The 121,896-nt window shown below is 38.0% G+C and overlaps 3 protein-coding genes across 8 annotated transcripts in view; 1 reads left to right on the top strand and 2 right to left on the bottom strand.

Annotated features, from left to right (window-relative positions):
* The first annotated feature begins 463 nt into the window (after positions 1–463).
* On the top strand, positions 464–70,845 carry si:ch211-71n6.4 (para-nitrobenzyl esterase). 2 transcript variants are annotated; one of them, XM_039754920.1, is made up of 9 exons: positions 464–557; positions 32,717–33,573; positions 40,146–40,253; positions 40,341–40,537; positions 44,031–44,233; positions 60,429–60,487; positions 61,214–61,381; positions 66,789–67,010; positions 69,340–70,845. In XM_039754920.1, exons 2-9 carry the CDS (start codon positions 32,868–32,870, stop codon positions 69,480–69,482), a joined length of 1,806 nt encoding a protein of 601 aa, XP_039610854.1. In that variant the 5' UTR covers positions 464–557; positions 32,717–32,867; the 3' UTR covers positions 69,483–70,845. The 2 variants fall into 2 exon arrangements, with proteins under 2 accessions (XP_039610854.1, XP_039610851.1); XM_039754917.1 differs by having other exon boundaries at positions 464–677.
* On the bottom strand, positions 70,780–95,294 carry arfgap2 (ADP-ribosylation factor GTPase activating protein 2). Of its 2 annotated transcripts, XM_039754927.1 has the most exons (17): positions 95,167–95,294; positions 94,927–95,045; positions 91,292–91,364; positions 87,704–87,835; positions 86,175–86,255; positions 85,610–85,727; positions 85,283–85,342; positions 85,023–85,064; positions 82,817–82,866; positions 82,409–82,545; positions 81,363–81,494; positions 75,294–75,422; positions 73,408–73,557; positions 73,178–73,304; positions 72,590–72,683; positions 72,347–72,468; positions 70,780–72,270 (listed from the first exon to the last, which is right to left on the bottom strand). In XM_039754927.1, exons 1-17 carry the CDS (start codon positions 95,236–95,238, stop codon positions 72,250–72,252), a joined length of 1,659 nt encoding a protein of 552 aa, XP_039610861.1. In that variant the 5' UTR covers positions 95,239–95,294; the 3' UTR covers positions 70,780–72,249. The 2 variants fall into 2 exon arrangements, with proteins under 2 accessions (XP_039610861.1, XP_039610867.1); XM_039754933.1 differs by lacking the exon at positions 85,023–85,064 and having other exon boundaries at positions 95,167–95,293.
* Positions 95,295–114,193: 18,899 nt separating this feature from the next.
* Positions 114,194–121,896, bottom strand: part of pacsin3 (protein kinase C and casein kinase substrate in neurons 3) — an 18,189-nt gene continuing 10,486 nt past the window's right edge. For 3 of the 4 annotated variants that reach the window (XM_039754913.1, XM_039754914.1, XM_039754915.1), the window contains 4 exons: positions 119,971–120,089; positions 119,585–119,644; positions 119,080–119,261; positions 114,194–114,681 (listed from right to left, as the gene is read on the bottom strand). In XM_039754913.1, coding sequence (XP_039610847.1) covers positions 114,566–114,681; positions 119,080–119,261; positions 119,585–119,644; positions 119,971–120,089 — 477 coding nt within the window. In that variant the 3' untranslated portion in view covers positions 114,194–114,565. The remainder of the gene's footprint in view (positions 114,682–119,079; positions 119,262–119,584; positions 119,645–119,970; positions 120,090–121,896) is intronic. The other variant, XM_039754916.1, reaches the window with a different exon arrangement.

Here is a 121,896-nt window from a genome sequence, read left to right as displayed (position 1 = left end):
TCAGTGCCCATTTCCCATTCCTCATCATAAACGCCGTGTGTGTTTGACGAGGCAAGGCGGTCTTAAAGTAATAAGGAGATGAAAAAGTAAGGCGGCCACCAAATACTCAAGGCCAATGAAAAGTGATCCTTTTCCACGCATTAAATAAAAAGATAAAAAGCATTGGTTCCGTTTAATCCCGATTAAAATATATCTTATTTTACAAAATTCTTTGGTTATCTTCTTTCAATTTATTTTAAAATGCAAGTCACATAACCAGCACGATTCTAACATTCTTAGGAATGATTACCACATAAGCCCGATGCTAAAGAGCAAAAGAATGAGCAAGGTCAACGGTGGGGTCGAAACAACACAGAAATATAGGAGAAACTAGGAGCCGAGAGAGACTTTAGGCACGCTAGGGGGGCGGAGTCAGATGGGGGAGTGGTAAGGTGAAGCTAGGTTTTTTAGTTTGCTACGGCTCTTGGCAGAGAAGACAGACACGAAGAAGTGATTTCAATTCATGCGTGTGTTTTACTGGATAAAGTCACACGTGTTACACAGTACTCTACTGTTAAGTACGTGAGCGTAACGGTGCACTGTACGGTGTTCAACTGCAGTTTGAATTCTGTTTGTTTGATGTATGAGTCGTGGAAGTTCCGATGTTTAGCGCATTACTTGGCTATCGCAAGACGCACGTAAGTCTGACTTCTCTTGCACGCCTGTGCAGCGGTTTGGGGAGGGGGAGGGGGAATGGTCACTCAGATAGACGCACGCGCAAGTGAGATTTGATTTATGTGGCTCCGTGTGCAGCTAAATCCAGTCCTTTGATATTACGATACCTGTTTGTGAGATACAGTTGTGCTTGAAAGTTTGTGAACCCTTTAGAATTTTCTATATTTCTGCATAAATATGACCTAAAACATCATCAGATTTTCACTCAAGTCCTAAAAGTAGATAAAGAGAAACCAGTTAAACAAATGAGACAAAAATATTATACTTGGTCATTTATTTATTGAGGAAAATGATCGAATATTACATATTTGTGAGTGGCAAAAGTATGTGAACCTTTGCTTTCAGTATCTGGTGTGACCCCACTTTGCAGCAGTAACTGCAGCTAAACGTTTCCGGTAACTTTTGCTCATTCCTGCTTGGAGGAATTTTAGCCCATTCCTCCGTACAGAACAGCTTCAGTTCTGGGATGTTGGTGGGTTTCCTCAAATTAACTGCTCGCTTCAGGCCCTTCCACAACATTTCGATTGGATTAAGGTCAGGACTTTGACTTGGCCATTCCAAAACATTAACTTTATTCTTCTTTAACCATTCTTTGGTAGAACGACTTGTGTGCTTAGGGTCGTTGTCTTGCTGCATGACCCACCTTCTCTTGAGATTCAGTTCATGGACAGATGTCCTGACATTTTCCTTTAGAATTCTCTGATATAATTCAGAATTCATTGTTCCATCAATGAAGGCAAGCCGTCCTGGCCCAGATGCAGCAAAACAGGCCCAAACCATGATACTATCACCACCATGTTTCACAGATGGGATAAGGTTCTTATGCTGGAATGCAGTGTTTTCCTTTCTCCAAACATAACTCTTTTCATTTAAACCATAAAGTTCTATTTTGGTCTCATCCGTCCACAAAACATTCTTCCAATAGCCTTCTGGTTTGTCCACATGATCTTTAGCAAACTGCAGATGAGCAGCAATGTTTTTTTTGGAGAGCAGTGGCTTTCTCCTTGCAACCTTGCCATGCACACCATTGTTGTTCAGTGTTCTGCTGATGGTGGACTCATGAACATGAACATTACCCAATGTGAGAGAGGCCTTCAGTTGCTTAGAAGTTACACAGGGGTCATTTGGGACCTCGCTGACTATTACACTCCTTGCTTGGAGTGATCTTTGTTGGTCGACCACTCCTGGGGAGGGTAACAATGGTCTTGAATTTTCTCCATTTGTACACAGTTTGTCTGACTGTGGATTGGTGGAGTCCAAACTCTTTAGAGATGGTTTTGTAACCTTTTCCAGCCTGATGAGCATCAACAACTCTTTTTCTGAGGTCCTCAGCAATCTCCTTTGTTCGTGCAATGATACACTTCCACAAACGTGTGTTGAGAAGAGCAGACTTTGATAGATCCCTGTTCTTTAAATAACACAGGGTGCCCACTCACACCTGATTGTCATCCTATTGATTGAAAACACCTGACTCGAATTTCACCTTCAAACTAACTGCTAATCCTAAAGGTTCACATACTTTTGCCACTCACACATATGTAATATTCGATCATTTTCCTCAATAAATAAATGACCAAGTATAATATTTTTGTCTCATTTGTTTAACTGGTTTCTTTTTATCTACTTTTAGGACTTGAGTTAAAATCTGATGATGTTTTAGGTCATATTTATGCAGAAATATAGAAAATTCTAAAGGGTTCACAAATTTTCAAGTACAACTGTAAATAGCACTTTACTGCCTTTGTTTTTCTAATTACTACTTTCTTACGCACTCGGTTGTCTGGCAACTGAAAGGTGCAAAGCCTTTTGTGTGGATGGTGGCAAGACTTGTTAAACTAGGTTTCGGTTGCAGCTGAACAAGAGTGAACCATCCAAGTGTTCCTTTTTGTGAGAACTAATTTCCTACATACTACTCTACTCATTATGTAGCATTCTGGTTTTAAAGATCTCTTTAAGTACGAAAAAAAAACAAAACAAAACACGTGGTTGTATCTTCAACATCACACAGATGTTACTGATGGCGTGATGAGAACAGTCCTTACTTGTCGTATTGCAATATAGAAACTGTTTGTATAATTTATATTTAGAATTCGCCTAGAGAGAAACAGGAACGCTGTCTAAACTCATCTTGCACCATGTGCTGCCAGGATTGGCAAACCGTCAGGAACTGCAAAACCCAAAATAAGACTTGAGAGAGTTATTTAGGTATTAAAACAAATGTGAATCTGGCATGTTCCAAATACCATTCATGAGTAAGAGACTACATTAATGTAATAAAATCACATTCAAACTGTGATACTTGGTCTACAACAGCAATACTCTGTGGAGGCGCTACAGTAGCTGTTGCCCTTCATCCACACCAGTCCCATACACTGGCGTTACTTTTGTTCATGTCTGTACTTAATAACCAAATTTTATTAATTTCCAGTGTCTCACCCACCTAAAGTATAACTTTTCTTTCTCACCTATATGTGCACAAAATGAGCCAAACTGAAAAATATTTTTACTGAATCATTCATGAGTTATGCTGCCTGTAACATCATTCAGCATGACCGGTTTGGTGATGGGTCAGTGATGGTCTGGGGAGAGATATCCATGGAGGGACGCACACAACTCTACAGGCTAGACAATGGCACCTTGACTGCCATTAGGTATCGGGATGAAGTCCTTGGACCCATTGTCAGACCCTGTGCTGGTGCAGTGGGTCCTGAGTTCCTCCTGGTGCACGACAATGCCTGGCCTCATGTGGCGAGAGTATGCAGGCAATTCCTGGAGGATGAAGGAATCAATACCATTGACTGCCCCCCACGCTCATCTGACCTAAATCCATTAGAACATCACTGTCCATGAGCTCAGTGATGCCCTGGTCCAGATCTAGGAGGAGATCCCCCAGGACACAATCTGTTATCTCATTAGGAGCATGCAACCCCCAAACTTTGTCAGGCATGCATACAAACATGTGGGGGCCATACAAATTACTGAATACAATTTGGAGTTGCTGCAATGAAATTTCGGCAAAATGGACTAGCCTGCCACATCATATTTTCGCTTAGATTTTCGGGGTGTCTTTAAATTCAGCCCTCTGTAGGTTAATAATTTTCATTTCCATCAAACAATGCGGCATCCTTTCGTTTCTAACACATTACCCAGTTCATATCAGTATAGACATCCAGCAGGATTTTTTTCCCAATGAGAACTGATGTGTTTTCAAAGTGTCCCTTTAATTTATTTGAGCAGTTTAGTTTGCTTGTACTGGAATCCTGCGCCTAATGTTGCCATGCATTTAGCATATGAAGGATCTTTTTAGTGTGCTTAGTGTAGAAGCTGCATTTCTTTCTGAGATTACTACACACAAAGCTATTTTAATACATCAATGCTCTGAGTTTTAAGTTATAATTAAAAACTGTTTTAGTATTGTTTATCACACAAGTTATATCTCTTGAAAAACATATTTTGTTTGTTACACCAAGACAAGGGTTCTTTAAGCCTTCTCAAAACTCAACATATTGTACAAACGGATACAGTAGGATTGCACAATCCTTGTACAGTGAGATTTCCTCCTCCAATAAAAATATAGACGCAAAGTTCAAGATTCAAGAGTATTTATTGTAATTTCATCCATATACAGTAGTGCAGCATACAGTGAAACAAAACAACATTCCCCCAGGAACACGGTGCTACATAGAACACAGGACAATGAAGAATCCACGACACATAACATAAAGGCACATAATATATAACAAGGTGCATGTGAGACAAATGTGATACATTGCAGAGCAGAACACATATACTGTATCAGGTATCAGACCGGTCCATGAGTGTTCAGGAATCTGACTGCTTTTGGAAAAAAATTGTTACACATTCTGGTGGTAAGGGCCCGAATGTCTCAGTACCTTTTTCCCAATGGCAGAAGTGTAAACAGTAAGTGTGCAGGGTGTGTTGGGTCATTCACAGTGCTGGTGGCTTTGCAGATGCAGCGTTTGATGTAAATGTCCATGATGGAAGGAAAAGAGACACAGATGATCTTCTCAGCTGTCTTCACTATTTATTGTAGGGCTTTACGATCCTTGACCATGCAATTTCCGTACCAGACAGTTATGTAGTTGCTCAGGATGCTCTCTATGGTCCCTCTGTAGAATTTTGTTAGAATAGTTGGTGGAAGATGGGCTTTTCTCAGCCTACACAGGAAGTAGAGCCGCTGGTGGGCTTTCTTGGCTAAAGAGCTGGTGTTGTAGGACCAGGTGAGGTTCTCTGGCAGGTGGACACCCAGGAATTTGGTGCTATTGACGACCTCCACAGTTGAGCCGTCAATGTTCAGTGGCAGATGGTCACTCTTAGTCTTCCTAAAGTTAACAGTCATCTCTTGTTTTGTCTACATTCAGAGACAGGTTATTGGCTTTACACCAGTCCATTAACCGCTGCACCTCCTCTCTGTATACTGACTCATTGTTGCTGATGAGACCTACCGCAGTGATGTCATCAGCAAATTTTATGATGTGATTAGAGCTGTGCATTGCTGCACAGTCATGAGTCAGCAGTGTGAACAATAATGGACTGAGCACACAGCCTTGAGGGACTTCAGTGCTCAGTGTGGTGGATCTGGAGATATTTGTTCCAATCCTGACTGACTGAGGTCTCTCAGTCAGGAAGTCCAGAATCCAGTTACAGAGGGAGGTGTTCAGTCCCAGCAGCTGCTGAGGAATGATTGTGTTGAATGCTGAGCTGAAGTCGATAAACAGCATTCGAACGTATGTGTCATTGTCCAGATGAGCGAGAGCCAGATGGAGAGTGGTGGCTATTGCATCATCTGTTGAATGGTTCTGGCGATAAGCAAAATGCAGGGGGTCCAGTGAGGGGGGCAGCAGGGTTTTGATGTGCTTCATGACGAGCTTCTCGAAGCACTTCATGATAATGGGAGTGAGTGCAACAGGACGGTAGTCATTGAGGTTGGATACTTGTGACTTTTTTGGCACAGGAACTATGGTGGTGGTTTTGAAGCAGGTTGGGACAATGGCAGTGCTCAGGGAGATGTTGAAGATGTCAGTAAAAACGTCTGCCAGCTGGTCTGCACATTCCCTTAGTACTCTGCCAGGAATATTGTCTGGTCCTGCAGCCTTCCATGGGTTGACTCTTCATAGAGTGTTTCTCACATCGGCCACAGGCAGATTTAATGCTTGGTTGCTAGGAGGAGAGGTGGTTTTTCTCATCACCACTGTGTTCTGTACTTCCAACTGTGCATAGAAGTTATTCAGCACATCCGGAAGGGAGGCGTCACTGTCACAGGTGGGCGGTGGTGTCCTGTAATTAGTGATAGCCTGGATGCCTTTCCGCATGCTCCGTGCGTTTTTGTCACATAGAAAAAGTCCCTGGATTCTCTGGGCGTGCGTGCGCTTTGCCGCTCTGATGGCGCAGGATAGTTTGGCCCTCACTGTTCTCAGGGTGAATTTGTCACCTTCCTTGAAGGCAGAGTCCCGGGTTTTCAGTAGCACACGCACTTCCTTTGTAATCCATGGTTTCTGGTTGGGGCGTGCAGTGATGTACTTGGAGACAGTAACGTCATCAATGGACTTATAGATACAGCTGGTCACTGATGACGTGTACTCTTCCAAGTTGCCAGTAGCACTGCGGTTTATACAACTCCAGTGAAGTTGTGTGCAGGACTAACCAGTATTTTCGAGTCTTGAGGTATAGACCAGTAAATGTTAATGCTTCTTCGTTTTATCCAAGGCAGAGGAATGGAAAGATCTTATTATAATCATGTAAAACTATAGACTGAAATTGTAGGAGGGAGCCCCACATGTACTATTGTTAAATATATTTCAAAACTCCACCTCTAATTAAGTTTTAAGTGTTGTAGCCTCCTTAGCGTTACATTTTTTCTCAAACAAACATGCAAAAAGCATTGCATTATTTGGCTTGAACAATTATATATTTATTATATCTGATCTTTCTACTGTAAAATGTGTAAAACACTACAAGTACAAAGTAGAAGGTATAATAATGATACAAATAATGATAGTAAAAGTAATACTAATGCTATATACTGTATGCTGTCAAAATGTGTTTGCATGATATATCTTGAAGCACGGTGAAGTACACAATCCATCATCACAGTCGGGACAACAATTGCGTTATTCCTTGCAGATTTTCTTTCTAGACTGTTCATCTTTTGAACGGTGCACTGCACATTTGCGATTAACAAGAGCGTCAGTTCCAAATTAATCAGAATCACTTCTAATTTCACTGTTTCAGTTTCACTGAAGACAGATTCACTTCATCATAACTGTTCGTGTCATTGTCAAGAGTGTGCAACCCCTGGGGTGATGAAAAACGTTTCTTATGAGATACCATTATGAGGCTAGGAGTAGATGTGTATGCACTGTTGCCTGGGTAACACACAGGCTTGTTGCTTACGCAAGACACGCCTATATAGTTTCCTGAGCAGCACTCAGCACTCACGTTGTTGCCACTTTTACAGCCTGAGTAATCCTCAGGTCAAATGCTTACGTGTCTATACAGTTGCCCGAGGGATGCTCTGCTTTTACAGCCCCAGTTGCACTTGGGTCTAATGCTAAGGAGGTTAACAAATGAAAACAATCTTGCTTTGAACATGACCTGAACATATCTTTTAAGTTTTGTTACATGAGAGTTAGTAATGGAATGCATTATTCATATTGTTTAGTTGATTCACAAATGTATCATAGATGGCATTTACTTTTAGTGACTTTATCCACATTTATGCTTTTACTTACACATAATTTTTCTTATGCATTTTTAGCAGGAAAGCATCAGTTGATACCACAAAGACATGTCTCAGTATTGCACCTTCCCCTCAATTTTTTAGGCCCCTGCTGAACTTCTAAAGCAAGCAAGAAAGGAAGCAAAACACATACACATGTACTCTGTGTATGTATATGTATGTATGTATGTATGTATGTACAGTGCATCCGGAAAGTATTCACAGCCATCAGTTTTTCCACATTTTGTTATGTCACAGCCTTATTCCAAAATGGATTAAATTCATTTTTTTCCTCAGAATTCTACACACAACACCCCATAATGACAACGTGAAAAAGGTTTACTTGAGGTTTTTGCAAATTTATTAAAAATAAAAAAAACAGAGAAATCGCATGTACATAAGTATTCACAGCCTTTGCTCAATACTTTGTCGATACACCTTTGGCAGCAATTACAGTCTCAAGTCTTTTTGAGTATGATGTCACAAGCTTGGCACACCTATCCTTGGCCAGTTTCGCCCATTCCTCTTTGCAGCACCTCTCAAGCTCCATTAGGTTGGATGGGAAGCGTCGGTGCACAGCCATTTTAAGATCTCTCCAGAGACGTTCAATCGGATTCAAGTCTGGGCTCTGGCTGGGCCACTCAAGGACATTCACAGAGTTGTCCTGAAGCCACTCCTTTGATATCTTGGCTGTGTGCTTAGTCGTCCTGCTGAAAGATGAACCATCGCCCCAGTCTGAGGTCAAGAGCGCTCTGGAGCAGGTTTTCATCCAGGATGTTTCTGTACATTGCTGCAGTCATCTTTCCCTTTATCCTGACTAGTCTCCCAGTTCCTGCCGCTGAAAAACATCCCCACAGCATGATGCTGCCACCACCATGCTTCACTGTAGGGATGGTATTGGCCTGCTGATGAGCGATGCCTGGTTTCCTCCAAACATGACGCATGGCATTCACACCAAAGAGTTCAATCTTTGTCTCATCAGACCAGAGAATTTTGTTTCTCATGGTCTGAGAGTCCTTCAGGTGCCTTTTGGCAAACTCCAGGCGGCCTGCCATGTGCCTTTTACTAAGGAGTGGCTTCCGTCTGGTCACTCTACCATACAGGCCTGATTGGTGGATTGCTGCAGAGATGGTTGTCCTTCTGGAAGTTTCTCCTCTCTCCACAGAGGACCTCTGGAGCTCTGACAGAATGACCATCGGGTTCTTGGTCACCTTCCTTACTAAGGCCCTTCTCCCCTGATCACTCAGTTTAGATGGCCAGCCAGCTCTAGGAAGAGTCCTGGTGGTTTTGAACTTCTTCTACTTACAGATGATGGAGGCCACTGTGCTCATTTGGACCTTCAAAGCAGCAGAAATTTTTCTGTAACCTTCCCCAGATTTGTGCCTCGAGACAATCCTGTCTCGGAGGTCTACAGACAATTCCTTTGACTTCATGCTTGGTTTGTGACATGAACTGTCAACTGTGGGACCTTATATAGACAGTTGTGTGCCTTTCCAAATCATGTCCAATCAACTGAATTTACCACAGGTGGACTCCAATTAAGACGCAGAAACATCTCAAGGATGATCGGGGGAAACAGGATGCACCTGAGCTCAGTTTGGAGCTTCATGGCAAAGGCTGTGAATACTTATGTACATGTGCTTTCTCAGTTTTTTTATTTTTAATAAATTTGGAAAAACCTCAAGTAAACTTTTTTCACGTTGTCATTATGGGGTGTTGTGTGTAGAATTTTGAGGAAAAAAAATAATTTAATCCATTTTGGAATAAGGCTGTAACATAAGAAAATGTGGAAAAAATGATGCGCCGTGAATACTTTCCGGATGCAATGTATGTATGTGTAAGTGTGTGTATATGTCTACGCGTGGAAGTGTGTGTGTCTGTCTGTTTGGCCCAGAAGTGAGAGTTGGAGTCAGGGTAAGGGCTCCACCTCCGAGGTTACACAAGCAAGGCCAGCATGTTGACAAAATGAAACTTCCTAGGAGAGAAATGCTCAGAGTAGTTCCTTTCGATTACCTGACAAATCTGCATTTCGATTTTTTTTTTCCAGCGATTTCAATAGTTTCTAGGACCCCATGCATTTGATAGCACGGGTTTACACAGCTAGTGCGATATAATATATATGCAGTGATCCCTCGCTATATCATGCTTCGACTTTCGCGGCTTCACTCTATCGAGATTTTTTTTCTCATACATGCTTACGTCACTACGCATGCGCTTTCTGAGAACTTTTATCTAAGCCCTACGATGGCTTCTAAATGTGCTGCTTTTTCTAAGCCTTCTGACAATAAAACTAAGCGCCGGAGGAAGATGCTTACTATCCAGGAGAAGGTGAAACTCCTGGATATGATTAAAGATGGCAATACCCTACAAAAGCCTCCTCACGCATATGAAAAGACAGCGCCAGCAACTGCCTATCAAGATGTTCTTCAGCGCACCCAGACATCCACTGCCTACTCCTAGTACTTCTTCACTGAAGACAACAACGCACCTGCTGAAGATACTGCACCACCTCTGAAGACTCTCCTACTGATGTCGTGCCTTCATAGGTTAGTGGTTGTGTGCAATTAAATGTACAGTACAATAATCTACTATATAAAAGCGTTCGGGATTGTCCTTCCGTCCCGTGAGTGCAAAGAGTAGCGGTATTCCGCTTATTACAGACTTACTACTTGCGGCTTGAGGTACGAAGCGACGCGATGTGAGCAGAGTTCTGGTGCTCAAATCGCTCCCTTGCTTTTGCGCGTGATGCGCTGGAAAAATAGACAAAATTATGTCTCTGGAAATAATTAATGTTGATGGAGTACAAATGCCTCACCGCGTAGTAAATATCAGGGGAGATGGTGCTTGCTTATTCTCATCTGTAGCTCATTTAGTGCATGAAACTCCGTCTTTAGCGGTACAGACTGTACGACTTTGGACAGGCACTTGAGGGGATAAAAAAAAAACTTAGGTTTTCGGGAGATGTTATGAATGGGCACTTTGATGTTCTCATTCCCTACACTTGCATGCCTGATGTACACATGGAGCGCACAAAAATTAAGGATAAAAGTCGGTTGCCTTAAAAGGCGAGTGCGCCTAGTAATATGATATTTGTAACGTCTAATATGACTTATTTTCTCTTATTTTGTCTAATATATTGGGTAATACGAGTGTAATGGTGACTAAAGGGTGTTATTTCATGTCTAGAGGGCTCTAATAATGTTAAAAACGTATTTAGAAGGTCGTAAACAGGTTTTCTATACTCTGCGAAAATATTCGATTTATAAATAAAGAATCCTACTTCGCCAAAATTCATTTATCATGGTAGAGTCTGGAACGGATTAACTGTGATAAACGAGGGTTCACTGTAATAGAATATTTTATTTTATATAATATAATATAATAATATATATATATATACCTGTATAATGTATATACAGGGGTGGGCAAAAATAGGTTTACAGTTGCTTTAATAGAGAAAAAACATGCAGGTTATCATGCTGGATATCTATGCTGATATGGACTGGGTAATGTGTTAGGAACGAAAGGATGCCACATTGATGGAAATGAAAATTATCAACCTACAGAGGGCTGAATTCAAAGAGACCCCAAAAATCAAAGTGAAAAAATGATGCGACAGGCTATTCCATTTTGCCGAAATTTCATTGCAACAACTCAAAATCGTACTTGGTAGTTTGTTTGGCACCCACGTGCTTGTATGCATGTCTGACAATGTTGGGGTATGCTCCTAATGAGACGACAGATGGTTTCCTGGGGGATCTCCTCCCAGATTTGGACCAGGGCATCACTGAGCTCCTGGAAAGTGATGTTCTATTGAATTTAGGTCAGGTGAGCGTGGGGGCCAGTCAATGGTATTGATTCCTTCATCCTCCAGGAACTGCCTGCATACTCTCACCACATGAGGCCAGGCATTGTTGCGCACCAGGAGGAACTAGGGACCCACTGCACCAGCACAGGGTCTGAAAGTGGGTCCAAGCATTTCATTCCGATACCTAATGGCAGTCAAGGTGCCATTGTCCAGCCTGTAGAGGTCTGTGTGTGTCCCTCCATGGATATCCCTCCCCAGACCATCACTGACCCACCACGAAACCAGTCATGCTGAACAATGTTACAGGCAGCATAACGTTCTCCACAGCTTCTGTAGACCCTTACTTACATTCTACGGCCCTGTACAGCTCTCTTAGAGTAACTGCCTGTCTCTTGGAATCTCCTCCATGCCCTTGAGACTCTGCTGGGAGACACAGCAAACCTTCTGGCAATGGCACATATTGATGTGCCATCCTGGAGAAGTTGGACTACTTGTGCAACCTCTGTAGGGTCCAGGTATTGCCTCATGCTACCAGTAGTGACACTGACCGTAGCCAAATGCAAAACTAGTGAAAAAAAAGAAAAGATGAGGAGGGAAAAATGTCAGTGGCCCCCACCTCTTAAACCATTCCTATTTTGCGGTTGTCTCATTGTTGCCCCTCTAGTGCACCTGTTATTAATTTCATTAACACCAGCTGAAACTGATTAACAACCCCCTCTGCTACTTAACTGACCAGATCAGTATCCCAGAAGTTTAATTGACTTGATGCTATACTCTGAGTACAATGTTTTCCTTTAATTTTTTGAGCAGTATATATGATTCACACACTCAACTGTAAACCTACGTTTGCCCAACCCTGCATTATGTTAACATGCATAATGCAGTTCCATGTAGTTAATGTGTAACTGTTGAACTGAGCCAGTACAAATTAATTTCCTTCTGATAACTTGAAATATTTCTGAATATGTATTCACAAATTTAAATTTAGGCAGTGCCACAACCACTGCCTAAGAACTCTGAAGAATATTTTTTGTTACCCATGGCTTTATTATATTCTAAATTAATGTAATTACAGTTATGTTCAGACTTCTTAAGGATTTGTTAATATACGACCCGAGTTCCAAAAAAGTTGGAACACTGTGTAAAATGTAAACAAAAACTGAATGCAATGATTTGCAAATCCCACAAGCCCATATTCTATTCTCAGTAGAACATAGTAACATTTCTCACTTTCAACATTTGGTATATATATAGATTTTCTGTTTCATGAACCATATTAGCTCATTTTGAATTTGATGGCAGCAACACATCTCAAAGTTGGGACAGGTGCAAAAAAAGACTGGAAAAGTAAGTGGTACTAAAAAGAAAAGTTTTGCAACTAATTAGGTTAATTGTCAACAGGTCAGTAACATGATTGGGTGTAAAGAGAGCATCTTAGAGAGGCAGAGTTTCTCAGAAGTAAAGATGGGCAGAGGTTTACCAATCTACAAACAACTGTGTCTACAAATTGAAATTAAGAATAATTTCCTCAACATAAAACAGCGAAGACTTTCATTTTCTCATCATCTACAGTACAATAATATTGTTTTTCTGGGGAGGTAAAATGGGGGGAAGACAGCAAGCTATTCCTAATCTATCCTTTTAACCCTTACAGCTGTAAGTGTGAATACAACAATAGGCTTCATAGCAATAACCCATAGCAAAATTGGAAGTTAAGGTTAAAGTATCTTGTTTGATTATATACTACCTTAATTTAAGACTACAAAATGTCAACCAAAGTTCAGAAGCAGTGTCTATGACCAAACAGTGAACTTTGTGAGCTGGAATGTCAAAGGTCTCAATCACAAATTAAAGAGAAAGTGTTCTGTCACCTAACAGGTCTAAACGCCAAGATTGTATTTTTACAGGAGATCCACTTATTAAACAAGGATCAGTTTGCTGTTGTAAATTGGCCAAATATTCCACTCCAGCTATACAAAGAAAGCTAGCGGTGTGGGAATTTTAATACGTGGAACAATTTCATTTGTAGTATCAGATGTAGTATCTGATTCTGATTGGTGATATGTGATCATCATGGGTAATTGATGTAATTGTAAAGTGATTTTGAGAAATATCTATGCACCCAATGTGGACAACAGAGACTTTATCCAAAATGTATTTGCATCCATTCCTATTGTGAACACACATAAAATTATTATGGCTGGGGACTTTAATTGTGTTTTAAATCCAGACCTGGATAGGTCTTCTGCCACAGGGGTGATAACATCTAACAGTACAAAAACAATTACACAGTTTGTAATTGATTACAGCTTATCAGACCCTTGGAGATTTCTAAATCCAAACTCAAGAGCATATTCCTTCTTTACACCAGTACATCACTGTTACTCAAGAATTATTTTTTTATAGATAACAATTTTTTTTACACAGTCAAATCTTGCAAGTACGACGTTATTGTTATCTTCGACCATGCCTCTCTGATCATGGAGCTCAAATCATTATGCCCCACATACTCATCTCGCAGCTGGCATCTTAACGCACTTTTATTAGCTGATGAGAACTTTACAGAATTTATATCCAAGCATTTGTTTTTTAGACAAATACATCCTCAGGGGTCTCTGCAGGAATACTCTGGGAAACTCTGAAGGCATTTTTAAGAGGACAGATTATTTCATTTCTGTTCCGCAAAAGTAAATCGGAAATCAAGAAGACATCACACTTAATCAGTGACATTACCAGAATAGATCAAGAACACACCAGGGGCCTCATGTATAAACGGTGCATACGCACAGAAATGTTGCGTGAGAACGTTTCCATGTTCAAATCGCGATGTATAAAACCTAAACTTGGCGTAAAGCCACGCACATTTCCACAGTACCTCATACCCTGTCGTATGCAAGTTCTGTGCTCGGTTTTGCAGACTGGCGGCACCCAGCGTCAAAGCAGTGTTACTGTTCTTGTGTGGTTACCCTTTATTTCTTAGATCCACATTCTTGATGTGGCTTTATAAATACACTGAAACTAACCGCATATTGTTTATTAGTGTAATGCATCTGATTGTAATTAACCGGTAACAATATAATGGTCCAGGGAATAGCCATAGTATTCCAAATACCATAACTGCTTTAGTGTTGTTACTCTCACTGCACCATCTTCATCTTCGTCTTCTTCTTTTTCTTCTTTCAGCTGCTCCCTTTAAGGGTTGCGACAGCGGATCATCTTTTTCCATATTACTCTCGCTGCACCACACGGAGTATTTATATCAGTGTATCTGTGTGGGGAATCACAGCAGCAGCATGACCGGAAAGAGAATTATATGTATACAGCATCAAGCACACGCTGCCTCAGCCACAGCAAAAGGTTTCAAAGCTTTTCCTGTACGGACCTCGTGGTTCACAAACAGTTTCATCCCAAGAACTATAAACGCACTCAATCAATTGCTCCTTGTAGAACTGTTTGTACTTATACTGCAAGTATAATTACCCCACTGTAAACTTGCACTACAGTTATAATATTTCACAACCAGCGCCACTTTATAAAGCGTGTATTTACATATGATGATGATATCATTTTTAAGATGAAATGCAGCAAAATATGTTGATTATATTATAAAGATAAAACTTTAACTTCATTTAAATAATCTGTATTGTTAATAATTAAACATGTGAGGACACAGTGATGCAGCGCTAGCAAGTTCACGTATTGTTCCTGCCTTGGGCTGTTTATTTGCTGAGGCTGGCACGACACTGGAAGGATAGATGGATAGAATAATTAAACATGTACTATGAAGATATTTCAGTGTTCCTTAAAAGTTTTGAAGAATTGTCGTCATAAGCTTACAGATGGCTTAACGTCTATTACAGAGCTGATTGTGTGGTGATTGGGTATTTGGGGAAAGAAAAGTAAGCACAGGAATTGGAGGTTAGTACATTTGAAAGAGACAGTACTGCTACAATAAATTATTTCATCGAAGGTCGCGTATGGCGCAGCAGCATCTTGGTTGAGACATGAACAATCACTGTGCCATCATGTTCCCATGTTTAATAACATGCTTTCATTCCAGTCATCATGAAAATTATATCACGCATACATCTCAGTATTTTAATTATTCAGAGAGCTGTAATATCACAAATGTAATGGATTCCGTTTCCTGTCAGAGAAAGAACGGAAGCACGTAGTGATTCACACACATAGAAAATCAAAGACAAAATAAAGCATTTAACTTGCTACTTTAGTTACAATGGGATTTGAGAAACAAGTAAATTAAATGATTTTAAAATGAAGTTTATGATCTACTTTAATGACAAAATAAACTACGTGATTAAAGTTGAAATTTCGAGATTAAAGTTGACATTTCGTGCTTTTTTTCCACTATGTGCCTATTTTTTTTTTTTTTGTCTGTACCCTAATAAGCTTTCATACAACACTCAGACGGTGGGCTACAACTCGCCTTTTCACAGTGACTTTGATATGTGACTTCTTTTTTATTTCGGGCACTGTGCGACTTTGTGAACTTGAGCTTTCCGACCCGCTATGTCACTTCATCAACTTCTTTTTGTTGATTATACCACTGTTTAAATCAACAAATAGTATGTTTTTATTTTCCTTCACTTGGTATTCGCTGAAATTCTTATTTTCCCCCGTGCTTTTCCCATTGTCTTTTCACAGAACTCTGAGCTTAAGGGCTATTTATATTGATTTGCATATTCAAAGAGGCATAATTCTGGGAGGAATTGGGGCGGGACAGCAGCCGCGTGCATGTGCGTTACTTTTCACGCTACCTGGGATTTATGTAGTGGAAGAACGTGGAAATTGGAGTACGCACGGAGTACGCACAGATTCCTGCATCTGGATTTTTCTGTGCGTAAGCACATTTCGGCTTTTGTGCTTACGTCATGTCATAGTGCGAATTCTACTCACGCCGTTATGAATGAGGCCCCAGGTTCCCAAATGAGGCACTTTATAGGAAAGGACAGGCTGTGCATTCAGAACTCAACCTCGTGACAACAAAAGAAAAGGAAGAACTAATTTTTAAATCGCAACATCATTACTATGAACATGGAAAGAAGGATAATAAGATCATAGCTCAACAAATCCACAAGCTGGAAGTTCACAATGCAATACCAGTAATTACCAACACAGATGGAGCCAAAATAATTGACCATAAAAATATAATGCACACATTTAGAGACTACTATAAGTCCTTATATTCTGCTCAGTTTAAAAAAAGACAACACACAATCTAATGTGTTTTATGATGCATTACAGATACCACAGCTACATACTCTCAGTGTAGAGGAATTGGATAAACCTCTGACACTCTCAGAATTACTAGACGCAATAACTCACTACAGAGTGGGAAAGCACCACACCCTGCCAAATTTCATAAAAGAAATTCAATTAAGTTAGCTCCCCTTTTATTATCAACATTTATGGAAGCCAGAGACAATAACATTCTATCTCAAACTTTTCGCCAAGCATTAATTACCATCTTTACTAAGAAAAATAGGGATTTATTACAAACTGCATCATACAGACCAAACTCACTTCTGAATAATATTAAAATTTTCTCCAAAGTTCTAGCTAGAGGGATTGAAAAAGTGCTTGCTTCGGTAATATCATAAGACCAAACTGAATTTTTATTAAAGGTGGACACTTTCAATCTTTGACGCCTGTTTTATGTAATTTATTCACCCACAAAGTCTAACACCCCAGAGCTCTTATTATTGTTGGTGGCAGAAAAATGCATCTGATATGGTTGAATGAGAACACATATTCTCATTATATTACACAAATTCGGGTCTGACCCAAACATATGTGCATGGAATAAACTATTGTATACCAGTCCAGAAGCTTCTGTTTGTACTAACAACATTGTTTCAGACTTCTTCAAACTGGAACGTGGTACTAGACAATGATGCCCCCTACCACCACTCCTGTTTCCAGTCGCCATTGAGCCATTGGCATTTCACTTTCTGAGATAAAGGGGGTTATCAGAGAAGGACTTGAACAGAAAATATCACTATATGCAGATGATATATACAAGTGGAATCCCGTTATAATGAAACTCATGGGACCATAAAAATATTTTGTTAGCACAGAAATTTCATTATAACAAATATGTGCAAAACACATTTACTACTGTGACCGGGGTCTGCTGCCATTTGCCATCTGTAATAGCAGCGGTGCAAGGACAGCTCTGTAGCTTCTCTGCTGCTTCTAGTAAACAGTAAACTAAGGGCAAAGTAGTATGTTGTCTTCTGCAGAATCAGGCTTACTGCATAACATGCTTGTCACATGATGTTTAGAACATTTAACATTGGGTTTTGATCGGCTGGTCTTCGCAGTCACCTCATCTCTCTTCTCTAGACTGTGTCTGCCACAGCGGCGATTTCAAGCTACTAGTGTTCTAATCTGAAGATGGGAGCTAGAGCAGGACGATTGCCAGTGTCATGGCTCCTAAAAGCTCCTATTTTGAATGAAGTGTTGAGGCTTCTTGACAATACCTGTATAACAAAACAGCACTTCTTAAATGGCAAAAAATATTTTGTTTGAAAATGAGACTTTAGATGCAACTTTTGTTTAATAGAAATACAGGTATTTCTTCTGTATTTATATGCTTCCCCTTGGCCATTTTTAATTCCTCCTTTTCGAATTCCGCTCACATAAATCACATTAAGAAACTTTCTTACTTTCATCTCCATTACATATACTGTACTGTGTTTGCTCCTTCCTCTCCTTTTCTAATGCTGAGAAACTCATCCATGCTTTTATCACATCCCGCATCAATTATTGTAATTCCTTATTGGCAGGTGCCCCTTCTAATCATATATCACAGCTCCAGCTTATTCAAAACTCGGCTACAAGAGTCCTTACTCGAACCAGCAGCAGCGAGCACATAACACCCATCCTGCTCTGCCTTCACTGGCTCCCCATGTTTTACAGAATTGAATATAAAATTCTATTAATAACCTACAAAGCCTTATCGGCCTTGCGCCAAACTACATTAGTGACCTTCTCCATCAATATGTGTCTGTCCTCCCACTAAGGTCCTCTGATTCTGGCAAACCTGTTGTGCCCCACACTAATCTACACTCCATAGGTGACCGGGCCTTCAGCTGCATAGCGCCCAGATTCTGGAATGACCTACTGAAATTAATTAGATTAGCTGACTCCATTAATTATTTTAAAAAAACAACTCAGAACTCATCTGTTCAGGAAAGCTTTTAGCTCTACCTGACTTTATTACCCTTCTCTCAGTTTACCTCTCTGTCAAGATGCTCATGTAACCTGTATGTGTGTGCTAGACCATCAATTATGTTGTCTGTTAGACTTTTCTCTCAATTCACTATCTTACTCTTCTTTATTTATCTGGTTTAGTACAATGCTATATACTGTACCTGTATACCCTTTTTTTCTTAAAATCTGTAAAGCGCCTTGAGCATGGTAAAGGCGCTATATAAATAAAATGTATTATTATTATTAGATATGAACACAGAATGAAAATGAGACGGTAGATGTAACTTTTTTTAAATAGAAATACAGGTATGAAAATACAGATTGAAAATGTGATGTTAGATGTAACTTTGTTTAATAGAAATACAGGCATGAACACTGAATGAAAATTAGACATTAGATGTGCATTATTTTAAAATAGAAAGAGAGGTATGAAAATGTAGAATGAAAATGTGAAGTTGTATGTAACTTTTTTTTAAAAAGAAATAAAAATATGCTTCTAATTTTTTTTTTCATTCACACCTTTAACTTTGTCTTCTTTTTTTTCGATCCTTCAAAACTGTTGTTAGCATTGAATGCACAGTTCTGAAAGCTTTCACCATGTAATTTTAATTCATTCTGCAATCAAGTTTTTCTAGGATTGTTAATGTTTTAGCATAAACTGACGCTATTTCTTACTTTTTTTTTTTTTTTTTGTTCATCTCAAAAAAAAACTTTGAGAACCGTTATGAAACTCAAAGTACAGTATTCACACACTACACATCTACCCATGCAGACACTAGGTAAGCATTTGGCTATACCTATATAATTTCGTATCAGACTGTCTATTTCTTTAACGCAACCTGTTGCAGGGTACCCGAGACTCAGTGCAGAATTAAGTATTTTTTGTATTGCATTATTAGCTTCTATGGCAATTTTTAGCCCAAAAAACATTTGTTATACTGAAATATACATTTCGTTAAAATGAAATTCATTTAACATGATGTTGTACGAACATTTATCTGAATACACAGAAAGTATTTGTTCTACTGAAAATTTTGTTACTTCAGTATTTGCTATAATGGAATTTGAGCTGTATATCAACTGTGCCTTCAGTACTAACATGCACTAGCAGAATTTCAATAGATATTTAGACTCAAAATTAATTAGAATAAAAGTGTGCTGTTTCCAGTGAACTCTGTAGCACACAATATTAGATTGGAACTCCCTCCCTTTTATCATTGCAGATCAGTTTAAATACCTAGGAGTAAACATCACAAATAAAAACAAAGTGCTTTTTCAGCAAAATTTTGCTGTTTGCATAGAAAAACTTGAGCAGGATTTGCATAGATGGGCTACCCTCCATCTCACTTTAGCAGAGAGAATTAACTCTTGTCATGATGACCTGCCTAAGCTTCTTTTTCTATTTCAGAGCATCCCCATATACAGTGGTGTGAAAAACTATTTGCCCCTTCCTGATTTCTTATTCTTTTGCATGTTTGTCACACAAAATGTTTCTGATCATCAAACACATTTAACCATTAGTAAAATATAACACAAGTAAACACAAAATGCAGTTTTTAAATGATGGTTTTTATTATTTAGGGAGAAAAAAAATCCAAACCTACATGGCCCTGTGTGAAAAAGTAATTGCTCCCTGAACCTAATAACTAGTTGGGCCACCCTTAGCAGCAATAACTGCAATCAAGCTTTTGCGATAACTTGCAATGAGTCTTTTACAGCGCTCTGGAGGAATTTTGGTCCACTCATCTTTGCAGAATTGTTGTAATTCACCTTTATTTAAGGGTTTTCTAACATGAACCGCCTTTTTAAGGTCATGCCATAGCATCTCAATTGGATTCAGGTCAGGACTTTGACTAGGCCACTCCAAAGTCTTCATTTTGTTTTTCTTCAGCCATTCAGAGGTGGATTTGCTGTTGTGTTTTGGGTCATTGTCCTGTTGCAGCACCCAAGATTGCTTCAGCTTGAGTTGACGAACAGATGGCCGGACATTCTCCTTCAGGATTTTTTGGGAGACAGTAGAATTCATGGTTCCATCTGTCACAGCAAGCCTTCCAGGTCCTGAAGCCGCAAAACATCCCCAGACCATCACACTACCACCACCATATTTTACTGTTGGTATGATGTTCTTTTTCTGAAATGCTGTGTTCCTTTTACGCCATATGTAACGGGACATTTGCCTTCCAAAAAGTTCAACTTTTGTCTCATCATTCCACAAGGTATTTTCCCAAAAGTCTTGGCAATCATTGAGATGTTTCTTAACAAAATTGAGACGAGCCCTAATGTTCTTTTTGCTTAACAGTGGTTTGTGTCTTGGAAATCTGCCATGCAGGCTGTTTTGCCCAGTCTCTTTCTTATGGTGGAGTCATGAACACTGACCTTAATTGAAACAAGTGAGGCCTCCAGTTCTTTAGACGTTGTCCTGGGGTCTTTTGTGACCTCTCGAATGAGTCGTCTCTGCGCTCTTGGGGTAATTTTGGTCGGCCGGCCACTCCTGGGAAGGTTCACCACTGTTCCATGTTTTTTCCATTTGTGGATAATGGCTCTCACTGTGGTTCGCTGGAGTCCCAAAGCTTTAGAAATGGCTTTATAACCTTTACCAGACTGATAGATCTCAATTACTTCTGTTCTCATTTGTTCCTGAATTTCTTTGGATCTTGGCATGATGTCTAGCTTTTGAGGTGCTTTTGGTCTACTTCTCTGTGTCAGGCAGCTCCTATTTAAGTGATTTCTTGATTGAAACAGGTGTGGCAGTAATCAGGCCTGGGGGTGGCTACGGAAATTTGAACTCAGCTGTGATACACCACAGTTAGGTTATTTTTTAACAAGGGGGCAATTACTTTTTCACACAGGGCCATGTAGGTTTGTTTTTTTTTCTCCCTAAATAATATAAACCATCATTTAAAAACTGCATTTTGTGTTTACTTGTGTCATATTTGACTAATGGTTAAATGTGTTTGATGATCAGAAACATTTTGTGTGACAAACATGCAAAAGAATAAGAAATCAGGAAGGGGGCAAATAGTTTTTCACACCACTGTACATTAACAAATCATTTTTTAAGAAATTTGATTCAATCATAACCTCATTTACCTATATTTGGAATTGAAAACATCCACACATCCAAAGGCCGGCCTTGCAAATATCTAAGGCAGAAGGTGGCATGGCTCTACCTAACTTTCACTTTTATTACTGGGCAGCAAATATACAAGGTATAAAAACCTGGACATTGACACAAATAGATGAACATACACAGGCTTGGTCCGCAATAGAAATAAAATCATGTAGTACTTCTTTATATTCCTTGCTTTGTGACCTAGTAAGTACAAGTTATCATCATTTCTAACAACCCAATTGGTCTTCATTAACTTAGATTATGGAACCAATGTAAGAAGTACTTCAAGATAAAGAAGCTTTTATCTGTGGCACCTCTGCACGATATCCACTTTTTTCCTTTCAAACGTACACAGTTTTAAATGTTTGGAAAACATACAGTATTAAATCACTTAAAGATTTATACATAGATAATGTCTTTGCATCCTACAAACAACTGCACTCCAAATTTACCTTCCCATCAAGACAATTTTTCCACTAATTCCAAATTAGGAATTTCGCTAAACAAAATCTGTCCAATTTTCCTCCCCTCCAAACTACTTCTATTCTGGAAGAAATATTCATTAGTCTTGAGGTCTCAACATTTCTATAATACTGTATATAAAACCATTTTAAAGTTCCTTTCCTTAAATGATCCCAGAGCACCATGGGATAAGGATATCTTACTCAACATTTCAGAAAAGGAGTGGAAAGCAGCCATGTGCAGAATTCACTCTAGCTCCATATGCTCAAAGCATACTATTATTCAAATTAAAATCTTTTATCGAGCACATCAACTCGTTTAAAATTGGCCAAAATGTTTCCATTGCAAGATCCAACCTGTAAATGTTGCACTCGAGCTCTAGCCTCGTTGGGCCCTATGTTTTTGGTGTGCAACAAATTAACATTATTCTTGACCAAAATGTTTAAATGGCTATCAGACAGACTTGGTGTCACAATCACTCCTAATCCATTAACAGGTGTGTTTGGTGAACTCCCAGATGGTCTTAAAGTGGAGAAGCACAAACAAACTAACTGTAATTGACTTTACTTCACTATTGGCATGTAGACTTATGTTGCTCAACTGGAGGAATCCTAGCCCATCTCTTAAGTCAGTAGGTAACTGATGTTATATACTGTTTGAAATTAGGGAAAAAATCAAATTCTCACATAGAGGATTTGTTCAGAATTTTTTTTAAAAACCTGGCAGATTTCTTCCCTCTTGTCTACTCTTAATGTTTTACTCTGGCTGTTAGCCTTCCTTTGTTTCTCATGGGAGGGGGTTGAATTGAGTTTTGTTTTTGTGTGAAATGTTACTTTTTTTAATACATTCGATTAAAAAATGGTACATTTTCTTAGTTTTAAACATTTGATATTTTCTATTGTGAATAAAATATGGGTTTATGAAATTTGCAAATCATTGCATTCTGTTTTTATTTACATTTTACAGTGTCCCAACTGTTTTTGGAATTGAGGTTGCATATATTAGGATATCCTGAACAAAAATAGTAGTAAAGAAATATTTAGCAACCATTTTTTTTATGCTGCACTTAATTGCATATCTGCTGTAAGAGCCATTTTCCTAGTTCTATAAAATGTATGAATATTTATTAGATGATAATGCATAAAATATGGGAGGTTCCTATAACAATAGAATAGAATTAAGTTGGTATTTTCCTGTCATTTCTTAACAGTTATGAGTTAACAATGTTCTCAGTTAGTGTTTAGCCTTGCCTTGTGTAAGGTACAGAGGCATACGGTTTTTAACCGCCACCACCACCTACTCAAAGCATCATGAGGCACCAACATTGATGGACTGAAAGCCAGAAGTCTACGTGACCATCATCATCGGGTCCTTCCATGAAAACCCTAAATACAAAGAGGACTGTTTGACTTATGTTAGGTAGATTGCCCAGAGGGGACTGGCGGTCTCTTGGTCTGGAACCCCTACAGATTTTATTTTTTTCTCCAGCCTTTGGAGTTTTTTTGTTTTTCTGTCCACCCTGGCCATCGGACCTTACTTATTCTATGTTAATTAATGTTGACTTATGTTTATTTTTATTGTGTCTTCTATTTCTCTATTCATTTTGTAAAGCACTTTGAGCTACATTTTTTGTATGAATATGTGCTATATAAATAAATGTTGATTGATTGATTGATTGATTGATTGATGTCTATGTGCCAACGGCCTACAGGCCTTTTGAGTGTGAAGTAACTTAAAACAAAAGATTTGTGTTGAGCCGTATGTTTAAAGCATACAGAAGAAGAAATAAATAACCTTTAAGTATAGAAATAACTAAAGTTTCTTAAGAAAAGTTAAGTTTATAGAAGATACATTTTTTCCCTTTTTTTGCCTTTATTCTATGTGTGTAACTATTTTTCTTTTTATTCCTGTATGGATTATTTGCTTTTAACTTTCACTAAATATTTTTAAAATGAACTTTTGGACTGAGAGATTTCTTTGACACATGTCTTACCCGTGCCTGACTTCGCCTTATACATCAGCGGCTACATCTGCATTACTGACAGACTAAACTGAAGCTGTTAAAAGTTGAGTCTTTTCCCTTTTTGCTTATTAGGCACTGTCTGTCTCTTAAAGTGGAATCTTTTTTTTTTTTTTTTTAAAGAGTAGATCTTCTTTTTCATTATATGTATAACGTTGTGTGTGTATATGTATGTCAGTGAGTGCAAGCTTATCTGGTGTCAGATTCTCCTGTGGCCATGGATAACTTTTCTCTACTCTAAGACTGAGATAACATATGCACTTACAGAAAACAAATCCTCTTACTGCCTTAAAAGTAGTGGTGCAAGAAGAAACCCGCCAAAAGCAGGTGAAGTGATAATGTCTTTATCTCATTTTGCATTTTCATAATGCTCAAGAGCTCAATGTTTCTTAATAACATTATGAGTAAGGTCAAGGGTGAAAGGAGGAGTAACACATTAATTATTTATATGTAATGCCTGTGTATATACAGTGCTGCTGAGGCATGCTGTGGTGCCTTGTGATCCTAATTATCAGAAAAAGTGGGTTCAGAAGAAAGTCTACGGAAACACACAGAACGGTAATAATTTATAACTGAGGTTACTTCAGAAACTGCCTCACTCAGCACTAAATACCACACTGAATTACTGTTCTCTGAAGTGCAAATATTTTTTTTCTTTTTTCGACATGTAATTCATTTCACAAAGTATGGACGTGCACGCAATGTTTAGTAATGTTCAGCCAAGCTTTATATAAGTATGGGAGCAAAGCAAACGACAGAAATTAAAAATTCTAAAAAATATCTAATTAAGCCTACAGAAGCATAGAATTAACTAACTTCTGCCTGTCTTCGCTCTTTTGTGTATACCAAACAGGAAGAATTGAAGACAAAACCTCTGCCTTTTGAATCTTGTGTGTGTAGATCCCATATGTTAAGTTAGAAACAGCTGTTGCTCATCAGTTAAAGGTACATGGTAGTTAAAGCCAGACTATAACCTTAGGACTGACAATCTGCATTAAACCTTGATCACTAAAAACAACTTTCCCTTTTTGAGAACATAACATGTTTGTTGCTGTTTTTAAAAGTAATGCATAAGACTCAGTTTCCAAAGAAAGAAACTTAATTAATGGCAATTTTTTGTTGCTTTGACTTTGTGTATATCATGATGTACAGAGAACAGAGGAATGCATTGCATGACAGTGTTTTTTGTTCCTCTGTGATTTTTGTCATTTTGTTCATGTAGTCAATCGATATATCTCTACATTCTCAAAACACCTTGAAGGTTAGCACCATATATACCATAAACCTGGTATGTTTTCTCACATTAATAATTTGAAATGTTAGTAAAGGAAACTGCTTTTTTCATCGAAAATGTAACCATTCATTAATAGCTGTGCCTCAAAGAAACATCTCAAACAGCATATTGTAACCAATTTGTACTTTGTGTCTCCATTGTATTACTGCATTCAAACTGTTGCCTGCCTTGCTGACATCGGTGTCTGTCAATCAGCAAACATTGCTATTTCTCTCTCTCTCTCTCTCCATTTGACTGTGTTACATAAGGGAATACAAAGCTCTAAGTTGATTACCTTGCGTTAGATCATAATGCATGTACATGTGTATATGAAACATATTTGACCTGACTCTGGTCAGAAAGTGACAGAATAGAATACAGAAAACAACAGTACATCTAATCTTTTTATTGCCCATTATCTAAAAATAAAGAAATCTAGTTCTTCAGTTTGACATTTAATTTGTATGGGTGATTTAAAATAAATAATGAAAAAGAACAGTTAAACTGCATCAAACCATGAGTAACATAAGTACTGTACAATATCTTTACAGTGCTGTTTGACAGATCAAGTTAGAACAGTTTTGAAAAAGTTATCAGTCAGTTCTTGAAACAGAATTACAAAACCAATCTAACAATTAACAGCCGTAAAATCATTTGCATTGCATTATAAATGCAGCCTCATATTGTGTTTAAAGATCCGAATGGACGCTTGCTGGAAAGGTAAAATATATATATAAAGGTAAACATGATAAACATGTATACGGTAAATATTAGATTATCTTTTAGAACAGTTGTTTTTTTTTTTTTTAATTCTGTATATACTTTAGTTTGATCGTTGATGCATACAACTTGGAAAATGTTTTAAGTTGAACATTGCAAGGTGCTATTTCTTACAGCTGCAATACACAAAGTATGGTACATACACAAAGATAAAAAGAACACTACACGAGATGAGATAGCACAATGCCATGACTAATCATTCTTAATTCAGTTATTCAGATGCTCCATTCACCGGCTAAACAAAAATACAAACTTATTATGAAAATGGAATGTCCAGTAATGTACTTCACCCCATAACTGATAAGCAAACATTGAAGAAAGAAAATAAAAAAAAAAAACTTCCAAGGCTGCTGTTTTTACAATTGGCTTGCAATGTTTCAGTAGTGGAGAGTGAATGAAATGAACGAACGATGGCTTACAAAGTATGCAGGCATCTCACTTCTGGTGTAATGTGATTTCTTGCAAACTACTGGCTAGTGTGGTATTTTCTGGATGCAAGTTAAACAGGCAAAAATATGCTTTCCAGTATGGTATTCACTACTGCTCTTATACCCCAAACCCTTGCCACTGCCTCTGCTTATATGCTATGTAACAGAACAGCAACCTTTTTATGAAACTCTGCATAACAGGAATCCAGTGTGCCAGGGAGGCAGAATAGCACATTACATGCAATGCACATGCCAGATATCCAAATGACATTTATTGTAAAAGAAAATATATATACTGTATATATTGTCATTTATAGGTGTGGGCAAATTGTAAATGTGTATGGTGTTTTGCTTGACTGTCATTTTGCAAACCTGCATGTACAGACTGGAGGGTTACCTGCAATTTTTACGGCAACTAGATGATTTCTGAAAGATTGTATCTTGCTGATGTGGGGTCTTTTTCCAATTTACACAAACCTATTTGATCAAAATGTATCTGAAGTACTGCATTAATACTGTATTGTATTCCCAAATTGTGTTTTCTGGAACTGACACCACCTATTAGTTTCTCTGTCAAAAACACCACCAGTCTGACTTTAAGGGTTATACGGCATTGTAATATACCCTTTTATACACCTTTAGTTGATCATGAAAAGTGATCTGTGTATACAGATGCATTCAAAATTGTCACACTTGGACCATGATGTTTAGGCCTTAAAAAGCATCTTCATACTCTGCCGTGTTTAGGCTAATAGTAAGGAGCATTTTCACAACCTCCAGTATACTAGGTACCCAGAGTACATATCAGTTAGTGGTGAGATTTTCAGTTTTTTATAAGATTCCTCTCTGTGATGGCAAGATCTGTTTGTAATGGAGTAGACACTTCTGATTTCAAATGTCCATTTCCTAAGGTTAAAAACTGCAAAATTTGTGACAGAAGCATTCTTAGAATGTTAAAGCCATCACATGTGATGTGATCAACAAGCTGCTGAATATTTTAATCATTTATTCATCAGTTGCAAGCCCTGTCAGTTGAAAAGAGTTATCTGCTGTATCAGTGTACATTTTTGCTTCCAATTTGAAATGACTCATCACTGCATCAGTATTTTTTAGATGTTGCAGGCTGACAAGTAAACAGTCTGTTATTGTGCTTCCTTTTTTTCAGTCCTAAAATTAGCTTTGGCAGAAAAAAAAATTTTACATGTGGTTTCTGGATGCTTTCTGCATACAGCATGGCACATTCTCTGACTTCATCACAACCATGTCAGCAATCGATGCAACTTTGTGGAATAACCTCTGTAATTATTCTTCAAAAAAAGAGTTTTTTTTTTTTTTAATCTAGCAGTGCTACCCATCTAAGAAGGATAGAAATCTAAGCAATCAGTTTGGATTTCAGTGTTAATGTTTTCTGTGCACAATGCAATGCATATGTCATTTATTTGCCATTTTGTATTGAATGTGTAAAGCAGTGTTCATGCTTGTGATGAGCCATCTATTGGAATGGCAAATGCAATAAATTTTTTACTACTTGTACTTGTGTCATCTTTTGGAATGACAGAGATATACCACCCAGATGGACACACACTTATCCTTTTACTGTATTTATTGTGGGAATGACAAGAGCATATGATTGAGTTTTTCTCCCAAGTTGCTTTACCATTTCTCTTGTAATGGATCATATTCACAAAAGACATACCCACAAAAAAAACATAAGTTGAAAGTTAAATACGTTTTCTAACTTGTTCTAATTAGTAAAAGGTCAGAACAGTTTGTGTTGCATTACAAGTTAAATCATTGAAAGGGGTTGAGAATTATGTTAATGCGTATGCTTTAGAGGTGAGGGGTGATCATGTTATTGTTTAAATGAGATGTCAGATTTAAGTCTCAAAACCTCTCACAATATGTTTTAGATGGCATGTCACATTTAAAGACTGCAGTTGTTAAAGCCTAGCCACTTCTCAGTTGCTGGAAATGTCATCTTGGGACAGTGCGTGATTTAGTACAAAAATTTGTTTCTTGTTTTCACACTGATTCAAAGTCGCACATTGTGTTCTGCAAAAAGTGACAAACACCGTAGACAACTCAGGTGCAGAGTGCCTCCTTCAAAAATTCACATCAGCCATAGCGCCAGTTAAGAGACATATACACGTGCAAATACAGAGGAGAGTAGCTGAAAATGCACATGGGGCAAGAGAGAGCAAATATTTTTACAATTTTTTTATCTCTCTTCAACAGTTAGTGTGGCTAGTGTGTGTGCATATAATATACAGTACAGTGCAACCTCGGTTTACGAATGTTTTGCAAGACGAGCAAAATCTATACTAATAAAAGGCAAAGCCCTCACTGACTCACTCACTCACTCACTAATTCTCCAACTTCCCGTGTAGGTAGAAGGCTGAAATTTGGCAGGCTTATTCCTTACAGCTTACTTACAAAAGTTAAGCAGGTTGCATTTAGAAATTCTACACGTAATTCTACACGTAACGATCATAATGGTTGACAACGTTTGCCATGTTGAACTTTCTTATTTATGGCCCCATCTTCACGAAATTTGGTAGGTGGCTTCCCTGCGCTAACCAAAACCGATGTACGCACTTATTTCAGTGTTATGATGCCACTGTCGGCCGCCATATTGAAGTTTCCAATGTCACTAATTCTCCAACTTTCTGTGTAGGTAGAAGGCTGAAATTTGGCAGGCTCATTCCTTACAGCTTACTTACAAAAGTTAAGCAGTTTTCATTTCGAAATTCTACGTGTAACGGTCATAACGGTCAACAACGTCCACCATGTTGAATTTTCTTGTCCATGGCCCCATCTTCACGAAATTTGGTAGGCGGCTTCACTGCGCTAACCGAAACCAATGTACGTACTTATTTTGGTGGTATGACGCCACTGTCGGCCGCCATATTGAACTTTTCAACGGTCTTTGTTACTTATGGGCCCATCTTCAAGAAATTTGGTACATGGGTTCCCAACGCTAACTGAATCCTACTTACGTACATATATACGTCCATAACTTGCAGCTTGGTCACCGTGTGAGGCGGCGTTGGGTCCCCCATCCCATCGCCTCCCACGTTGTTGGGTATGTGCCTATATAAGGCCGTCCGTCGCTCCAGTCTCTACATTCCCTTCCTTGCTTCACCACGGGATTCACGTCTCCCTGCTGATAACTACAGCCTTTTTATTTAATCCACGGCTTCTCCGCTGTTTTATTGTTCATTTATTACGATTATAGTTATTGTTTAGGTATTTTATACTTACTTTACATTGTTCAGGTACCCATTTCCTTTATCATTCCAACCGTACCCCCATTAACATGTCTATCGAGGTGATCACCATCGATCAAAGAACTGTCACTTACCGAGTTGTTTCCATGCCCAGAGATGGCACCTGCCTTTTCCATTCTCTTTGTTACATATTGCACAGCCATATCAGGCTCACTCTTGATATCCGGAAGAACATTGTGTCTTATGTATTGAATGACTGGGACAGGTTCAAGGTGTGGACTGATGACGGTACAGGAGATAATTATACTACACAGGAGCACTGTAAGAGTGAAATGCTTAAGCCCTTCACCTATGGTTCTGCATGTGAGTTGATGGCTGCCGCTGAATTGTTCGGTTGTTGCTTTCAAGTGTACCGAAATGGCCAAATATTTTACACCTTTCGACAACCGCCAATGCCTCTTAAACATTGACAGATGCCGAATGTCTCTTCAACACACGTCCTACAAATACTGTCATAATTGAAACAAACCATGAAACTCAAACCGATTATGACAGCAGCAATCCAAGCTGTGAGATTTGAAACAAGATTACTGTTCACATGGCCAATTGTACGTTGCATGCTCAAGAGTAAGCTCAGCGCACAGCTTGGTCATATTACAACCGGAGGGCCAAACTCAAAATGTGGTATACAAAGAGATCCTTAACAAATAATTATTGGTATATTTTCCCTCGGTTTAAAAAGGTTTCATTTTCTTCTTAATAAAAATTTTAAGGCAGTACTTCGCCGCTGCGAAGCTTGGGTATTTTGCTAGTTTTTTAATAAATTTTGACTTGATAAACGAGCGAAGTCTTGCAATACAAGTAGTATGGATACACTTTGTCTGCTGAGCGTCATGTGATCACAACTGAGCTGATGGTTCTCTCTCTCGCGTGTCTCTCTCTCTCTCTCCTTATCTCTCTCGCTCATCTCTCTCACTCGCAGTGTGTCTCTCTCTCTCCTTATCTCTCTTGCTCGCCCGCGTCTCTCTCTCTCTCTCTCTCTCTCCTCTTGAGGGCAATCATCTCCTATTCTCCATCTGAGTCTGTGTGCCTCACTCATATAGTCAACATCCGTACGAGCGTATACTGTTTACTGCAGCATTGTGACTGTGTGTGTGTGTGTGCGCTGTGAAGTGCGAGTCCCTATCTTGCGCCCCAAAAAGTGCAAGCTGAGTCTCAGTACTTTAACACCACCAGCCTTATTCAGCTTGAAACAGCAACAGCGCTGTTATTTATTGTAGCGGGATCTTTATAATGTTCCTTGTATCACCCATTGACGGCAGGCGCTTATAGCATGTCTGCGATCTTTTTGGATGTGCTTATACAGCGAACTGCTACAGCGCTGGGAGACTGTGATTGCTTTGGGACACTCTTCCGCGTGTCGTCCCTTTGAGTTTAGAAACTCACTCACACAAGCCATAATTTTTTTTAAAGGTAAAGTGCAGGTTAATTTGTTTTATGTAGTTTTGCTTTATATTTTGTATTAATCATTTTTATATGAATAATTTTTGGTTGTGGAACGAATCATCTGAGTTTCCATTATTTCTTACAGGTAAATTTGCTTTGATATACGAGTGCTTTGGATTGCGAGCACGTTTCCGGAACGAATTATGCTCGCAAACCGAGGTTCCACTGTATATATTTATTATTCTGTAATTTGCCAAAATGCCTTATAAAGATCCCTCATAAAGTAGGTTACATATTTACATATTAATTCACATAAAGAATGGCCTCTTTAATCTAATACAGGTGGAATCCCATTGTAATGAAATTCATGGGACCTTAAAATATTTTATTATAATGAATATGGGGAAAATACATATACTATTGTTACCGGGGTCGCCGGCAATTCACAATCTCTAATGGCAGTGGCTTCTATTTTTTTTTTTTTGATCCTTCAAAATTGTTGACAGCATTGAAGGTGTGATTCTGAATTCTTTCACCATGTCTTTTTTCTTCATTCTGGAATCTAATTTTTCTTTCAGCGTAAACTGACACTGTTTCTCAGTTTTTTTGTTCATCACAAAGAAACTCAAACAGTACAGCATCCAAACATGACACACTACCCATGTGGACGCTCAGCGAAACACTGAGACAGAATTCGATTATGTGTATAATGTCTCAGCTGCAGTCTCACCAAGACTTCCCGGGACCGGAAATTTTGCAACAGACTGTCACTTTTGTCTAAACCAGGGTTCCCAAGACTCAGCAAAAATGCTGGTGCGGCATTAAGTATTTTTTGCATCACATTATTATCTTCAGTGGCCGTTTGACCATTTTTGGTCGAAAAAACATTTGTTATAGTGAAATGAACATTTCTTTGAAGTGAAATCCATTAGACATGTTGTTGGCCCGGACAAACGCTTATACAACAAAAAGTATTTGTGTTGGCTGGGAGTGGCTCCAGCCGACCCCCGTGACCCTGTAGTTAGGATATAGTGGGTTGGGATAATGGATGGATGGATGGCTTTATTTGCATTGCAAGTAGCCTGTCCTGGCAGTCTTTTTAACAAAGCACAAATCAACCATGGATGGGGTGCCAGTTCATTGGACCCAAATTTATCTTGTTTGTCTTTGAAATAAGGGATGTAAACCGGATTACCAAAAAAAAAGTATGTAGACAAAAGGAGAACTTGCAGACCACCCACAGACAATTACCAGGGCTGGGATTTAAAACCATTCTTTTAGAGCTTTGAGACGGCAGCACTAACCTCATTATGCCTCTATAACAAATTTCTCTTGAGTGTAATATTTTATTAGTGTTGTTATGGTAAATTGTAAAAAAAAGTTTGTGAAGGATTTAATTAATTTTCTTATTGAAGACCTTTTGCATTTTAATAAATAACCTCTATGCACTGTATATGTTTGTCATCCATAGGTGAGAGACCTGGTCAAGGTGTCATCCTTTGTTTCCATTTGAAGAATTGTGAGTGAAAAGCTTAAGTTTTAAACTGAATACTTCTTACTATCAGAGATCATTTTTTGTTTTTTTTTAACCTGATGTTGGAAACTGATTGAATGAGCTAATCATGAGCGATGAAGAGTATGAGTTCCCTGAGGATGGAAGTGAGTTCCAACATCTTGTCCATGGAAATGAAGATGGGGAAGAAGAAGATGCTTCATCTGACCAACCAAGGACTGCTTCACCTTGCATGGTTCCAACACGCAAGACTGTTTGTGCCCTTTGTTGTAGTCTTGCACTTCTTCTTTTTATGGCTGCCTGTCTAGCGTATCTCTCAGGACCCTCTGCTGATATTCTGGTTGATGTTACAATTGGCTGTGGTGTGGTACGGGGTTATCATAGCAACGCTGGCTTTACATTCAAAGGGATTCCCTATGCTGTGCCTCCACTAAAAAACTTGAGGTGGCGGCCTCCTGTTCCCCTCAATGGCACTGAATTTTGCTGGAAAGGCATCTATAGTGCCACTCAGTTCAGAAATTCTTGTGCTCAAGTACAGCCATTAAAGAAGGAAGGAACGTTTATGGGAGATGAAGATTGTCTTTACTTGAATGTGTGGACACCAGTTCTGAATGAAGAAGCAAAGTTACCTGTGATGGTCTGGATACATGGGGGTTACTTGCACATGCTTAATGGCTCTGTACCTGGTTATATGCCAAGTGTGGAACTTGCAGTGCAGACTGGGGTTGTATTTGTCAGCTTTAACTATCGGCTCAATGTGCTTGGGTTCCTGGCATTAGAAATCTTGAGGGAAGGATCTGTAACCAATACATCAGGTGAGTTCTTGAAATCCCACATGTTGTATCTGTACTAAAAATAAATTCAAATCTAGTTTAATAAAGAGCATACAGTAACAGTTCTGCCCCTAGACTTTTTATAGTAGGCTACAATTTTTTTTTTTTTAATTTTATGCTGTAGTATAACCCCTGTAGTCTTTTAACATAGATTGATATTCATGTAGATGCACAAAATTGTTCCATCAAGATAAATTGTGCTTTTTTAAAAACCAGGACCAAACATACATAATAAATTTGAATATTAATTAGAAATATGCCCACATATTCAAAAGTAACTTTATTAAAGCCACCTTTTTTGGACAAATTAAGAGGTGTTTTTTCTAAACTGACCCTCCTTCATTGTACATTTCTAAAGAATGATCAGTCTTTTAGTATGGTCAAAAAGAGTCTGGAAAATTTAATTATACTTCTTGTGTGTGCATACCCATGTGTATAATACTAAAGATTTGTGTAAGTGTTCATGCAGGAAAATGAAAATAAGGACATGGAGAATGTTTTACATTTAATGAATCTGTCCGTGCCCTATATCATTGTTCCAGAACTGCTAAGTACCATTATTATATTTTTGGCAAACATCAGGGGCCTCATGAATACCTCCTTGCATAGAATTCGCACTATAATATGACGTAAGCACAAAAGCCGAAATGTGCTTACGCACAGAAAAATCCAGATGCAGGAATCTGTGCGTACTCCAACTTATGCGTTCTTCCGCTACATAAATCCCGGTCAGCGTGAAAAGTAACGCTCGTGCACACGCATACTGTCCCACCCCAATTCCTCCCAGAATTACGCTTCTTTGAGTATGCAAATCAATATAAATAGCCCTTAAGCACAGCCTTTTGTGAAAAGACAATGGGAAAAACACGGTGGAAAATAAAAGAATTTCAGCAAATAACAAGTGGAGGCAAAGGAAAAACATACTATTTGTTGATTTAAACCGTGGTAAAATCAACAAAAGGAAGTTGATATAGCGCGTTGGAGAAACTTGAAAGCTCAAGTTCACAAAGTCGCACAGTGCCCGAAATAAAGAAGTTGTCAGATATCAAAGTTGCCGTGAAAAGGCGAGTTGTAGCCCACCATCTGAGTGTTATATGAAAGCTTATTAGGGTACAGAGAAAAAAAAGGCACACAGTGGGGAAAAAGCACCAAATGTCAACTTCAATCTCGAAATTTCCACTTTAATCATGTAGTTTATTTTGTCATTAAAGTAGAACATCATAAACTTCATCTTAAAATTGTTTAATTAACCAGTTTCTCAAATCACATCGTAATTAAAGTAGCACGTTAAATGCTTTGTTTTATATGTGATCTTCTATGTGCTCTACAGTATGTGTGTGAATCACTATGTGCTTCTTAAACCGGCTCTCTTCCTCTGACAGGACACAGAATCCATTACATTCGTGATATTACAGCACTCTGAATAACTAAAATACTGAGATGTATACGTGATATATTTTCATGATGATAGGAGTTAAAGCACATTATTAAACATGGGTTTCACGGCGCAGTGATTGTGCGCAACCTTCGATGAAATTATTTATTGCAGCAGTACTCATGGGTGGCTCTAGGCTCGTGGCGGCCCTGGGCAGAGAAAGAATCGGTGGCCCCTTCACCTGCAAATGTCAGTATGGTATCTTATACACAGTGGATGGCCACTGTCCTTGCTTTTCCTTCTCCAAGTAACCGATCGCCACACAATCAGCTCTGTAATAGATGTTAAGCCATCTGTAAGCTTAGAGTGCCGATTCTTCAAAATGCTTAAGGAACATTGAAATATCTTCATAGTACATGTTTAATTATTCTATCCTTCATGCCAGTCCCAGTGAAGAATATCGATTATTTAAATCAAGTTAAAGTTTTATCTGTATAATATAAGAAACATATTTTGCTGCATTTCATCTTAAAAATTATATCGTCATCATATGTAAATATGCGCTTTATAAAGTGGCTCAGGTTGTGCAATATTATAACTGTAGTGCAAGTTTACAGTGAGGTAATTCTACTTATAAGTACAGATAGTTCTACAAGGAGCAATTGATTGAGTGTGTTTATAGTTCTTGGGATGAAACTGTTTCTGAACCGCAAGGTCCGTACAGGAAATGCTTTAAAACGTTTTGCCGTGGCTGAGACGGCATTTGCTTGATGCTGTATACCGATCATTCTCTTTCCGACCAGCTGCTGCTGTGAGTCACACTCAGATACAGTGATATAAATACTCTGAGTGGTGCAGTGAGAGTAATATGGAAAAAGATGATTCGCTGTGGCAATTCCTAACGGGAGCAGCTGAAAGAAGAAAAAGAAGGTGCAGTGAGAGTAACAACGCTAAAGCAGTTATGGTATTTGGAATGCTATGGCTATTCCCTGGACCATCATATTGTTACAGGTTAATTACAATCGGATGCATTACACTAATAAACAATATGCGATTAATTTCAGTGTATTTATAAAGCTGCGTCAGGAAAGGAAAGGATAACCACACAGGAACAGTAACACTGCTTTGACGCTGGGTGCTGCCAGTCTACAAAACCGAGTGGAGAACTTGCGTACGACAGGGTATAAGGTACCGTGGAAATGTGCATGGCTTTACGGCAAGTTTAGGTTTTATACATCGCGATTTGAACGTGGAAACATTCTTATGCAACATTTCTGTGCGTATGCACCGTTTATACATTAGGCCCCAGATGAGGACTCTCTTTTTAGCGTGCAACAGTTTTTTTTTTTTTCCTTACCTCTTTGCCAAGAATGCTATTTTTGCTCCATAACTTTATGGTGGTAGAACCTTAAACATCGATTTTTGACAATTGATGTGAGAGAGGGATGCATATCCATAGAATGTTGCTCTAGGTGTGTTTTGTGACTTTTATACACTTTTACACATTGTTTTCAGACAGATAATTTTGGGAGGCTGGTTACCTTATGGAAAGACCGTGTGCTCTTTTTACATTTGCTGTAGTTTGGGCAAAAAAGCAACTCCTGGGAAGATTGACTTCCATCTTTGTTTATACAGTGTGGATTAGACTGTGAATCAACAGGAATCACAGACCCAAAGAAATTGCTTTGTAAACCTTTGTAGATTGGTAAACACCAATATTCCCTATCTGCTCCCTCCTGATGTTTTCTGAAATGTCTTTTGATTGGATTGTGGTGTGGTGTGTAAATCTCCAGAACTTGTCTCCTGACAGCTTCACTAGTGATTGTTAAAGAGAAAGCTGATGTATTTGGGAGCATTGACCTCAATCAGGTCCAATGATGACCCAAAGTAGTCAAACAACTGTCTGTAATTGTCTGTTTAACTGCAGAGAGCTGTCTAGGACATCATTTACTACCATATGATTGGTTATTTTATTACCTTCTGCACTAAACAAATAAAATGAAATTATCACAAACTGTTTTTTTTTCCCTTAGACATCTGTAGTCCACTAAAAGTTATGACTCAATCTACAGTGATAAATAAGAAATGTTTCAAAATTGGACTGGGCAGACAGACATTTTTCCTTGGCCCTATGTGTTTTCATTGTGACTTGCTCCATTGGACTGGTGGTGCATTCTCCCTTGTCTTTGCTTTAATTGTTTTACTTGATACTTCCAACTATCTCTCCCAGATGAATTTCATAACACTATTATGATGTATTAAAAATGACTGCCAAGTTGTATGCAATATTTACATAATACAGACCATTTCAAATGCTATTCATGCAGTGCACAGTTAGTACATAATATATTGACATAAGTACTCCTAAAAAGCAGGGGTGCATAACAGTTGTTTTACAAGCTAATGGTATGCTGTAATTATTGGCTGCATTTGTGAATTGACTAGGAGTAATGCCTTTGAACTGCCTTTAAACAGTTAACTGTACAACTTCTTTCCCAAATGTAAAATAGAAAGACGTGTCCTAAATTGTAGCTTAATATTTGTACATTTAGCCATTGAAGAATCACAGAGAAGCATTCAGCTGCAGTCAGGATATTTTTAGGCCTCCAACAGATCCAAGTACTTCAGACACTATGAACCTCGGTACCTCTTTGTGTGAAACACGATAACATTTATTTTTACCTCTTGTATAACTGTACAGTTAAATAATTTACCAACTGGATTCAGACACTTTTAATGCAGGGTGTTGCTTTATCTAAAAATTAATTTTAGTTTCTCACACACAAAAAAAGTTCCGTTGACTTCTGAAAAAATAAAATATATATATATATTTTTTCATAGGTCTCAATCACAATCTGATTATTTGGGTGGTTACCTACTAGGTAACGCTTGTGGTTGGTCGGCAAACATCCGCCATGTCCTCTCAGTTGCGAGAATCATATCATAGATATGTGATACAGTTCCTGCCAAACAATACAAAGAGTACATGTGTTTCATCCTAATTGGGGCTCATCAGGTGTACGCACCTTTGCTTCCCCTTATGGAGATCGAACCTCTGACGTCGTACCACGGCAGCTGGTTTTCTTACTTGACAGGGTGAAGATCGGTGTATTACATTCAAAGGTCTGAAAAGCAATCTGATTATTTGGATGGTTATAACCAATAACAAAAGACACATCCATTTTGTGGTTTTGCTTCGGATGCAGAACTGAGAGACCTCAATAGTTCAGAAGTTTAATAAATGCTGAATACATAGCCCACTAAACTACAGATTCCACAAGTTTGAGAGCAGGAACTAAAAGAATTTGAAATCGACATGACAGGCGTGTAATATAGGCAAAACAGGGGTGTGGCTCCTGAGAAGTGGGCAGAGTCACAGAGATGCAGCAAACAGGGGCATCATTTTACAGTCCACAGAATGTCTCAGGTCACCGAATCAGAGAAGCTTCAGCCTCACCTGCAGCTTGACTCTATTGAAATTAAAGAACACCATTATCAATTTTGGGCCAGTAATTCTTAGTTGACATCTGCTGTAGAAATTTCTAAAAACATTTTGATGAAAAAGACAATGTTGCTATTGAAAAGTGCAAGAAAAAGGTATTTGTGAATACTTACATTTTTTTAACTAAAAGTGTTCTTATTTTTGAAGAACAGATTCATATTCATGAGCAGACTTGACTTGCTTAGAAAAAATATTTGTTTTAATTAGTACCATGACATGACTGATTAATACACATTGCTAAAACTGTAAAAACTGCAATATAAAGCAATGTCCTCCATGCTCAGGAAAATATTATCAAAATATTTTTGATACTTTGTGAAATAATTGTATGCATGAAAATGTTTACTTTTTGGTCAAGTTAATTTTTTTTCAGTAATGTTTAGACTGGTTCTGTAGGTGTGAAATGTAAAAGATGGTATAGTGGTACCAGTGTTTGAGTCCAACATTCACCTGTGGAATTGCCAGTCACCAGCATTTCATGACTGGGCTACAAAGACTCACTCAGCAGTAGATTCTTAAAGCTTTGAGCTAGAGATATCTCTCCTTCTGCTGTGCAGAAACAGCTTCTGTGGACTTCCTGGTGATGCCAGTTGAGCTCTCATTGTACCCCCATCCTATGGGCAGCACTGCCAGACCGCTACAAACACATTTATATGTCACTTTTTAATTAAATTTAGTTTTATTTTTATAATTTTAACTATATCAAAATGTTAAGTTAAAGCTATTCTTATCTGTTACTGCTTCTTGATATCACACTACAAGTGATATCTTCCTCCATGTAACACTGACAATGTAAACCTTGGTTTTAGGGTGGTAATTTAGTGGTTAAATAGATACAAAGTCATTGATCTATATTCATTTATATCAGAGTATTCTTATAGAGCCTAAAAGCTATATAGTATATGGAGTAATCTCTAATTACAACAATCCTTATATTATCATGACTAACCAGCTTAGTTTTCCAAGATAGAAAATGGAGAAAGCACTGTTGCCTTACAGTACCAGGAACCCAGGTTCTTTTCCTGAGTTCCTCCTACATCCAAAACGTAATCCATATTAGGTTTATTGATGGCTCTAAATTGATAGTAGTTTGAGTAAGTATAAATGGTGAATGAGTTTTTACCCTATCATGACCTTCATTTTTGAACTGTTGTTGAAGAAAGAACACAAGAACTGAACACTACAAGTCCTCAGTTACAAGTACTTTTTAAAATTATGTTTGTATGCTTAACTTGTGTTTTAAGTGTGTTAGGAAGCAGATGTTTCCAAGCTTGACAACTAGGTTTATAAATTCAAGATTCAGATTCTTTAACGGCCAGGTGCAATTAGTTAACTGGAACGCTTACTTTTTCAGCATTGGTCATTTCACAGTTGGTATCCGATACAGACAATAGTGCAACAAGGCACAGTGCAAACAGTACAGTGTAAAACAAGAGAGTATTAAAATTGCACTTCCATAAAATGTAAGTTAAGTATATAATTATTTTAATGTAATTTTATTATATTTTACATGTTTTTGTAACAGTTATCCCTAATGTATATTATGGACTTAATACTGTTTTGCTTTAATTGTTTTGTATCAAATACACAAGATAACACATTTGGAGATGGTCTATTTTAAATGTAACAATAAAAAGTAAAGATGGCCATTTTTCTCATTAATATTTTTGCCTATAGGGAACTATGGTTTCTTAGACCAGATTACAGCATTACAGTGGGTACAGAAAAACATTAGAGCCTTTGGTGGAGACCCAGCCAATGTCACCATATTTGGACAGAGTTCAGGTAAGTAAAGGATGCTTGATTTATTCAGAAGTTGAGTTTGATACTGCTTTTTGTCACAAAGATATATTATTTCTATATTTCGTACAGGTGGCACATCTGTATGGACACTAATGATGTCTCCTTTAGCCAAGGGTCTTTTTCACAAAGCAATTGACATCAGTGGTTCATACATTTATAATAAATCATTAGAGGAGGCTGAAAAAGAAAACCTAATCTTCTTGGAGAAAGCAAATTGTTGGGATGCTCAGTGCTTGCGTTCCCTCTCTGCAGAGGAAATTGTGAAGGTAAGTATTGGTACTTAACAATATGTGACTTGTGTTAATCACATTTGAAGTTTGTTACTGTTGTAAATTTGAAATAAAAATTACTTTTCTGTATGGTGAATGTAGTAGTAATCATAAACCTCAAAAAGATCTAAGCCAAGATCAGAGATCATCAATTGTTCGATTTTACATTTGTATCTTTTTCCACCCTCAAAAGTCAGCATATCTGCATGTTAATATGCAGTATATTAACAAGAAATAATTTTGCTTACACATTTACTTGTGGTGTTGTCTTTTAAAAGTATGTTTGTATTAAGTCTCAGGTCAGGTTGGAAGACCAAGGGGGCTAAGAGTGTATTATCAGCAAAGGAAAAATCGGTCTTTGGAGCAGTGCACCGTTTCAGGACAAATGCACATACAGTATTAGAATTTGCATTTTCTCCATTATGACTTAGATATTTTTGACCAGACTCAAACAGATTATCACTTGGGTCATTAAATTACTATATAAACATCTCTTTGACCTGTGGCCAAGACTTCCAATATGTGAGTGCCCATAGTAGCACTCAGTTTGCATTAAGTATTCGATTGTACTGTCTTACTGTTACTTTTTCCCTGTCATATCCATGTAGTATGTTGTAGATTTTAGGAGGTCACAAATTATGTTGATGATGTGTGACATCATGTCATAGAGTACTATTTGTGTAGAATTCATACACTTTCTCATTTTCCATATGAGTTTCCTTCTAGTGCTTTGGCTTCACCCACTTCCCACTGGTGATTTTAAACTTGTGCAGGATGTATGCCTTGGATTGTGCCCAATATTTCAGGTATATGCAGCCCTCCACAGTAAATCTGTATTGGAATATCAACTATTGATATTTTAATGGAACATTTTTCTATCATTTATTCAAAATTGTTGAAGCAAAAATTCATATTTTTTTCATTTACATTTAGCAATTGCTTATCTAAAAACAATCCACTGTTACTCAAATTAATTTAAACGTTGCTTAATTCTGTAGCTTTCTTAGCATTATATTTACCCCCAGGGAAAACAAACAAGCCAAAAATGTTGAATTTTTCTCAATAAGAAAAATGTTACATGTAACAGAAACTTCTATAAATATCAAAATATGAACATAAATATAATAAATATAATAGAAAATGTATGGCTAGTGTCCACTGCTGTCTGATGTAGATTTAGCATACATCCACCATGTGATATGTTTTTCTTTTGCTTGCACATGAGAGGGTAGACCTTCAGTGCCTGACCCACACAATGGCAACCATATTATGTTATTGCAGGCTACCACAGTGCAAGGCTTAATGACTTCCATATTTCCGTCAATATGAACATTGACAGTTGCTGCACCTATACTAATAAAAGGCAAAGCCCTCACTGACTGACTCACTCACTCACTCACTCACTCACTCATCACTAATTCTCCAACTTCCCGTGTAGGTAGAAGGCTGAAATTTGACAGGCTTATTCCTTACAGCTTGCTTACAAAAGTTAAGCAGGTTTCATTTCGAAATTCTACACGTAACGGTCATAACGGTCGACAACGTCCGCCATGTTGACCTTTCTTATTTATGGCCCCATCTTCACCAAATTTGGTAGGTGGCTACCCTGCGCTAACCGAAACTGATGTACATACTTATTTTGGTGGTATGACACCACTATTGGCCGCCATATTGAACTTTCCAACGTCACTAATTCTCCAACTTCCCGTGTAGGTAGAAGGCTGAAATTGGCAGGCTCATTCCTTACAGCTTACTTACAAAAGTTAAGCAGGTTTCATTTTGAAATTCTACGCGTAACGGTCAACAACGTCTGCCATGTTGAACTTTCTTATTTATGGGCCCATCTTCAACGCTAACTGAATCCTACTTACGTACATATATATGTCCATAGCCTGCAGCTCAGTCACTCTATGAGGCGGTGTTGGGTCCCTAATCCCACTACAGCCTTTTTATTTAATCCATGGCTTCTCCGGTGTTTTATTGTTCGTTTATTATGATTATAGTTATAGTGTAGGTATTTTAGACTTACTTTACATTGTTCAGGTACCCATTTCCTTTATCGTTCCAACCATACCCCTATTAACATGTCTATCGAGGTGATCACCATCGATCAAAGAACTGTCACTTACCGAGTGGTTTCCATGCCCGGAGATGGCTCCTGCCTTTTCCATTCTCTTTGTTGCATATTGCACGGCCATATCGGGCTCACTCTTGATATCCAGAGGAACATTGTGTCTTATATATTAAATGACTGGGACAGGTTCAAGGTGTGGACTGATGATGGTACAGGAGATAATTATACTACACAGGAGCACTATAAGAGTGAAATGCTTAAGCCCTTCGCCTATGGTTCTGCATGTGAGTTGATGGCTGCCGCTGAATTGTTCGGTTGTTGCTTTCAAGTGTACCAAAATGGCCAAATATTTTACACCTTTCGACAACCACCAATGCCTCTTAAACATCTTAGATTGACAGGTGACAATTTCAGTAGTGCATGCTCAAGAGTAAACTCAGCGCACAGTTTGGTCATATTACAACCGGAGGGCCAAAATGACAATGTGGTATACAAAGAGATCCTTAACAAATAATTATTGGTATATTTTCCCTCAGTTTTTAAAAAGGTTTAATTTTCTTCTTAATAAAAATTTTAAGGCAGTACTTCACTGCTGCGAAGCGCGGGTATTTTGCTAGTTGTAAATAATGCTTATGGGACTCGTCCTTATTGGCTTTCCGTTTGATCACAATGATTTTGCATTTTTGGTACAAATATGCTGCATGCTGACACTTTACATGACTTAAAGTCGCCAAGCGCATCACAGCAGTTTGGTCTGTGTCAATGTGTGATGACCAATTCACATTGTAATCAGTTTGATTCACTGATGGTTCAGTTTCAGTTTGTTGTTAAACTGGATTTACAGCTTCATGTTTACATGCCATTGTGCATTTTGGATGAAGGCTCTGGCTCATTCGTGCAAATTGATGAGTTACCATACAGTGGCAAAATGCATAGAATATTCTTTTTTTGAAGTAGCAGCAGCAGCAGCATGAGATTGCAACAGAATACTGTTCCAGGAGTTATTTGCATTTTATACTTAACATTGGATCATAACAGCTTAACCTGAGAGACATTTGGGCTTAGCTGTGGTAACATAGAGTTCCCAGCCCAAGTGATACTTGGGGTTAACAAAGAATTGGTTTTAGCAAAAGGAAAGAATTAATGTCACCAAAAGGGGGATAAATTAGATTAGATTTGTAATGTTTTTTATGGTCTGCATCTATAATGTTTCTCTGAAGTAAAAGCAATTTAGGACATTTTATGAAAGGAACTATTTAGACTAATATTTCATAGATTATATTTAGCATTGTTACGAGGGGTGCACTGTTTCTTCAGTGTAACTTTCCTAGAAGTTTGATGTTCCTTAGCAGCTCTGTCTTGGCTTTTTTTATAGCAGAACAATATCTTGTGTCAGTAACTATTATTTTAATGCAGGCTGTTCCTTGGCTTGAATACCCTTTCTGGGCTGCAGAGGATCTTAATGACTTACCCATAAAGGGACGTTTTGATGGGGCAGTTGCAGTAGTGGATGGTTATGTTCTTCCAGCTGCACCTTTCCAGATGTGGGAGCAAAAGTTTTCTGAATATAATGATGTCCCATTCGTAATTGGAACAACCAGGCAGGAGTCAGATTTCAGGTAGCTACTTCCCATTTTTTTTCACTATCTGAAAGTTTTATATTTACTTTACAAGATGTTAGCAATTAGTTCTGTAATCCTTAGTATATTAATTATTGTCCCAATTTATTAAATGTGTCACACAAATTCCATATATAATTGTAAACCCATGTGCATAAGTTGTAAATGGAAACTGAATCAAAGAGAAAATGGAAAAAAAATCATTTTTGATATTATAATGCTTCAGAAAATGTGGAAAACTAACAGACTTTTATAGTCCTAGCTGTGGCTGTGATGTGTGTATCTATTAGCTATACGCTGTAAAAATGTGCATAGGGAGCAGAACAAGTTAATTGATAGGCAGATATTTGCTTTACAAAACCAAAAAAATGAATATGTTGCCAAGATGTATGTTTATATAATCGAGGAAGATGATAAGGCTTAAATGGTCAGCTTACGATGACAGAATTCCACACAAGTGGGACCAGGACAGTTTCACCACTATCTGCTTCTCAAAACCATGTGGTCTCGGGTTTTGAAATTCATTTTTGAAACTGGCGAGAATGCCTCTTAAATTTAACACAAGGGGGATTGAGAAATGGTGGGCTCAAAAACTCACAGTTTAAAAATCACTTTCATATTCATATTTGTGGCATTTTTATATTATAACTTATTCTTTATTGTGTTTACAATTCATGGTTGTTTGTTTATTATGTTTACAGTATTTTATAAAAATTAGAGTAGATAATGTTATCATTCAGTCTTTCAAATAAACTAATAATTATAATAATGCATTTTATTTATATAGTGCCTTTCCCATGCTCAAGGCCCTTTTGTGCTTTTTCTATTTCACCTTTATAATTGTTTCATTTTGCATGTGGTGATTTTCACTCTTATTTAGCCACAAAGCCAGACTTGCCATTGGGAAAATAACATCAGTGGAGTAATACAAAACAATCTACAGAACATAAAATAAAATATCCTATGTATGTATTTTATTTTTTTCGTCCATACCTTGCCGTTTTCCTGTCAAGAGTACAATTTTCTGCAGATTTAAGACAATTGAGCAATAATATGTGAATGTAGTTAATTTTAGAAATTTGGGATGTTGAACTATAGATAACATTGATAATTTAGTTGGCACCCTGGTGCACAGTGATTAGCACTGCCATTTTGTAGATCCAGCATACTAGGTTAAAATCCAGCACCTGGGGTTTGCATATTCTGCATTTGTCTCTGTGCTGTTCTTCTAGGTATTCCTTTTCAAAGCCTTCTAGGTTTGGTTAAATGGTCCCAGTGCAAGTGTATGTAATTGATTGGACCCAGTGAATGAATGGTACCCTGCCCAAGCCCTTTTCCTGCATTGTGGCCTATGCTACCAGGAAAGGCACTTGCTCCTCTGAATTGGAGTAAGATAGTTTGAGAATAACTAGGACTATTATTAGTTTGCCAATGAACATAACACATTTTGTTTAAGATTTCCATGAACTACTCTGAAAACCAAAGAACATATCTGAAAGACCATAAGAGAAAATAAAGGTGAATTGTGTTAGCATAGGGAAGGGTATCTTACAAAGTCCTTATTTTCCTGCTGAAATGTCATTCTTTTCAGAATTTGGTGACTTCCTTAGCCATGGATATATCTAATGGCAATTTTCTTAAAAGTTATTCTTGGGCATTTTTTATTTGTTTGTATGTGTCACTGAATTTGCTTTTCAGATTAAGGTTTAGAGGCAATCAGCCCACCATAAACATTTTAAAGTATTAACGATTATACATCTCAGTGAAGACACAAATTGTCAGCTGTTAGCTCATCAAATAAAATATAGAGACACTAATTACAAATTCACAAACACTCCAAGTCAATTTCTTGAATTTTTGTTTTGATTTTAGTACAAAAAATACTTCACCATACTACCTGTTTTTATGGGTTGTTTCAGTTTCAGCTGATGCACTTTGGATTGAAAAATGTGGGTATATCATTCATCCAGGGGCTGTTTGGGAAGAACTGTTTTGTGTACATCAATGACATCATTGTATTTTCCCCCTTTGTTCCACAACATTTAAATGACGCTGTCTTCCAGCCACTACACAAGGTTCATCTTTCACTCATTATTAGGGACAGTTGATTTCTACATAACCAGCTTACCTTCCCCTGGCCACATATGTGTCAGCAGACAGGGTCCGGATGGACCCAAAGAAAAATAAACCTATAGTGGACTTCCAGGCAACCCAGGAAGAAAAATGTCTCTAACACTTCCTGGGGATAGCTGGGGTGGCTCCACAGGTTTGTTCAAGGGTTCTCTGACCTTACCACTCCACTTCTCCAGTACCATCAACTACAGTACCATCATGACAGCCTGATTGATGGACATCTTGAATGCACCAAGATGTTATTTAAGATCCTGGAGATGGCATGGTGGTCAGTGGTTCGCAAAGACATCTGGTCCCATGTCCAGACGTGTAACATCTGTCATCAATACAAGAACCCATGTGGTCTCCCCTCTGGACTGTTGCAACTCATAACCATCACTGGTCCCGGGGAGTGCCTAGGCATGAATCTGATGGGATCCCCACAGAAAAAAAATAAATCGCCATCCCTTTGACAGTGAAAATATTAGCATCACAGGGAAAGCTACAAACAGGCACCCTTGTCGTGTGTTGTTCCTACATTTTGCCTGGTGAATTTTGGGATAGGCTCCATCAGTCCTGCATCCGTGCCCTGAATATGCAGGTTGGGAAGATGAATGGATGGATATTTGGGTATAATGCATGAACAGGTTAAAAGACATGATCATTTCTTCACCTTCTAACACCCATAGCTAATTGATTATGTAAGAGCAAAGTCACTAGACAGATTTACAATGCAGGGTCAGGAATTAAAAAATACAATGCAAATAAAAAATTGTTTTACTTGCTTAGATGATCCAGGAAAACTCTTTGTAATTTTTTACTTTGTTTATAATATGCAATGGACATTTCAAACACTTCAGCTTGAATACCAACAGTATAATTACTTTGTATTTGTCCAAAAATATCCGATTGCATAAATTAGTAAAATGTAATGTTCTTCATTGTAGTAGTAGTAGTAGTAGTACTATAAGTACAGTATAACTACAACAACATTGTTGTAGTAGTAGAAGTATTGTCATGTAAACAGTACAGTAAAATCTTCTGCCTGATCATGTGTTCAGATTAAGAAAAATATGATTATTCTATGACTTCTATACCTTTTTACTGTATATCTTTTTAAAGCAGTTTGCTTACTACTTTTAAACGTAATTAATTCTTTAGAATTGTATGTTTTCGGCCATGATTTTCTGTTTCATAATGAAACAAAATGTGTGTGTGTGTTTTTATATACTGTATACTCACTCAAAAACACTATTTCCCATTTAGTTGAAAAGCTGTTTATTAATATAGGTTGAACACATGGTTTCTTTTTGGAATTCTAAATAAGTTGTGAATGATTCTTCAGAAACTACCATATGTTAAAGATGAGCCTTTTGCTTTTAAATGTGTTTAAAATAACTCCTACCAAAAAAAGCAAACAATTTTCATTCATTACCAAAGAATGATTACCACTTGAGAATGACTGGTGATTTACAATCGCTGCAAAAACATTTTCTTTAGCAACAAAGATATCATTTTACAGTTTTTTTTTTTTTTTTTAATCATGTTTACTTAATTAATTCATGAGTTTTCTAAATTTAAATTTTGTCTGCTGTTGTCAATCACATATGGTTTAATATGTAATTATATTCATTTTTAAGCAAAAAATAAAAGCAATGTAAACTTTACATATCTGCATTAAAATGACAAGATGAATGCAAAAACATATCTTTTTTGCTCCAAGCAAGAAAATAACAATACTTATAGACCCATTCCAGTTTAAGTTTTTTCTGTTTTGAGCAGTGAGAAAAAAGAGAATAATCTCAAATTCTTGATACAATTGAGCTTTTATAATCTCTGGAACAATTTATGACCTTTTAAAACATGAATAATTTGTATGAATCAACACATTTGCTTGCATGATACAATTGTTTTCTGTGGTTGGGTAGTAAGAGCATGTCTTTCTCTTGATGTTGATTGTTCCTATTTTAAGTTGTAAAATTCAATTGAGAAAACAATTCATTCATAGTTTCATTACTTTAAAAATCTGACATTACTAAATATATTTCAACATAATTTATAGAAAAAGATTTATTAGATCCATCAGCATGAGAAAATAAATATATTTTCTACAAAAGTATATTTTGAGAACTCAAAATCTTGATTATACCAAAAAAATATTGACTTGCCCCATTGACTTTGGCTAAAAAAATTTAAAAGGAAAAAGTTCAAAACACTTCTTAAAGATATGTTTAGTAGTGTTCACATGAAAGTTTATTTTTTCACAAACATGGTATACGTATTAATGTGCGAATTTAAATTGAGCATTTTTTAAACATTATCAAAAATACCTAGCCTGTTGTTGTTATTTAAAATGGAGGTTGAAGGGCAAGCATTAAAATTTACGGACTACCATTAATTCATGCTTGAGACTGACTGTACACATTTTAAAACTGTTCATCAATGTCATTTTAGGAAGGGGAAAAAAAGCTCAAAACATTTTTGTGAAATTCATCCATTTTAAAAGCCTCATTGTACTGGTCATGTCCTTCCTTCTATCATATCAGTTTAACTTCAAAAATCTCTTTCTTTCTTCCTATTGTTATAATTCACATTATTGAATGTGGCAGCTCAGGGTTTAATTGCTGTGTCTTTTCTGTTGACAGCTAGAAAATAATCATTGAAAAAACACAGCAGAAAGGACAGTAGAAATATTATGGGCTTGAGTAAATGTCTACTGAGAAGAAATGGTTAAAATTACTAATTAAATTTACTTACTCAAAAATGTTAATCCCTAGTTAATATCTTATTACCATATCCTTAGCAATAGTGATTCGGTATATGCAGTAAAATTCAATAATTGGTTTATGGCACATTAGTCTGTTTCATTGTGGTTTAACTCTATCACGTAATCTGCAATTTTTTTTCACTTGTGCATTTTTATCACACGTACACACAGTTCACCACAGAAACTGGGTAATGCTGATTGTTGATTAGCATTGTGAATTTAGTATTAAGAACCAGGTGGTTTAGACTTTTCTAAAGTGTAATGCTTTAATAAAAAATGTAATTTCGTGCAACGGGTTCAGTTATTTATTGTCATGTGTACAGAGTATAGTGGAACTCTTTTGTGCATGAATGATCAACATGCACTACACTGCTAATCTTGTTTCATAGGCTATGTAAAATATAATAACACAGTATGGAATAGGCAAAAATCAGCCCCTGTCACAGTCACCCACCCTGTAGGTTCAATAGTTCCTGACTTCAGCTAGCTAAAGCCTTATGTAAAATCACCGGGAATGGCATTATAATGTTTTTCATACAACTTGAAATAATTAGTGCACAGCCTGCACCAGTTTGGATGTGGAGAAGAAAGAAGATAGGACAGAGTGGAAGAAGCAATGATGGAATCCAGCATGCTTACGGCAGATCTGACAATGTATGAAAATGAGACAATAAATATTCTGTTTTCAATTCAATTCAGTTCAAGAGTATTTATTGTCATTTCATCCATATTCAGTAGTACAGCATACAGTGAAACCACGTTCCTCCAGAACCATGGTGCTACATAGAACACAGGACAACGAAGAATCCACAACACATAGCATAAAACAGATACTAAATAACAAGTGGCATGTGAGTCAAATGCAAACATGTGCAACCATGTGCAACATTGCAGAGCAGAACACATATATCAGATATCAGACCGGTCCATGAGTGTTCAGGAATATGACTGTTTGGGGTGAAAAATCTGTTACACATTCTGGTGGTAAGGGCCCGAATGCCTCTGTACTTTTTTCCCCAATGGCAGGAGTGTAAACAGTGAGTGTGAAGGGTGTGTTGGGTCATTCACAATGCTGGTGACTTTGCGGGTGTAGCGTATGGTGTAAATGTCCATGATGGAAGGAAGAGAGACACTGATGATCTTCTCAGCTGTCTTCACTAACTGTTATAGGGCTTTTTCAATCCCTGACCGTGCAATTTCCAAACCAGACAGGATGCTCTCTATGGTTCCTCTGTAGAATGTTGTTAGAGTAGCTGGTGGAAGATGGGATTTTCTCAGCCTAAGCAGGAAGCAGAGCCGCTGCTGGACTTTCTTGGCTAAAGTGCTGGTGTTGTAGGACCAGGTGAGGTTCTCTGCCAGGTGGACACCCAGGAATTTGGTGCTATTGACGACCTCCACAGTTGAGCCATCAGTGTTCAGTGGCAGATGGTCACTCTTAGTCTTCCTAAAGTCAACAATCATCACCTTTGTTTTGTCTACATTCAGAGACAGGTTATTGGCTTTACACCAATCCGTTAACCACTGTACCTCCTCTATGTATGCTGACGCATTGTTGTTGCTGATGAGACCCACCACAGTCATGTCATCGGCAAATTTTCTTATATGATTAGAGCTGTGCATTGCTGCACAGTCATGAGTCAGCAGTGTGAACAGTGTGTTGGTTCTGGAGATGTTATTTCCAGTCCTGACTGACTGAGGTCTCTCTGTCAGGAAGTCCAAAATCAAGTTACAGAAGAAGGTGTTCAGTCCCAGCAGCTGCTGAGAAATAATCGTGTTGAATGCTGAGCTGAAGTCGATAAACAGCATTCGAACGTATGTCTCCTTATTGTCCAGATGAGCTAGAGCCAGATGGAGAGTGGTGGCTATTGCATGATCTGTTGAATGGTTCCGGTGATAAGCAAACTGCAGGGGGTCCAGTGAGGGGTGCAGCAGGGTTTTGATGTGCCTCATGACAAGTTTCTCGAAGCACTTCATGATAATGGGAGTGAGTGCAACGGGACGGTAGTCATTGAGGTTGGATACTTGTGACTTTTTTGGCACGGGAACTATGGTGGTGTGTTTAAACCAGGTTGGGACAATGGAGGTGCTCAGGGAGATGTTGAAGATGTCAGTAAAAACCAGCTGGTCTGAACATTCCCTTAATACTCTGCCAGGAATTTTGTCTGGTCCTGCAGTCTTCCATGGGTTGACTCTTCGTAGAGTATATCTCACATCGGCCACAGTCAGATTTAATGCTTGGTCGCTAGGAGGAGAGGTGGTCTTCTTCATCACCACGTTGTTCTGTACTTCAAACCGTGCATTGAATTTATTCAGCACATCTGGAAGTGAGGCGTCACTGTCACAGGTGGGTGGTGGTGTCCTGTAATTAGTGATAGCCTGGATACCTTTCCATATACTCCATGTGTCTTTGTCATATAGAAAAAGTCCCTGGATTCTCTGGGTGTGTGCGTGTTTTGCCGCTCTGATGGTGCAGGATAATTTGGCCCTCACTGTTCTCAGGGTGATTTTTGTCACCTTCCTTGAAGGCAGGGTCCAACGTCCTCAGCTTAACTACTTCTGACACACATTTGAAATTCTACTGAGGCTATATCTGGAACACTCATTGCAACATGGAACTTGAATATGTATGAGGCATCATTTAGAACATTATATTTAAGTATGCTTTTTTCTGTAACCACTGTAAAAGAAAACACAAAAAAAAAATATAGTTAGGACACCAGCTAGTGACTTCTGTGTATTTAAGAGAAACATAAATGCTGTTAGTATACAGACATATATAGATAGTCTTTTCAGACATCCGTCCATTAGTTAAATGTGGTGGAGAGCGGAAGGGACAAAAATCTGTCCTGGAAACGTAGATTGGGTCACAAGTCATCTTGTTTCGAATTATCTGTCTGTAGACAAGGAAGTTGAGCCCCTGTCACTGCTCGTGGTAGAACTACAAGTCCTGAGAATGCTCCCCATTCACATGTATGTGACATGCTCCCTCTTGCACCAGACACTGGAATGTGGTTGGGGCCCTGGGTAATCAAAATGGAAGAAAACAAGTGTCCACTAGGGGTGCTAAATGTGTTTTTATAGTATAGTATAGTATACAGGGTGGGCCATTTATATGGATACACCTTAATAAAATGGGAATGGTTGGTGATATTAACTTCCTGTTTGTGGCACATTAGTATATGTGAGGGGGAAAACTTTTCAAGATGGGTGGTGACCATGGTGGCCTTTTTGAAGTCGGCCATTTTGGATCCAACTTTTGTTTTTTCAATAGGAAGAGGGTCATGTGACACATCAGACTTATTGGGAATTTCACAAGAAAAACAATGGTGTGCTTGGTTTTAATGTAACTTTATTCTTTCAGGAGTTATTTACAAGTTTCTGACCACTTATAAAATGTGTTCAATGTGCTGCCCATTGTATTGGATTGTCAATGCAACCCTCTTCTCCCACTTTTCACACAATGATAGCAACACTGCAGGAGAAATGCTAGCACAGGCTTCCAGTATCCGTAGTTTCAGGTGCTGCACATCTCGTATCTTCACAGCATAGACAATTGCCTTCAGATGACCCCAAAGATAAAAGTCTAAGGGGGTCAGATCGGGAGACCTTGGGGGCCATTCAACTGGCCCACGACGACCAATCCACTTTCCAGGAAACTGTTCATCTAGGAATGCTCGGACCTGACACCCATAATGTGGTGGTGCACCATCTTGCTGGAAAAACTCAGGGAACGTGCCAGCTTCAGTGCATAAAGATGGAAACACATTATCATGTAGCAATTTCACATATCCAGTGGCTTTGAGGTTTCCATTGATGAAGAATGGCCCCACTATCTTTGTACCCCATATACCACACCATACCATCAATTTTTTTGTTCCAACAGTCTTGGAGGGATCTATCCAATGTGGGTTAGTGTCAGACCAATAGCGGTGGTTTTGTTTGTTAACTTCACTATTCACATAAAAGTTTGCCTCATCACTGAACAAAATCTTCTCCGTAAATTGAGGGTCCTGTTCCAATTTTTGTTTTGCCCATTCTGCAAATTCAGTGCGCCGATCTGGGTCATCCTCGTTGAGATGCTGCAGTAGCTGGAGTTTGTAAGGGTGCCATTTGTGAGTAGCTAATATCCGCGAAGGGATGTTCAACTAATGCCACTCTCCAGTGACATGCGGCAAGTGCTACGCTGTGGGCTCTTGCTGAATGAAGCTAGGACAGCCACTGATGTTTCTTCATTAGTGACAGTTTTCATGCGTCCACATTTTGGCAAATCCAACACTGAACCAGTTTCACGAAACTTAGCAAGCAGTTTGCTAACTGTAGCATGGGAGATGGGTGGTCTCGTAGGGTGTCTTGCATTGAAATCTGCTGCAATGACCTGGTTACTGCGTTCACCAGACATCAACACAATTTCTATCCGCTCCTCACGTGTTAACCTCTGCGACATGTCAATGGCTGTAAACAAAGAGAAACTTGTAAATAACTCATGAAAGAATAAAGTTACGTTAAAACCAAGCACACCATTGTTTTTCTTGTGAAATTCCCAATAAGTTTGATGTGTCACATGACCCTCTTCCTATTGAAAAAACAAAAGTTGGATCCAAAATGGCCGACTTCAAAATGGCCACCATGGTCACCACCCATCTTGAAAAGTTTTCCCCCTCACATATACTAATGTGCCACAAACAGGAAGTTAATATCACCAACCATTCCCATTTTATTAAGGTGTATCCATATAAATGGCCCACCCTGTAGTATAGTATAGTGTATATATACTAGTACAGTGATGGTGAACCTAAGACACACGTGTCAAAGGTGACACACCTTGACATTTTGAAAGGCACACCAGTGTTCACCAACACCCAAGTTACCAAAGAAATTTAATGGACAAAAATATAAGAAATATGAGACCCTGCACCATCCAGAGCTTAAAATGGATTCTTATCATCTGTATCAGCACATCATCTGTCACCACAGCAGCCGCACAGGTCAACTGACTTCTAACTGCTGCACTGGGAGCTTATTTTCAAAGTGCAAATGTGATATCTGCAACTGCAGTCTTCGAAGTAAGCACATTATCTGCTTTTACATTTGTTGCTCGCGTGAAGTGCATTGAATTATTTTCTACCTGCAGAGTTTATAGCCAAGAACTTTATGAAATTAAAATAATAAATTATACCATTTATTGAATGTAAATGTGGTACCGTATGCATATAAGAATTGTAGTGTTTGTAATGAATGATGAAACATCAGAAGAAATGGATTTTGAAATTGTGAAAACTCTTAAAAAATTATAGAAGTTGTAAATTTTTATTTCTTCAATGTTCTAGTTCTGTTGTGGAGGAGCTTTAAATTAACAAATCCCGATTGAGTGATAAAGGAAGTCGTCAAAGCTTTTAATATTCATGGACCGAGAAGTATGGCATTATTGATAAAAGTATTGTGTCATGAAACAGTGCTAAGCAGAATATGGAATGTAAAAAGACATTTTGAAGCAAATCATCACTGGGTTTTGGATAAATGTGAGGATGAAAGGAAGGAATAAGTTTCTCAGCAGCTACCTCTCAGTGAGTGTCATTTAAATAACTTTCTTAAATTTTTAAGACACCCTAAAAATGTAACATCATAAGTTTCATCATTGCTCCCTCCATAGCTCAGCATGGAAAGGCCCTCAGTGAAGCAGAGTTTATTAAAGAAACCCTTCTACAATGTGCACCTTTTTTCAAAATATGCAAAATAAAGATGGTATTATTAAATATATTTCTGATTTACCACTTGAAAGAAATACCATTAAAAACCGAGTGATGACAATGATCTCTGACATACAATATCAATTAAAAGGGCACTTAAATAATTGTAAATTTTTTTTTTTGATTTGTCTTGATGAAACTACTGATGTGACCTCATTAGCTCGGTTGCCATTGTAGCAAGATTTTACAGTAGTCAGGCATTGAGAAAAGAGCTGATAAGGCTAGAAACAATGCCCATAAGTACATTAGGGAATAAAATATGCAATATTTTTCAAAAAATGTTATATGTCTATAAATAAATATAAATTACCGGTATTTATTTATTATTTTATTTATTAATGTTTATATGTCTATGTGTGTCTGTGACAACAGATGTGGCTCCCTGTATAGAAGGAAAAAGGGTTGGATTTGTAATACTGTCTATGGAAGCTTTTGGACATCCAATGCAGCATTCACAGATCTATAGTACATGATGTAATGACAGCTGTAACAAAAATAGTGACTTTATTAACTGCTTGGCCCCTTTATGTCCAAGAATTGCCAGAAGTTGAATCAACTTACAGTGAACCGCTGATGCACAACAATGTGAGGTGGTTGAACTGAGGAAAAGTCCTTGAAAGATTTGTGGAGTGCTATGAGAAATGTATATGTTGAGAATAAAAATTTAAAACAGTTTCCTCAGCTCAGTGATTGTACATGGGTCAGCACACTGATGTTTTTTACAGACCTCTCGGTTCATATGAATGAACTGAAATCAAAGTTATAGGGTTCTGGCAAAAGCATATAATTATACTTTTATAATTATAAAAGCCTTTGAAACTAAACACATCTGTTGTCACATGGCAGCGCGCACAGACACAGGCTGTACTCTCTCCCTTTTCAGTACTCGTTATGTGTGTTTTTGTTTATATGTATGTTTTGTCACTTTTAAGTTCAGCCTGACAAATCTCAAGTATAGTCACATAGATCTTATAAAAATTGCATTTCAGCACAACTAGGTTATTTTGGGCGAAATTTTGCACTCACATCCTGAAGGAATAGCAAGGAAAACTGGTTCTCTGTGTGGACTGTTGTAGGCTTAAGTAATCAACAAAGGTGAAGAAGATACAGGAAGCAAAAATGCAGATGTCGATCCGGCCTGTTTGTAAAGCTAAGGAAACATCCACATAAACCACCATTTCCTAGCATATTTCTCACCAATGCCCCATCCATCACAAACAAAATGGATGAATCACATCTATAGATTTACGAGAACAAACTCCTAAGTGACTGTTGCATTTTACTGTTCAGAGACGTGGCTAAATTTGTTTATACCAGACGCAGCCTTTGAGCTAGCCTGACGTACAGCATTCCATTTGGATAGAAGTAAGAACTCTTAGAAATGTAAAGGTGGGGGACTTCATATTTACATACATAATAGGTGGTGTACTGACACTAAAATCATGGGCAATAACTACTGTCCTGATTTGGAGTAACTGACAATCAAAGGCAAATTTCTTCACCTTTTAAGGCAGTTGAACAATCAGCATAAGGTAATAAGTCTAAGTGGTATTAATTAAAAAAAATCATATATTTAATTAAAATTTGGTTAATAATTCTTTAGCTTAAACGGCTGAGTAGTGCAGACTGATTAGCAGTGCCACTTTGCAGATCCTACATGCTTGGTTCAAATCCAGCACATCATTGTCTGTTTGGAGTTTGCATGTGCTCCCTGTGTCTGTTTTTGGGTACTCCAGTTTCCCTCCCACATTCTCAAGGTATGCAGGTTGCATTAAATTGCCCCTGTTTGTGTGTGAGTAGACCCTGATGGCCTGGTACCATGTTCAGACCCTTTTTCTGATTTATGGCCCATGCAGCCAGAATAGGCTCTTGATCTCTGCTCCTCTTTATTGGAGTAAGCAGGTTTAAGAATAATTGTGACTTTATTAGTTCGCCAGTGAACATATTTACTTTGAGATTACCATAGATTGTTGCCAAATGTTAAGGTGATTTGTGGTTTCGTAGGTAAGGGTGTCTTACAAAGTCCTCATTTTTCTACTGGATTATCTTTTCAGAGTTAAGAAGGTGGCAGCTAATGCATCGGCCAATTTTCCTGAAGGTTATCTTTCAGGTTTGTTCACCTTCTTTGTGTGTCTTTGATTTTACTTTTCCGTTTCATCTTACAGGCAATCATTCCACCCCAGACATTTTTAAAAAATAGTGATTACAAGTGTCTTGAAGTTTAGTCACATCGCAATTATAAATTGGCTGTTGTCCAATAAAAGGGAGTGAAACTGATTATGTATTCACTAAACAATCCAAGTCAATTTCCTGAATGTTTCTATTTTAGTGCAAGAAAATACTTCACTTTAACAAAGTTTAGTCAAGTGTCTTGTTAATAGGGCTGTGAAATATTGGCAAAAATGAAATCTCGATATTTTCTGGGATTTTGATGATAGCAATAATTAGACAATATTTTGCATCCTTTAAAAATGAGTCTGTAAAAGTCTATTGATTTAGCTTGGTCTTGTTACTAGGATGTTAATTGTAGCTTACTAATGAGATTAGTGGAAACAACAATTAAGGAAAATGTCTTATTTATTTAACTGAAGTAAAATAAGGCAAAAACATTTAAATCACCAAAGTGTTACTGAGATCAAACAGTGCATGTATGAGTGAAGAATTTCAAGGTGGCCTACAGGATTTACACAAAAGACCAACAAAACTATTATAACAAGAGCATTTTTAACAGACACTTACCCTTAATGTAAACAAGATATGAATGCAAAGGGAATAAAATGCTAATCATAATTCAATCATGTGGCGTGAACATTACTCTCTGGATAAACAAACTGCTCAGCTGTAAGGTGAATTGTGCAGCATACAAGCAAGAACAAAAATGTAACATAATGTACTATAGTGTAAAAATCCAAAGTTCTGTCAAATGCTGCACAGAAAAATGAAAGTGTAGCATTTGTAACCAGTTCTGTCAGATATTGCACAAAGATAGAATAACACCCGAGCCTATAACATCTTTAAACAAATTACTAACTTCACGTTCTGTCCAATAATATGTACAGCATACAGCTTCAGGGCACCACAGTTACATGTTACAACATTTCCTTCCTCCTGAACTGAAAGCCCTCTCAGAACTTGGGCTGTTTGAGGCAGGGATGCACAGGTACTTTTTTTTTTTTTGCAAGTTTATAGTTTTGCAAGCTAAATTTGACAGAAATTTGATTTGGAGTTCGAATGATGCTTCTATATTTGAACTGCGAGTTCAGAGAAAGAAAATTCAGCAACAGATGGTGCTTATGCAGCAAGCATAAACGTCATATGTTGTGTGCCCAACTTGTCTCTTGCTCTCGCTGTGAAAGCATCTCTTGCGTTATGCTTGTGTGTTTTCAGTGCTTTTTTTACTTTATTGTTGGTGTGTTTGGTTTTATTTAAAACCCCTATCTATTAACCATGGCATCCAAGAAGAGTGTGGAAGCAAAGAAGCCTAAGAGGAGGGTTGTAGTATCGGCAATTGAGGTGAAATAGGCGTTGTTTAGGGTCGGGGAACAGATTTATTCACTGTCCTTAATTTTTAATGGGGAAAATAGATTTGGATTTGAGATAAGTCAGAGTTCAAACAGTCTCCAGAAATTAATTATGTTTGAAGTATGAGGCACCACTGTACTTTGTACACAAGTTATGGCAGGATGGAGTGGGGCCAGGAGGCGGGTATCTATGCAAGTGTTTTAAATAATGAAAGAAAAAAAGTGCTTTGGAATCCTGGACCCCCACAGGTATATGCTTCTTATGGAAATAAAAATAATCAATTCAATATTAATTAAAATAATTCATCCAAATTACTTTTTTTTTTTTTTTGCCTGATACCCACTGGGCTCCATACTTCTTGTGCACACATATAGTAGCCTAGCCTCTTGGGTTACATGAGACACTAAATGTGTGTTTTTGATTTTTTGCAGAGTGAGTGGCATACTCTATAATTTCAGCTCAAACATCATTAAAACAACAATTAAGATATTATCGTAAATGAAAAATATCACACACTCCAACTTGTTGAGTACATTTTTTATAAAGGGCAATGCATGCTCTGTCTTTAACTCCTGCTATGCTGTGTATTTGGCACAGTTCCACTGAACAGACAACTGCCAAACTCTGAAGCTTCATTCTGTGGTTTAAAGCAACTGTATCTTATACATGCAAGCTTAACAATAAAAAGTCATTCATATGTAACAAATAAGCCAAATAAGTATTATTGCAACAACAAACCAGTGAGACTGCTTACCAAATAAATATGTTCTTTAAATTAACCCAATAAAAATCTGAATTTGTGGGAGTTACTACTTTTTTATGGAATGCCTGCAATGCCCACTGAATTTGAAGCCATTAATACCATTGCAATCATCAGAACTACAACATTTGGCCCAACAGTGAAAGAGTGACGTAGGTTAAATTCTTCTCTATTGCTGAATTGTTAGTCTTCAATTTATATACATGTGATTTGGTTTAGATGAAATTTCTAAATAGCAGTCTGATGATGAAACAGACACACACAGAGACAAAATTTAGAATAGTATGTTAAGGCCCTGTTACATTACACAGTACCACAACAAAATGGAAAAAAGAAAAGTGCAAAGATTGCAGCTGAACTCCTTGTACCAGGAAAGCACTCGTACGGCACTGGCTTTGTCAGGTAGCACGCTACTGGCTGTCACAAAAATAGGAGAACTTGTGATACTTTGGGAATATGAAACTTGTGCTGGCAAATGTTATGGAGTCATGTAATCTGACATCCGCAGCCAATGACATCAGCAATTCTAGTCATCATGTATGACATTCCCTCTGTTGTCTAATGTGCTACTGGCTTGTCTGCTTCCGAAGCAGAAATTGTTCATTATGTTTTGGTTAGATAAGAATTTAATGTCTAAGAGTCTGCTGTCTTATTTTGCAATTTGCCTCTGAATGTTTTTACTTGAGAAAACATCTTGTGATTACCTAATAAATTACTTTTATATAGTTCTGTAGATGTTACTAGTAGAACCTTTAAAAATATGTATGTACGTAAATGCAATGTATATAAAAACATGGTGTAAAACCATTATATAAATTATAAAACAATAATCACACATATGTCTATATAACCTTCTTAGGGCGTATATTTCACTGAGGGTTTAATTATGGATATTACATACTGTTAAATCCTGTTCAGAGTCACAGTAAGCGAGAGCCCATCCTGGTAGCATCAGGGCACAAACTGGGAACACTTTGAGGGCAAAGCATCTGCTCACCTCAAATTACAATATCGAGTGTATTTTTATCAAAATGTATTTTAGATTTTCAGGATTTAATTTAGGATTCTTTTTAGTGGTTTGAAGACACAAACTTTATTTTGCCTTGTGAATTAAAATTAGTTTCTTCATAAAGACAGTAGATTGAATCTTTTGTACCAATGGTGGATTAGAAATGTGTCAGTTTTCTTTGTTAGTTTTTACTGATTTATTGCCCTATTTAAGTCACAAATAAGTGAGTGGATATGTGCCAGTTTTTAATATGAGTTTTTTTTTTTTTCACATTATAGCCCAGCATTTAATAACATCTCCACTTGGACATGGGATGATTACCAGTGGTTTGTTAGAGGTACTTCTAATTATTATTTTTTAAAATTTAAGGATTCACTTACAGTGGTAGCAAGAAAAATAAGAAACAATTATAAATTATTTATATTAATGATTAGCTGAAATGATTTGACAGCTCCACACTAATGCAGTGAGAAATGAATTAATGCACCTTGGTCATAAACATAAATAGCAATATGTATTTTATTTACATTTTTTGCTTACAAAGATCATCGGGATGTGAAAGAAGATTTTCAGACTTACTATTTTAGTGTCTGTGTAAGAGTCATAGATATTATCTGTTTCAGAAAACAATCTGAAGTAAGTGATATTCCAAGAAGGGAGTATGTGTAATAAAAATAAAATGTAATTCTGGCATGTTAGAGAGTGAACAATAAAGAAATAAAGGGATTGTTTCACTGTACTAAACATTTATTCTTTATTTTGAAAAGTCAATTAAGAAAAGATGTGAAATGGAAAGAAATAATCTGTCAATAACTAACATGAAATATCTACCATTTCTCCACACCAGCATTTTCCAGAGTTTACTTTTGGTGTCCAAAGCATTTCTATATCTTGTGCATTTTGGGTTCACTGCAATTCATGGCTTCTTCTCAGTGGTATTGATGTATATATCACATTGGAAAAAAAAAATCAGCATTAATTAAAGTTTGAGCAGAATTAAATACATTTTATTTTTATGTGCATCAATGTATACGATTAAAATGTATTTTCTTAATTTTATTAGACAAACTGAAGCCTTTTGGAAACAATATCTCTGAAACCGCACTTTCCCTGTATCAGGAATTCAAACAGTGCCAGGTTCCTAAAAGATGTCCAGAGAAAGCTTACACCACCATGGTAGCGGATATGAGGATCACTTGTCCCAGTAATGACCTTGCCAGGCGAGCTGCAAGTGAGACTCTTTAACATTTGTTGTGTTTGTCTGAACATTGTGGGTAGCCTGACTGTGTTAATGACAGTCCTGTCTCTGTACAAACAATTGCACACATTTGCTCAAGACTCTGTTGTTGTGAAAAACGTGTGAAAGTTTACATTCATACTTGAGCACTGATTATTGTTTGCATTCTGGAAGTCAGTGTGCTTGTCTGTACTTGGTGCGTCTGTGTAGAAAATGCAGTTTGTTTTTATTTTTGATTTCAATCAGAAGTGTACAGTAACTCATACAAAATATCCATCTTTAAACATTCATACACTTTCCTAACACACTAAACTTTCAAAAAAAGGCAATTCTTGTAATGAAGGAGTTGCACTGTTCGGATTGCCTGGTGATGGCCCTTTTAGGGAGATCATATTTGCAAACATTTTTAGCTACAGCAGCTGTCCAGATTCAAAGCTGCTGATAAACTAAAGAACTAAGAGTGAGCTTCCTAATACTTTCTTAACGTACACTGCCATTGCATGGATTTCCGTGGGTTTCCACTTTTATCACCTAATCTAGAAAATGCTCCTGCCATCATAACCTGTTTCTTTCTTTGTTTATGCCAGTTTTGCATATACAGTGCATCCGGAAAGTATTCACAGCGCATCACTTTTTCCACATTTTGTTATTTTACAGCCTTATTCCACAATGGATTAAATTCATTTTTTCCCTCAGAATTCTACACACAACACCCCATAATGACAACGTGAAAAAAGTTTACTTGAGGTTTTTGCAAATTTATTAAAAGACTAAAACCATATACAGTGGAACCTTGGTTCACGACCATAATTCGTTCCAAAACTCTGGTCGTAAACCGATTTGGTCATGAACCGAAGTAATTTCCCCCACAGGATTGTATGTAAATACTATTAATCCGTTCCAGACTGTACAAACTGTATGTATATATATTTTTTTAAAAGATTTTTAAGCACAAATATAGTTAATTATACCATAGAATGCACAGTGTAATAGTAAACTAAATGTAAAAACATTGAATAACACTGAGAAAACCTTGAACAACAGAGAAAACTAACACTGCCAGAGTTTGCGCTATAGCACTATGACCCGCTCGTTAAAAACACTTTTTTTAATGAGTTTTAAGTACAGGGAAAAAATGAACATTTGAAAAATCTAATTTAATAAACCACCAAGAAAAGTAACATTGCAACAATGCACGCTACGAACCGATCGCTGTAAACAGAAGTGAAGTGAAGGTTAAAATCCAATAGAAAAAAGTCTTCATTAAATACAACAAGGTTAAAACAATGCTCGGATCTGTCTCTTTAAAAACAAGCCTGCTGCATTCTTTAACTGCCTTCTCGGCCTTATGCCGTCACTCTCTATCTTGCTCGCTCGTGTGTGCGTGCGTGTGTGCGTGTGTGCGTGTGTGCGTGTGTGTGTGGGGGTCTCTCTCTCGCTGCACAAGGAATGCACAGGGAGAGACTGACAAACCGAAAGGGAAACTGGCTTGTTCGTATACCGAGTGTGTAGTCGTGAACAGATGCATAAGTTTGGTGAACTTTTTGGTCATAAACCGATTTGTATGTGTTCCGAGACATTCGTGATCTGAGGTTCCACTGTACTGTACTGTAATTCTAAACACCCCTTCTGTCAATATTCCATCTCCATGTCATTCAATATTCCATTAATATTTGTTGTAGCTACTGGGAGGTTATCAACTTCTTTAAAGGTGTTCGCTGTTTCTTTTACAGTGTATTTCAGAAATTCTTCCAGTTGCTATACACACCATATCCTCCATTACAAATCTTTTACTTCTAAAATGCAGAAATACCACCTTTCACTAGTGTTTTTTTTTTTTCTTTTCGGCAATATTCTTGTCGAATTCCCTTTTGTATTTTTATCTTTTTTTGAGATATTGATGTCAGTTACTAAGTCCTACAATTAGTAATGGAGTTGCTCAATTTTTAAATGCTGTACTTTGCAGTATTTTCTTCAACTATTTCTTTAACTCCTTACTCATTCACTACCTGTCTTTAATTTCCTACCTGTCCCATATTTTTTCATTAAGTTTTCCCATACTGTATGCAATATTCTTGCACTCTAATTCAGTTTCTTCACCTCATTCATATCTAAAACATTGTCCCAGTTTTTACTTTTAGATTTTGCCACTACTTCTCAACTGATGACTTATTTAAGTGAAATGTAATACAGTAGTTATAGATTTTATATATACACTTCGCCAAAATGGTGTGAATTTTAATATGCTTGCTAGATCCTATTAGATCACTCCTCTGTAAATTCTGCCCTGATTTGTTACAGAATATTTAATTTAGGCAGACTTTTACACTCAGTTTTTTTCACAAATTAGTTTTGAAAAATAATGTTTTCATCTACAATCTTCTGTTTCTGGGTAATTGAAATACCCTTTACTGTGACATTCTCACTACACTTGCTGTTTTTGGTAGTTGTAAAGGTGTATATTTATTTTGATAATTGTATTTGAGGTCTGTGGCACCCCCCCTGAGCCATATCTTTGGCTTTCTGTTCAGACCCAGATATCCTCATTAAAAGGTTGCTTATTTTGAGTATTTAAATCATCTTGTGTTTTATTTAGTTGGTTTCTTTATTGACTTTATTTCACTAGGACATTGAGGTTCAGTATTGAGGTTCAGGTTCTTGCCCTCAATAAAAAGGCATATACTGTACATATACAGCACTGGAACCATAGAACATTACAATAATTGTAACAAGAACAGACCATGTATCCCAACAAGCTGGTCCATCCCATTTGCCAAGATCATTCAAAATAGCCATCAAATCAAGATATGGAGGTCCCTAAAGTTCTGCTCTCTGCCGTACTACTTGGTAATTTATCCCATGTGTCTGTGGTTCTTTGCAAGATGAAAAACTTTCCAATATTTGTGTGAAATCGACCCTTAACAAGTTTCCAACTGTGTTCCCATGTTCTTGTTGCAGAATTTATTTTAAAGTAACAGCTAGGATCAAGTGGACGAATAATTCCTTTAATAATTTTAAACATTTTGATAATGCAACCTCTTAATCTCTATTTGCTCAAATGGAAAAGGTTCATCTCCTTCAGTCTGTCCTTATAGCTCATACCTCTTAGTCCCAGAGTCAGCCTATACACTCTTCTCTGCACTTTCTCTAGTGCTGCTATGTCTTTTTTTTTGTAATATGGAGAGCAAAAGTATACACAATACTCCAGGTGAGACCACATTAGTGCATTATATAGCTTAAGCATAACCTTCCTTGACTCATACACTTGGTTGCTTCTGTACAGTGTCTTGATGTACATAGTGATGTCTACGACATCTAGACCTTCTTATAAAATGTACCGACAAGTTTCAGACCCTCCATTTTGTATTCAATACTAGTTTAGCACTAATATGTACAATATACATTTAAAAAAAAAATAAAAGTACCACATTAAAGACTACACAAATTGATAAAATACAATTGATTACATTGCTTACACATCCAAAGTCACTGCAGTTTACTGAGTAAACCCTCCTAACTAACTAACTAATGGGAGCTAATGGCAACATTTAAGTGTTTTGGAGTGAATATCACTAAGTCTATTCATGTATTTCATATTAATGCTGGGTCACATTTCTCAGAAGAAACAGATATTGAAATATTGGTTTCTAATCATTGCCCATCTCTTTCTGTCTCTCTCCCAGTATACACAATGACATTCTGGATCTGGTTTGGTGACAAATTATGATCTATGCACAGTGTCCTTGTTAGGTCAAAGCACATAGAAGCCTTCTTCGACCAGAATGTAAACCAAGGCTTGATAATCTGATCAGAGAGTGCAGAGCAGGACACACGTTCATACGTTTTAGTCATTAAAACCTAGACCTAACATCCCAAACAGTAATAAACTAGACAGAGAACACAACACTTGAGATGTCTATATCGATACTGCTGGACCTTCTCATTCCTGCATTCTACTCCAGAAAGAGTCACTGCTCAGTTGTACAAGATTCTCCAATGGTTAGAGACCTTTATTCGGCAGCAAATATATCCAACTCTGTGGACCTCTTATTCTGCGATAATACCCTTCCTGTGCCACCTGATTAAGTTCCTTCCAGTTCTTCCAGTTCCTTTTTGCAACACAGGCCAGCTTATACCTCCTCAAGATCAGCAATTCCTAATCTTGAAATACTGGATTACCTGGTATTTCATACAGATAAAGGCCTTCCTGGAAGCAGTTTCCACTAAATTTAAACATAAAGCAGGACTAGCATTGTAATGACTTTGTTTTAATAACTTCTTGGTAAAACGTGTAACCTTTTTTAAATTAAGAATTTAAATGTAACTTTGCCAAGCGTAGTAGTTACTTTACAGTTTCTTAAACCCAGTAAGTTCCTGAATATACTATTAATAGCACTTTCACAAGCCTCCTATTCTGTCCTACACTCAAGGATAGTTACTGCCTCCTGTGTAAAAAACAGGATGTAATGGAGTAACTCTAAAGTGCCTCTCGACTAGCTTTTTTCCCAACATTTTTCTCTTGCTTGTTTAGCGAAGCATTTATTGTTCTCTTAATACAGAACTGACATTCTGTACTGTGCTTCTAGTATTAACGTGGCCATCTACACTTGTTGGTGCACGTTGCCTGTGTTCTTTCCGTAGAGCAAAAATTCTCCAGCTTAAGACTGATTTAACTAACTTATCCTGTACTCATTTCTGCTGCCTTTTTTCTGTTTTACCATTAATAGAGTACTGACTGGCAGGGATCCACTCAGTATCTCATCTGTCTTCATTTGATGTCCTCGTACAGAGCAACTGGTCATGTACTCTGGGCCTCCACTTCACAAAGGAAGGTTTATTCAGCTTGGCAAAAGTGAATGTCCCTTTTAATTTTAACAGAGCCATGAAATCTTAAACAATGATATTAACAATGAACTTCCCTGCTTATTGTCCATTTACACACTGTTCAGCAGATGCAACTTCTTTAGTCATTTTCACTCACACATTTAGTATTGCTGCTGTGCATTTAAAATTAACAGGGAAAATTGTGCTTCTGATGGAAAAACATTTTAAAAACGGACACACATTTCTACTTAACAGCTTTCAAAAACACATTTTTGGAGAAAACATGTAAGGTAAATTAAACTCGCACACAAATGTAACAGGCATCCATCACAAAGACTGATGTCAGCATGCAGCATATGCTGTGTTCATTAGGCCCATAATTCAAAACAATTATTTTATGTTTTCCATATATGAGAATGTGTTAAAATGTTTAATATAAGAGATTGGGTGTGTACATTCACAGAATCTAGTTTGTTGTCAAAAGTTCTGCTACTTACTTGTGTGTGTGTGTGTGTTCATATGTTTGCTCCAGTTTGTCAGATGGAATTCTGACCAAACATTATTGTTTTATTTGTAGGAGCCTTGAAGAGTCCGGTGTACCGCTATATAGTGACTTACACTCCATCCAGTGAAGCTTTGGTGCTTGACTTTATTCCATTCCCTGCTCGCTTTTCATACCATACTCTGGATACTACTGGATTCTTTAAGTCCTTTGATATTAATCATAAAGTCAGTACTGCCACTGACAGACAGTTCCAGCAGCTCATGCAGAAGTACTTTATCCACTTTGTCAAAACAGGTAAGCAGAGTCACGTGCTATTTACTTGTTGACAATGTTTTTCAAAAAACCAAAACATGAAAAATCCAGCCTCATGTACATTTAATAAAAAATAGTTACACTCGTTAGGCTACATTTGATGGCAATAAGTGTGATTGTGTCCCTGTAACTCATTTCACAAAGGGTTGATACTTGTCCTTCATTAGCTTTTCCTAATAACCAAGTTAATCCAACAGTCATCAAAGCATATAAAATACCTAGTGAGGGGCTGGATAATATTCATAAAGAATGTCTTGTCGCAGCGCAAACGTAACAGTAGATACAAGCTCCAAATAAATACATATTGTGAGAAATCTCATATCAGATCTGGAGGACATCTGCAAAGATACCTCCATGTCATTCCACTCAGAAGGAATACCACATGGGAGAAATTGGCAACATCTTTCAATGTGCACCTTCTGAACTGACAGCCAAGCAAAAAAAAAAAAAAGGAGCCAGAAGGGCAATTACAGGGCATCAGGCAATGGCAACAGCTGCCATCACTTGTGGATATTAAAGTGATTTCTTGATTAGGGACATGGATTCTTCACCATTTTACTGAAGATAAAAGGTTAAATGTATGTTTATCCTTTTCCTGTATTTTCTCTTACGCAATATAAATATATCCATGCATCACTTGTCTTTTTCTATTGCATCAATTTAAATACTGTATACCTGTATTTGATTTGGTATCACATTATAGAAATTTTTTTTTAATTTTATTACAATCAATACATAGCAATCAAGTTTTTACAAAAAAAAAGAATTATGTTAAGAACAGATCGATCCCCACCTCTGAGAAAGAGAGAGCAAGCCAAACGGTGTAAAATTTAAGGCTTGTAAAAATACCTAAATTGATAAATTCTCTGTGCTTTATAAACTTATTTTAAAATATTACTGATTAGATCCTGCCATGTTTTGAAAAAAGTCTGTACGGATCCTCTGAGTATTTGATTTTTTCCAATTTCAAATAATATAACACATCAGTTTCCCACTGACTTAAAAGAGGAGAGTTTGGGTTCTTCCAGTTTATCAGAATAAGACTGCGTGCCAAGAGTGCAGTGAATGCAATCACAGTTTGTTTGTCCTTCTTCACTTTAAGCCCCTCTGGAAGAACCCCAAACACAGCTGTTAATGGGTTAGGAGGGATTGGAATTCATTTTCTAACATATACCCACCTTACCGAAGTCCCTTGAACCTGCACACAAAGTGGTCTCACTTAGTACGCACCTTGGTTCCCTATCTTTGAGTCCAAGAAGCTTACTGTAACTGCACTTAGTAATAGCCAGCTGCCAGTCCGCAGCTCTGGGGCACAGCACTAAACCCAAAAGAGTTAATAGTAACCAAGATCAGGTGAACGTGGGATTGTCTTAAGCTCATAGCACACCAGTAAAACCAAATAGGGTTTATTTTCTTGCGCAACCACATGTCAGCCATTGGAATAGCCCATCACGTGGAAGTAACCCTTCCAATTCTGGAACCCCTTTAACTTCAGTTTTGCACAACATCATTCACAACTTATGTGCCATCACCATCCATTTCTCCATTATAATTTGCTTCATGGTGGCACCACCTTTTTGTTTTTATCAATATCAGACCATGGGTCATCTTTAACTGATGTCCTGCCAAGATGAATTCTGCAGCACATTTTGAATGAGGCATATGATGGGGACTGGTCCTGGTACGTGCTAAGAAAGCAAGACTTAATCTCTGATTATTATTATTATTATTATATATTATTTTCAAGCACTAGAAATTTAATGACAGAACAATAGTTCATTTTGTCTTTTTTGACATCCATGTTCTCAAGAAGCATAAACTGTAAAGCATAAATGGTAAAAGGTAGGATATTTTAGCTCAGTGTTAATATTTCACAATTTATACTTCATGTATAATATATTAAAAGGCAGTTACCATGATGTAAATTTACAGTAAAGAGCAGGAGGCAGGATGATAATTTTACATATAACCCAATCAGACGCACTGTGGGGGTTTTGGTAACCCAAGACAATAAAAACATTGGAAACAAAGTCAATGTGTTTCCCAATAATCCTCCATCGGGTGTCATATAAATTGGTTGCCGTTTCAGAGACCCTTCAAAGTGTATGGTAACACTAATTCTCTGATCTGTTGTAACCCCAAACCCCTTAATGGCAGATGACACCAACTTGGGCCTGTCACCTTCTTTAAGTAGGGTACAGCAAGGTTCCTACCAGACTTTAAAGTTAATTTCCTAGCTGTCAAAAAGACTGACATTTGTAATAATAATATACATCAGCTAATGTGTTTTTTCATATATATATATTTGCAGGTAAAATGCCTCCAGAGTGGCAGACATACCCAAAGCACATAGCTTTGTTGTCGAACACATTCAACGCAATGACGGATGATTTTCCTAAACAGTGCAGCTTATGGGAAGAAAATGGCTTTTATTCCTATGCCTGGATAAACTGATCTTGTCCAAGCAGTTGTAACCTGACTAAATAAGCCTTATTTAAATGAATCAGGTGATTTTTTTATTTTCTTTTCCTTCATTTTGGGGGTCGGGTGTGGGGGGGAAAAATATAGGCACAATGATAGTGTTAACAGCAAAAAGAAATCCAGAAGTGTGTCTCATTTCAGCTCAGGGTAGAAAAGCATCTTAAACAAAAACTGTACCCCCCACACCCTCCCCCCGTTTTCACAAGTTAATTTAATGAAGAAAAAGAATTCATAGCAAGTGACACATGGGGAAGCAGTACTAGTCTATTTCACTTTTTTAAAGCAATGTAATGCAAGGGCAAATTAAAAAGTTAAGACGATTTTAAAATTGCACAGTAGACACATTGGTTAGAAGCTGACGCAAAACAACACATTCATGGTGGCATATGTGTGAACATGCGCAGCCACAAGTCTAGCTGAAGCCAATGTCAAATGATCGTGGACGCTCCTCTGGATTGCACTGCAGTGAGATTTCTTCGGGCAAACCTGCTGAAATTCACTGAAAGATGGCGCAATCCAAAAGTGAAAAAAACATTACTAAACAAAACATTTCTGAATGAAGTAGAAAGGTTTAAAGCGGTAAGAACAAGTGTAACTGACAAAGCTCAATCTGCTAAACCATTGACATCATACATACAAGCCCACATCAATATGGTGAGCGCCTTCATTAGAGAAGATGGGCGGGATACATTGGACTGCTATTCCTGCACATCTGGATATCACCATAGATCTATGTGTGCGTGCCATAATGCATTAGGAGTTAGGGTACCATAAAGTTTGTGCAAGAGGATTAACTAAGCAGCTTACTGATCTACAAAAGCCAACATCCTTTGATACATTTCTGTAGGTTTCATTCTTTCTGCCCAAAGAAATGTCACCATGGCATGCTGTTCAACAATGGTGCAATCCTGCAGCGGAGCTTCCATGTTCATTTGTCATTAGTATGAACTAGACTAACAGCAGGGTGCAGCACTGTGTGTGTGTGTTCAAATTACCCATAAGCCATTGTGAACATGTTATATTGTCAGCTTCTATCCATTGCAGTTACCACCTGATTTTCAAATCACCATTAACTTTTTTATTTACCCTGATACTAATTTAAAGTAAAATACAGAACTGCTATATGATGCAGTTATATTTAAATAGGTGAAAATAATAATGCACAATGCTTGTTTTCTTCCTTTCATGGCACATTTAAATATGCAATGTATACTGCTGTTAGAATGGAGGTAATTATCAAAAAAAAAAAGAAAAACTTCACCCCAGAACACAGAGAACAAAAAGTATTTTAATGCGGTTTGTATCAACATCACTCACAATAAATAATTAACTCTCACGAGTGTGGTTTCATTGAGTCACAGGTCTGCTAAGTGGAAAACATCTCTAAAACAGGGTCAGTAAATAGGGCTGTTCCTTGGCATGTTGTAAAAGATTTCCAGAAGCTGACCTGAATATTGGCTTCTACAGAAAGAGACACATTTTTTTATGCATGTATGTTAATTCACTCTTTGAAATACTGGTGGTCACTAGGGTGTTCCTCAAAAACAGGCCAAACAATGAGACTGAAGCTGATCATTAGAGCCTCCAGGTTACCCCTGGTTCCAAAAAGCATGGAGGCTCTTGTATTAACAGTACTTGGCTACACATCAGTTAGTGCAGCATCTCATATTGACTGAAACCAACATTTCATGTCTTCCCCTTTAAACAGGAGGTAGTTGTATCTTGGTGAGACTTTTCATTCCCACTGACCCCTTTACATCAGTGACACACTCTTGCCTTCAGCTCAACAGTTTATGTAAATCATGTGGAAGGCAAAAGTGGCATAGACTGAGGGAAAGAAATTTGTTTCAGGAGATCAAAGTGATGAGGTCAAATACTGCATGGTTGTAGAAGCTGCAAATCCACATTTGTCTGCACAGAAATTTGCATTTCCCCCCAAAGCCATCCAACATACCTCCACCTTTAGCCACATTACCCAGAATCCATAGCTATCTTTAAAAATGTCCACTGATAAATAAGGCAGTTGATATATTAATCTACTCATAAAATTCAAAAGCTGGTATCTACACAGTTTACATCATATTTTAAAACATGCATCATCAGAATTTTTGTGGCACTAAATCAAAAAACCCTTTGGTTTTCTGAATAGCGGTTATCTGAGACTTGTGAACGTGCAGCATTTTACCAAATGTCAGTTAAGTACAGATTGCCAACTGAAAAAAAATCAATGATTAAGTCCTGATTTTTACCTGTTAGATTTGTAACTATATTTGAAACAACTGTTACTTAGCACCTGTTAAAAAATAATTGCTCCGAGCTATTTGTTAAAACTAAATGATAAAGATTTTTGACATTTTACTGCTTTCTCCTAGTCTTGAGATAACTAACTCCTCTCTTGAGAAGGTATTTTATGGAGGAAAAAAAAATGGAGTCAGAAATAAAACGGACCTAGGCTCCTCTAAGGAGAAACATCTCTCTGAAGTTTCTTCCACCAAGGAGAAATACTGACAGTAAGTAATTCATTTAGAGGTTGTTCTACCCGGTCACAGCATGTAACACAGTTCTTAGCTTCTTTTATCGTGTCCAAGAGCTAGTCAAACCCACTAATGCTTCCAAAAGTTCTTTAGCTGGTTTTGCAGGCAGATGATTGTGTCATTTCCATAGTTTAAGTTGAAATTAAAATTAAACTTGAGATGAGCATCTTTTTTTTCCATCTGTTGATCCAGAATTTAAGAAAGGTTCAGTAGGCTCCATATCGGTCCTAAAATACAAAAGAGGAGAATGTTAGCAGTGGAATACATTTGATCATAAGGAGGTTTACTTCGTATCTCACTCACTTGTATTGAATTCATCACTCCATTTGCTAATACAGCCATTTTTCCTGCAACAGTTTTCACTCCTTGTTTAAACTGAGCTATATCAGGTCCAGATGGAAGAACACTTTCAAAAGGTGATGCCACTAAATAAAGTAGAACACATTACACATCTTGGGGTCATTAAATTAAAAGGAAAGGAGCCCTGTTGGAGTCATTTTTTTATAAAATGGAAAAAAAAAAAACAAAAAAAACTGTATAACTAACCTGAGGTGGACCGCTGTGACTCATCACCAAAGAGGTCAGCAGAGCTAATGGACACATTCCCTGATAGCCGCTCAAGCCGAGTCTTTGCTTCATACTGAGGAGAAAGCTATAATTAGGCTGGACACTTTAGAACATAAAAAAATGTTGACAAAAACAGGTCATTCGGCCAAAACTAATTCGATCAAACTTCACCCAAATATTCAAGCTAACAGTTGAAGGTTCCTATGTATTACTGTCTACTACCCTACTTGGTTATGCATTCCACATGTATTTGTTTGTCTTATAATAAAAAATATTGAGAAACATAATCAATGATCTAACAGCCCCAAATCAATATGCTGCAAAACATACAGTCATAACTTTCCTACAAGAATTACACAAGAGCTTAAATACAAAAGAAGGACATGGAGAACAGTTAGACAGTGATGAGCCTTGTGGTTTTCTGGTTTTTTTTTTTGTTTTTTTTTTTAAAAATAGGGAAAATATTTGAGCCAAGAGTCACTGTTTGGTCATAAAAGACAGACTCTCCTTTAACATTACACTTTTTTCCCAGCTTGATCTCTATGCTATTATAGAATTGACACACACCTCAGCATTACTCTCTCTGCCAAAAAACATATCTGAAGATATGGCTTTAGCATTAGCAAATTTCTGACGTGCTTCACTCGACTCCACTGAAGACACACAGCTTTCAGGCTTCCGCCTGCTAGGAAGGCTGTCGTAAACAAAAAAATAAAAAGGTTAATCAGCTGCCATAATAAGCTGAAATCTAAAAACCTAAAAATACAGGTGCATATGTTTAGACAGTTGAAAATTACCTTTCTCCAACTGGATGAATGCTAGACATGGTTACTTCTATCTCTTTAGATTCTTCCTTTTCAAGGCCCCATGATGTGAAAGCTGAGCTGGAGTCAGAGTCCCATCTGGAGCTAAAACCCTCACTTGTGGAGAATGGATTATCCTTGTACCTAAATTTGGTAAAAGGAAACCATTTGTAAGCACTGGAAATGTCTAGCACACGTGCAAAATCTAATTTGCTTTTGTATTTGTTTTGCCTGAAATATGTATACCTGTCACATTCTTGACGACTGAACATACCCATGTAGAAGAGTAATAACATCTATTGAGTCTTCTAAAGAATCAAAACATTTGTGAATATATAACAGTCCCTCGCAGTTTACACTTTTATTTTTCTAATGATCCCAGGGACCGGTCAGGTTAGTGTACATACAAAGCTGCAGGTTCATAAAAATATTTTATCAAGACACCAAAGTACTAAAACATTCAGGTGTTTTATAACTGTCCCATGGGTTTATTTTGAAATAATAACTCATATAAAAATGACCTAACTTGAAAAAAAATAAAAAGAGATGGGGTTAACGAAAAAAAAATATACAAAATCATGTCTTAAAAAAAAAACCAAACAAATTTCACTAACAAATGCCTGTCTTGCAGAGTGTTTTTACACATGATGGAAGAATAATTACATTGGCAGCTTTTTTGGCATGGATACAAAGAAGTATTACTATAAACACTACTTATTAAAAAAGGGTTAATATAATCAAAGAAATAATCAAAGAAAAACATGTATTATTGGATTTCATCTGCCTTGACTAGATTTAAGGTTTGGAGAAAGACTTGTCCTTTGTTAGACAACAAAGTTTTTTAACCAATCTTTTTTAAAAATTGTGCACTTGTACTGCTATTGATTTAAATAAGGTTGGTCACAGATTAGACAGGCAGACAAGATAGCTAACAGTTTCTCCTCAGTGCAAACAGAAACTCTGACCTAAATGAGAATGTATAAATGGTAAATGGCCTGTATTTGATATAGCGCCTAACTAGAGTTCAAGAACCCCCCTAGGCGCTTTACAACACAACAGTCATTCACCCATTCACACACTATGGGGTGGTCCAGATTTAATTATGCAATTTTCATTACGCTATAACTTAAGTTTATTACATAGAAAAATCACCCAAAAAATCCCAGATCATCGAGAAGTGTGAGAACGGACAACATGAAGAATCGTCTTCGCGCCAAACTGGAATCGTCCCCGCATAAATCGAAGTCATCCAGACGATCTGGATCTGCATAATTAGATCTGGATCACCCTGTAAATGTGCCTGTTTCCACCAAATATAAATGAAAACAATCTTGGCATACTGTCCACCTCCTACATATTTTAAATGCAAGTAAACTGATACACTTGCCCTATAGTAGAATCAGTGTGCCTAAAATGTTTGGCACTTCAATATTTTGGTGAAATCAAGTCAATTTATTTTCTTGGCTGTGTACATATAGCAACTTGTGATCAATATTCACAACAGAATCAGAGGTAACAAATTCTTCAGTACAAATACACAGCTTGTGCATAGTTTAGTGGAGATGACTAAACTCCTTGTGATGTAATAATGGCAAGTCCTTGAATTATACAATGCATGAGGCTTAACCACTTCATGTTGTGTCTTTATCTTAACATGAGGCCAACATACTTGTTGCAGGCAGGACATCCTAGGAAATTTTTCAGCATTGCATACTTTCAGATTAACAACGTAGTATATCACTAATGTAAAGACACCATCCACTAATAAAGCTACAAAAGACAATACAGTAAGTGTCCCTTCCTGACTGATGCACTTCATGACATTCTAACCACACCACATTCCTTAGTACTAGAAACTAAAAGCAAATGTCATTTCTTACTTTGGGGGTCCGGATGTAAAGCCGGGCTCTTCCAACATATCTAGTTTAGAGCATGATAACTTTGCTGCTGCTGCCGGTGTCTCTTGTTCAATTAGTTGCATTTCTGAGAGTACTGAATGTGAAACCACACTGAAATAAAAATAAGGTACATATGAATTACATTTTCAAATGACTTTTATATTATGTATGCTTACAGATTTAATTGTAAATTTACATTTTTCTTGGGTAGTACACAACTTTACAAAGTTTAGACAATCACCTAGCTGCTAAGCATTCTAAATAATTGCAACTATCCATCATCCTCGACACTTAACTCATTTACATTTTTAAATCATAAAAATGTTCTCCTTTGTTCACTCATCTCACTGAGTAAAGGAAAGTGAAGCTTTTTCAATACATACTGGGCAGTGTTTGCATTTCTGTACTTCTCATGTTTCTGTACTTTTGCCAACTGGACAATTTTGTCAGCTGATCAAGTCAAAGGCCATTTTTTAAATTATATGTACAGTATTTGAAAATCCTGTTTAACAAGGCAACTTTAAAGGGTTTAAGTGATATAAAGGTGTCATGCTATACACCATTACCATGGCTGTCTGACTAAGAATACTGCCACAGATAAGGAATGTTCTTGTCATTCAGTGAGTACAGCACATGTGTTTCTTCCTTCCAAGCATTAAGAGGCAGGGGATACAATTTGTTAGTGCAGTGCAGTGTCAGTGTTTACTTGGGAAACGCCTCTAGTTCAGTGTAATGTATGCATGTACACATTCCTTTGTGAAATATCCAATTAAATCTTAATATGACAAGGTCTCAGGAGGTTTCCCAAAAACCCCACATAAGCATGCAGTGACGCAAGATGGATCTCCCCTTATGCCAAACTGGCACCTTTTTTTGGTCTGCAGTAGATCTTCTAAAAATCATGCATGTTGTATTTTCAAATGCAAATACAGGCCATTTTATTTGCAGTACTACTAATGTCCAATAAGGGGGCCAATTTTCATTATCTTCCTCTTAAAGTATTATTATTAGTATGAATTTTGAAAATTAAGTGTAATACAATTGTGAATCATCATTGTAAGCAACCCAAATGCAGCTCCCAATGAAGTGCATGTGTCCTCCAAAAATGCTTTTCATGTCCAGCCTCATACTGAATACAGGAGTATCGAAATATCCTACTTAAAATCTAATCAATGCAACTAACAAAGAGGAGGGTGATGTAGGATCCCACTTGCAAAAGGTGTCATCTCAATTCCACAGAATAGCAACTTCAGCCCCAGCTAGTTCACTAAAATTACACCACAACAGAGCTGATCAGTTTTAGGTGATTCCACTGTCACATGATAGTAACACTTCTGTTACATTGGGGCCACCTTTTTTGCCCTGCCGTAAACTGTGAATGCAGAAACCCTTCCAGTTTTAATTATTGGTTTAGAGAGGTCTACTGCAACACTTGATTGTACCGAGTCCATTGAGGAACTTATATGACTGAAGGGTTTTCCTTTTTGCATGGGATGTACATTAATGAATGTATTACATGATATCTCATAGTTGTTTTTACTTACAACTAATTTTAACATTTGATCATTTTAAAGTGTGTACAGTCATATTTTATTTGCCATGTTGTTATTTTTGAAAAAAGTTCTCATTATATTGTTCCTGGTTTGGTTATGTACCAGTGTGAGCAGCCTTTGTAAAGTCTGGTTTTATAAAGCAGCACTGGGTTATTTATACATTTAACATTTATAGTTAACCAAATGTACAATTAGAGAAATCTGATAAAACCTTTGCCAGAGATGTTGTCATATAGTCAAACATTTTGAAAAAAAAAGGCCAATTCTTCTAGGTCACTATCATGCTACTGTACTATTCCATATTGAAGGGATGTTACCTGACAGGAGAGCAGCAAAAGCAGAACACTAACTGGATACTGTGCTGTAAAAATGGTGCTGTCCTTTAGATGAGACATAAAGCCAAGACCCTGACTCTCTGTGGTCATAAAAGATCCCTGCACATCCTTCATAAACAGCAAGGTGTATCCCAATGTCCAGACTAAACTGCCCTCCATGGCGTAGTCTTTCTGACCCCCTAATCATCCCCTGTCCCTCACCAGCTAATAGCTAATGTGTGGTGAGCATACTAGTGCAAAATGGCAGCCATCACATCATCCAGGTGGATGCTACACATTAGTGGTGGCTGAAGTGGCTCCCCACTCTCTATGTAAATTGCTTTGAATAGTGAGAAAAGCGCTACATAAATGGAAAGAATTATTATTACTGTAGAAGACAGACTGAAATAGACAGCTGCCAGTGTTTTATTTTCCATTTTAACTAATGGTTGATTATTCAGCTTGCTTGAGTGTTTTACTGTGTAAAAAAAGATGTACTGTTGACACACGAGGTGTTTGTCAATTTACACATTCACAGTTTAATATAACTTTTAAAAAATATTCCCTTGATATGCAACACATTAATATGCAGACAAGACCATTATACCAGGCAGCTCCCGATAGTCACTCACCCAATTCCCCATTTTGGGTCCTTAGCTCTCCTCTTAAATTAGATTTTGAGCAACTAAGTCAGAAATGTGTGTGTACTACAGGGTGTGGTTTCTAAAGCGAAGCTACTTAGACTTTAATAAACTACAGTGGGATGCAAAAGTTTGGGCAACCTTGTTAATAGTCATTATTTTCCTGTATAAATCGTTGGTTGTTACGATAAAAAATGTCAGTTAAATATATCATCTAGGAGACACACACAGTGATATTTGAGAAGTGAAATTAAGTTTATTGGATTTACAGAAAGTGTGCAATAATTGTTCAAACAAAATCACGCAGGTGCATAAATTTGGGCACCGTTGTCATTTTATTGATTCCAAAACTTTTAGAACTAATTATTGGAACTCAAATTGGCTTGGTAAGCTCAGTAACCCCTGACTTACATACACAGGTGAATCCTATAATGAGAGAGTATTTAAGGGGGTCAATTGTAAGTTTCCCTCCTCCTCTAATTTTCTCTGAAGAGTAGCAACATGGGGGTCACAAAACAACTCTCAAATGACCTGAAGACAAAGATTGTTCACCATCATGGTTTAGGGGAAGGATACAGAAAGCTGTCCCAGAGATTTAAGCTGTCTGTTTCCACAGTTAGGAACATATTGAGGAAATGGAAGACCACAGGCTCAGTTCAAGTTAAGGCTCGAAGTGGCAGACCAAGAAAGATTTCGGATAGACAGAAGCGACGAATGGTGAGAACAGAGTCAACCCACAGACCAACACCAAAGACCTACAACATCATCTTGCAGCAGATGGAGTCACTGTGCATCTTCAACCATTGGCGACTTTACACAAGGAGATGCTGTATGCGAGAGTGATGCAGAGGAAGCCTTTCTCCGCCCACAGCACAAACAGAGCCGCTTGAGGTATGCTCAAGCACATTTGGACAAGCCAGCTTCATTTTGGAATAAGGTGCTGTGGACTGATGAAACTAAAATTGAGTTATTTGGGCATAACAAGGGCGTTATGCATGGAGGAAAAAGAACACAGCATTCCAAGAAAAACACCTGCTACCTACAGTAAAATATGGTGGTGGTTCCATCATGCTGTGGGGCTGTGTGGCCAGTGCAGGGACTGGGAATCTTGTCAAAGTTGAGGGACGCATGGATTCCACTCAGTATCAGCAGATTCTGGAGACCAATGTCCAGGAATCAGTGACAAAGCTGAAGCTGCGCCGGGGCTGGATCTTTCAACAAGACAACGACCCGAAACACTGCTCAAAATCCACTAAGGCATTCATGCAGAGGAACAAGTACAACGTTCTGGAATAGCCATCTCAGTCCCCAGACCTGAATATAATTGAAAATCTGTGGTGTGAGTTAAAGAAAGCTGTCCATGCTCGGAAGCCATCAAACCTGAATGAACTAGAGATGTTTTGTAAAGAGGAATGGTCCAAAATACCTTCAACCACAATCCAGACTCTCATTGGAACCTACAGGAAGTGTTTAGAGGCTGTAATTTCTGCAAAAGGCGGATCTACTAAATATTGATTTCATTTATTTTTTGTGGTGCCCAAATTTATGCACCTGCCTGATTTTGTTTGAACAATTATTGCACACTTTCTGTAAATCCAATAAACTTAATTTCACTTCTCAAATATCACTGTGTGTGTCTCCTATATGATATATTTAACTGACATTTTTTATCATAACAACCAACGATTTATACAGGAAAATAATGACTATTAACAAGGTTGCCCAAACTTTTGCATCCCACTGTAAGTGCACATGTACAGTATACTGATTAGTGGAATTAAACTGATATACAGTATAAGAAGATCCTTTTACTCCTTAGTGCTTTGTTTGATCTCTTAACTCATACAGGGTCATTGCAATCACAATATCTGTAAAATTATTTTGTAAACCAATGATTGTAGAAGCAAGTGAATTTAAGGATTCAGTTGCTTACTCTTTTTAGAGAGAGATTATCAGTCTTTTGTATGCATGCAAAGAAACAGGAATGTGTACTGCAAGTGTAGTAATTTTGACAATGCAGTGAGAGAGAACTTAATTGCAAAGATTAGGAAAACAAATCGATCTTTAAATTAATTAGAAGATCAATGGTGCTTGCTTGAGCAGTGATTAGTATTTGTGAGACTAAACTGTTGTATTTGGGACAGATAGAGTCTGTGTAAAATATATATGTAATGATTTAATCAGAAATAGCATTTATGAATGTATGAAGGGTTTTGGAAGCCTTTACAGCTGCAGCAAAAATAGACAAAACTGGCCATGCAAAGGTCATCACTGCTCAAGCTGCCAAGGTCACGTTCAGAAACATCTAACTCATTAAAAATAATAATAATGTATTTTAACAACAAAGCATTTTTGTCTTCCGTCTTTGCTGCAACTTAATATTTAACAGTAAGAATATAGCTTTTATTAACTGTCCTCTTTGCCAAAAGTGTGTTCTTGATTAATCAGTCTTCCAAAAGAAGTGTTTATTGTTAAGGCAACATAAATAATAAAAATAAATCAGTAATGCCTGATATAAACAAGACAGCAGCGATTGGAGACAAAACTCTCTCTACATTCTAAATATGTTTTTGAAAAGAAAAAAATATAAACACAGTTCCACATCCTGGAAATTGTTACCAAACTGCACAGTTGTGAAAACTACTTAATTGTTATAGACCAGGCGTCCTCAGTCACAGTCCTGGAGGGCCGCAGCGGCTGTAGGTTTTTATTCCAACTAGTTTTCTAATTAGAAAGCAGTCCATGCTGATAATGAAACTTGGTACAGTATTGAACTATTTAGCTTGTTAATGCTTGCATTCATCCAAGAGCAATTTTAATTGCACTGTAGAGTTTCCTTCTGTGAGAACGTTATCCATGTGTTTTGTGGACCAGAACAGATTTAAAAACTTAATGGTCCTTCCAATTCCCCTCGCATTCATTTCTAAACATTTTTATCAAAGATACTTCATGGTAAGCATGTTAGCTGGAGAACTACTGGTTTATTGGTTATCTGCATCTCATTAGTAACTAAAGTCTGATCAAGAAAACGGGCAACAATTAAAACTTAAATGCAGCTGCAAACATCTAAAATAGGCAATTAAGGGTTCTGAATGGTAACAGGCAAGAAAACTAAAATTAAGCCCAAAAAACGTATTGCTTTAGTAGTAAATAAAAGGGTTCTAATTAAGAAATTGGTTAAAGTGAAAACTTGCAGCCATAGCAGACCTCCAGGACTGTAATTTGAGGACCTCTGATCTACAAAGTAACTAAAATTTGTCTTTGATGAATAAAGGCACTAACAAGGCATAGAGTTAAACACTAACTTTCATTATCAGCAAGGACCAAGTACGAATTAGAACACTGGCTGGAATGAAAACCCATAGCCACTGTGGCCCTCCAGGACTGTGATTGAGGAACCCTGTTATAGACAATAGATTTGATAAATGAAACTGCAAGAATTGCAATTGTAATGCAATTTATATTTGTATATAGTTGTCCATACAATTAAATTTACATCACTGGAAAGACTCTGTCACCTTTTTCTCCCAAACAACTCCTTACCTTCGGCTTCCAAAACCCATCCCCAGTCTCTCTGCTTGCTCTCTCTTCTTTCCATCCATACTTTGCAATTTTTTATCTTCTTTCTTCTTCTCAAGCTGTAATTCATGGTAGGCCAACCTCATTGATGTTACACTGTAAACATAATCCATAGAGTAAATAGAAAACTGATAACTAAAGACTAACTTCTAAGCAGGACAAAAACACTTTAATTTAATTGAACATAACAGTGGAATAGAACAGCAATTATATTGAATTGTAATTTCCGATTACATTCACTGTTGTACTTTTGAATCACCTGCTTTGTTCAGAAAATTGAGTTTTTTTCTACTTTTTACATTTTGCTTAGTGATAAAATAATTGTTAAAACAGGTAAAATAAATATCATTTACACAAAGAAGTCTGTACAATCATGTGCCTATAGCAACTGCATTGTACAGGGGGAGCTTTGGGGGAAGAAAATGGTAAAGACCTGTGCATTCATATATTTTAGTCTGCAGCTCTTGAAAGTTCCCAAGTTGTTAATGCTTAAGGGAAGATGATCAGTCATGTGCACAACATGAGTCACTGAGCACTCTTTGATTATTTTCATTGCTAAATGTCACTTTCCAATACTTTCCAAACAGTAAATGCACATAGCCACTATGGTCCCACACTACTGACTGCTACACATTCTGAAAAACATTACATTGACATAAAAAGTGGACAGCTGACCAGAGTTCACTTCAGCTCACAATGGCAATTCAATGTAAATTTCAGTTAAAGAAAACTGACAAAAAGTAGAGCAGTAGCAGTAGTAGGGCCAGTAGCAAGAAACGCATACATCTTGATCACATGATCATGGACTTAATTCTGATTCTAGTAAAAATCCTGAAATGCTACTATATGTGTGTATATACAGTATACATATAAGAGATCGTTTAGTGGACTCCATGTGAAGTATACACTCACTAAGTGGTAAAGGCCTTAAAACAAGCAGTAATGAATCAGATGATTACTGCATAGTCTGGATGGCACTGTGGCAGATGCTTCCAAGTACACTCACTCACATTGACTCCTCCACTTGCTTCTTTGCTTCACATGCCTGCTGCTCCCTCATCTTCTCAGCAACCAGAGCTTGTCGTTCTATCTCACTGAAACTCTGACTGCTTACTTTCTGAGCTCCCAAGCCCTTCTTTCCTCCAAGCTATAGAAAGAAATAAAACATGAAGCTGCAATCCATCTGATCAGTTGTTCTCAAAATAACAAAATACAAATCAGTGTATAAGATTGAGTCTTCATATCAACTTTAACAACTCCATAAGTATATTTTGTACACCATTCTTCTTTTGACAATTTCCTGCATTAGTATATTATGAAAAAATTGTCTTTGCAAGATTAAGTCAAGATATTTGTCAAATAGAAATAATAGAAATCATATTTAATCACAGTACTTGGAATAAGAAAAAAAAGTATACCTTTCTTGTAGCAGCAGGCTTCTTCTTTCCTATAAGTGATGGTTTCATTTCTAAAAGTAAATTAAAAACATATTAAAAAAAAAAACAAACAATATATCACATTGTTTTTCCCAGCCCTTTCATGGAAAGATTTTGGCAAAGGAGCATCTCAATATTCTGACACAGCACTCAACAGTCAGCCCTATTTTATGAAAGCATTTACTAAAATGAAGCTCAAATGTGCCACAGCAATTCAGCAGCTACAGTATGTCTTCTCTCTGCCTGTCAGGAGATTGCATTAGCAGTCTTTTAAGCATACAGTATATTTGGCAAAAAGCTGAGATACAAAAAAAAAACAGGTGCATTATTTGGGTCACATAGACATCATTTATAGTTTTAAACACACAGCTTGCCTTGTTAACTCTTTAGCCAAAACCTATACAAAAATCAAGCAGGGTACATGAATCCCTGTAACAATACTAATGCTCTAACTGGCTGCCACCTGTATTAAATCCATGTGGGTAGTGAATGCATGAAAACAAACTAGGAAAAGAACTAGGCTAGCTTAATGCTGGTTCACTCCTGTGTAGGGGGTTAAACTCATCTAATGGGCTGAAGTGACTTATGTTTTTTTCAGTTTTCATATTTTAGTAATGTTCTTCAGGGACTAAAAAAAAGTGTGCTGTGCAATGATTGTCATCTGGCTTAGATGTACAGCAAGGACAATCACAAGATAAGAAATTTCTGTTAATGACAGCTTAATAATTATATTCTGCTGAGTCAAGAGGGTTCTTCATAGTGCTTATGTTCCATTACTGCGCTATTTGAGTTTTAGTTGTTCGCACGGTGACATCTCACCTTCTAACTTTGTTGCATCCACATTAATTTCTGGTTGGGTATTTGGGAGGAATGTGAGGTTGTTGCTCACTGTCTACTCGTTCTGCACAAAACTCATTTAAAAATATGCTCATCATACTTTTGTAAAGCTTAATCTTAAACACATTAGAAGCAGATTGTGTCACTCATGTTACAATTTAAAAACAAAAATGCCATTTCTGGACGACCAAGTTATTTTTAGATTTTATACTGCTGACTCAGGTGATAGATCAACATTACATTACAACTCAGATAATTCAGATAGTATTGTTTTCTCTAAATTGTCTTACTCAGAGATCTCACTTGTAAGATTGTTCCAGTGAAATTTCCAACTACAAAGCCTGTATTTCCCCATCTGTCCAATAGCATGTGCCATTAGTTCATACAGATTAAATCATTAGCAGTAAAATACTTCATATTTCTTTAATGTTAAAGCTGTTACCTGTTCACAATAAAAGACTAAATGTGTATAATTCAGAAAGCTGTTTGAAGGTCCTGGACATAGTAGTCATTTTAAGAAAGTTTTAGTCTGCATTAATCTATTGTATTTGATGCTGTAGTACACTTATTTCAGAATATCTAGAACTCTGGTCAGTTTTTGGTAAGTAAAATGCATTTAGAATGGGTTCTTGTGGGTTTTATCTAAAGCACCAGACCACTACTACTTAGCACTCCAATCTAAAATTTTCTTCAAAAAAAATAAATAAATACATTTCTTTATGGTAAGATAAATATATTAAAATACATTAAAAGTTTGCCTTTTCACTTCCTGTCTCCAGCTCTGTCCATGACACTTAAATTGCCTGTGTTCACATTAACGCTTCTAAATTGCTAGATGAATACTCCATGATTTATAGTGGACCAGGCCAGCTAGTAATATATGCTTTAGACACAAATAGATTGCTTCTTTTACAGTTCCATGCACTTAGGAGGACAAAAAAACTAAATTCTGCTTATATAAGTATCACTAAAAGCTACCAATAATATCTGTATAAAATTAACTAATATCAGCATACACACACATCTCAAAATATTTCTACTGCATACATTTACAGCAGGTCACTTCAAAGACACTACAACAATTAAATAGCAGGAAGCTATACTACATTTTTTATGCAACAAAGACCGACATCTTGAGGTTAGGTGGTGATCCTTACTGATGATGGCACCAAAGAGTGGCAACATGTTGCAAGTTCATTAGTACATGCAGGTAAGAATTTCACTTTACTCTGTACATGTGGCAAAACCCTATGACCTATATTCTAAAGGTTTATTTAGATGTGCAGTGCAATTCCAAGCGTGCAGCTCAGGCAGCACAGCAGCAAAACAGAATCAGTATACTTGTATTCACCTTTACAGACAGGAAATTCAGAGGTCAAAAGCATTGAACTGTCTACAGGACAAAACAGACAGAAAATTAAGCTCATATTTTGGACTGCAGTGTGCAATGAATTTTTCAGGAAATGCAAGGGAAAAAAATAGCGTGCCTGCATCAGTATATAACATTTACTAGGTTCTATGGATAATGAGATACAGTAGGAAGCAACTTCTTGGTAGCTACTGTAAAGGAGTACAGTCCACTTACTGTAAATTAGGATAGTTTGTACTTACCAATTGCTGTTTTAGGAGATGTACTCAGTCCTTCTATACTTGGCCCCTCCTGGTCAGCCTCTGTAAAGATATATTATGTAAATAAAAAGTAGGTGTAAAAAGGCAGTAAAATGTCAAAAATACATAAATTACAATGTGAATACAATATAAATTCGAAAAAAGAAAATGTGCAGCAAAGCAGCATATTGGAACAAAACAACAGTATATCACAACACAAAATCATAAATGCTAAGAAAAACACTGCACCAGCACAGACATGTTATGAATTGAAAACAACATTCAAAAACTGTCCTTGGGTTCTCAGGAAAGCTAAAATAAAACTGCAACCTTGAAAATTTCGGCCATTGTCATTTTCTTGTAATTTCAGTGCATCATCAGGAGGCAGAGATTGTCCTACACTATTCTTGTCTGTTACAGAGGATGCCATATCCCACTGGCTGGAAGGCTGGAAAATAAATAAATCCAACATTCAAACACGTAAATATACTCAATGTCAACGATCAATAGAACTAAGGTAATTAGTCTGGCCAGCTTTCTTCAGCTATCAAAAGTTCAAGCTAAATTTATGCTTGGAACAAATAAGGTTATATTTGTCTCTTCTCTGAGGCAGAATCACTGCTGGCCACACACTTCAAGTGCATTGCATCATTACATCTGTTGCATGTACAAAGTCAACATCAAATCCATCTGCTGTAGCTTCATTTAAATTTTGGAAAACCCTACGCATTAGAAAAAGTGATCAATTTTGGCCGATTACTGTGAACAGTCAGTCAGCTGTGTTTTATATAAAACTAAAAGTTCACAAAAAAATGTTTTAAATATTGGAAATAAATCATGTGTTCTGTTTTAACTGTGTATCAATAACAAGAGCAGGTTTTAAAGAAATGGATACCTGGGTATATTCTGTGAAAAAGTCACTGTCTCTTTTCTCAGGTACTTGTGCTGCAAAACTACCAGCCCCATCGATCCACAGCTATTAAAAAATAAAAAACACAGTGGTCATGAGCAGCTAGGCATTTTATTTCAAATGTTGGGGAAAAAAGGTGTTCTTGGTTAACACGACATGGAAAGGTTAACACATCAGATGCTTACATGCGTGACTGGGAAGAAAGAAGCTCAAAATGTATACAGCCAGTGAATTCCAAAAAAAAAAGGGTTGTTGCCTTAACATACCACAAGCATCATGTGTCTGAATATCCAATAACACCATTTTGTTATTCTTCCAAAACCCCGTTTTGACCCCACTGAACTGATGATTCATTTGCTCCCATCAAGTCCATATATATTTTCTTTCGGCTGCTGCCATTACAGATCACCACAGCGGATCATCTTCTTCCATATCTTTCTGTCCTCTGCATTTTGTGTTGTTACACCCATCAGCTGCATGTCCTCTCTCACCACATTCATAAGCCTTCTCTTAGGCCTTCCTCTTTTCCTCTTCCCTGGCAGCTCTGTCCTTGGCATCCTTCCCCCAATATACCCAGCATCTCACCTCTGCACATGTCTAAACCAACGCAATCTCGCCTCTCTGACTGTGTCTCCCAACCGTCCAACCTGAGCTGACCCTCTAATGTACTCATTTCTAATCCTGTCCATCCTCATCACATCCAATGCAAATCTTAGTATCTGTTTCAGCAAAATCCTTGTTGCACCCATTCCTTTTAACCTGCATTTGAAAGGGAATTCAGTGCATAGCTTCAGAATTCTACAGTGGAAATATGCACACTGAAAATTTGCTACAGGTAACACTGGAGGGGGGAACACATGGTCTTAATAGTAAGCAGTTAACTGGCACCACTGCAACCTGAAACTTCTGACAATGTGTTTATTGCCTTCTAGAAAGTAAACAAGTTCATGTTTTTACCGTAAGGCCATGAAATATTGCACATATTGATTGGTTGACTCTGTGACACCCAAAACTATAGCTTTCCAGTACATTAGCTCATACTTTACAGTAAGTGCCTGAACTAAATAAGAAATTACAAAATATGTGCATGTATTTTTAAAAAAATAAAGTTTATTTGCTACTAGGCCTTGGAAGCTTACTTCTTAACACGTGTGACTTAGAAATTTTACTTATATTGAAATATACTACATTTTTAATTGTAATTACACATGCACACAATACACTAGAAAGTCCTTTGTAACTGCCTTCCACTAGGATTACATATGTTCTTTTAAAAAATTGATGCAGCATCCTTCTGAGGAAGAAAACCTAGGAAGTGTGCTTAATCTGCTATTAGTAAAAAAGTGAGACTGCAAACATTTGGTAAGAAAATGCTAAGGACAACTTGGCCTGCCTAAGTTCATCCTTTAAATACCTTCTGATGTTTCTCTATTTGCTGACTTCAGTGCTAGTAGGTATGGCTTTACAGTTCAGTGCTACCAAGGAAGCTTTGTCTTAATGTCACAATCACTTACCTCATTCCCATATTTGGATAGGGCTGCATTTGCCAGCTGTCTGATCTTCTCACGGTACATCTGTGCTGCTCTGCTGTTGTATTTTGCATTTGTATCATTGGTTGTGCAGCCATGTTGGCGGAAAAATGCCGTCTAGTCAAAAGACCACAGACTGTTATTTTAAAAGAAGATGACACACATTCAAAGACTACCAAAACTACAACCTAAACAACATGGAGACATCACCTGCATAACACAAGAAAAATGTAGGTTATATTTAGAAAGCATTAGTAAAATTGTAGTGTTCTTTATATCTTCTAGCTTGCCTACTGTTTCAGCTAGATTTGAATAAAAACTGAGACACCTTAGCCTTTTCCACTGCACAAATTCTTAGAATAATGAAATGAGCAAGACTAGAGTGTAAATGATTGAAATTATTGTAAAACAATTTAAAAATTTGTCGGCTGCTACACTGGCCACTCAATTAACAACTTCATGTTTACAGATTATTGACAAAATAAAGCATTGAAATAAAGGGCCACTATTTAAATTCAAAGGAGGTGCAACAACCAAAGTATAATTATTGACATAATTTTTAAATGATTGGTATGACATCTTAGAGAAAGGCATCACCACCTATGGAGAAAAAAGGACACACATTATCTTGATATCTCTGTGCCGATTCAAGGTGAAAGGACAAAGACGAGTAACATGGATCATTTCAGTGCAGTCTAAAGCAAATGTCAGATTACGAGACTTCTAGTGGGAGGGAATGTTAAGATCAGCAACTGCAGTTGTTAAGCTTTTCACCCGATTATGTCATATTACCAGACTAAAATTTGCAAGGGCTGGCAAATTACATGAATATGTAGTGACTCTCCAGCACAGGTTTCACATTTACAAAGAATCACATACTCCCCCTTTTTTCTGACAGCCAATAACATATGGCCTGATGGAACAGAGTCCTCGGTGAAAGTTTTAAAGCTATAGCAAGCACAGCTGTAATTTTGACCCTCTTTTATCCATTCTGTTGAGGCAGGTAAAACATGCAAAATGAAACAGAAGAGTCTCTCTTCTATTTGACAGGTTCAAAATGCCTGCGTTTTTTGAGCCTTAGAGATGCACTATACAGTATGTATGTACTATACTTCCTGATGAGCGCTCATTGGGTGTCACATTGACAAAGCCCACCCCTACAACTTAAGACAAAAAAATAACATCGGTTTCATTTTGTTGGGTCCAGTGGCAGATTGGTCAGGCTACATGATTAGCATCTATGAAACGCTGCCTTGACACGTTGAATTATGTAAATGAAGTCTACAGCTAAAAGTTATTTAATGTAACATCGATTTAAGGGGAGGAGGATGTTCACTGAAAACTTCCAAAAGAGGGATTATGGGTTTCTTCCAGTTTGTAAAGCCCTTGTTACTGCACAAAATCATCCTTCAATTCATTATCAATAAGCAGACGGGTCAAGTTTCCTGGCATCCCAAAGGTAATACAAAAGTACAGTTTCCCCTTGGGGATTAACAGAGTATATAAAATCAATTTTTTTAGATCTCTTTTGGATCAGTGGTTAGAAAAATGGATTGATGGATGGATAGTTGGTTTAGGTCTGTCAAAGAAATTTACAGTGACATTAATTCCCTGGTGAAACATTCTATCCTGACGTAGAGGAGTGCACCATCTATAAGGCATGAGGTGCTGTTGTACGTTTTTAAAAGCATGATGACAATTTAACTATATACCATGGCAGTACAGGTCACTAGATCTCAACCCAGTTTAACATCAGCGTTTTGGAAAGACAGCTCAAACATTATTCTCCTCCACTAAACTCACACCCACTAATGGTAAAATTTATCACTGAAAAATGGGACTGCATTCTCTCAAGTACGCCTACTGAAACTTGCACTGAAGTTATTCTGGCATTAATTTTCAATGACCTCATTACAGCCCAATGCATTTTCCAAGGTCTTCTTTGATGGCAATTCAGACTGTTCAGTGACTACATGTAAAATTAAAAGAAGCATGCTGCATTCAGCCACTTTTGTCTGTTTGCGGTTTTATGTCCATTTCAGCATGCGGTATAAGCAAAGAAAATAAAAGTAAATAGTAAATAAAGTAAATAAAAGTGAGGGGGGGTACATGTGAAAACACATTGTAATGAAGCTCATGGGACCATAAAAATATTTTGCTCTAACAGAAATTTTATTGTTATGAATTTGGGGCATATATGTATACTATTGCAGCCAGGGTCACTGGTGATTCACCATCTCTAACAGCACTGGCGCAAGGACAGATCTGTAGCTGTTCTGCTGTGTCTGGTAAACAGTAAAACTTGGGCAAAATAATTAGTTATCATCTGCAGGATCAGGTTTACCGTGTAACATGCTTATCACACAATGTTTAGAACAATTGACACAGGGCTGCTCTTTCTCACACTCTCCTGGTCTGCCACAGCGATGATTCTGGACTGCTGGTGTTTTTCTAATCTGAAGATGGAAGCTGAAGTTGATGTAGTTGAGTGCTGACTATACCTGCCTTCGCTATACAGTAATAAAATACCTGTATTTTCCTTATAAACTTGGACTCACCTTCTTGTCTCATATGCAACTCTGTGACCTAAGCTTGAAAATACCTGTGTAAAAATAGTGCTTCTTAAACTGCAAAAAATATTTTTATTTGAAAATTATATGTTAGATGTAACTTGCAGAATCAACTTTTTCAAGGACTGTTAATATTTCTTTCAGCATAAACTGATGCAGTTTGTCACTTTTTTTTTGTTCATCGCAAAGAAACCTTTGAGAAGCGGTATGGAACTCGAACAGTACAATATCCGCACACGACACAACTACTCACACAGTCGCTCAGTGGAGCACTCTCAGAATTCAGCTATATGACGTCTCGCCTACTCTCTCACCAAGGCTGCACGAGACCTGAAATTTCACAACAGACTGTCACTTTCTTTTGGTCTAACAAGAAAGAGACAACCTTTTGCAGGTTTCCCCAAGATTCAGTGAAAGTGTAGGCGTGGCATTTAGTATTTTTTGCACTGAGTTATCATCTTCAGTGGCCATTTTTGGTCAAAAAAACGTTTGTTATATTGAAATCTGAATTTTGTTAAAACAAAATTCGTTAAACATGATGTATGAACGTTTGACTGGGCCAACAAAAAGTATTCATTATTCTGAAAACGTCATTACTTCGGTATTCACTATAACGTGATTTGACCGATAATTATAGTTGTTTAGTCATTAACAACTGGTGCTTTAAAACAACAGAATGGTGAGCCTTTTTGTGAAAATAGCACGTCTAAGTGAAACATCTATAATAAAGTGAATGTCTTCAGGTTCATCATCCCCAAACTTCCCAATATGCCAACCTTTCACATTACCTAAATAAACACAAACTCCATAACTTCTGCAGCCAAGGGAAGTGACACTACACATTACTACAGAACTGCATACCGTCAAATTTAGTCAGAATAAAAGCAAATCTACTTTTGGTGGATTGAGAATGGTTTATCTATTCCTTTAATGACAGTTACCCACCAGAGATAAACACTAAACCTTTTATGATGGAAAATGATGTGCAGCAACTCATACTTACAGCATTTGCATTGCCTCCAACTTGCATGCATCTCAGCTGAAACCAGCTCCAGTTCGAGTCAAGCTCTGTGGATCTATGTGAAGAGAGATATGGTCAATGAAAGCTCCGACACAGAAAAACTTCTGGGACATATTAAGATAAGTGCTTCTGATACTACAGTGATGCTTGAAGGTTTGTGAACCAATTACATAATCTTCTTTGTTTTTTAGCACAAAAATGCATATTTAATCACAAGTGGTTTGTTCTTAATTTAATTAAAGTAAACTGTTCAGCAGTTTCAGTGTTTAATGAGAAAATGTCAATGCATCAATAATGCACACAGTAAGCAAGAAAAATTTAACCTTTAGTTAGGACTTATGCGAAGGTAAAGCAGGATCAGTTTGGGTCAGCAACAGTGTAAAAACATCTAACCAAGATAACCAGTGAAACGGAAGATCTTAAATGATGTGTTGGAGAACAGCGAACAAATAGTTGCAAGAAAGTTGATCAATTACTTTTCTTAAATCTAGCATCATTACTGGAACTAAGGAAACGTCAGCAGAATTAAAAGGGTAAAAATAGGGAGTGCTCATAAACCTGGACAAGGTTATAAAGCCTTTATACATATTTATGGCTAGGCAAACAGTACAGAGAGTGGGCATTTAAAACAGTGGAAGCCTGACCAAAAAGTGAACATCCTCTTAACATTTCACCTGTACTGCATCACAAGTAGAACAATAAAAAAAGGTAAAAGAAATTATCCTAAAATAGCATGCAGAGATCTACAAGCCTCTCTAGCTTCTTCTTGAGTTGTGATGTATGCATCAACAACAAAAAATACCATGAATAGAAATGTCATCTATGGAAAAAAAGAGCAAAATTGCCCACCTGACATTTGCCACAGACCAACTAGCCAATTCGCAAGAGTTCTGTAAGTCAAGATGGATGAGTCCAAACTTGAACAAACTGTGGAACAACAAATGACCCATACTGGGCAAAGTGCCAACAGGGCCTTCCACCAATAAAACCTCATCCCTGTTGTAGTGGTAGGAGTTTCCTGGTTAAGGGCCATGTTTCTTAATCTGGTCTTGGGCAATGAATAATCAATTCTGGGAAATGGAAATTTTCTTGAGAAGAAACTCAGGCCATCAGTTCAAAACCTAAAGGTGGCCACAAAGTGGACGTTAGAACAACAATCCTAAACATTCAAGTTGGTACACTAAAGAATGGCTTAAGCCGATGTAATATTACATCATATTATGTGACTTCTAGTTGTGAGGTATGTCAGAGTTGCAGATCTCATCACTGGTCCATGTTAATATATGAGAAGGCTGGAAGCATGTGTTTATATGATGTTGCCGCACCCACCACACAATTAACCAACAGAAAATTTCTGAGCATGTTACATTTATTGATCATGTGACAAATTTCTAGCACAATCATGTTCGCACCCTTTTCTGACAGCCAATAATGTGCTTCCTGACGAAGCCAGTGCTGTACAAACAGTTCAGCTGCAATCTTGGCCCCTTTTTTTTCCTCTATTTTTCACTCTGTCCTGGTTCATAAAAGACATCACACGGATGAGACTCTGTTTGGTTTGTTAAGTCCAAAATGTGTTTTTCGTATTCCTTGTCTGTTGCTATACTCTATGCATTGTACTTCTGGATAAGCATACTTTGGTTGTTGGCACTCATGCACACACAGCCTACCCATACAACTAAAGACAAAAATCAAACATGTCAGTTGGAGCGAGTTACTGGGCATGCCATATTAACTTCACATTGCCAACTTCCTCTGACTTGCTAAGATCATGTAAATAAAGGCTACAACTGAAAATTGCTGGAATACTTGAATAACCCAAAACGATATTTAGGAAGAAAAGACTCAGTGTCCTTGAATGGCCAAAGTGACCAACTGTGTGAAGGCACTGCTGCAAGTTATTTACTGAAAGGACTTCATTGACATTTGCACATAAGGGTATATGGTGAATTTTTAAATACCACATGGTAATAATCTGCAAACTCAATTCCCTTTTTATGTCTAGGAAGACTTTATTTAGGACACTGATTATATATTTATTCACCGAGTTCAGATTCGTAGGAGATCTAGAAAACTGACCACCTTGAAGAATTATATAAAGCATAATAAATTACTGTACATAGTGCTTCTCTAACCTACTCAAATCACTTTATGAAGACAGCGGGGAACCACTTCAAGCACCACCAATGCATGGTATCTACTGGGACAAAGGCATTCTTATGCAGGTAAATACCCCATGCTGGCTATTAAGTGGTAAAGGGGTGAGAGAGGTAGCCAATTAGAGACAGAGAATGATTAAAGGGCCAGAATGAACAGGCCATGGTGGGAAATGTAGCCAGGACAATGGTAAACATCATAATGTTTTCAAAGGCTGCCCAGGGATATTTTGTTACTACAGAGAATCTGGACCACAGCTTTACATCTCATCTGAAGGACAGTGACAATTTTTGCAGTACAGCATCCTTGTCACTGCACAGGGGCTTTGGGATCCACACACATATCACGGTGTAAGCGCCCCCCTCTTCCAGCAACAGCCCAAGCTTTTCTTAGATGGTCTCCCATCCAAATACTGTCCAGGCTTAAACATACATAGCTTCAGGTTGATTATCAATTCTGAAACACATGACTGTATATATACTATTAATTTTGGCTAAGCTGCTGGGAGAATGGATTAGTGTGGCATGGTCAGGTAGGCTTGATTGATACTAAACTCTAAAATTAATATTGGAATCTCACATAGAAAATCTTAGTTGCCGGCCAACGAACACAAGTGACTTATTAGCAAATGTGACCAGTCAAAGATGACTAGGATTACAGTAACATCAAAGGTAAGCAGTTATAAACACTATCACTCAATTGGATTTCCCAGTATATTTCAAACATTTTCATCCACACCAATAGTTGTTGACAATGGCTTTCCTAACAAAATTTCAGTTTGCGGTTTCTGGTTCTTGACACAAGTTAAAACTGTAACTCTTACAACACGAGCTGCCTAAAACCAAAGCGAACAAATGAAGCTCCACGGCTATGGACGCAAGTATTTGCCGTGATACTGAAGAGTAAAAGACGATTCCTGCCAGCCAATGAAAACCGGGTGTCTGTGTAATAAATCATTCACATCTTGTAGCGGCCCACGCGTGTCAAGTTCAAATTCTTGAGTAGTCAAAGGGCGAGTACATAGACACCCTTTTCGCCCACTCGGGTATGCGGAGTTGGAGAAACGATGTGTTTAGGAAGCGTTTCAAGACTCTTCTTTGTTGAAATTCTGTGTTATTTTTTTGTACACTTGGAGATGTAATTCGCTTGCATTTTCTTTTGAGCTCTTCACTTGTGATGTGTACCCTTACTTGCCCAGTAACACTAGTCCCCAAAACATTCCCCCTGACTGATGTCTATTCGATTATGTTCACCTCTTTTGATAACCGTGTCCGCTAAGCAACTACCAGTGACTGTAAATGTAAATCTACATCACAGAAAAATATGTAGAGTACTTAGAACGCTGTTGCAATTTGAAAGGGGTCTGCGGTCGAAGCTTCCGGACGTGACTCCAAGCCGCCGGGGTCACGTGGGAACAGCCCCCAAGCTTCCAGAAACAAGACGACGGCATCGGCATTTACCTGATGAAGCTGAGGTGCACTCCGAGGGACCGGTGCAAGCCAGAGCAGTCAATACATAGAAACACTCCGTAAGGGACGCTGGCCCAACTTGGGTTCTTGGCACCGCAATCGAAGCAGGACTGCGAAAACAAAAATGCAAAGGGGAAGGGGGCACAGAGGAAGAGGTTGAATGTTAATATTTCCGCTAGATTACAATTCTTTCTTCCATTGCCCTTTTGCGCAGACCCCCGGTGTTATTACTCTATTCGTCGGCACTGCACGAAGCCGCTTGAAGATCGTTAGGATCTCAGTCTTGTTCGGCTCCGACGCCATTTTACCACCAACTCTGTCTGATAACCGTAGAAAGGCGAGAGTGAGCCGCTAGGGTCAGAGCGAGCGGGGCGAAACCGGAAACGCGTCGGAGGCGCGACGTCTGAACGAACTTTATTAACACGCGCTTATAATCGCAAAAACGAAGCTTCTGGGTTTGTGAGAGGTAAGCAGAGCCAGATATAAGAAGAATGTCTAAATTCTGCACTGCGAAGAACCCCGGCTCGGATTTAACCTTCCGACAGGCGCATTGCAGTAAAATAGGAATTCAAAATGCGAGTGCTTGACATATATGAACAGTTTGGTGTAATGCTTTTAAGAATACAACCCGTAAATACTACACATGATTTTATTTGCAATAATTTTATCCGTTTATTACACTTTTAACAAAATACAAAATATATGAGTACATTGTGCAAAATATTACATACATGACAACAGAGGATGTTCTTTGAAACAAATGTTTATGTAAGAAGTACGTTATCTTCATGTAAGTGAACTCCCCATGTTTACTCTGTAGGTTTATTTTCAAAGTATGACTTGCCGTTCAAAATGGCATGCTCCAAAGTCAATTTTTGCATTCGTTTCTTGAAAGCCTTCTGCGACCTCTGCCTCTGGTACATGGAGAGCACCTTCTTCTTTTTGCTGATAGTTCTGGAAAGTTTTCTTCATCTTCGCTTTCTGCCTCTGCTCTGGACGGGCAGTATTTTTGCAGTCTTGCTTGAACATGCCATGGCATTCCCATTTTTATACACTCTGTCTGGCTAGTTCTCCTGCAACAGGTTCTTTGGAGAGCATCTTCAGAAATCTCCTTCTTACTGTTCCTAAACCATTCCCCAGATAAATGACTTGACTGTTAATGCCCGCATGGTGAAAAATACCATCGCTTGATGTTTCGAGCTACATTGTATGTAACACACGTTTGGTCTGCACCTTTTGTTGTATCTGGAGTACATATGGAGAGAAATTGCACTATCGGGCGCAATCTGCTTAATAGGAACAGTGACAAAATATTACATAGCCAGTAACGGCGCAGAATACACTAGACTTGAGCATTCATCGTTTTCATGCTCTTTCTCTGTATGTTTAGTATTTGTTTGCTCAGATGTTGATGCGCTTGCTGCTTCCTGAGCGGCTCTTCTTTTCTCCACCCTAGCGGCCCACTTCTTCTCTTCTTTCGTCGTCATCTTTTCGCATTAAAACTGATTAAGTCAGTGATTGTGTTGCAATTGCTTAGTACATTTTCTTTAATTTTCCACTTAAGCTGGCACTTAATTCTTCAATCTTCCTCAAGAATGGTTTAAGATACAGCATGGTATGAAGAGGTAGGGGAAGTGACGGCGAAGAACTGGCCGCTGCGGAGAGTTGATTCTACAATAAAATAGAATAAAAATAGGAATAACCTTCATTCAGGTCAGTTGTTCAAACGGTTTGTGAGCTACAGGAGATTTAAAATCCTGGGCAGACAAACGAACAGCCATGGTAGCATAATTATATATAAAGATACTGTGTATGACAAGGCATTATTGAGACATACGGTAACAGAGAGTTTCAGTCAAGTAAAGCAAAAGTAAAAATATAAAAAAATCCTATCTTGTCACTAACAACATATTTGGGCGGAATGTGCCTGCGGGATCTCTGACATCATATCTGCTTCCATGATGTCAAATCTGTGATTACACATCACATTCACAGGCACATGATGTGCGAGGTTGCTTCAGAGGCGGGTCCAGCTCCGTCAGTCCGAACATAAGTTATCTGAAATTGCATCATTTGTGTGCGTGTCAGATCAGTTGTGCCCAACAGAGGGTTAACCATAAAATGCCGGGTCTGGCAGCAGTGCACACTAATGTGGCTCCTGGCCTCCCCTTAGTCTGTAGCAGTTGTTCTCAAGTTCAGTCCTGTGGTTTTTGGCCCAATCAGTTGATCAATCAATCCGCCATTGTTACCTTTAATTAATCAGATTAAGTTTACCTTTACTGGAAATTCTCAGCTTCTCAGTAAGTAATATTCCCACAAATTGATCTCATTTAGTTTGTTTTTTGTCTCTTCGTTTGTCCTGCATTCTAAAAAACCCAGCAATGTAATTTTTGTATTTTTTTTTTTACATTCATAAGACCTTTAGAAATGTTTATATTTTTGTGATAGCTTTTAATGCCTAACTGTCTTGGTTGTTTTCTCCTCATTTTGCCTTTTTTTTCTGTTTAGCCTGATCCATAATAAAGAAAATTAATAGAAAGCAGTGCAGACAGATGGGCAAGCAACACTGAATGTTGAAAGGCTGCAACTACTTTAGTGTTTCGCTAACTAGCATGTAATGGATTAAATAAACAGTACAACTAGAAAAGAACAAAAATTATAATCAGAATCATAAAACACTAAGTCATCCCCATGTAACATACACTAGACAAATGCTTGGTAGATATTTTGTAGCATTGGGCACAAGCACCACAATGGATGGATTCTGTGCTCTTTACATGGCTCTTTGAAGTTGCTCGCGGTCCTTAAAGGGATTGCTTACCTTTTGTCACACTAGTTGGAAAAACACATGTGACTGTGCGGAGTTGCTGTTTTTAACAGGCGCTCCTGATGTTGATGACATAATGGAAGGTCATTCTTTTGGTGACTCATCCCTTCAAAGTCGTTGTCCTCAGCAGCCACTTACAACTCCTTGCAAAGGTGCACAGACTCGTCAAAACAGCGGGGTGGTCTTCACTCCCACTTCGGTCATGCAGCCGATGTTGAGGGCACAACTGGGATGTTAAGTGCTGTGCTGTGCTGTGCTGTCGTGCAGTGCAACAGAGGTATTCAACATTTGTCAGCTGTAGGGAAGCCGAGGAACCTCCTGGTGTGGAGATACAGACATTGTAGTCTCTTTGCTTCTTTCCTTTACTGAACTGGCACTGCAAACCCATGTTTAGGGTCCGGATCTCAGCTTTGAGACTCTCCCTTTACAACGCCGCAATGATCTGCCTTGTCCTTTGCCTGCACATTTTTATCACTGGCTCAGTTTCTCACAGCTCACTTGGAGTCAGTGGCAACTCAATCTGCCACGCTGTTCTCCAGCTTCCTGAGCATGAAGCTCTGCTGCTGTCAGTGCACAAAGGCAAATGGACCTTAGCAGGTGAAGCTGTGGTGGAGCCACAGAGGTGTCAGTCTCTCAGCTGTCTCTAGCTCTTTACTGCTGCTGTAAATGGCACTCCAGATTATGGATGTGAGCCTCAAGATCCTCCATCACCTCCTCCGAAGAACCAAGCAAGTTCATTTTGGGTCTGCAAAGTTCTTAGCTCTTCGTTGACTAGGAACGTAGGTCCTCGCCACATTCCGCTTCTGACAAAAATGTAGCATCAGCGCTGAGCACAATAACAGATGGATTCTGTGCTCTTTCCATGGCTCTTTCAGGTGGCTTATTGACTAGCCAACCTGCGGCATAGCATATGCCACATAATTATCAACGTGAACAGTCAACCTGGCTCACAGCTGCATGTGGACTGTAGCACAGACCAAAGCAAATGAGGATGTGTTTGGTGACGTGTTGGGTGCGGGCACATGAGCAAGCAGTGCGCATGCCTCGAGAGCGAGGGTGGACGCGGGAGGAGGGTGAGAGTTGGCGGGCGGGGCTCTGTTGTGCATTCCCCATGACGTGGGAGGAAGGTTAGAGTGGGCGTTCAGGGCTCTGTCGTGCGTACCCCATGGTCGGACGACTTGGTCGATTATATATGCGGTGGAAAATCGGTTTACGACCAGAGTTTTGGAATGAATTATGGTCGTGAACCAAAGTAATTTGCCCCATAGGATTGTATGTAAATACAATTAATCCGTTCCAGACTGTACAAACTGTATGTAAATATATATTCTTTTAAGTTTTTAAGCACAAATATAGTTAATTATACCTTAGAATGCACAGCGTAATAGTAAACTAAATGTAAAAACATCGAATAACACTGAGAAAACCATGAACAACAGAGAAAAGTAACACTGCAAGAGTTCGTGCTATAGCGCGTTATGAACCCCTCACTAAAAACACTTTTTTAATGTTTTAAGCACAGGGAAAAAAAATAACATTTGAAAAATCCCTAATTTAATAAACAACCAAGAAAAGTAACATTGCAACAATGCACGCGCGCCCTGTGTGTGTCTCTCTCTCTCGCGCCTGTGTGTGTGTGTGTCTCTCTCGTGCGCCTGTGTGTGTGTGTGTCTCTCTCTCTTGCGCGCCTGTGTGTGTGTGTCTCTTTCGCACGCCTGTGTGTGTGTGTCTCTCTCTCGTGCGCGCCTGTGTGTGTGTGTGTGTGTGTGTCTCTCGCGCCTGTGTGTGTGTGTCTCTCTCTTGCGCCTGTGTGTGTGTGTGTGTCTCTCGCGCCTGTGTGTGTGTGTGTGTGTGTCTCTCTCTCTTGCGCGCCTGTGTGTGTGTCTCTCTCTCTCGCGCGCCTGTGTGTGTGTGTGTGTCTCTCGCGCGCCTGTGTGTGTCTCTCTCTCGTGTGCCTGTGTGTGTGTGTCTCTCTCTCGCGCGCCTGTGTGTGTCTCTCTCTCTCTTGCGCGCCTGTGTGTGTGTGTCTCTCTCTCGCGCGCCTGTGTGTGTGTCTCTCTCTCTCTTGCGCGCCTGTGTGTGTGTGTCTCTTTCGCATGCCTGTGTGTGTGTGTGTCTCTCTCTCGCGCGCCTGTGTGTGTGTCTCTCTCATGTGGACTGTAGCACAGACAAAAGCGAGACTGAGGCAGTGTTTGGTGAGTTGTTGCGTGCGGGCACATGAGCAGGCAGTGCACATGCCTGGAGAGCGACGGTGGATGCAGTAGGAGGGTTACAGTTGGCGGGCGGGGCTCCGTCGAGTGTATCCCATGGTCATAGAGTTGGCGGGTGTGGCTGTCTGTCTTGCGTGCCCTTAGTGATTTATATATATAGATATTTATCAATGGGCGGCACGGTGGCGCAGTGGTAGCGCTGCTGCCTCACAGTTAGGAGACCCGGGTTCGCTTCCCGGGTCCTCCCTGCGTGGAGGTTGCATGTTCTCCCCGTGTCTGCGTGGGTTTCCTCCGGGCGCTCCGGTTTCCTCCCACAGTCCAAAGACATGCAGGTTAGATCGATTGGCATATCTAAATTGGCCTTGGTGTGTGTGTTTGTGTGTGTCCTGCAGTGGGTTGGCACCCTGCCCGGGATTGGTTCCTGCCTTGTGCCCTGTGTTGGCTGGGATTGGCTCCAGCAGACCCCCGTGACCCTGTGTTCAGATTCAGCAGGTTGATTAATGGATGGATGGATATTTATCAATATTATGGTAACGTACATGCTCTGATCTGTGCCAAGAGTGGGCTTTATGCAAACAAAGGATAGAGCAGAAGCAACTGACACTCCACATGAATAACACCATTTACCAATAGGGTGGACTGACCGGGGAAAAAGAGACGTGATCATGTTTGGCATGTATAGAATGGTCTAAAATACAAAGAGGAAGTTAGGGGATGCCCAAGGATGAGAAGTAGGGGCAAATGGGGTGTGCTTGGATTCAAGCCAATCCTGAGAAACTACATCAGTTTAAGCTTAATGGGTCCCCCACAACCTACTCCATTGTAACATACATTTGCATCTATGAACTTTGAAATTGTTTACATGTACATACACATCTGCTTACTTTGAAGATGGATGAACCCTCTGAAGACTTAAAGGTCGACCACATACAACAGACAAAAAGCATGAAAATGTTTTAGTGAATGACATAAGCAAATTAAAATCATAAACATCTAATAATACTCAAATTTCACATAATTCTTAGTGATTACCTGTTTCAATTGAAAAGAATGCACATTCCTGTGAAACCTCTGTTCCTAGTGAAGGTCGTGACAGAAGCCAGCCAGACAGGTCAGCTTAGACTTCTTGGTCCTCAGCTACAGCTTCCAGCTCTTCCTGGGGAATTATCTGGCATTGTCAAGCCAGCCAAGAGATATAATCCCTCCAGCAAGTTCTGGTTCTGCTGCAAGGGTCTCTATCGATTGGGACGTTCCTGGAGCAGCTTTAGGGGGAACTGCCCAGAGGGCAAGCTAAATGGTGAAGGTCAGCTATGATTGATGCTATTTTAATGGCGTGCATAGGCAGTAAAAAACCTAGATAGACTTGCCCAACAAAGCTTTTAGATTTTTTGAACAGGCAACTGCAGTAGTTGACAAAAGAAAACAAACATCAGAATTTACTTACATTTTCAAAAAGCCCTTGATACAGTCCCACACCAAAGACTATTTCTGAAACTAGAATCTGTAGACATCAGAGGTAACCTACAAACTGGATCTTAAGTTGGTTAAACACCAGGAGACAAAGAGTACATATAAAAGGAGAATGGGCCATGTAGAATGAGGTCATCAGTGGGGTCCACCAGGGGTCTTTCCTGGATATGTTACTTTTTCTGAGTTATATTATTGACATAGATTTCAGTATACTTGGAGCAAGTGTGGAATTCTCAGATGATATTAAACTTGGAAAAATGGCAGGCACTGAGGAGATAGCAAAAATAATTAATGAACTGGGCAAACACTTGGAAAATTCAGTTTAATGTTGAAAAGTGCAAAGTGCAACATGTAGGCAAAAAGAACAATTATAAATGCAAGATGGCAGACACTGTCTTAAAGGAAGCAACATCTGAAAAAGATTTAAGAGTTTATGTTAACATAACATTCTCACCATCAAAGCAATGTACAGAAGCAATTAAAAAGGCAAATAAAATTTAAGGTCCTATCTAAAAACTGTTGAATATGAATCAAGGGTGTGAGAAAATAATTTAGAGGTAACAATAGAGATATTTTGGTTTGCAGTGTACATTGATATAAGAATTGGTTTTGGAAAACTACTGAGAGGTCAGGTAAACTAGGTTGATGTAATATACAAAATATACCAGGAAGGCCTAGGAGATCAGTAGATGTCCTGTAAACAACAAGATTGGTAACTTGTCACATACACAGAAGTTTCAAGGCTAATAGCTAAACTAAAGATATAAGAAGAACAAGAGTATTTTCTAAGTTATCTGATGTATACAAACCAACCAGAGTAAAATGTATGCACTGATTGATACTGACTGCTGTGAAGGATGCTCCCTGTTCAGGTTTTACTGAAGAGTAAATGATGCAATGGACATGCCTTTTCTCCTGCCTGATTATTGACTTAAAAAAGGTTTTGTCATACTTGTCAGATTTCCTTCTTTAATTAAGATGTTGATTTCTACCACAAGGGACATTATACTCAGAATATACAATGCACTAGTGAAAATGTGTCTGGAGTACTGTGTGCACTTCTGGCCACCACACTATAACACACTCAGAGAATTAAATGTGTTTGGGCTCAAGCAGAGGAGAGTGCGTGGGAACCTAATCCAGGTCTTCAAAATCTCAAAGGCATTGATGAAGTTGATCCAGCAACATTCTTTTAACTAAACAGTGAATCACGTACTTGAGGACATCAGTGGAAATTAAGGAGAAGTACGTTTAAGACTGAAGCCAGGAAGCACTTGTTTATGCAAAGAGTTGTGGGAAACTGGAAACAGAAACTTTGACAACCTTTAAGAAGTATCAGGATGAAAGATTGGAACCACTTAACTATTAGCTAAACAAATGAGCTTGATGGTCTGAATGGTCTCCTCTTGTTTGTCAAATTTCTTATGTTCTTACGGAGTAATTTAAACATTGACAATATAACCTTGCTGCTATATATAAAATAATGCAACAATGACCTGATCAGAGAAAGCTTCAGTGTGGTGGAAGAGACTGTACAAAAGTTAAGAGTAAGTTAACTGACTTGTTAAACAGTTGGGGTTTAGATGCACTTAAGAAAAGGTTGGAATGATGAGAAAGATGAAAAAATGGGAGTAACCTGTGTTAAAGGTTTTGTGAGATGAGAACACAATAAAATTGGTGGCAGCAGTAGGCTGGGCTGGAGTGCCTGCGCCTTAGAGCAGTGGTTCTCAACGTTCATTCCTCAGGCCCCCTGTGACAGTAGGTTTCTTTTCCAACCAGTTTCTCAATCAGTCAGTCATTGTTGCCTTTAATTGATCCCATTGTGTACTGTAATTAGCTCACCCATTTTCTCCTTTTATTTTGCATTTTGAAAAGCACAGTAATTAAAGGGTAAGTTTGGTATTTTTGGGGGTTGGTGGCAAGATTGGCACTTCAGCCACTGTAAATTAATAAACCTCACACTGTTCAGTATGGTGCTGAGTTGTGACCCATTGTATGACTGCCCTCGGATCCCAATCCAGGTGGTTTGTTGTATGGTGGGTGCAGCAGTATGCTGTAACTAGCGCATGTTCCCAACCTCTCTCTTTGGTATTTTTCAAGTCAAAATGATTTCTTCACAAACATGGTATATACAGTGGTGTGAAAAACTATTTGCCCCCTTCCTGATTTCTTATTCTTTTGCATGTTTGTCACACAAAATGTTTCTGATCATCAAACACATTTAACCATTAGTCAAATATAACACAAGTAAACACAAAATGCAGTTTTTAAATGGTGGTTTTTATTATTTAGGAGAAAAAAAAATCCAAACCTACATGGCCCTGTGTGAAAAAGTAATAGCCCCCTTGTTAAAAAATAACCTAACTGTGGTGTATCACACCTGAGTTCAATTTCCGTAGCCACCCCCAGGCCTGATTACTGCCACACCCGTTTCAATCAAGAAATCACTTAAATAGGAGCTGCCTGACACAGAGTAAGCTAGACATCATGCCAAGATCCAAAGAAATTCAGGAATAAATGAGAACAGAAGTAATTGAGATCTATCAGTCTGGTAAAGGTTATAAAGCCATTTCTAAAGCTTTGGGACTCCAGTGAACCACAGTGAGAGCCATTATCCACAAATGGAAAAAACATGGAACAGTGGTGAACCTTCCCAGGAGTGGCCAGCCGACCAAAATTACCCCAAGAGTGCAGAGATGACTCATCTGAGAGGTCACAAAAGACCCCAGGACAACGTCTAAAGAACTGCAGGCCTCACTTGCCTCAATTAAGTTCAGTGTTCACGACTCCACCATAAGAAAGAGACTGGGCAAAAACGGCCAGCATGACAGATTTCCAAGACACAAACCACTGTTAAGCAAAAAGAACATTAGGGCTCGTCTCAATTTTGCTAAGAAACATCTCAATGATTGCCAAGACTTTTGGGAAAATACCTTGTGGACTGATGAGACAAAATTGAACTTTTGGAAGGCAAATGTCCGTTACATCTGGCGTAAAAGGAACACAGCATTTCAGAAAAAGAACATCATACCAACAGTAACATATGGTGGTGGCAGTGTGATGGTCTGGGGTTGATTTGCTGCTTCAGGACCTGGAAGGCTTGCTGTGATAGATGGAACCATGAATTCTACTGTCTACCAAAAAATCCTAAAGGAGAATGTCCGGCCATCTGTTTGTCAACTCAAGCTGAAGCGATCTTGGGTGCTGCAACAGGACAATGACCCAAAACACACCAGCAAATCCACCTCTGAATGGCTGAAGAAAAACAAAATGAAGACTTTGGAGTGGCCTAGTCAAAGTCCTGACCTGAATCCAATTGAGATGCTATGGCATGACCTTAAAAAGGCGGTTCATGCTAGAAAACCCTCAAATAAAGCTGAATTACAACAATTCTGCAAAGATGAGTGGGCCAAAATTCCTCCAGAGCGCTGTAAAAGACTCATTGCAAGTTATCGCAAACGCTTGATTGCAGTTATTGCTGCTAAGGGTGGCCCAACCAGTTATTAGATTCAGGGGGCAATTACTTTTTCACACAGGGCCATGTAGGTTTGGATTTTTTCTCCCTAAATAATAAAAACCATCATTTAAAAACTGCATTTTGTGTTTACTTGTGTTATATTTGACTAATGGTTAAATGTTTGATGATCAGAAACATTTTGTGTGACAAACATGCAAAAGAATAAGAAATCAGGAAGGGGGCAAATAGTTTTTCACACCACTGTATGTATTTTCCAATGAAAACTGTGTCCTAAAGTTAAGTGCTTTAAATTTTAAAAATATCTTGCATTCACTGGTGTTTTATAATAGAGGCTAATGGGGCATTAGGCACCACTAGAAAATAAAAGCCTAAAAACTTATTGATGAAGCAGCAAAAGCCTTGATATAAGAAAACATGCCTCCCTTGTTTCTGACGCATATTTGTGACAGCAAAGGGAATCTGGAAATAATCATTTTATTACATATATCTGGTACAGTTTTCCTCTTGGTAAGCATAAGTTTTGCATTTGCTTCTGTGAGTTCTCATATAAATACAGAAGTAAATCTAAACAAAACCAACCACGTAGCACGTAAAGTTTACTGTGATTTGGCCTTTCAAAAGAAAAATGCTCACCCATTTCTGAAAGATTATTGCAGAAGAAGACAAATGCTGAGGTGGCATGCATAGCTGGTCATATTTTAAATTGGCTGAATATTGGAGATTTTTTGTTCAAAAATGATGTATAATATATTTTACAATGTGTGTATATTCGCCAGATGTGGATCAATACTCAACAACTGTCTTTGACGTATTTAGTAAGTTTTTAAGCTTTTATTTTCCAGTGATGCCCTTTGCCTCATTAGCCTCTATTGTAAAGCACCAGATTTTTTTTTAAATTTAATATAAACCCACACAGAGCACAATTTTGTGTGATAAATGCATTTTGTGAGATTTTTGAGAACCAGACAACCCTCCAACTGCGCTGTGTGCCGACACTCTGTTAATGCAGGCAGGGACTAGTTGTCCACCGCTGATACAACTATGAGTTTGCAGGTTCACCACTTAGCATGTCTGTGGCCCGATGGTTGATGTGGGGAACTTTTAAAACTGGCCACTGGCTTTGCCTTGCACTCTTTTTTCTGTCTTCTCTCCTCCATCGTGAGCAGACCCCAGCCGCTAATCTGCAGCTGCTAAACCTGCCTGACGAGGGAGACTGTTTCTAAACTGCAGGACGAGCAATAACATCACTGCTTAACTGCTGTGTTTGTGTGTACTGAAGTGGCAGCTGCCATCTGAATAAATGGTGAAACTGTTCCGGTTTTCACTACAATAAAGCTAATTTTCGGTCTTGTTCAGAAAGCGGATGCCAAAAGCGATAGGGTTAAAGAAAAGTACAGAAAATAAAGGAACTTAAGATTGGGCAAGGGTTAGAGAAATAGCAAGGTAAACAGTGGGTTTAAGTTTAGAGTTGGGGCTAGGGATTAGGGATCTAATTTTTGGGCATCCACTTTCTACTGTCAAAGGACCAAGTGGCGTCCACTTTTTGAACAAGACCCCTAATTTTTTCAGAAAACGGGGCTCACCTCCTTTTCTCTTGTGCAACTCAGTGACCAACACATCACAAGATATATCATGTTTGTGAAGAACTTCAACTTGAACTTAAAGACGTATTTGTATGTTTTCTGTATCTTCAAATGTTTACTTTGCTTTTTTTAAATTTACTTTTTCTGTGGAATTTACCTTTGGAATTTGTAACTGAATACAGACAATTAACATTTGTTAGTGCAGATGCCAGCACAAATGACTCTGAAAGGAACAGCATCTTCAGTGTTAACCCACTTGTGTGCTTATTAGTAATTATCTAAGCAACCAGTACATTAGAATATATATATATATATATATATATATATATATATATATATATATATATATATATATATATATATATATATATATATATACATACTTTTAAAAGAACAAATAATGAATTCTTACCCATCTAACACATATAAGTTCCTGCTTTATTCAGTAAATATCTAGCACAACCAGTTTGTAATGTCAAGGTGGTTATAAAACGGGGTGGGCAGCATGGTCCTGGATGGCTGCAGTGGCTGCAGGTTTTTCTTCCAGCCCAGTTTCTTAATGAGAAGTCAATTATAGCTGATGAAACACTTACTGATTATGTGACATTGTGATGCTCCATTTTAGTGGTCTCTCTTGTTAAGGTTCCCCACCTTTAATTGCTCATTTCAGACTTAAACAGCTGCATTCACTGTTTTAATGGCTCCTTATTAGCAATAAGATGTAAATGACAAAGCAGCCAGCAGTTCCCAATCTAACTTGTTTTTATTTTCACCTTTGTGTGTGTGTTCATCGTGCACTATTTGGTAAATAAAACACTTAAGAGAAAACTGTGACAGACTGAAAATGATCTGTTTTAGGCTTCAAGTCATTTAGATGATATCCTTGGAAAGGAAGAAATCTATGTTATAAGAACCTAATATTGCAGACTACTAACAAGCCATAAAATTAAATAAGGTCTGAGATTGACAAGAGTTGATTTTTAAATAAGCAATTGGGTTACAATGGAAACCTGCAGCTCTCCAGAACCAACGTTGCCCAACCCTATTGTTAAAAAACATAGAAAGTGGGAAAAAATGGCTTACTTAATTGAGGTAGGAGTCAAATTAAGAGAAAAGTGGGTTGGGACAAAAGCCACAGGGGGCTTTGAAAATTGACTGTTGAGAACTTCCACCCTAGAGTAACAATGCAGGATGTTGCTAAGCTTGGGCAAAATGAAAGTTTTTTTGTAACCAGCTTGATATCCCACTCCATCCTGAAAGTGAATTGTGAAGGTAGGATAGATGCAGGGTTTTATGGTCCTCAATAAGAGGCTGAGCAAGATCTTTCAAACAAATGTAGATAACTGCTCAGAAGGGACACAGTGAATAAAGAGTCAGAGAAGACAATTTGGGGGCATGGTGCTTAACACTGTCCTGTCACAGCTCAAGGGCCCTGGAGTTATGGGTTTTAATCCCGGTGTGGTCTGAGTTTAGGTGGTCTCTGGTTGTTCTTGGTGATTTTGTTTCCCAAATCCACACAAAGGTTAGTGTCTTTGGTGTGCCTGTGCTTTTCTTCGTTGGTTTAAGTGTTATTTTAGTGTCAGTCTTGGCAGCTGTGCTGCTGAACCAAATAGCTCCCCAGCATTAATTCTGAGTCCTTACTATTCTGTATCTGTACATTCTTTGGCAATTTTAGGCTGCAATTCAGATTAGTGAGAGAAGCAAAAAGAGCAGAGCAAAATATGAAGACTGACCCTGAAAATATGAAGTGGCTTAAGACATTACCCACATTTGGCAGAAAAGATGCGGATATCACATTCTTCAGAAGCAAAGCACAGCATTGGCATTCTCCACGTGAACCCTTTTATCCACTATCCCATTATGAATACTTTTTTTTGATGGTAAAACCAAGCAAATGCTGAATGGCACCATTTTCCTTTAGCAAATCAAAGATCAAAGGAGTGATACTTGCTGCTGTTTTTTTTAATCCTGCTTTGGGCAAATGGCACTAACCGTTATGTGTCAAGCTCAGTTTATCATCTCTGTTTGATCTGTGCCACTTTACTGTGATCTCCAAACTTGTCCTCCCTTCACTTGCCCCAGCATGTCCTTTCTGCATGGCACCACCTAGCTGACTTTCACTTTCCAGCTTGTCCTTACTCTTTTATGTTGATTTAGCTGACATATTTATCTGAAGCATCACACTGCACACAATTGTTTGCACATTTCTTCACACTGAAGCCCTGGCAGGTGAAGTGACTCGCCCAGGGCCACGCACTGAGTCACTCACTAGTGGGAACTGAGTTTGTGCACTTGCTCTTTACTACCTGCACCTTGTCCTCCATTTCTGCTTGCTTGATAACGTGTCCCGTTTGCCAGAGCGCAGCCAGCTCACAATGACATGACCTTTCTGTCCACTCTCTCCAGCTTTGTTCTCACACTGTCATTTCTACTTCATATTTTCCAGCATGACGCATCTGCATAAGACCTCCCGAGTCGCTTTCCTTTTTGCTGCATCATTCCCAGTCATACTTCCATGCGTCTCGGTTTTCCAGCTTTCAGTAAAGATTTGTCTGCATGATTTCTCCCAGCTCATGTTAGCTTCCCAGCCTATCTGGTCTGTTTCACGTTCTCCAGATCGCACTCCCTTTTCAGTTTGTTTTCTCGGTTTTAACTCCTCCTCCCTTGAGAGTTTGTCATGGTTACCCAACTTCCCCCAAGGCACATTCACCCATGTGTGTTAGGCTGCCCCAACTACTTTCTTCAGGGAAAAATAAAGTTTTACACATTAAATGACTGATTGCAGGTTTCTTCCAAACATCTCACATTTGCAGAATAACTGTGAACTGGATCTTCATGGGTGTTTCTATTAAAGACATACTTTTATATCTAAATGGTGTTAGGACCTTTCAGTATTCAAACATTTGGCACTTTCTGCTTGTGAAGAGCACAACAGAATAAACTAAACTGAACTCACAATACAACCTCTTTGTGCCCCTTGCTGCCAGTGTAGGTGCCAGCTCTCACAGTCCTGAACAGAATGAAGTGGCTTTTAAAATGAATGATGGGATGAATGAGTCTACTGACTGATTCTACTCAGAGTTGTTTGGAAAATCCAATAGCTTATGGCAGTTAGGAAATGGCTGAACAAAAGCAGTTTTTTGATAGAGACATACAGTATATTGGATCACGTTTGTATCTCTGTGTATTTGGAGCTGCAGTACCGTTTATTGGCAATTCAGAGGCAACAAAAATAGAGGTTGTGTGGGTATTTACTGTAACTTAAGCATCTGTCTTTGATCTAATGGACAATTTAAGGTAAGATATATTGGAAACTGCAGACATCTGAGTTGTTACATTTACAGCAAACCAGGTGGAATAACCTGCGAGCATCGGGTGGCACACTGCTTAGTGCTACTGCCTGACATGTCCAGGGCTCACTTCTTAACCTGGTCTTTCATGGCACTCCCATTTCCTTCTATTCATAATCACACATTTGGGAATTCAGAAGGAACAGATGACCGCTGCCATATGATTGGCTGATTTGGTAGTTGTGTTAATAAGTAGTTGAACAGGTGTACCTAATAAAGTGGACAGTGAGTGTATATATGTGTGTGTGTGCATAATATATATATATATATATATATATATATATATATATATATATATACACTGTATATACAAAGTATATATACACACAGACCTTTTTTAAGGAACAAAATGTTTACTTAAGGGCAGCATTACTAGTAAGCACTAATGTGTCACAGCTACTTCTGCCCGGGCTTGAAATCAAATCCTCTTGTGTTAACAGTCTATGGGTGTCAGCATATTCTCCTTGTGTCCATGTAGGTTATTTTTAAGGTATTCCTTTATAACACATGGAATTTTGTCACACCCCAGTTACAGCATTTCCTGCACACTTAGTAAATTGTGTTTATAGGGAAATTTATAGATGTTGACTTCTACTATAGTCTGTTTGCCTTTTAAGGACTTCTCTCCTGACTGCACAAAAAACTCCTAGACCAATCTTCATGGCCATACTGACTGTTGACTGTGCCATGATTCAAACCAATCGACTGAAGCTCTGAGGCAGTAGTCCTAACCACTCTGCCATTCTTGTTTTCCATTTTCTTTCATATGAATTCAACGTGAAAACCTTTTCAGCATTTTTGCTCTCTATATATAATACTAGCCATCCCCCGCAGCCCCACCCATGTAGTAGTGAAACAGGACAGCGAAGAGGGCCCTGCCTGGCCCCCCACACCCGACGTCACGCTTCCCCTCCCCTCGGCCCGCAGCCTCTGTCTTGGATTAGCACAAATATATTGCTCCTGCAAGCGAACTGTGATTCTTAGCACAGTGAGAGAAGTCGCAAAATCAACCGGAATGTTTAAGCAAATCATATAAAAAATCCAATCTAAATCCTTAAATTAGTTCTCTCATTCATTAGCTAAGCGGAGATAAGGTACGCCCCAAGGCCCCGTCCACCCTCCCCCCAGCCCGCTGCGTTCCTCTCAGATTTGCACAAATAAATCGGAACCGGAAGCGGACAGAAGTCACAAAATCAACCGGAATGTTCAAGCAAATAATAGAAAAAAAAAACAGATCTAAATCCATCAAGTAGTTCTCTTGTGAAAAGTGGACAGACAGATGTTGGAATATATATAGAGAGATGTTGCCACATCAGTTACATAACTGTGTGTGTAAGAGCCAAATCCTTTTAAAGGTAAATGTATCTTAGCTTTTGTTTAGTTTGAACTTGAATATAACATAGCTTTATCAGAGATAATCGAATACCCCCCAGTTGTACCACCTGTAATTTAAAGATAATGGAATGTTTTTCAAGTTAGCTTTGTGTAACAGTAGAGTAGCCCATGGATGACGTTTGACCGCTAGAGAGCAACATGACCTGGGGCCTCATGTATAAATGTTGCGTAAGAACGTTTCCACACTCAAATCACGATGTATAAAACCTAAACTTGGCGTAAAGCCACACACATTTCCACAGTAGCTCATACCCTGGCGTATGCAAGTTCTCCGCTCAGTTTTGCAGACTGGCGGCACCCAGCGTCAAAGCAGTGCTACTGTTCCAGTGTGGTTTCCCTTTCTTTTTTAGATCCACATCCCTGATGCAGCTTTATAAATACACTGAAATTAACCACATATTTATTAGTTTAATGCATCTGATTGTAATTAACCAGTAACAATATAATGGTCCACAGAATGGTCAGACTATTCTAAATACCATAACTGCTTTAGCGTTGTTACTCTCACTGCACATTCTTCTTCTTTCAGCTGCTTCTGTTAGGGTTTGCCACATATTATATATTACATATATTACTCTCACTGCACCACTCAGAGTATTTATGTCACTGTATCTGAGTGGGGAATCACAGTTCTACAGCAGCTGATCAGAAAGAGAATTATCGGTATACAGCATCAACACACACGCTGCCTCAGGAATGCTGTCTATTGAACTGCTCTCATACGGCAAACGCTTCAGAGCCTTTCCTGTAGGGACATCGCGGTTCAGAAACAGTTTCATCCCAAGGACTATAAATGCACTCAATCAGTCAATCAAGTGCTCCTTGTAGCAGGCTTTGTACGTAGAAGTACAATTACCTCACTGTAAACTTGCGATACAGTTAAAATATTGCACAACCTGAACCACTTTATAAAGCGCGTATTTACATATTATGACGATATCATTTTTAAGATGAAATGCAGCAAAATATGTTTATTATATTATTCAGATAAAACTTTAACTTTATTTAAATAATCTATATTGTATTGTTAATAATTAAACATGTGAGGACACGGTGCTGCAGCGCTAGCGAGGAGCTGGAACACCATTCACAGATTGTTCCTGCCTCGCGCTGTATTCTTGCTGGTGCTGGCACGACACTGGAAGGATAGATGGATGAAATAATTAAACATGTACTATGAAGATATTTCAATGTTCCTTAAAAGTTTTGAAGAATCGGCATTCTAAGCTTACAGATGGCTTAACGTCTATTACAGAGCTGATTGTGTGGCGATTGGGTATTTGGACAAAGAAAAGTAAGGACAGGAATTGGGGGTTAGCATGTTTAAATGAGACAGTACTCCTGTAATAAAGTATTTCATCGAAGGTCGCACATGGCGCAGCAAGCATCTTGCATGAGACAAGGACAATCACTGTGCCACCGTGTTTCCATGTTTATTAACATGTTTTAACTCCCTATCATCATAAAAATGATATCAAGTATACATCTCAGTATTTTAATTATTCAGAGAGCTGTAATATCACAAATGTAATGGATTTTGTGTCCTGTCGGAGGAAGCCCGGAAGCATGTAGTGATTCACACACACAGAGCACATAGAAGATCAAAAACAAAACAAAGCAGTTAACGTGCTACTTTAGTTACAATGGGATTTGAGAAACTAGTAAATTAAATGATTTTAAGATGAAGTTTATGATGTTCTACTTTAATGACATAATAAACTACGTGATTAAAGTGGAAATTTAGAAATTAAAGTTGACATTTCGTGTTTTTTTCCCCACTGTGTGCCTATTTTTTTTATCTCTGTACCCTAATAAACTTTCATATGACACTCAGATGGTGGGCTACGACTCGCCTTTTCACGGCAACTTTGGTATCTGACAACTTCTTTTTTATTTCGGGCAGTGTACGACTTTGTGAACTTGAGCTTTCCAGTTTCTCCAACACTCTATGTCACTCAATCAACTTCCGTTTGTTGTTTATACCACTGTTTAAACCAACAAATAGTAAGTTTTTCCTTTCCTCTACTTGGTACTTGCTGAAATTCTTCCATTTCCCCCCGTGCTTTTGCCATTGCCTTTTCACAGAATACTGAGCTTAAGAGCTATTTATACTGATTTGCATATTCAAAGAGGCGTAATTCTGGGAGGAGTCGGGGTGGGGCAGCAGGCGTGTGCACGTGCGTCACTTTTCACACTGACCGGGATTTATGGAGCGGAAGAACATGTAAGTTGGCTTTCGCACAGACTTCTGCATCTGGATTTCCGCTTTTGTCCGTACGCCATGTTAATAGTGTTAATTCTATGCACAGCGTTATGCATGAGGCCCCTGGTGTCAGACAGGCATTAAGGGCATATAGTTTTCTGACCGTATGTACATATATGCAGTGAATGAGATAACATAGAAACCTTAAGAAATTTAACCCAGATACTTGAGTCTCAAGCTGAATATCATAAACAAGACGTTTTTTCTTTTCTGGCTTGTAATATCAACTTTTGTCCTTATTTTGTATGAAGAGTTTGTTTTAAATTTCGCTAAAATCATTGAAACAAAGACACTTTGAGAGTGGAATTTTCTTCTTGCAAAAGTTGTACTGTTGGAATGCCTTTCTGGTAACTGCATTTAAACCATTTTCTACTGGGAAACCCTTGACATGCATAGTTACAGTGTGTGTTAGCCAACTAATAAATACTGCAGTTCAAATGTCTGACCGATCATGTAAGATACGGTACAGACAGACAGACGGACAGACAGACACACACCCCTAGATAAGGGGTACCATACTACCATAATAATAATAAAACACTACCATAGATAAGGATCTGCTCTTGGCAAACAGACAGATGTTCACAAGTATTTAAACAACTCACACTCTTGAACACATGCTCGCATTTTGTTTGGAGATCAGTATACTTCAGGGGGATTGATATCTACAGAGCACAGTGGAGAATTTTAATACCAGTTAGTTTTATTAAATGAAACTTAAGACAAACATTGAAAAAGGGTTGAATTCCCCAAGTGCTGTGAGGAGGTGCCATAGGTAAACAGTGCAGACTTGAAACACAAGAACTTAAAAAAACATTTCATCCTCACTGCCTCAGAACCTTTTTAATATTTACACCAATGTATTAAAATAACCCCAGTGAATCGAGAATGACCTGAAGCCTCAGCTGCTTAGCAAAAATGACACACCCCAGGCCTGGCAAGTTTAGAGTCTGAGAGGCTGTACAAGTCTCCTAGAAGGCACCATGCTTCTTTTTCCCTGTTGCCTTCATTAACAAGGGATGGCCTCTGCAACAACTTTTCAAGCACTGTGTGGTCACAACGCTATGACCTCTACATAATTAGCAGGATAAAGTCCAACTTGTCCACTCAAGAGACGACCTTTGCACCAGCCCTGTTCGTCCTCCTCTCCAATCTTCATTAACTCTTCTCCTTTAACATAAGAAGAAGTATTGTTACAAAGTGGAATACTGCTCAAACATCTTCTGAAAAGGACAGTTTTCATTTTGGTAGATATCCCATCTGCCTACACTCCATCCTCCTGTGAGGCTATAAAAATGCATAGTTATTATGTACATATTTTAATTTTTACTTTCAAGTCTTAAGATAAAGAGATTTTTATCCTGTATTGGGCTTTGCAACACAGAAACAAAAATGGGAAATAAAATTGGCTAAAAATTCTGAAAGTAAATTATTAAATGGCCCAGGTAAACATGCACCATTAATATGAACTGTAATTTATGTGCATTTCTTATCACACAGTAGGCAAACTGGCCTCCACCTGCTTACGGAGTCGAATATATTCAGAGTTTGCTAAAAGACTGATATTAGTCTTGTGCTGGGGTCTCTCTTATGCCTGCTGCTGCTGCTAGAACAGGCTTTGCCCCCCCCAATACCTTCAATTAGATAATAATTAGCAGGCTTGAATAAAATCAGAATTTGTAGTAGGGCTGCTGTGTAGTTCCTCTCAAAGCAGATTTTAAACCAAGGCTTTTAAAAGGCTTTCTTGATGAAATTGTGGAGAACGAAAGATTTATTGAAGAGAAAAGACTGTACAGGTCTCACATATCCATTATCTAAGAACCGTAAGGCGTATGGAAATGCAGAGACATTGTGTAGATCTCGTCAGTTATCTGAAGCAGTATCATCTCCAGACAGAGGAGCAGCTTCAGCGACAGACTGCTGTCCACTGTCCTGCTCCACTGACAGACTGAGAAGATCGTTCCTCCACCACACTATGCAACTCTTCAATTCCACCCAGGGGGGTAAACGTTAACATTATACAAAGTTATTGTCCGTTTTACCTGCATTTTTATCACTCTAATATTGTTTTTTTTATCAGTATGCTGCTGCTGGAGTATGTGAATTTCCCTTTGGGATTAAAAAAGTATCTGTCTATCTATCTATCTAAGCAAAGAAACCACAAGAATATCAAAGGCAATTTTATTTGAAAGACTAGTAAATGGATGCCACTCATAATAAGAACTACAACACTCAACCTTTAAAAGTCTTCACTTAAAAGGGCCCACATCTGACTATGCATAACAAAAGTCAGAGATTTCTGAAGACAGAAGTGGAGCAGAATTGGGAAATTTATTGAATAAACATGGCACACCGATCAGGGAGCACCGTACACTCTGTAAAGCATGGAGGAGGCAGAATTCTGCTTTTGGCAAACTCTTTTCTGGTCAAGACAGAAACAGAACCACCATATGGAGCCCTGCATCATAAGCTCATGTGATTTATATTTTTATTTCCCTTTTATTTTTGGAACTGCATCACTCCAAGGTATGCCTTTTCATTTTTTTTCTTTCCCATGCAAATTGTGAAGGATACTTTCCTTTTACTCACACTTGTGCTCTTTGTTTTTCCTTATTTATGTTATATACCTATATTCATTTTTTTTATTTTTTTTTTATCGCTGTTTATTCTTTATTGTCTTCATTTCTACTTTGAGCATTATCACTATATATTTATCTCTGTTTAAACATTTACATCTAAGTTTATTAATTTCTGTAATTGTTCAATTGTTGTTATTCTTTTGGCCATGTCTATATTTGGTCATTGTCATACTGATATACATCTTACTTGATTTTTGATTATTATTATTGTATATAAAACATCTTGAGTCTAAAATTTTTATTTTTTATATTATTTTGTTTTTAGTTATCTCAACATGCTTCTCACTTAATTACTATAACTGTAGTTTCCTGGATTGCTTGGACTCCTTTGTACTTAACCTTTTGCTCCAATTATATATTAGTATCTTTTAATGTTTCCCTCTTAACACTTTCATCCTTTCTGTAGTTTGTACATCTGTAATTTATCGACCTATTTCATATACTACTTTTTGTTTTATTATTATTGCCTCTTTATTGTCTACTTTGAGTTGAGCATTATCAGTATATATATATATATATATATATATACACACACTGCTCAAAAGAATTAAAGGAACACTTTTTAATCAGAGTATAGCATAAAGTCAATGAAACTTATGGGATATTAATCTGGTCAGTTAAGTAGCAGAGGGGTTGTTAATCAGTTTCAGCTGCTGTGGTGTTAATGAAATTAACAACAGATGCACTAGAGGGTCAAAAATGAGATGACCCCCAAAACAGGAATGGTTTAACAGGTGGAGGCCACTGACATTTTTCCCTCCTCATCTTTTCTGACTGTTTCTTCACTAGTTTTGCATTTGGCTACAGTCAGTGTCACTACTGGTAGCATGAGGCGATACCTGGACCCTACAGAGGTTGCACAGGTAGTCCAACTTCTCCAGGATGGCACATCAATACGTGTCATTGCCAGAAGGTTTGTTGTGTCTCCCTGCACAGTCTCAAGGGCATGGAGGAGATTCTAGGAGACAAGCAGTTACTCTAGGAGAGCTGGAGAGGGCCATAGAAGGTCCATAACCCATCAGCAGGACCAATATCTGCTCCTTTGGGCAAGGAGGAACAGGATGAGCACTGCCAGAGCCCTACAAAATGACCTCCAGCAGGCCACTGGTGTGAATGTCTCTGACCAAACAACCAGAAAGACTTCATGAGGGTGACCCAAGGGCCCCATGTCCTCTAATGGGCCCTGAGCTCACTGCCCAGCAGCATGCAGCTCGATTGGCATTCGCCATAGAATACCAGAATTGGCAGATGCACCACTGGTGCCCTGTGCTTTTTACAGATGAGAGCAGGTTCACCCTGAGCACGTGACAGAAGTGAAAGGGTCTGGAAAAGCCATGGAGAACATTATGCTGCCTGTAACATCATTCAGCATGAGCAGTTTGGTGGTGGGTTATTGATTGTCTGGGGAGGCATATCCATGGAGGGTCACACAGACCGCTACAGGCTTGACAAAGGCACCTTGGCTGCCATTAGGTATCAGGATGAAATCCTTGGACCCATTGTCAGACCCTATGCTGGTACAGTGGCTCCTGGTGCACGACAATTCCTGGCCTCATGTGGTGAGAGTATGCAGGCAGTTCCTGGAGGATGAAGGAATTGATACCATTGACTGGCCACCACACTTTCCTGACCTAAATCCAATAGAACACCTCTGGGACATTATGTTTTGGTCCATCCAATGCCACCAGGTTGCGCCTCAGACTGTCCAGGAGCTCAGTGATGCCCTGGTCCAGATCTGGGAGGAGATCCCCCACAACACCATCTGTCATCTCATTAGAAGCATGCACCGATGTTGTCAGGCATGTATACAAGAACACAGGGGCCATACAAAGTGCTGCGTACAATTTTGAGTTGCTGCAATTAAATTTTAGCAAAATGGACTAGCCTGCCACATAATTTTTTCACTCTGATTTTTGGGGTGTCTTTAAATTCAGGGCTCTGTAGGTTGATCATTTTCATTTCCATCAAACAATGTGGCATCCTTTCGTTCCTAACACATTACCCAGTCTATATCAGTATAGATATCCAGGAGGATTTCTTTTTCCCATTGAGATCTGATGTGTTTTCAAAGTGTTCCTTTAATTTTTTTGAGCAGTTTATATTATATATTGTGGTTCAGATCTACTTATGCAATTTTCATTACACTATAACTTATTAAGTTTATTACATAGAAAATCACCCGAAATATCCCAGACCATCGAGAAGTGTGTGAACTGGAAATGTCCCTGCATAAATCAAAGTCATCTAGACGATCTGGATCTGCAGAATTAGATCTGGACCACCCTGGGTGTGTGTATGTATGTATGTATATATATATATATATATATATATATATATATATATATATATATATATATATATATATATATATATATATACACACACACACACACTGTATATATATTTATTTTCGTTTAAGCATTTACATCTAGGTTTATTAATATCTACATTGTCAGCACAATTATGTTAATAAATATAAGGCCGTACCTAAAATAAGAACGCTCAACTCCTTAAATGGCACTGTCAGAAGTCTGGACTGAACGCTGCCAAAAATGTATGGAGTGACCTAAAGGGTGCAATCCTTCTGTGCTCCTCTCACTGCCTGACTAAGCATAACAGTTATGAGAGGGCAGAATAGGAAAACATTTCCCTATCAGAACAGGCTATAAATCAAACAAAGGTCACTTGCACCATTTACTGATTCAAGGATGTCAAATCTATTCATTCATTTTTTTTTTAAATTGATTTTATAACAGTCTGGACATACATGCCCCTCCCCTTGAAGTTTCTGTATTACATTTTTTAAATAAAAAGGTTTCAGTCTATAATCCCAAATAAAAGGTAATCTAAAAAGAATGAAGAGACATTAAACAAGTTGCCTTCATGACCCAGAAGTATTCACCTACAAGGGTTTCAGTGAGATGCATACCTGCTTTAAAGCTGAGCTCATCTGCTTCCTGCCCTGTGTAATCATATAGTGCTTTCACTCTCTGTTCAACCTCTTCCTTTTCCTCATCTTTTTTATCTTCCTCTCCATGCAAGCCATTTGTGTTGATGTACTTCTTTGGGCTTTCTTCATCAGACCAGTCTGAAGAGTATTCTCTTACACTTCTAGCAACATCAGGAGAGAGGATAATATAAAAAAAAAACTGCATCAAAAATATAAAACAATCATTATGAAGAAGAGTACTGCACTAAGATCCTAACAAAGGATGCAACTACTGTGACAGTCTAAGGTGTAAAACCCTCAGTGGTGTTGGGGACATATAATAGAAAATAGTGCCAAACAAGCAATAAGTGTGACATTAGTAACAACACTGGCAGACACCTTACTGGCGAATGTGAACGCGCGTGAACCGCTTTGCATGCAGGGTCGAGAGACCTACACCCCCATTTCCATAGTGGCAAATAACAGAGATGAGGATTTTACTAACGTAATCTCCTGAGCATCTGTGAAGCTGTTAGATAAGCCAACAGCACAAGCTTGTTGAGTCCTGTTGGTTAAAAGTACGTTCAGATGAGAAGCCAAAAGAAATCCATCATATAGGACCAATTTTCCCTCGTCCCATTTTAAAAATGTAGTACATCTACTCCAAATATTTTGTCAAGTATTACTGATAGTGTTTTGCATACAGCTGTATTCTATACATTTATCAGCTTACACTTTACAAAAAAGCATCCCACTCCTTAAGTTTCTGGAAAAACAACACAACAGTTATCTATTCTCCTGATCTTAATGAGACAGCCACAATAATTGAAATAAGAAGGAATATTTGCAGAATAATATTAATTTCATTTTAAGTCACTACAATGAACTCACCTGTTAAATGTAGGTGGAGTTTCTGCCGCAGACACAATATTGGTCAAGGTTACAACATCCTCAGCCCTGCTGTTCCTCTCCTTCCGGCTGATCATTTGGCTTGCTTCAAGTGACCATTCCTACAAGGAAGATGACCTTTCAGGTACACTTGTAGAGTAGAAATGCACATCATGCTTTAAAAGGCAACCCTTATTTTCTATTACTGTAACCACAGATATAATTGTGGGTTTATAGGGTTATTACTGCCACGTGTACAAAGCACTGTGAAACACGTTCACACAGGGCAAGCATGCCTTCAGTTTTTTTTTGATCGGGTACATGAAGAAGAAAAGCCTGTACTCAAATATTTCTTGCACTTTGGGAAGTGTTTGCTTTAAATGTTATTATTTACACAATACTCACTTCTGTGCAAAATACGAGGTAACAAGTGCACTGAAGTGCAAGGTCTTGGTGACTGCGTTCAGTGCTACTAAGACACTTCAATTGGTACCAAACAGGAATTAAGAGGTGGAAGAATTGAAGTTTTTAAAATTATGAAAAGAATTAGCACGGTGGATCCTGGCAGGTACTTTAAAATGACTTCAACAAAAACACAGCAATACAGTTTGCAATTTTAAAATAAATTCAGATATAGCAATGGTCAAGTGCAGCATTTTCTCTGGGAACTGACTGTTTTGCCAATGGTTGAAGATTTAAAGATCTGCATATCTGTGGGTTTGTGATCGATAATTACATCGAAATTCTTTCACAAGTTTCACGACCTACTGCAGAAAACCGCAGAGGACGCTGTAACAGCACTACTTAAACTTTTAAAAGGGTTTCTTTTTGTTTCAATGCTTCACTGCACAACTGGACTAAAATTACGCTCATTCAATTCAAGTTTTCTCTGAATTGAAGTTCTTTTCTGTGCCAACTTCTCCGTGTGATTTCATCTGGGTTAGAAAACATCTTTGTCTGGGTAGCACTTCCAACCTCTACAAATCTTCATTTACATCAGCATCACGGTAGGACAAAACTTTACCTAACTTTCAGGAGGCTGTTCACAGAGGATTACTGTACATTTCTCACAACTTTTTGCATCTTATTTAGTGCAATAAATTTAGAACACCGTATAACCACGGGCACAAAACTTATTTGTGAATTTATTTATTCAAGCTGGTCCAGCTACCCCCTAAACGCCACAAGTGATAACTGTAATTCATTCTTTATTATTCATTATTTAGTTGCAGTCCAGTTACATATCCCACTTGATATAATAGACAAATGTATACGGTTTCAGCCTCCTTTCTTGCTATTTGGTGCACCCATATCCTTTCTCATCCATTGCTACTGTCAGATTAAAATTATCCTGCCACTTTTTTCAGTAATGACATACCTTATTAAGGAAGGTCCTCCACTTGTGGCAGTCTGCCATGTTTTTAAGTAGATGTACACCTAACAATACACACGTGCAATTTCTATTCTCACTTTTTTCTTTATATAATCAATTTTTATTGTACTCAATATATTGCTACATTACAAGAACAAATTTGTATTTCCATAACACATCAGCCTCTTTACAAGGACCGTTTTCTCCAGCTCCGATGGACTGTTATATTGATGTGTATTTTCCACTACTATAATTGCCATTGTAATTCCTATATACTCATTAATATAATCGCCAGTATTCACACTTGTGCTCTGTGTTTTTTCCTTATTTATGTTATATACCTATATTACATTTTTTTATTATTGCCTCTTTATTGTCTTTATTTCTCCATTCAGCATTATCACTATATATATTAAATTTTTATATATAAATTTTTGTTTAAGCATTTCCATCTAAGTTTATTAAATACCTATAAGTGTTGTCATTCTTTGGGCCATGTCTATATCTGGTCTTTGTCATACTGATTTACCTTTCACTTGATTTTTGATTATTATTAT

Source organism: Polypterus senegalus, chromosome 1 (assembly GCF_016835505.1).
Source record: "Polypterus senegalus isolate Bchr_013 chromosome 1, ASM1683550v1, whole genome shotgun sequence".
In the NCBI taxonomy this organism is placed as follows: Eukaryota; Metazoa; Chordata; class Cladistia; order Polypteriformes; family Polypteridae; genus Polypterus; species Polypterus senegalus.
This window is presented reverse-complemented; position numbering and strand designations above follow the sequence as displayed.

What these genes read in the sequence shown, in the direction of transcription:
- arfgap2 (XM_039754927.1), bottom strand. Translation starts at nt 95,238, where the DNA reads ATGGCGTCGGAGCCGAACAAGACTGAGATCCTAACGATCTTCAAGCGG. An exon ending in TATCCAAATATGGGAATGAG is followed by an intron (nt 86,256 to 87,703) that starts GTAAGTGATTGT and finishes ATTTTTTAATAG; the next exon opens with CTGTGGATCGATGGGGCTGG. An exon ending in GCAGAGAGAGTAATGCTGAG is followed by an intron (nt 72,684 to 73,177) that starts GTGTGTGTCAAT and finishes CTTTCTCCTCAG; the next exon opens with TATGAAGCAAAGACTCGGCT.
- si:ch211-71n6.4 (XM_039754920.1), top strand. Translation starts at nt 32,868, where the DNA reads ATGAGCGATGAAGAGTATGAGTTCCCTGAGGATGGAAGTGAGTTCCAA. An exon ending in CCTTGCCAGGCGAGCTGCAA is followed by an intron (nt 61,382 to 66,788) that starts GTGAGACTCTTT and finishes TTTTATTTGTAG; the next exon opens with GAGCCTTGAAGAGTCCGGTG. An exon ending in TATCCACTTTGTCAAAACAG is followed by an intron (nt 67,011 to 69,339) that starts GTAAGCAGAGTC and finishes ATATATTTGCAG; the next exon opens with GTAAAATGCCTCCAGAGTGG.